Source organism: Triturus cristatus, chromosome 8 (assembly GCF_964204655.1).
Source record: "Triturus cristatus chromosome 8, aTriCri1.1, whole genome shotgun sequence".
Taxonomy (NCBI): domain Eukaryota; kingdom Metazoa; phylum Chordata; class Amphibia; order Caudata; family Salamandridae; genus Triturus; species Triturus cristatus.
Window position 1 is genome coordinate 399,002,816 of NC_140591.1, and position 144,179 is coordinate 399,146,994.

Sequence of the window (144,179 nt, forward strand, 5' to 3'; positions counted from 1 at the left end):
GAGTGCCTTGTGTGCGTGGATCAGGATCTTGAAGGAGATTCTTTTGTCGACGGGGAGCCAGTGCAGGTTCCGCAGGTGGGGGGTGATGTGGTCGCGGCGCGGTACGTTGAGGATCCGGCATGCAGAGGCATTCTGGATTCTTTGCAGTCTGTTGATGAGCTTGGTCGGGGCTCCGGCAAAGAGGGCGTTTCCGTAGTCGAGTCTGCTGCTGACTAGGGCCTGGGTGACTGTTTCCTTGTGTCCGTCGGGATCCATCTGTAGATCTTGCGGAGCATACGGAGGGTGTTGAAGCAGGTGGAGGAGACAGCGTTGACTTGTTTGGTCATGGTGAGTTTCGAGTTGAGGATGACTCCCAGGTTGCGTGCGTGGTTGGAAGGTGCGGGGGTTGTCCCCAGCGATGCGGGCCACCAGCAGTAGTCCCATGCTGAGGGGTTGGGCCCGAGGATGAGGATCTCCGTCTTGTCTGTGTTCAGCTTAAGGCGGCTATCCTCCATCCAGTCGGCGATGGCCTTCATTCCCTGGTGGAGGTTGGATTTGGCGGTGAGGGGGTTCTTGGTGAGGGAGAGGATCAGTTGCGTGTCGTCGGCATAGGAGATTATGTTGAGGTCGTGATGTCGGGCGATGCGTGCGAGGGGCGCCATGTAGACGTTGAACAGTGTCGGGCTGAGGGAGGATCCCTGCTGGACGCCACAGATGATCTCGGAGGCTTCAAATCAAAATGGGCTAGGCGGACTCTCTAGGTTCTGCCGTAGAGGAAGGAGGAGGTCCAGTCCAGGGCCTTGTCTGGGATCACTGCGTTGTGGAGTGGTGTGCGTAGTGTGCGGTGGCAGACGGTGTCGAAGGCGGCGGAGAGGTCCAGAAGGATGAGGGCCGCCGTCTCGCTGTTGTCCAGTAGGATCCTGATGTCGTCTGTGGCGGCGATGAGGGTGGTCTCGGTGCTGTGGTTGCTGCGGACTCCTGACTGGGAGGGGTCCAGGATGCTGTTGTCTTCGAGGTAGAGGGTGAGCTGGATGTTTACTATCTTCTCGATGACCTTAGCTGGGAACGGAAGCAGGGAGATGGGCCGGAAGTTGTTGAGTTCGCTCGGGTCCGCCTTGGGTTTCTTCAGTAGGGCGTTGTTCCAACTCTAAGGGAAGGTCGCGGTCGTGACGGAGAGGTTGATGATGTTGCGCAGGTGGGGTGCCATGGAGCTGACGGCTTTGTTGAAGATGTGGTGAGGAAAAGGGTCAGACGGCGAGCCGGAGTGGATTGTGCCCGTGGTCTTGATTGTGTCTTCGATGCTCACATTGGCCCAGGTTGTCAGGGGGTTGTGGTCGGTGGGGTGTGGTGGATCCGGCATGTTTGGGCCTGTTAGGGTCGTCCGGGGGTTGAAGCTGTCGTGGATGTCGGCGATCTTGCGGTGGAAGAAGGTGGCGAGGGAGTCACACAGGGCTTGCGACGGCAGGATGTCGTTGGCGTTGGAGCTGGGGTTGGAGAGTTCCTTCACGACATTGAAGAGCTTCTTGCTGTTGTGTGCGTTGTTGTCCAGGCGGTCTTTGAAGGAGGTCCTCTTGGCGGTCCTGATGAGGTGGTGGTGGTTGCGGATGGCGTCTTTGTGGGCTGCGCGGCTGCCCGGCGACTTCTCGCTGTGCCATATGATCTCCAACTTACGGCAGGTGCGCTTTGACGCTAGGAGTTCCGGGGTGAACCAGTTGGCTCTCTTGCTGGTGTCTTTGAGGGTTTGTGTTTTCAGTGGGGCTAAGGGGTTCGTGCAGTCGTCCATCCATCGTCTGAGGGTGCGCGCACCATCGCCGAGGTTGGTCGGTGGGTTGAGTGCAAGGATTGTCTGTAGTTGTACTGCGGTGATTTTGCCCCAGCAGCGACGGGGGATCTGTAGGGTGCGGTGATGTGCGACGGGTTTCCGGAAGGTGAAGTGGATGCAGTGGAGGTCGGTCCAGGTGGGTTCGGAGACGTGGCTGAAGGAGACGTGGGGGCTTGAGGAGAAGATGGCGTTGAGCGTGTGTCCGGCGATGTGGGTCGGCGTCATGACTAACTGTTCCAGTCCAAAGTTGGCGAGGTGGTCTATCAGGGTGGAGGAGTTGCTGTCGTTGTTGTTCTCCAGATGGCAGTTCAGGTCTCCGAGGAGGATGTAGTCGGTGGAAGTCAGTGCATGCGTGCTGATGAAGTCGGCGATGGCGTCGCAGAATTGTGGTCGGCGTCCGGGTGGTCTGTAGACTAGGGTGCCTCTAGGGTGGTCTTGGGGTCCGTGTGGATCTGGAAGTGCATGTGTTCGGCGGTGTTGAGAGTGTCGTCGGTGTTTGTTGAGACCCTGATGGTCTTCTTGTGGACAGAGGTGATTCCTCCTCCGACTCCGTTGGTGCGGTCTCCGCGGGCGATCTTGTATCCGTCGGGGATGGCAATGGCTTTGTCTGGAGAGGAGGCTTTGTTCATCCAGGTCTCAGTCAGGAAGGTGACGTCTGGTGATGCGGTGTCGAGGAGGTCCCACAGCTCGATGGCATGTTTGCGTGCGGAGCGGGTGTTGATCAGGATGCAACGGAGCTGGTTGTGTTCTGTCGTGGCGGGTGTCTCGGTGTCTTCGATGCAGGAGAAGCTGCAGTTCCGGCAGGCAAAGGGATAGTGGGTGCGCTTGGGGCAGCCCTGCAGCAGGTGAGGGTCCGTCCTGAGTTGAGAGCATTGAGGGTGCTGGCGTCGTATCGGAGGCAGTCTTCATGGCTGGTGCGGGGGGCAGGGGTTCTGGCGCAAGGCGCGGTCCAGGCACAGACGGGCTTGCTTTATGCGCGCCAGCATCACGGCCGCTCAGCGGCCGCCATTTAAGGGGGGGTGGGAGGGAGGAGCAGCTGGGAGGCGGGTGGCGGGTGGGGCACGGAGGGGGGCTGGCCGCAGGGGATGCAGCGGCGGGAACGGGAGCGGTGAGGGGGCGAGCAGGCACAACAGGGGGCACGGGGTACAGAAGGCAAAAGCGGGCAGCGGGGCACAGAAGGAAAAAAGGGCACACAGAGCAGAAGAAAATGGCACTCAGAGAAACATACAAACCTAAAGCCACCACTGGCCACCAGGGATGAGGCGCAGGTGGCAGCCTGCGGGTGGAGCAGGGCCTCAACTTCGGCGGTGACAGCAGGAACGCAGGTGGTGCTGCAGTGGGGGGGGAGCGACCTACCTGGCAAGGTCAAGGATCGCTCTCCCCACCGCGCAGCGGCCGCCATTTAAGGGGAGGTGGGAGGGAGGAGGAGCTGGGAGGCGGGAGGCGGGTGGCAGGGGGCAGCAAATGGACACGGAGGGAGGTGGGCCGCAGCGGATGCAGCGGCGGGACCAGGAGCGGCGAGGGGGGCGAGCAGGCACAACAGGGGGCACGGGGTACGGAAGGCAAAAACAGGCAGCGGGGCACAGAAGGAGCAAAAGGGCACACAAGAGCACGGAGAACAGAAGGCAAAAATGGGCAGCGGGGCACAGAAGGTACAAAAGGGCACACAGAGCAGAAGAAAACGGCAATGGGGCAACAAGGGCACTCAGAAAAACATACAAACCTAAGGCCACCACTGGCCACCAGGGATGAGGTGCAGGTGGTAACCTGCGGATGGAGGAGGGCCTCGACTTCGGCGGTGACAGCAGGAACGCAGGTGGAGCTGCAGTGGGGGGGGGGGGGGGGGGGGGGGGGAGGGAGTGACCTACCTGGCTTTCACCAAAGAAAGGGATCTTGGTACTAGAAAAACAAGCAGGAACACACCATAAAAAGCATAAAGCAGACCCTAGAGTGGTTTCTCCTACAGAAAACTGTGTTACTGCCTCTGGACCAGTGCCTGTCCATGGCCCTCTGCCAGAATAATTAATTTTGTTACCTTGCTGCCTTTTGGCTGGGTTTGGTGGCTGAGTGGACTAAAGCGTCCACTGAAGGGGCCTGTGTTCGACCTCATGGTCACAAGTCCAAATCCCGGAGGGTCCACTCAGCCCTTCATCCATCTGAGGTCGATAAAATGAGAATCAATTCAAGGCCTAACTGTACGGAACATGTTCCCACACAGAGCCGCTGTCCTCCTAGGAACACATATGTGCTGTTGCTAGAAAAGTACAAACGATTAAGCTTTCTTCTACCTGGATTTGCTCACACTTGCCTGTGGATGCAGGGGTTAGTATCTTTTTGATCAGTTTTCCCAACAGTTACAACATAACTTGCCTTGATTTCTTCTATCGTGGGCGTTTACTGCAAGAGTGTGCCGGCATATGCCTTACTTCATATCAAGGCCTTGAAATACTTCATAATCCCATGCTTCTTATGACTCAACTTGCACCATCAGAGCCGAGGGTTTATCTGCTTTCACCATAAAACAAACATCTCCAGTGTTTTTGTTGAAAACAGTAAATGTGACTTTGTTGTCGAGAACATTCCTTTCAGATTGTCACTTTATGAATTCTATGTTTCTCATGTACTGTTGTTTCACAATTGCCATCAAGGAGTCTATGCATACTTTATTTATGGATCCCAAGCCTATCCATTGTTGCCCCTAGATTGGACATGAACGTATCAGGGAAGTTTTATTCCACTGTTGAGACACTTTGGTGATCACCCTTTGCAGAGGTGGGGGCAAGAGGGAGAAGTGGATTGCCGCTACTACTAGATTAGTTTCTGCTTTAATTCCAATGTATGCAATAACAGTTGCTTTAGATGAGGGTAGATGAAATGCAGACATCATCGAAAAGATTGCCAATTTCATTGCATTAGGATTAGTGGTAGATCAATTAGACATCCATGTCAAAATGCTGATTCAGAATAGGATAGCTTCAGATTACAGATCATAAGCAAAAACAGTCTATTGTAGGTTGTGAATGCCACACATCTGCCCAAAATCTCGCTCAGCATACATGAACAGAAAGAGCAGATCAATAATAGGGCTAGGAAACTGTAACAGCTACAGTGGGCTAGATTTTAATCTCTGTGGCATCTGCACATGGTTGTGAAGCCTATTTTCGCACTGGATAATGCAAATACTTAAAATGATTTTTGCAATATTTAAAATTTTGGCTGTTCTGTCCATACTAATAAAAAAAAAAAATGTGCTTCACCCGATGCACTTCATCCGATGCACTTGCGAAAATAAAAGGTGCCGCCATACATTTCCGCTTGCTTCTTCTGTGGGTGATGAGGACTAGGATAATGCATTTATATATATTATAATCAAATATGAATTGTGTTTGCTTATTAATTTGAAGTGCCCTTTAGCCGCAATATGCCTCACATTTCCTGCATCTCGTAGCAAAGCCATGCCTCGCTTTTCATATAGCGACCAGAGGCATGGTTTTAAGAAAATAAAAGAAGTCAACAGTGTGTTCATGTATTGTAGAGGTGCTTCAAGAATGTCTCCCATTTTCTCTCTGAGAAGATCCTGCCACTTGCTCATTAGCTAAGATAAACTGAAAGCAACAGGTTTTTGTCACGCGCTTGCACTCCATAGACTTGGATAAATGAAATGTATATAATGCGTTCCATTTTGCATGTATTTTAGCATTACATGTTCCAACTGGCCTTTTATGGCGAGAGCTCTGGTAGGTTAAAATGACAACTGCCTCTTGATTATCTGCTGTGCTGCTCGCTATTTTAGCAGTAAATGCTTTATTAAACATTGTGCCTTCCCGACACGTTGGGTTTTATTTTACAATTGTGCATGCACATTCGTGGGCTAAGGAAACCTACGAGGTGCGACCCCCAGCAACAGGCTGTTTGAAGACCCAGCGATGAAAGTGGAAGAGCTTTGTACACATAACCGGTAAGACACGGGGGACTGCCAGGGCACAACCACAGGCAGGACTGCACAAGCTTCATTTACACACGCACCCATACCGAGAAAACAGTTGCTACAACCAGCAGTGTGTATTCCTAGAACAAATTAAGCAAAGGTTGGTCGCACACTGCTCGTCACACCAGCAAGTTGCCCCAAAGGACTGTGGTAGATGTAGTGGCGACGGCGGGTACGCCTATGCCACGATGTATAAAGAACAGTATGTGTTGCGTTAGCCATCCCTGGACACGTGTTTCGAGGTAGTTGCCTCTCGTCAGCAGGGAGCAGGTCAGTGTAAAGGGGTGCCGCGTGGACTGCCAAAATGTAATTAAAACAGGTCAAGTACCTCTCATGGTGTGCAGGTGCAGATCCAAGGCTCGTCAGCCCGTTGGCTCAAGGGAGCCGTAATAAATTAAGCAAAGGTTGGTCGCACACTGCTCGTCACACCAGCAAGTTGCCCCAAAGGACTGTGGTAGATGTAGTGGCGACGGCGGGTACGCCTATGCCACGATGTATAAAGAACAGTATTCCTAGAACAGGCAACGTTTAGTATTAAAAGATAAAAATCTGAAATTGCGAATAAAATGTAAAAGTGTCAAAATATTGCGTAATGAGAAAGCACGGAAGGGGTCAATTTTTTAATTTAAAACCTAGGTCACAACTTTTCCAATTATTTTAATGCCCGCGCGAAGTCTGTTGCCAAACAGTGTTGGAATTGGACTTTGCACGACTGGGTGGGGTCGGGACTCCAGACACTTGGTAGGAGAGTCCAGGAGGCCCAAATCTAGAAAGCGATACTGTGACAGGGGATTGTTGTATGTTGTTAAAAGCACATCTGTAAAGAAAGCAATGGTGAGGTATCTGCTATCACAGAGTAAATGTATTAAAATTAAGCACAATCGAGGTTTGTTAGGTGGTATAAATATTTATTGCGGATTTATTGTTTTTAATGTATTTCTCTTGAAGATTGTATTTCTCTTTACTCCAAAAGTAGGTATGGATGCGCGGTGGGTGTAGATAGGGTAGGGGTAGTGCGAGAGAAGTTTTGTGTGAAAGGCAAAGACGCTCTCCACTTTTTCATGCTGTTTCAGAGGTCAATTCTTTTTTGCTGCAATGGAAAGGTAAGTGTTGTTGCTTAAATATGGGTTAAACAGACAGGTAGCAGCCAATTAAAAAAACGCAACCTTTAAGACTTGTAAGCATGTTGCACTGCAGATGAGGTCTGTATATCGCATTTAAAAGCACATTAAAAATCATACTTCTTTGGGTATTCCCGGGACCATACGTTTATGAACTTATACAGATCATTCATATGCTATTTATGATGGTGACATGTAGCACTGAAGTTTTCGTTTTTTTCTTTCCCACTGACGTATAGTGTAATGCTTGTGGATCACTTACTAGAGGACAACACTAAACGATAGTCTCACAGCAAAAGCACCAGAGAACATTCTGACTGATCTTTTGTGGATTAAGAAATGGATATTCAGACATCCTTGTACATAGCAATTACCCTTTTTTAATTGGAAGTCACTCCATTGTCACGCATTTCTATATTTCTGGCTACTTGGGGTTCTTTCATCACCTTTCTCTAAAAAACACCACTCACTAAATGTAATGCGTCGAGAGAAACAAATATTGAGTCGATCAGTCGAAATTTAATTGTGTTGTATATTTCCTCTTTGCTTCACAATCAAATAAATAACTTTGTTCGGCTGAACTGAGTTTAAAGAAAGGCAATAATTGTGCTATTTAATTGAATTTATGCTTTGCATTAATTTGTGTTGTAAGGAAACAATAGCTCGTGTGGATTAATATTTATCAATACAGTATGTATTCTATAATAATAATCAAAAAAAGGGGTTATGAGAGATGTCAGAAGAAAAGGCAAAGCCGTACACATTAGGTCTTTTTGTGAAGAATGTTTTTCTTTTATATTACGAGAATATTTACATAGTAAGTGGACATAAATATACAATACAGATTGACATTAAACATACAAGTTACAAATTCCAAATTAGTGTCCCAATGAAAAAAACCTAAACAGACAAATAACATAAAATGCGACATACAAACAAGGTTTCCATTTTTCTTTACAAAGGCAATCACAAACAATTAATAATTCAAATTAGCAACACTTAAGCATTCTAAGTGTTGATTTAGTGATTTGCCTATCATGATATCATGATATTATGTCCACTTCCTATGTAAATATTCTCGTAATATAAAAGAAAAACATTCTTCACAAAAAGACCTAATGTGTACGGCTTTGCCTTTTCTTCTGACATCTCTCATAACCCCTTTTTTTGATTATTATTATAGAATACATACTGTATTGATAAATATTAATCCACACGAGCTATTGTTTCCTTACAACACATAATACCCAGGCTCCTTGTGGGTAGGGTCTCCTTGTTTCCCAATCAAGTTGCATTAATTTGTGGCAGATATGTTTTGTCTTATTATCATCATCTTCTTTCTTCTTAAGTAATTCAACACAGAATAATATTCTGTAGTAAAAAGAAATTGTTTCTAAAATAATCTCCATGTGAACACTTGTTGTAAGCTGTATGAGAAGACAAGCTGGTGGATATCAGGCTTTATTCATTTTTTTTTCAAATTTCTTTAGAGCTAGCAAAACTATAAGGCAAAAGCACACTTAACATAAAATAACAGAAGAACAAAAGAGAAACTGAACAGTTTGTGCGACATGTCCCGATACTGAAATACCGCTAATTTTGTTTTTCGCAATTGACAGACTATCTGTCCCATATGCTAACATGGGAGTTGCTTTGTAACATCTTACAAGCATCACGTTTTATTGAGACAAGATAGAGAAATAGAGGTTAGTATGCCTGAACTCAATATTTAAAAATACATCTTTTGGTAAAGAAGATTCTTATATAAAGTGTTTGAAAAAAACACTTTTAAGAAATTGGGTATTTTATGCCTAGCCTCTGCTGGTTAGTGTATTGACTGTCTGGTTTTGGAGTGACAGGGGCTGGGGATGTACATTCACTGTAGAAGGCACAAGGGGCGTGTGTCCTGCATTTCCTGGGTGACTCACAGTTGGGCTGAATAGGCCTGGTCTGCATTTATATTGGTGGGAGGAGTTTTCACTAGCACCTGAAAAGGAAGTGTCTCCTCTGCATAATGCTGTCTACACCTCTTGTAGTGAAACTGGGCCAGAGAGGGGAGAACTGGTTTGGACCGGGCTCAGAGTCCCTTGCCACAAAGAGAAAATGTGGTATAAATATTTGGGACCTGATCCCAGGACTTTATAACTCTTTTGGATCAAGGAACCCGCCAAAAAGAAGAGCTGGAGAAACTGTGAGGAGGAACTACCACTTTGTTGTGTGCTTTGCTGTGTTGGCCTGCAGTGGCGGCTTCTGTCTTGGGCAGAGAAAGGACTGGACTGAACTCTCTCAAACTTCTTTGTTTGAGTTTCTCCAAGGGCTTGTAGGTAGAGCTTGCCTCCTGTTCAAGAAGTCTCAGGAACAGCAAAGGCTTCAAGTTCTTCTGCTACCAGCACTGGGAACTGTGTGTTTTGTGCTGCAACAGAAGAAAAAGTAACCCAACGCCGTCAAAGACGCCGCTGCCTGCTCTGTGTCCCGAAGGCACCGCCACACTTCACACTGCAACCCTGGTCTCACCGATGCTGCTGCTTGCACCATGACCTGTGAGCACTGCACTTTGCACAGCCTCGCTTCATTCCGTCACCCTGGTATCCCAGGTGACGCTGCTCCATACCGACATCGACGCTGTAAGTTATCTGACGCACAAACCAATCCCAAACCGCAGCCTTGGTCTACAGACTCCATCGACTCCGGTTTGTCAGCCAACGACAGTGCTTCAGAAACGACTCCGCTGCTCCTCGCACCGTGAACTGCCAGCACTGCGACTAGCACCGCACCACAGTGGAAGAGGTGTGGCGCAGCAGCCAGGGTGCCTGACTCCGGACTACAGGGTTCACGGTACGATCCCCGGCGCCGGCGGCATGTTAGCCCAGCACCATGTGACTCTGGGCAATAGCTCGCTTAATCTTCCCGAGGGCCCCCAGCGCCGGGACACCACTTCGGAGGTAGCTGTGCGCTTTACAAATACTGGTATTTCATTTTCATTTTACTTTGCACCGCAGCCCTGGTCTCACTGAGCTGCCTGCACCACGACCTGAAGGCACCACACGCAGCACAGCTGCACTTCACATTGCATTCCCAATGCCCGCCGCTTCAACCGCAGGAGTTCGATCTGCAATGCTTGTGACTTCAGGGGTCTGACAACGCCTGCACCGACCCCTGGAACGGACGCCTGCTGACACCGGCTCTTCGGAGCTTACCGCGACCCCCCGGATACCCTCTATTTCCAAAGGTACTGTATTGCGGGTCTTCCCGACATCGTAGCTAGAACTGTTCGGTTTTGTTGTTCATGACACCGTGATAGCGCTGGACATAGCTATCAACTTCAAGGAACTGTAGTTTAGGTCGATTTTGGCTTATTGATATTCCTAACACTGTATGGTGGATTTTTATCATTTTTGTTCTTGTTTTGCACATATAAAATCTTGGATATTTTTCTAAAGCTGGTATGGTATCCTTTTGTAGTGTTTTCACTGTATTACTGTATGTTATGTGCAAATGCTTTACACACTGCATCGGAGATAAGCCTGACTGCTCGTGCCAAGCTACCAAGGGGGTGAGCAGGGGTTATTTTAGAAGTGTATCCCATTATAAGGATTAGGAAGACGGGTCCCTATATGACAGGGTAACAAACTGCCAACTAGAGATCCCCATTTCTAACAGGGAGTAATAAATGTCGTCTTAAGTAGAGAAATAACTATTTAATAGGCAGGATGTTCTTGGTTCGTCTTGCAATATTCTGAAGACAGAGCTTAAATAGCTTCATTACAGCTACTGATAAATGTTCGTTTTCACTGTTCTCTTTACCAAAACCTGCATTGTTAACCCCTTCAGTGCCCCGCCCTTTCCCCGCCCTGTGCCGGGCGTTACATTAGCGGGCGGGGTTCATGACGAGATAGTCTCGTCATGGGCACAGCGCAACCGTGCTCCATGACGAGACTATCTCGTCATGGGCACTGAAGAGGTTAACAATCACCAACAGTAGATATCCCAGATGGTTTCTTTGTTCAATGGTATCAGCTTAGGCCAGTTTGTGCTTTTGAGCATATTGTGACATTTACCGGATCGCCCCTTTAAAGAGGTAAATTGGTACAAACCTAGAGCAACATATCAAAGTTGGGCATTTGTTGGAGACAAGCGGTGGGTAAAAATAAAGTCTTAATTAGCTAGACAAAACAGTACATGTTGAGTCTATCCCAATCCATCACAAGTTTGTTGGGAGGGAAAGAAACCAAAATCCGGAAAATGGCTTTCTGTGGTGCCACAATGGTGAGGGCACAAAACTCAATGAATGACTACCCATATCAAGAGGCAACTAGGCCTGGGTGGAGTTCGCAGAGTTCTGCATAGCGCAACCCCGCAAAGTGCAAACAAAACTCTGCCGTGCTAGGCGGAGCTCCGCAAGCGGCGGAGTGCGTTCGATAAATGACGCTCGCTGTGATTTTTAGCACCAGGTGATTGTCCGCACTGTGCAATCATCGTGAACTGCACCATGCACAGTGCAAGTGGGCGCTGCTTCCTTCCTGCCGCTCGAGTTGATTTTTACTCGAGCAGCAGCTTTCTCAACGCGAACGGACGGTTTCTCAACACGAACGGTCGCAAGCATACGCGACCACTCGCAATGAAAAATCTGAGTGCCTGCTTTGAGAAATCTCGCCGGGAGGCTGATTTTTCACGCTCGCCAACTTGACATTGACGATCGCGAATGAGGAAAAATCTCGCTGGGTGGTGGCTTCTCCCTCGCTCGCACTCACCAACTTGACGTTGAGGCGTTTTTAGGAACTCTGCGAGCTCCACATAACGCGGAGTGCGGAAAACTCTGCAAACTCCGGGAGCGGAGAAGAGTTCTATGCCAGACTTAGAGGCAACCTGGGTAAGATAGGCAGTAACAAATAAATAAAAAGTCAGAATTCTTCCCTACACTATCTAGAACCGTTCAGACAGGACTTCACTGACCTAATCCCATACCTATACTTGCAGTCATAATATGCTAGACCTCAAGATGACACAAAAATGTCTCCATTAAGGTCAAAATGTTGACAAGCCAAGTGGGTAAATAAGTCATTGAAACATTGTTTAGTTTGGGTTAAAATACATTAGTATTTTCATCTAATCTGTGTATAACTGGCTCATCATTTGTGTATAATTGTACCTAAGGCCATCACGGTTTCATTTGTATTCCTGCACAAACACACTGAGCCTTTCATTGCTATTCACTTTTTATTAACTTTGTTGATGGATTCTGTGATTATTAAATAACATCATGTAATTACGAAACAGTTTTTTTGTGTTGGTTTGTTATTTAACAAATGGATGAACTTGGATTACCATTAAAGTAAGGCCCAAGCTAATTTTGTTTTCACTGCATGAGCAAAGATACAAACGCATGCGGCAATATCAGACAGGACATCTTTATAACAAGGTATCCATTACCATGAAGAGGGTGTAACAGTAAACAGTGTGTCCTAGTATTAAACTCTAAAAGACCGTATGAGAATTCTACACATCAGTCAAAAAAGTGTTGCATAAACAGGCCCCACGCCCCCTCCCCCCCTTTTTTTTTTAAACATACTTCACCGGTGGAAAACTCTTTGGTATAGTTTGGAACAGTCAGCAGTGGGCAAGGAAATTAAGAAGAGGCAGCGGACCCATGATTGACAGCACAGCTCTAGTGTATTTATTTCACTAAAATGTATCTGGCCTTGCCATTGGAAGGCAGAAAAGTCCAGAACATCTATTTATAGAGAAGGCCTAATTGTAGAGGTGCAGAGTTAGAAATAAAATTGTTAGTTCTTCAGCTACACTAAACATCTTTGGGGAGAAACTCCAAAACCAGCCCCCAACAAGCTTAACATGCAACAACATATATTGCTTCCTCCCTCTTTTGCTTCATTGCTTTCTGTTATCTTCCAGAACAACAAACGTTTTGTGGTTTCACTGTCCACGTTTGGATTTTAACACAAATGATAAATGTCCTGATTCTGCAAAAAAAAGACACTTCTCAGTTAATGTACGTGTATAGCTTTTTATAATAAGAGGAAAGAGTGTTCTTGTGTCTGTATATACAATGTCACAATGGGTCTATAAATTTCCCATTATATTTATTCTGCGTGGTAAAGGATCTGAGATAATGAGATATGAAAACCTTTCTCTGCACAAAAAATACAAGCAGCAATATATACATGAAGACATTTTGGTAATAAGAGAACTAAAATATATTTTTTAAAGGAGGCCAGGTTTAATGCAAGTAAACCTACCTTGGCTTGTATAAGCCATTTACACCTTACGTGTGAAAATCACAAAACACAAGAACATGTATATAAATCAGTTATAAATTAGAAAATCTCACAACTGTATTGTGAAACACATCTTTAAAAGTAGAAAAGTACTGATATCATTCCAGTGATTTAACAAGTGCAAATTTTATATCAATTTTGAATTGGTCCATTTGTTTGTTTTCCTTCCACAAAGGGATTTAATGTTAACTATTAAATCAAGAAGCAGTACAACTCGCTTTTGAACAGAGGTGATTTCAAAGAACTGTCAGTTTACCAAATTAGAGATTTTCCAATAATGCATATATTATGTAAATAAACATTTGTGAAACAATACATCATTCTATTTAAAATATCTTGAATATCTCAATAATACAGTATACTTTACAAATCCATGAAATACATCAACCATGTTTAGGTTAAGGATACCTGTACAGTACATTACAACAAAATAATTTACATTAATTTCTACTAAAAACAAATCTACTTTGCAGTACTGGCAACAAATAGTGTTGATTTTGCAAATTAATATGATCTGATTTTTAAAGCACTTATACACATTATCTAGAGTATCTAAGCATCTATTGGTAATGAAAAATTTCTCTTTTGAATGTTACTGTATGCAAATGGAATGTCTTGAGATGAATAGAAGTTAAGTGGAAAGTTTAATGAAAACATGTTTGGGCTTAATTCCTGAAGATTTAATAGGACCCACCCAAGTGTTTGCACTCTAGTTTTAGGTGTTGCAACGTAACACTTAAAATAATTTCACGAGAAACAAATGTTGATCTCGGGCATCTGCAAATTAGAGACAAGGTTATTGTAAAGAAGAATGTAACTAACGTAAATTAAGCACTGTGAAAATTCGGCATGTTTTAACTAGAAGAGGAATTCTGCTCTGATTGTATACATTTAATACATTTATTTACAGTAGTAACAGCTCTTATTTCAAATTGGAACTAAGCCAGCACCCAATCATTTTATGCTGGGGGATTTTGAGGTACATATATAAAGAACAAGAAAACTTTTTATTAAAAAAATTGTCATTATATTATTAGTACTTGATTTCAAACATATATTTCTAGAACAATAAATGTCTGAATAAAACATACAAATTTGTACCACAAGTAAGCAGTTACTGAAAACGCAGAGCTTTACTGTTTTTGGAGCAAATGCAGATTGTGATGAAAGGATAACATACAAGGATGCTTTATATATTATTTAGCTGTACATCAAATACTGTAATGGAGAAGTCTGAAACTCTCATCACAAGGCTGTACCAAGCCTTGTACAAAATCAATAGCACAGCTTCTAGAAATTGGTGGTACAATTTCCCTACATGTGTCTAATTGCATTTATACAGTAGCGTCAACAACTGCCTGCAGAGTTTCCAAGTATTAAGTGCTTCTCAAGAATCAAATAATTTATTGTGAAAATCTCAACATGCCTGATTAAAGTGAACTTGGCAAACTAAGAGTAAATAACTTAACTTCATTGGAAAATATGTGTATTGGCCATGTTTCTCAAATCAGTGCTGCTTTTCTGATGCAATGTTTTACTTAAAACCTGCAGCTTTATTTTAGGGTTAAGTCATGTGATATGGATTTGGATATTAATATTTGGAAAAACCTTGATTAATCAAGTATAATAAAGGGTTCAATTTAAGAAGCGGAATTATTTTTTAAAAACAATGTTCGTAAAGAGTAACAGAATAGGAAGAGTGTACTGCATAACGGCTCAAACACTGCAACCTCCAGGAAATAAATACAAAACATGGAGCATCATACAAACATCTATTAAAACTTAACACTTTGTGGTATTCATAGTTATTATCGAACTCAGCTGACGTAATGTTACAAAAGGACAATATGAGAAACAGTTTTTAAAATGTCAAACCGTAAAAACATTTTATAGCTGTACATCACTGCTATACCAAAATAACTGACATTTACTTGCCAATAAAAGGCATTTAATTTTTAAAACGCTGGCTAGGAAAACCTTGCTGATCAACTCCTTATTGGGAGCATTCTGTACCAGTAAGAAATATTTATACAATTTGTATTAAATATGTTACAAATACACGCAAACACATTAAGCGCCTGCAGATTATCTGCAATTGTGTAAGAAGTCAAACTGAATAGGCTTCAATCATGAAAAAATAGGATTGTAGAAACCTCTATAAAAGAAATGCAATTCAACTAAAAAGATTAATTATGGTTCCAAAAATATGTGGAGACTGATAGGCTTCCCCTCTCCCACAACATTTTTAACAATAAAAGAAAGAAAAGAAAACAACATCATATCAATTGACGTCACAATATATTTTACAGTCCAGTAGCTATTTTGAGCCGTTCACAAAATGTCCAATGAAATGGACCACTATTGCGACTTTAAAACTCAAAGAAACGTTATCACTAGTTATAACTAGAACCATCACATGGCCATTACTGCTTCAATCTATCAGTTCTATGAATACAAGTACTTTATTTGAAGCCAAACTTTGTATTGATATAATAATGTCACAGCTTCAAAAAAGTTCATAAAATGTCTAGGACACAAAGCTTAAGCTTAAAAAATGTTTGCATACAAAACATGAACCTGATACTAAATTATACTATAAGATTACATGACGTAGTGAGTTTGGCACTTCATAATAATGGCATTTCCAACAGCACTGTTCACATCTACAGCAGCACATAGCCTAAACATGTGGATAAACATCCTGCACACTCTTTACTGTCAAGTCTTGCAATAAAGAAGAGGAGTAGATAATGATTAAAATAAAATGGGTGACGAAGGACATCTTTGGGCTTCTTATCGTGGTTCCGGTGGATGTAGTCGCCGTATTTTCAAGTGCAATCTGTTAAAATGTAATAGGATATGTATGGTTAGCTTGCCAAATAGTACAATAAAATATGTTTTGTAACAGACTGCAACAATATTTTGCTTTAAAAATTTCATGCAGTGATCATAGAAAATATCTGAAAAAGAAAAAAAACATCAACTAATTCTCAGTACCTAGTCTTCCGTCATCAGTAATAAGGACTCCTATTACACCTATGCTGAACACTCTCCAATGGTTGTCAATTGAAGCCAGGCCTATTTACAATACTTGGTCTCACACGACAGAGAAACAATAAATAACACAAATAACTGTACTGGACGCTAAACGTGGGAAAATCAACAGATGTCTTAATACTGCCCTCACACACTTGGTAGTGTCATGCTTCATCATTAGGCCGCATCATACATCCAGGTGCAGACCAACACCTTGGATGGAGCGCAGTTTTTTTATATATAAGATGAAGAGAAGTGGTGAGGGTAGAGTATAATAAAGAGGACAGACATAATGAAACACAAAGGTGTAACTCAAATCCAAAAAGGAAAACAAATCTTCTCCTGGAAGAAGGGACCAAGAGAGGTGCAGATATAGATATAAAACTGTCTCGAGGTTAACCCACAAATTTTATTATTGTCAACCTCTGGCAGGATTAAAACCAACAAAATGGGGTATTCAGGGAAGGTAACGACCCTTCAATCCCCACTGCAAAAACCAACATGTTTCTGCCAGCTTTTTATGTGCCCAACCGGATCACTCTGGCATTCATCAGGGTGTTGGTCCCTATTCAATGGTATGTACCGCTAATTGGGTATTCTTTACCTTTTTTACTTCGTAATTGGGGTGTTGCCCCAGCGTCACTCTATCTTGGGATTTCCAAGAGGATATACAATTAAGAGTCTACAAGTACTATTCTGAACCCGGGACTGCGAGGGAGGGTGCTCTTGTCGTCACACTTACTCCAAAGAGACACTGTCTCCGGTCTCCCCTCGTACGTCCTCCGACGATCATTCTATTAACAATACTGTCTGCATCACCCATAAAGCTCTGGACACATCCACTCCTGTTCCCTGGCGGACTAACCCCCAATCTAGCTGGCAGCTCCAGACAATCGTGTAACGCCAAAGCAATCCTTCGCTTGTATCGCATTGCGCATCCATAATTTCCAACTCATTAACTTTAAATCTATGCACAACCACCTCACTGGCGAATTTCAAACTGGACCGGAAATCCCTTCTCCTCCAAAGATATTTTACTTAAGACACTGCAATCAACTCTTGGCACAGATATCTACACTACCTCAATCTTTGTATTTCTGTATATACCTCTTGTATATTGTGTGTTATGTAATAATCTACCATGCTATATTCTCCACCTTTATAATTAGTTAAAGTACTATTTGTTCATCTTAAACCATCTGTAACTTCCATGTAACAAAATATTCCTCTTGAAAAGCGCTCTAGCACCGTTGGGTAATGTCCGTGCTATATAAATATGCATAAGTAAGTAATTAAATAAATACCTTTGACTACGTCTTTAGATTTTAAAGACTAATTGTAACATCATTTTTGAATGCCCCTTTCAAAGACACTTACTCTTCCAGTTCTGTAATTAACTCAATAGGATTCAAAGTGGAACGGTCTTAGTTTAATTCCTGGAAGAAGATTTGTAGAATGTGTGATTTCTTATTTGCCATACTAGTTTCCCAGCTCAGAAAAACATACTTTCTGCATATTTGTCAACACAGCACATTTTTATACAGATCAGACATCCTTTCACCAAACATGTACCTACTATGTGGATCAGTCAGTCTTCTTTAGATGCAAGGAAATCCACAATAATGACACGATTGGCCACTCTCCTGCATGTATTTTCTGCCTTCCCTTTCCAAATCAAAGGCAATTTACTGTGCTGTTGTGTGGTAAATTGCATCTCCTGCTAGAAAACCAATCCCTTGTGCCTGCATTGTGCGTATGAGATCCCTTGGAGTGAACAGCCGGTAATGCCTTAAACACTGTAAATGCCTACCTGATTCTGCGACCTGTCTGTATGCATGCATGCATACATTTAATTGCTTACGGACCCTTACCTTGATCACTTCTGTTTTTTGTCCACAATAATTGCACGAGCTTTTGCCCAGTTATATTTAGTTCTAGCTAGCCCTTACCCTAAACCTACCACCCTCAGCTAAGCACCCCAAGCATTTTACAATCGAGTATATTGCCTTGCTTGCAGATTCTCCATGCCCGTTCTAGTCTAATTTCAGAAAATGTACACATTTTTCTACTATACATTCATCTTAATGTAACCCTCATTACAACAAACGCATTTGCTCCAGCTTTCAACAGTGGCCTCCTGTCTTGGGACTTTGGTAATCACTCAATTTTCTACATCTATGTCATTTCATGCTTAAAAGCAAATGAGAAAAAAGCAGCTCAATCCAAATCTCTCCCTATTTTAATTTTTCTCTTTTATTTATGAAATCAAAAAATACACATTTTATGTAATAACATCAGCCTGAGACTCACCCTCGTAATAGACTCCTTATGTCAAGCATGGAAATTACTTCTAAACTCAAACATTAGTTTGGTCTGTTATTATGTGTCAGGCTACCACTGTGGAAAGCTCTCCTGTGTCATTTTTGGGATCATACATTATCATATCACATGATAACACATTATCTCAATTCCAGGCAATTTTCACCCATTTTCAGTAGGACTGAATTTACCGGATATCTCTGCAGAATACGTACAATATGACAAAAACAAATGTCACTCATACTGTTTAAGTACCATAAACACCCTCAAAATCAGGCTTAAAGTGCCTCAGCGCCTTTTGCCCCACTGGAGAAAGAATGTGGTCAATATTCCATGGACACGTGAATGATGCCAGTTAAACACACAGAGAACCCTTAATTAGGCATTGACGGTGTGAGTGGTTGAAGGAGTGTGTAGACTGGTACACACTAAAGGGGATAGAAATGAATTTGGCCCACTTTACATCCTCACATGTATAACCAGAAAAACTTAAGATATCACAGATGACCCAGTAATATCTTGATGGTAAAAGTTGCGAATATATGTAGCAAAGTAAGTTGTCACCTCTAACCCAGTAGGGTATGCCTACTTAAAGGATGCGAGACCTTTACTCACTCTGGTGACATACTTCATCATTGGGTCTGTTCTTGGAGATATTTGACCTGGACAGGCTTTAATGCACGTGAACGATTAAGATGTTTTTTCAGGCGGGGAAAGGACAAAATTACCTGGATGTCAATTATTAGTGCTCTATTGGGACAGCCCACCGTAAAGTTAAAAAGAAAATCAGACTGGCAAGATACACAACTATAATTGGCATCTACATCCCTTGATCAACATGTTTCCGCCTATTTGAGGAGTCCAAAAGTGTAAAAAAGCCTCTTTCAGGACCATTCAATCCCTATCAATCAGTCGTATAGCACTGATTATCACCCGTGAGGGTATCCAGGCGCTGGGCTATGGCTTTCAATCAAGAGCCAAGTCTTGATCTTCTTCCTGAAGTCCGTCAGCGATGTTCGAATGTGGAGTGGGAGGCCATTCCAGGACTTGGCAGTGAGGAGGGAGAAGGAGTGTCCTCCTGTGCAGCAGCAGTGGATGTGCGGTGTCTGTGCGAGGGCGAAGTGTGCGGAGGTTTCTGGATGGTTGGTGGAGTTCAGGCGGTAGTTCATGTATGCGGGTCCTTGGTCATGGAGGGCTTTGTGGGTGTGGGTCAGTAGTTTGAAATGGCATCCTTTCTGGATGGGGAGCCAGTGGAGGTCTCTCAAGTGCTGGGTGATGTGGGTTCTTTGGGCAGATTGAGGATCAGTCTGGCTGCTGCGTTCTATATCATGTGGTGTCTTCAAATGAGTCGTTGGAGGTGCCTGTTTTGAGCACGTTGCCGTAGTCCAGGCGGCTGGTGAAGAGGGCCTGCGTCACTTTTTTTCTGGCGCTGATGGGAAGTCACTTGAAGATTCTGCGGAGCGGGTGGGAGCAGGCTGAGAAGACGGCATTGACCGGTTTGCTTCATCAAGAGTTTGCTGTCCAGGATGATGCCAAGGTTGCGGGCATGGTCTTTTGGTATGGTGGTGGGTCTGAATTCTGTTGGCCACCATTTGTCGTTCTAGAGGTAGGCGTGGCTGCCGAAAATCAGCACTTCGGTTTTGTCAGAGTGAGCTGCAGGCAGTTGTCCTTCATCCAGGCTGAGATGTTTTTCATTCAGTTGTGGAAGTTTGATTTCGTAGTGTTGGGGTCAGCTGAGAGCAAGAGGACAAGCTGGCTGTAGTAAAGAGTGCTCAGAGGGAGTTGTCCTGCCTCAGGCATTCCAGCTAGGATTCCCAAATGGCAAAAAGCGGCCTAGGAATGATCAAACAACATGGCAAACAAGGAAGTAAACATGATAGAATCCAGGAAGGTGATCAAGTGACTACAAAAAAGGTATTACTGGAGGACTATTGACCCCAACAGACTTAGACAATAAAGATGGGACAAATACACAGAGTTGACTCACATTGAATATGAACAATGATCACCTGTAGCCCTGTAAGAGACTGCTTCAGATAATCTGGTCCTGCAAAATACATGTTTGGATTGTGAGGTGGAGCCGAGGCCCCCTTGTGTAGGGCACTGAGGAGTCACAATAGCTACTGACACTGATAGGTCATAACTTACTCTTACATAACCTAAGATGTTGGGAGATCACAAAACCCTTATTGTTCCCATTTCCTTTTTTAATATTTATTATTCCAAGGGAATATGGTTTGGAAGGTTTTGTGCAGGTTGGAGGACTGTAATACAATGGAGGACCAACAGGGAGAAAAAACAGCAATGGGGACCATAAGGGAGAGAAGGTGACCCTGCCTCAAGTGCAAAAGGGAGGGTAAATTTAGGGAACTCACCTTTTGCAGATGATACGAACCACACCACATATTCACAATGTTTATTCTACGATATAATTGCATTGATAATATTGCTTCAACCTTCGCTGCACTTGTATTTCAGTTGAACACTCGATATGTATAATGTGCACGTTTTATTGTTAAAACCATAAATAAAGTTTTAAAAACACACAAAAGTGCAGCAGCAAACGTCAATGCACAAGGGCATACTTTGAACTGACACAGGACTGAGTTCACACTTATATCCTACAATGTTAGCTTTGTGGCTAAATGAACATGGTACTTACCTTCTGTAATGCTCTTTACGGGGGAATACACTTTCTAACTGCAGAGTCCCACTTCAGAATATCCATCAAGCACCAGACTGAATCCGGAGAATTATGTAGTAGAGTTCCCACACACATACAGATGGCACTGTGCAGCTCCACGCTGACTCCATACTGCCCAGAAGTGAAGGAGCGGTGAAGCATAAGCGCCACCCCTGCAAACAGACGCCAGATTTCTTTTCTTTTCCCTTTCCACACACTCAGACGCAGAGCTTGAACAATTGTGGGCAACAGTGTGCTGATCAGTAACTTGGGACCATTGTTCATGGTATGATCAATATAAAAACTTAAACCCATTTTAGGTCCAATCAATGGAGCCTTTCCTCCTCTTTCAAGGGGTAAGATGTAGCAAAGAATACCAGCAGTCGTTGACTGCCCTACCTGAAAGGGAGTCATAACTTTCAGTAAGAATGCCACCTGAGCCTTCAGTACAAATTTGTTTGTAAAGAAGGTGGTGTAAGGAGGTTGCTCTGAAACTGCCTGTGAGTCACTCATGCAATAAGCTGACATAAAAGCAAATAGGTAGAGAGTCTACAAGGTTAGGAGATGCAGCAAGCAACTATGCATAAGCTCAAAACACGTACACATGAGGAATGTGAAAACCAATTTTCAGTCCAACTGTGGAAACTTAAATGGTTTGGAGGGAACATCTGTGTCAAATAAACAAGTTACTTCCCTTAGGTAAAGATCTTTCTGGAGAAAATTCTATTTAACTGCAGATTTCTAACATTTTGAAAAACCCTCAGGCGCTGACTGGATCTGAACATTATTATAGCAGTGTTCCTTCCTGCGTGCCACTAGGTGTCCCTATGTGGCTCCACTTTGACTTTGTTCCACCCATGGAAGTGAAAGAACAGAGCTGCATAAAAGCGCCACATCTGAGCTGTAATGTCAGTTTCTTTCCTCTTTTTTGCCCCATCAGACGAGCAGCACAAAACAATCAGTTACCAGTGTTCAGATCTCTAATTTGGAACCCTTTTTAGTTATAAAAAGAGAGACGTTCACAGAACTGTTAGGTGGGAGGGCAGTGAGGCTTCTGTGGTTACACAGAGTATCCACTAGAAAGAGACTTACAAAGGTTCTTCTGATGAATGCTTCTAACCACATAGCCTTCACTTTTAGAATCGATACCAAAGCAGTACCTCTTAAAGGTGGAGGGTCTGTGGAGTGGGCTCAGACCAAAAAGTCCTGCTGGATTGAACACTTAAAATGGCCTTCTTGTCAGACCATAACGGTCAAGGCAGTAGTGCTTCATAGCATGTGCACAGATGCACGTCATGGCTTGGCAGAAGCAAAAAAAAAAAGGCACTTCCAGTACCAACACAGCAGTAGCAGCCTTGGCCCTGGTGTAGTGAGCCCTCAGTCCTTCTGGGGGCTTCTTCTTGGCTAATGCTTAGAAGATCTCAATGCAGAGAACCATCCACCTTGACAAAGTCCTTTTCTGTGGTACCTTCACTCTTTCTTTGCCCCTGAAAACCCCACAAAGAGCAAATCATCCACCTGATGGTCTTTGGTACCATTGATGTAAAGACCTGGTCCGTTTGGACCGTTTCAAACTCCATTGCGAACTCTCCGAATTCTTTAGGAAACTTAAACTTAAGAGTTTCTTTGAAAAACAGCCATTAGACAATACCCAATCCAATACTAGTGACACAGGGCTCAAGGTAAAATCTACTTTTACTCCACCACCCCATGCTGTTCCACCAGAGATTATAGCCTTCGAACAGGCTGTCTTCAACGATATTGAAGTAGTCGCTGAACCTAATCTTTTTAAGAACATGAAGGCAAGCGAATTCCAAGCCCTGCATTCATTACAATCCAACACTAATATTGTGATAAAATCAGCTGACAAGGGGGGCGGAATAGTAATTCAAGACACCGACGCCTATGACACAGAATGCAGACGCATGCTGGGCGACCGTCCCAGTTACACCGCCCTATTGGCGGATCCTTCCCCAGATCTCCGCACCACTATTCATGATCTTGTCAGTAATGCTGAATTGCAGGGTCTTATTACTAAACAGGAGGCTACTTTTCTAACAACCAGCAAGGGCATTATCCCTTATTTCTACACGTTACCAAAAACACACAAGAACAGGATACCCCCACCTGGCCGCCCAATAGTGTTGGGCATTGGTTCACTGTTGGAGCCTCTTTCACGCTACTGTGTCTTTTTCCTAAAAGCGCTAATCCAGGCAACAAGCACTTATTTGAAGGACACTAAAAGTCTACTGGCACTCCTACAAGAGACTGCCATCCCAGATGGAGTTTTCTTTCTAGTTACACTAGATATAGAAAGTCTCTATACATGCATCCCACAGGATGACACTATCAGTGTCATCAAAAGTACTCTAGAGTCAAATACTTGGAACTATAAAACTCCACGGGAATTCGTGGTCGCCTGTGCTGCCCTTGCACTGAAACGTAATTTTTTTTAATACCAGGGTGACCTGTTTCTCCAATCTACAGGCACTTCTATGGGCAGCACATTTGCGCCGAGCGTGGCAGGGTTGTATGTGTATGATTTTGAATGTAAACACATCTTATCACCACATAACCCTTTTGCTCCTAGCATATCCCTTTGGAAAAGATACATTGACGATGTGTTGATCATCTGGAAAGGATCTGAAGAAACCCTTTTGGAATTTTTCGAGTGGATAAACACCTGTGATCCTCACCTCCAGTTCACGCATGCTCATGATAAGCATGAGATGATTTTTCTGGATGTGGTCATCACCAAAGTAGGCAACAACCTACAGACCAGAACTCATTATAAACCTACGGCGAAGAACAACCTGCTTCATTTTTCTAGTTACCATCCATGCCCATTGAGAGAGAATCTTCCCTTTGGTCAGTACTTACGACTTCGACGCAATTGCAGTGAAGTTTCCACCTTCAAGAAACAAGCACAGGAATTGACTGTGAAGCTGAAAGACCGGGGCTACCCCGACAAAATCCTTAAGAAAAGTAACAAAAGAGTCCTCAACCAAAACAGGGATGCCCTCCTGGAAGATAACGTGAGAGGGGACAAGGATACCATTCCTCTCACGTGTGACCACCTATAACGCAGCTTCTAACGCAGTGAGTAAATCCATCAAAAGGCATTGGAATATCCTGAAGAGCAACAATTTGGTTGGGAAAAACTCTTGTTCTCATCCAAAAGAGCAAGAAGCATTAAGGATACGCTTGTACCCGATGGGGCAAGATGGCGGCGGTGTCCTAGACCGCTGTGAGATCCTCTCTGACCGGCATCGGCTCCGACTATAATGGACTAAACGGGTGCCTTTCATTATCGGAAGAAAAGTGAAATATGCAAACTTATCATTTCTTTAAACTATGCTAAGGCTTTGAGATTAATTTCGAAAGGATTTAATGCTGTGGGCTTTGCGAGCCTAATGGACCCGGAGGAAGGCTCGTGATCTCATTCTCTAATCACTCTCACCTGCGGCTCCTGGCTTCTCTGATCGGTTTCGTAGTGTTGCGAGCAGCCGGACGCTCACGGCTGATTGGTACCTGCATTGAAGCCCCCGCATTGAAGCCCCCTGCTGCCGCTGCCGCTGTCGCTGACCGGGGGAACGATACAGCGACCGTACAAATTTCAAAAAGCACACAAAATACCTCCAGCGTTCTGGTCACGGCAGGTTTGGACCAAGGCAGCTCAATGGCTCCAAAGAACGCCGCAGCTGCGGCAGCCTCCAAAACCCGAGCAGCGAAGCAGGCACTCAGAGATCGCGAGCTGGCAATGAAACACGGGGAGCTTCTCGACTCGGATAAAACTAGCTGCCCGGACGTAGCTTCTGTGAGATCGAGTAAAACAACAAAGCAACTACCGCTTACTCCGGGACCCGGCCCCTCGGTAATGGAGCTTCTTCAAAAAATGCCTGGGATTCCCTCCCCCGCTCCCGTACCTACCCCTACGGAGGTGATCTCGCTGATCCGGAATGAGCCGCCTGGAGGTGGCACTCTCGAGCAAGAGAAAACTACGGTGAGCTTAACTGGTACTGGATCGGTAAGCAGTATACCGGGCAGTCCAGAGGGAGAAGGGGGAGAAGGGGGAGAAGGGAGCATTCAACCATCCTCTGAAGTGCAAGTGCAAATGGTCGAAGACTTTGAAGGTAGGGATGCCAAAGTTACTTGTTCCTCTTCACTAGTTGCAGTGGTTTCTAATGCTCCTCCCGTGTCTGTCGATTCTACTTCATTCATAGACACTGTTGCAACTGCTATTCTACAACCGCTTGGGTCTCCCTTCTCTCAACAAGGGGGTGTCATAGGCCTCCCTACGTCTTGTGCTGTATCAAATCTATCGACCGCCCCTAAAAAATTTGTACATCGCGCCCTGGTCCCCAGCGGGAAGGCGCCCAAGGCTTATGCCTCTGACTCTTTTGATACCGATAAAGATCCGTCGGATTTTTATTCTATATCTGAAGGTTTGGAAGAGCTTAGATGGTCTCAAGAGTCAGATTCAGACTCAGATTCCGAAATTAATACTGGTCCTGATACTGCACCAACTGAAAGCGATTATGACCCAGCTCATGGAGAGTCTAGGGAGAGCAGGCGGTCTGTGCTACGGAAGAGAAGGAGCCTTCATGGAGCATCGGTGTCAGCACGGGATTATTCCCTTACGGTGCCACTAAACTCACAGGACCATGCCTCTGTGTCTCATCCTGAGCTGCCCGCCATTGAGCCGCAAAGCACTACATTATCAGCTGTTATGGATACAGTACTCCAGGCTATCGCTTCCCACCGGGAACAGACTTCCAGGGATGGTCGCAGGGCGCAAGTAGCCCTTCATAAAGTTCAAGGTGTGGTCCGGAAACTTTCTAAAACAGTTACAACCTTCAACACAAGACTGACGGAGATTGAAGATCGTATAGTTATCAACGAAACTGAAACCACTACAATTCAGAAAAAAGTGGAGGCTCATGAAGATGATTTGAAAGACGTCAGGTGGAAATTGGAGGAAATGGAAAATCGCCTTCGACGCAACAACCTTCGTGTACTAGGAGTACCAGAGAAAATTGAGGGCGATGATGTACACTTATTTATAATCCAGCTGTTCAAGGACACACTCCCCGAGCTGGCATCTTGGAACTGGGACTTAGAAATTCAACGTGCTCATAGAGTCCCAATTACTTTAAAGACCTTACCACAAGGGGGGTACCCCCGTGCAATTCTGGTCTTTTTTGGAAATGTTTTACTCCGCCAGGCTATCGCGGAGAAAGCAAGACCTGAAGCTCGGCGTCGCAGAGGCGCTATCTCCTATTTTGTGAGGCCTGATTTTTGTCACACTACTGTTGAGAGGAGATGGCGTCTCCGCCAATTGATCAAACCCTTTCAGGATAAAAAAGTGCAGGTGTATCTTAACAACCCTGCTAAGCTTAAAGTTATTCACAATGGTCAGGCTAAATTTTTTTCCTCAGAAATTAAAGCCAAGGAGTTTTTGGATAGCCTGCCCTGAACCTTTAAACTTTAAACTTTAAAATTCTCTTGTTTATACCATACATATTACATATACTAGTAGCACTAGTAGTACTGAGTGAGGAAATGGGCCGGGTTGCTTAGCTCCTTTACCCTTTTTTTTTTTTTTTGTTTCTTTTTCTTCATTTTTCTCTCTTTACCTTTTTGCTCTTTTTACCACGGTTGCACCCTTTTGGCCTTACTGGCTTTTCACTCTTGATGGTTATTCTTTATATGCTGGTTAGGGCATATCTCTCCATCGCCTTAGACTCCTTTGGAGTCTTAATGCCCTGTTGGCCGTCGTTTGGGGAGGGGGGGGTTGGGAGAGGGAGGGGGGGGAGGGCGAGGGAGGGAAAAAAATATAAAAATGAGCAATTTCATGCAAATAAGGTAACTTTCAGTTTTTTGTACACTGAATATATCCTAGTAATTAGAGGGGACCAGACTAAGATTTATGTTTTGTTTTTTATACAGCCTTTTGTCTTTTTGGAGTTTAGGTCCGGAAAATTTTCTTGTTTCTATAGATGGGGAGAGTAAAACTCTGTAGTTGGAATATTGCGGGTTTAAATGACAGGAATAAAAGGGCACAATTATTTCAACTCTTGCGGCAGGATCCTGTCGATATCTTATGTCTACAAGAGACGCACATTTCAGAATCAGATAAAGAACTCCTTAATATTCCAGGATACAATGTTATTATAGCAACATCACAAACATCTAAAACACGCGGGGTTGCTATTCTTGTAAAGCCCTTAATTGGTGATCCTATTCGAACACTGGCCGATAATCATGGCAGATGGGCTATAGCTCAATTAAAATCTGGTCTTGTAATTTGTGCAATCTATGGCTCAAATCTGGACGATCCCCTACTCTTTAGAGATCTGGAGTTGGAATTATCCTCTTGGTCTGGACCCCTTATTTTATGCGGGGATCTAAACATTGCTACAGGGAGTCATTTTTATGATCAAAATTGTACAAATTACAAGGGACGTAAACCTAGGGTATATAGGGCCTTGCATCAATTGATGGATAGCCATAATTTACAGGATATATGGGGGCTAAAGAAGAAAAATGATGACGGATTTACTTATTTTTCATATCCACACAACAAGTATGTCCGGATTGATTATATTATGTCATCATTAGAGCTCCCGCTTTTGGTAGATATAGTTAAATCCCCGAAAACGATCTCAGATCATAACGCACTTACCCTTATATTTGATTCCCCAAATAGTATGAAGCCGAAAACGCAATGGTCCTTTGATAGAAAGCTACTTGTTAATTATCAATATATAGCCCATATCACATCTTGGGCCCAGGAATTTTTCGATTGCAATCAGTTTAGTGCCTCGAGACTGATCGTTTGGGACTGTTTTAAAGCTGCATTAAGGGGGGGAGACTATTGCGTTTGTTGCTAAACGCAAAAAGATAGAAGATAATATCAATCTGAGCTTAATGCGAGAATTGTCCTACCTCGAGACACATCATGCTACCCAGATACAACAGGGAGTTCCAACTCTTGATACTCTTCAAAAAATACTGGTATTAAAAGCTGAAATTAACGGTACCTTAACTAGGAAAGCGGTAGAAACATATGAAGCCAATAAAAACAGATTATATGAATCCGGAGAGAATGTAGGCAGATATCTAGCCCTCCGAACACGTCAAAAACAATCTCAAAACAAGATTCAGAAGATTGAGTATGAGGGTCAGGAATACGCCTCTTCATGCGAGATTGTGGAGGCATTTAGAAAATATTATCAAAAACTGTATCACAGCGATAATTCACACTCTGATAACGCCTTAAAAACTTTTCTTAAAAATTGGCTATCGGATCAGGATCTCAATCCGGTGGTTGATGATTTAGTTAAAGAAGATCTCGAAAGAGAAATTTCAATGTCGGAGCTGGAGATTGCACTTTATGATCTAGCAAATGGCAAGGCAGCCGGACCGGACAAAATTCCACTTGATCTGTATAAGGTGTTGGGCAAACAAATTCTACCTTATTTACTGGACTTGTTTTTGGGGGTTCAGTATCATTCACTTCCACCTGAGACATGGAAACATACCAACATAGCCATTTTCCTGAAAAAAGGCAAACCCCCACATAATCCATCCTCCTACAGACCCATATCTTTGATAAACTCTGACTCAAAATTATATGCTAAGATTCTAGCTAATCGGTTGAGTGGGATCGTCGAACATCTTGTCTCCCCATGGCAACATGGCTTTATTCCAGGTAGGGGCACTACGGACCATACGCGGAGAGCCATCACCCTTTTTGACATCATGGGCAGCACGGGGGGAGAGATGTCGATGATCCTTCTCGACGCCGAGAAGGCATTCGATCGCGTATCATGGAGCTTTCTTTGGAATATCCTGGAATTTAACAACTTTGGGAACAAGTTCATTAGAGCTATAAAATCTCTATATATTGATCCTAAAGCAAAAGTCTCCATCTGCGGTGTTGAGTCGGAGTTTGTTGATATACAGAGAGGTACGAGGCAAGGATGTCCCTGCTCTCCTATATTATTCTCTCTTTATATCAACCCATTAATTGTTAAATTGCTTTCCTCACCCGTTATCCGGCCTATTGATATCGGTGTGTCATCGACGAAAGTCCTGGCCTATGCCGATGATGTGGCCATTTTAACGACAAATCCTGGTGACGCCGTTCAGGAAATTGAATCAATCACTCAGTCCTTTGGCTTCTTTTCAGGTTATTCCCTCAACAAGGATAAAACAATGGTTCTATGTACAAATAATACGGTTTTTGATAGTCCTCTAAGAGTGAAGCAAGCCACCTATTTAGGTGTATGTCTCTCTTCTGATGTAAGGGAAATTGATCATCTCAACTATACTCCCCTGATTAATAAAATAAAGGTTGACCTTAGGAGAGTAGATAATTTACATCTATCTATAATTGGCAGGGCAAATTATTTAAAAATGAATATTTTCCCAAGAATACTTTACCTGTTTCGAGCAATCCCGCTTCTACCTGGAGATAGTTTTATTAAGACTATTGACTCCTCCATGTCTAAGTTTATTTGGAGCTTTGGGAAGATCAGAAGAGCCCTATCGTTTTTAACTTTGCCCCAGAGGAGAGGCGGGCTTGGTATTCCCAGTTTAAAATTATACTTATGGGCAACATTTCTTCAACAAATGGCTCTATTATTTAGTTATAAAACTACCATCTCGCTTAGTATGGAATATTATATCCCTTCTATTTATGAGTTAAGTCTTGGAAATAAATGTCAAGGTTTATTTTTAAGGCAGGTTGAGCAACTATATTATAAAAAAATTAAGCTAAGAGTAGTCACGGATGCTTGGAAGGTTTGGAAATCTGTATCTAAATACTTATCAATTCCAAAATTCTCGAAATACACCCCCTTATGGCGTAGTGCTATTATACCTATTAGTCTTAATGACTCTACCACCCGTAGGTGGGAAGTTTTAGGTATTAATACAGTGGATGATTTCTTTGGCCAGGATATTACTTTGTCATTTGGACGGCTGCAACAGAAATTTAATATTCCATCTACTGACTTTCTGAAATACCTTCAGGTGTTTACAAGCATTCGTGACTGTATTCCCAGAATTAAATTGGACAACATTAATCTGTTTTCTATTATTGGGAAACATTCTACTAAGATCGGCACTTTTTATCAATTGCTGAACCAAAGTACTCCAGATGATTTAGAACGGGTTGAACAGGCTTGGGCCACAAGGTTAGCTAATCCAAATGTCGATGTTGATCTTTGCTTGGTCCTTTCATCTGAGCTTTTTATCCCCTCGAATCTTAAAGCCCAATATTATAGAGTTCTTTATAACCTTTATTTTACGCCCGCAAAGTTATTTTCTTGGGGTCTACGGGCTGATGATAGCTGTCCGAGATGTACCCAACCCCAAGCGAATTTAGTACATATGTTTGCAAGCTGTCCCAAATTAGATTTATTAAAGGCCTCGTTCATGGGCTTTTGGAACCGACTATTTGGTCATCATATTCAAGATTCAATAACTCTTTATTTATTGGGACATGATGAATCGCTCGGTCATAACACGGAAGAACAAAGGATACTTTTTCTTGGGTACCGCTATTTTTCGTATTATTTTGGCTGCACGGTGGAAAGATTCTGAATCACCTACTTTTCAGATGTGGCTTAGCAGGTTTTTAGCAACATATAAACAGGAGCTTCTAATTTATAGCTCTAGAGGTAAAAAAATCCGGCGTTTTGGGGCTCAGATTTGGGCTCCTATTTCTAAATGGTATCTAAAACATAGGTCCAATGATCTACCTCTTTTGAACTAAACTAGCTGTCCGCTTCTTAAGCTCTATGTTTCTTTGGCTTCTAAAAGTAATCAAATGTTAATCCCCTCTGCTTGACTTTATATTTATTTAAATCCTGATTTGAATTCTTATTTTAGATTTGTTATTGTTTTTTCTTTCTATGTACTGTTTGAAATATTATGTTGTATGAATTTTGCTCGAACAAAATAAAATAAATAAAAAAAAAAAAAAAAAAAAGGATACGCTTGTACACACCCGCCCAAGAATACTGGATAAAAGTTTGGACCAGTCGGTTCTCAGTGCGTGGGGTCTACCCCCAGTGGTTGGCCACTATCCGTGTGGATCATGCAGCGTTTGCCATCTGACTTCTGTCTCTAAGCACCTAGCGCTCGAACCAGGTAAACAATGGATACAAAAAATGCACACCAACTGTAACTCCACAGATGTGGTCTATTTAATAACTTGCCCTTGCGGGCTGAGATGACAAGTAGAAAAATTAAACAGCGTATTTGCGAACACCGCAGTACCATCCGCTGTCGCAAAGTGAGCACCAAACTCACTGAACATTTCCTACTTTTGAACCATACCACAAAAGACTTGAGATGGACAGTCATTGAGAAACTTAACCCAGGTCAAAACATTCAACAGTCGCTCTTTGAGAAGGAACAACGCTGGATTTATCGTTTATCCACACACCAAGTAGGATTGAACGATAATATTCCTTGGAGTACAGTACTGAAGCGATGAACTGATTATCCAATTGATTTTAGTGAGCACTGCCATTCTAGCCTCTGATTAGCACAGCTTGATTAATCCTTATCACTTTCGCAACTTTCTTACAGACCTGTCTGCAGCAGGGGCTCTAAATATCTACCCCCCTTTTCAGTTGCCCTAGTAATAGTTATGAATTATGATGACTACTTTACTGCCTTTTTGGTCCGTTACAATGCAAACGAGTGCATCGGTTGGGAGTTGTCATTTGGTTTTCCAACCAAACCCCCACCGTCCTGTTGGATTTGAGGTCCTTCTATTCGATGTGCCAGAAGTAATTAGACGTGTTTTTACTTGCTAAATAGCATACGAATGCCGCGGAGATCTGTTTGTCGGCCCTAGGGTCCTATTAAAGTTTTTCCGTTCAACATCTTGCTAGTAGTTCACGCCCTCTTTCCCAGTCTCTGACGTCACACGCACCCATCGGGTATCACGTGACCGGCCTCACGGACTACTTACTTCCGTGTTTACTCGGCACCCATTAACATCCGGGCCGAGCAGGACTGAACCAGGTCTACTGCGGGAGTGTGCGAGCATGGAAGTAAGTCTGGGGTTTTCCTTTCATCGATTTAGGTTCCACCAGCCCATAGGATTGTACCTTTCTGCTCAGCAAGATATATTAACCCTCTGCTTGTCATATTTTCAGATACTATAGCTCACTACCCCCCTCTCGGACCCATGATGTTAGTCGTACATAGCATACGAGTAAGCAGACCATCTTTTTTTCATGCTACTGTTTTAATATTCATTTTAGTTTCCTTTTGTTATGTATGCACTGGAGCAACGGCGCCTGGCAACAACTACGGGCGCCTTATTCAGCATGCACAACACTTTCACGAGTCAGCTTTCAGTATCAACACAGCGGCTAATAGCCACTACTTAAGCACAATTTCTGCTTAGTATGATTTATTTACAGAATTCTGTATCTTGATGCAGGCACTACACGTGTGCTTAGCTCACCACAACACCGTTTGTGTTTTATACGTTTAATTTTAGACGAGTAATGCTCGCCCCCAGGGCAGTAGTGGCCGAATTTGCTAAACACACCCACTCCCGCTCCACAGCACGGGATTACCAAATTGTTTGTTCACTCGATTGCGTTAAGGATAACAAGTAACCAACAGGTCACATGTATTTGTTTATGTGTGTTTTGTCTGTGTTTTTCCTTCCTTACAGAATTTAATAGCCCAGGAATAGCAAGGAGGCTTATCGGTAGAACCGTAAGTTTTACCACTTCCATTCCACTGGTTAGGGTGCGCCTTAGCGTGCGCATACCGCCGTGGAATTCCATGTGGTCCTGAAGAATGCTTAGCTAATTTGGCATGATAAGCTGAAACATGTCGACCACTCCTTTTTCACTGACCTAAATCTGACGAACTTTGATTATCCTAACCAACCAGTTCTAGTCCGTTTCACCAGTTTTTAATAGTTTTTGGTTTGCCGCGATTAAAATTGTTATTGGTTAAAACCACTAACCTTTTAAAATTCACACCCACCTTTCCATCAAAAACCAGCTCCGCTGTAATTCAGGCGTCGCAGCACACCAGGGAGGCATTCGGCCTCCTTGGTGGGAACCCGATGATGAAGCATGTCACCAACCAGGTTGGTGAGTGAGGGTTGTTTTAACAAATCCTTTTGGTTTTTGCCCACGCTGTTGTTCTTTCTCCTTATTCACTCTTTTGTTGTTTACCAAAGTTTACCAGTGGGAACAAGAGTGATTTCTTCCCTCTCCCTCTTTTGTTGTTGTAAGACCTGGTCCTCACCATCAATTTAGTCGGAAAAAAGGTGGAGTAAGGTAGCCACATCGAGAGCCTAGAGTGCATTCATGCAACTGATCGTAATGAGGAAGACCGTTTTGAGAGCCAGAAGTCACAATGAGCAGCTGTGCATTGGCTCAAAATGGGTGCACGAGGAACATTAAGGATGAGCAAATTAAGATCCCACAGTGCCATTACTAATGGTTTGGGAGAGAACATGTGTCTTAAACCTTAATAACCTGTATTACATCAGGTAATTTAAACAAGGACAGGAGATCTGGCAAACGCAAAAAAGGCAAAAAGGGCCAACAAATAACCTTTAATAGCATCTATTAAAAGTCCTTGCTGGGCCAAAGACAAATTCAATAAAACATCCAACAGTTTGGATTGTACGGAGACTGTGTTGCAGGCTCCATAGCAGGCCACAAATGTTTCTCGGCATCAGGCATATTGGACTTTGTTGAGGACATCTGACTCCTCCGTTTCACTCATTTTATCTACCACTTCAATTGTAGGTAATGCAGCTCTATGGATTAAGTGGTGGGCAATGACAGTGTATAAATCCTGGAACAGGAAGGTAATAAATGCATTATTTGTCCCAGAATACATCAGAACCTTAGGAAAGGGTTATTTGGGCATGGCTGCTAAATACAACAGCAATGATTACCCATTTTAAATAGTGATCTTTTCTACTTACTAAGCTTATGGTGGTGCATCATGTCCTGTATTTATATCTTCTCTATTACATCCGGTCTTACTGTTTGGAAATCAAATAAAAAATGAAATATGGTATTGCGTGGCTGGGCATGGAGAAACACATGGAGGCAGAGTCCAACTCCAGCCTAGCCATAAAGAGGATGTACAGCAACCCCAATATGACCTTCAAATCACTGGAGTAGTACCTAAGAAATAGCCAAGTGGTGAGGAACATCCCTGCTGAAGTTAGAGGCCTACCAGGGGATGAAGATGGGACAGTGTACAGGTGCAGGCTGGCCTAGGTGGTGGGCGCCATCCTGGTGGAAGAGTCAGCGTCCTGAGGGGCATGGACATTATGGTGCAGCATTGGTGGTGCCATGGAGACCAGAGGACACTGGGTTAGTGATCGATAGACCGCACTAGGTTGGTGAGAAATGGGAGGCCTCCCTGGTTGTGGGTTGCTAATGGGTGGGGGGGAGGTGCCACAGAAGCATGCTGCCTGTGCAGCTGGGGAGATGGTAGTCTTGAGTTATGGAAGCCTCATCAGCAAAAATCTAGAGACGCTGGACCTCTCGCTTGGAGGATCCATGTTATGTTGTGTTAAAAAATCCTTGTAGAATGCATGTGCACCGATTACTTTCTTGGCGCGGTCTCTAGGATTTGCCGGAGCCCTTTTGGTTTAGTCAAATGCTTGAATTTTAGTCATAAGTTTGGGTAAATAACCATGTCTTGAGAAGCCTTCTGAATCTCAGCAGGTCAGTGCAGGCTCTGATGTCAAGTGGAAGGGAGTTCCAGAATCTAGGTGCCAGTGTGGCAAATCTACAACCGCCTAGTCGCTTCAGTTTGTAGGAGGGTATTACCAAGAGATTCGTATGTGCTGAGCAGAGGCTTTGGGGAGGTATATACTTTTGAACAAGGCTAGAAATAAATTTTGGGCTCATGCCATGCAAAGACTTGGAGATAAGGCAGCCAACTTTAAATGCGCATCGTTGTGGGATAGGGAGCCAATGTAGTTTCCTCATAAGAGGGGAGACATGTTCCAATCTGGGCTGCTGGAAGATCAGTCTAGCCGCCTGGTTCTGTACCAGTTGCAGTCTTTTGGTAAGATGTAGTGCTATGCCGAAGTATAAGGAATTTGTACAGTCTATATGGGATACAACCATGGCTAGGACGACCTGCACCAGTACTTCCCAAGTGAGTCTATTGATCTTCCTTATCTTTCTTAGCTGAAGGAAGTAGATAGAGATTACTGATCCAATCTGGGTTTTTATGGTAAGGTCGCTGTTGATTATCACCCCGAGACTCATGGCTGAGGGGGATGGAGTAGGGGGGAGAACCCAGGTCAATTGGCCAAAAATGTGAGCTTCATGGGTTCTGAGTGCCCCCTATCAAAATAAATTCGGTCTTGACTGGATTAAGTTTTAAGTGATTCCTCTTCATCCAGTTACCGATGGGCAGCATAGTGGCTTGGAATTTGGACATGGAGTCAGATGTGTTATTAATGGTAAACATTAATTGCAGGTCATCTGCGTAGTTGAATGTGCACACCTTCCTTTCTTTCAAGGACTGGAGCAGTGAAACAAGGTATAGGTTGAACAAATGAGGAGATAATGAGGAACCCTGAGGTATCCCACATGTTGTTTTCATTTTAGATACAGTGAACTGAGATAAACGAACTGACTGGGAGCGGTTCTCCAGGAATGACATAATCCAGCTGGGAGCTGATCCCTGGAAGCCCGCATCCCTGACACGTCGATCAAGATACCATGGTCAACAATGTCAAATGCTGCGGACAGATCCATGCCATCTGGGGGAGTTACAAATCAACTACCTGGGGCATGAGGACACCTTCAAGCCGAGGCCATGCAGCAGCTCTTCTCGTCGGCTGCAGTGTGGCTAGCCCCTGCAGGGAAAAGGAGGTGCAGGCAGAGCACCGATGAAGTATCTGTAGGCGGCTTAGGGGCCTTTTATTAACCAAAGAACTTTGCCAGAGGCATCCAAAGAGCTACCTGATAAACCTCTCATGCAAACATGATAAACAGCTCCGGCAACCAGTTGTATTTGCAACAGGGAACCCTGCTAACCTGGGGCAGGCTGGCTCACCATGCCTCGCCCGGACACACTTGAAGGAGGAGGGACCCCAGGGGTGAAGGGCATATTCAGTGAGGCGATGTGCAGGAGATAACCCACACCCACTGGGCACTACCTTCCCCTAACACCAGCAGAGTTCCAGTAAACCAAGTCCCAGATTGGCAAACTCGAGAGAGATGCCAAGTGGAAGGGGAAAGAAAATCATTGAATGACTTGTGGCCAAAACCAGGGTAAGAAAGAACACATTTGAGGAGGAGCAATTGCAGGATAGAGTCCTCTGGAGGTGGCGGGATGGAGGGATGCCTCCTTGTGTGATGAAAGACTATGTAGACACTTTTATAAAGGAAATTAGGGCTGAGTTTAGTTCAACCTGATCAAAGACAAGCCTGCAGGAACTGCATAGGAAAGTAACAAAACTATGGGGGAAGTGGGGAAGAGCCGATGGCCTACAGCAAGTTGTGGATGCCAGATCAGAAAAGCAAGCGCAACTATGGGCAAGGATCCTGGCGATGGGAGAGCAATGGGAGAGCAGAACACAGCCTTACAGGCCAAGCAGGAGGACCTTCACAACTGCTCCGGATGCAAGAATATATGGAAAAGAGGTTTGCTGAGAGGCGGAGATATCAGGCAAGAATATATATTGGATCTCCTACATGCACCACCAATCAAACTACACTACAATCTTTGAGTGAAACCCATAGGATCCCAAAATGCCATGCAGAGCAAAGGATTCCGTATCAGTGGGCCCATCCCTTCCACGTACTGTTCCCCTGAAAAAGGCAACAGAGTGGTACGATCCCCAATGGATGACAATAACTAGCAGGAGACTGAGGCAAGAGCATACTGTCAAAGACGTGGCTCATCTGGCAACCAGCCTGAAGAAGGAGGAGAACTGGGAGACCTAACAGAGTAGCTATGGCAGAACCAAACCAAGCTGTCCTGCAACATTATAAGAACATAGAATCACCCAAAGGAAAAGCAGGGCAAAGAACTGTGCAGTGGCCAAGGAGTTAGAGAAGTAGATTCCTAGACTCCAGTAACAAAACAATGAGGAAACAAAAGGCAGTACCATATGGGAGGCTGGCGGTCTCACGCAGGTGTGCGGGGTGAAATTTGAAATCTCCCAGGTATAACAATTCTGACTAATCCCACGCAAACTATTCACAATGTACAATCCTTCATATCAGACAAGGGGGAAGGTCAAGACCTATCTGCAAACTGGAAATAGCAAGGCCAGTTAATACAAAGGTTGGTTGGACCCGTTTGACCCTTGTTCCAAGTTAATTGAGGGGTGGAAATTCTCTCAGGTGCCGAATAGTGGGGAGGGAGAAGATGTGACAACAGCAGGTAAGACCCACACTAACACAATACTACTCAAGCTCCTGTCCTAGTACACAAAAAGGCTAAACTCCCCAAATAAGAGGCTACCGTTGTGGAGTTACATCAGGAGGCATGACCTAGATGTCATCTTCTTGTACGACTACTGCAGCGGGACCAGTTCTAGAAGGCATGAGCTCTACCTGACTTCTGCGGAGACCAGGACATTGGGGGTTGCGGGCTTTTGTAGGAGCCATGTGGGTGGAGAGGGGGAAAGGTTAAGAGGGGAAATTAGGTGAATTACATCAGGGTCCAACTCAAGCTCCACCAACTGCCTTATGTTTTCCTGAACCTTAAAGCCCCCTCAACAACTAACAGGAGCCCTTCCTGTTGGGACTTCTGGAAAGACTACCCACTAACATAAAGAGTGCCTGGATAGTGGGTGGAAAACTCAAATTAGAGTGTGAAACAATCTCAAAAGACACTGAGACCAGTCACAAGCAATAGTACCATACCTGATAAGCTGAAGAACAAACTGACTGACCTGTGGATGACAGACACCTAGAGATACCCCCACACTGAGGAGAGGGTCTAATACCTTTACTCACATGTTCAATCTACACATTCATGCATTGATTATCTCTTTGTGCCCCCTTTCCTTCTCAAGCTAACAACAGAAGTATACACATCAGACACATAGCTTTCAGATACCACACATATGAAGAGTTCTGGAGATATTTTGGGAGAGGTTACGGGCTGATTATCTTTAGGGACCACATCCTTGGGTCCGAGATGGCAAAAAAGATAAATACTTCAGGGCAGTGCTAACACCCCATTGAGGGTCACCCGGCTAATGTCAGGGACGCCTTGAGGGCAACTGGGACAGGGACATATGCATGACAGCATGCTGTGGCCAGAGAGAGAAGGCTACCAAAAGACAAGTTCACAGTGGAAGTAAGAGAATTAGAAGCACTGGACAAACAAAATCAGAGCAGGAGATTAAATGATGTTTGGATGTAGTACAGGGATAACATAGGATCCTTGAGGTTAACAGGGCGGCCCTTCTGTAGTCCGGTCAGACATGCAATGAGGGTGGAATTAAGTCTGTATCCTTCCTGACCCGACAGCTTAAGCACCAGCAAGATAAAACAAAGAGTCAAAATCCGAAACCCAGGTATTTTGAGCAATTCAGGAACCAGGCATGTAAGCGGTTTTACAAGATTATTTTACAAGACAGGCCTGAAGCATTCAAATGACTTTCAGGCCAATTTAAAGCATAGCATAAGGTCAGCCCTCACAGAAGAAAAGTACATAACTGGCAATGTAAAATAAAAATAGGAGTGTTTTAGTAGTCCTGCCTGGCAGTCAGAACTATTCTTGTTACAAATCTAAATCTGGAAATTGTCTTTTGCAGGAGAATCTTAGATGCCATCACTCAGATCACAGAATGATCTTAAATGCCTTTTTTTTTCATCACTCTTTCTCGCATATTAACTCTGTTGTAAATCTTGCTGCATGTGAAAAAGGCAAGAGTTTCTGGCAATGATCACAAATAGCATGGACCCAGGGACCCGAGCCTTGTGGAACTCATAGGCAACAATCACTTCTCAGAATGAACTCCATTTAGTGGCATACTGTTGCCTCATTAATGTTACAATGAAATCTCAACCCTGTTTGAAAGGTCTCAAATGAAATGATTTTTCAAATGAACAGAAGACAGGACCGGAGATTGATTGACTTGCAAAGTTGACAATGCTGCTTTGTCAACACCTTTCTAAATTACGATTATAAATAATGCAATGCATATGTACAAGGGGCTACTGCATCCCAAAAAATTGCGAAAGTAAAAATAATAGATGGTTCGTCTATAATGAACGTCTCAGCAAAGGTGAGATTTGGTGCAAAGCCCCCAACGTGAACTGCGCCTTACAGAAAGTGAGGAACTATTAGAAGCCCAGGATGAATCGGATGTTATTTTCTTTTCCAGTCAAGAGAAAGAGAAAATAGAACTGGTTCCCTTTGCTGTCCGATAGCATCTCTTTCAAGAGTCCAAGGGACTAGCATCATTAACCCTTACAACTAAAGTAGTAGGCATGGCAAATTTTGTTTCAAACGTGTGCGTCCAAATAAGAAAAATGGTTTGTTTGAAACCGGAATGGACCCCTTTTTATAGAAACATTAGTAAGGTAAGAAGCTCTTCCCATAAACGGAGGTGGAAGAAGACTTTCAGTGCGTGCACTCTTGCCACAATCACTGCATGAGAGGTGATTTAGAAGGTATATCGGCAAAAAGAGTTTCTCTGCACTACTCTTTGCGTAAATACAAGTTTCAAGGAATGAAGAATTTAAAAAATCTGGAAACAGTTGCATAGCAAAGCTGTTTTATAGTGCAAATGTTATATTGGTACAGAAAAGCGAGCAACAACTTAATTATTTTGGAAATAAACATTTGCTACTTAGAATTCTCAAATATCAATCTGGTTTTCAGATCAAAGGCTACACACACTATGCAAACATATCATATCAGAGTTTCTCCTTTTGTCACAACTCTGGGTTGCATAAGTATAGGGTCAGTTTCAAAAGTTGTTTTCACAGCTCAATGTTCTATTGTACAATCCGATCAGTATTTTCCTTCATTTTAGTACATAAATTGGGTCAGATATTATAACAGGCGATAGGCTGTTAGTACCTTTCCATTAGAGCACTCACGCTCACCATTTTTGTTTAGACTGACCTTACATCTATAGTAACCGTTCCAGCCCACAAAATCCAATATCTTAGAATCTGTCAGCGAAATTAAAGAAGGCTTCAAAATAGTGCGTGTTCAATGAGCTTTTAACCAAGGCAGGTCTATGTTTGAAGGTATAATCTTTTGGATATCTGTTTCAATGACAAATTTGTAGCAATGTAGCAGCAAGTGTATTTAACAAGTACTCACTATAAGAAAACTGCATCATATCTTTTCATAGAATTTGTGTCTGTAGGGACCTTTGTACTGCCTAATGCACTTTTCAAAGCTTTGGGACAGAATCGCCACCTTGCATGGATTTCTTCTCTAAAATAATAGAACGTTAATTAGATCAAAACTCCCAAGAGTTCTGAAAAGAATTGGTATTTTAAAGTCTAACATTATTCAGTCACAACAAAAATATATTACCAAGGCAACTGAGGTAGGCGCTAGGGGCAAGCGAGTGAAAAGCAACCAAAGAAGCATCAGGTGTTACACCAGATTGTTCTTTGACCTCTGAAGACATTCTTTAAGATCTATGAAGTAAATGCTGGAAGCTACATATGCACAGTGCGTACTGTAAAGCTTTGTTCTCAGTTTAAAAAACAGACAGCAGTAGGATTTGGCTTAAGATATTGCCAAGTTGACAGAGAACGGGAAGCAAATGACCAGGGCCTATACAAAACAGCACTGAAAATTAGCAGGAATCCAGCCAGAGGTACAATACACTCTCTGTGGTTGACTTGGCAAGAAAGAGAGCCCCCACCAACATAAGGAGACACACCCAGCAACAAGGGGTCACCGGTCATAATCTAGGCCGCTCCCACACTAAACAATGGTAATAAATAGCATGCTGCACTCTGTGCATCTGCATGTGGATAACTTATGTTATCCTTTGGATTAGTACCTGCTCTTAAAAAATATTTTAAAACTATTCTCAAAGGGGCAGGTGTCCCTTGAAGAATCATTCCCATTTGCGAATGGGTTACCACCAACTTTCAATTGGCAATAAATTGCGAATGTTTTGCGACCGTATTTCAGATGCAAAACATTTGAGCATACCATTCCAATTCAGTATTAGAAAGGGATGCCCGCAACACACCTTCCTAATACCGAATCGCAAAGCCCAAATTGCGATTCGGTAACAAGTTACTGAACCGGAATATTGTTCTTTGCACATCCTAAAAGCACTTTTGAGGTCGCAAACGGCCTGATTCTGCGAATCGGGTCTTTTAAGACCTCGCAAATGATTTGTACATGTAGCCTTGAGTGCCTATAGAATGCTGTGAACATACGTGGATCCTTATCATGACACCATACAGGCTGTTCAATTGGTAAACAGACAGTGAAATTAAACTGTCTGCTGCACAGGCGCTTAGTTGAGAAGCTTTGATCTGAACACATGTCCCACTGATAGCATAGCACAGAGGGACAGATGTACAAAATCGTGTGTTCTTATAGCGAATTTTAGCGATTCACTATTAGGAAATAGCAAACTGTGATATACAACAGTGTGTTTGACACTTAGCGATTAGCGGGGTCACAAATGGACCTGCCTCATCAATATTCATGAGGCAGGTGGGAACTTGCTAACCAATGTGAATGGCTACAATCGCAGGGATGGTGACCTGCTGGGGTCAGCAGGACACCAGGTCTGTGATTGCTTTTTAAATAAAGCAATAATTATTTTATAATGCAGCCCGTTTTCCTTAAAGGAAAACGCAAAGCATTTCAAAACTTAAAATGAAAAGCTACCTTTTCATTTTTTTAAGAGTAGACATGTCTGTGGGACTTAGTTACTGAGTTGCATTTTGCCTTCTGTACATGGCAAAATGCAGTTTACCGGTTGCAAACAGCCAATGATCCATTTGTGACCTGTAAAGTGCTTCGCACATCTGGCCCAGAAACGCATAGTGATGGTCCGTGCACTGGGCAGTGCTTCTGTGCAGGTGGCTCCTATGCTCATTGATATAGGAATACCCTAAAGGGCCGAGGGTGGCACCTGAAGAGAAACGCAGAGAGGACGGCGAGTTATCCTCCATGTGTCCGTCTCGCACTATCGAGTGACTATATTTAATTTAATTTAATGGTTTTGTAAAGCGCGTAGTAACTCCGAAGAGCATCCCAGCGCTGATCTGCTTCTCCAGGGGTTTTGGCCAAATAATTGGGATTATATGGGCTGCAAACATTGCAATTTCTCTTTTAACCTGCATAAAGACGCAGGATGGACTCGTATTGCTTTCAGATATGGAAATGGAAATTGTGCAGATTTGTTTATCATCAGCTCTTGGAGTAATGGTCTGAGATGATTTCTTAATGGGAGCAGCTTGAATACCTTGAGACATAGGAGTGCAAGACCAAGACAGCCGGTGTACCAAGGAACTACAAAACTAAAGAGGTGTACATCTTTTCTAGTTGTCCTATATTTATTTTAGTTATATGGTAGGAGGTTGTGGGGAATTGTGTGATGGTTGATGTGTGTGTAGCTGAGTGCTGCAGGACAGGGTGAGTGAATATGAAGTTGTGTTTTTTAATTGTGCTACATAAAGACTTGCTTCAAAGCTCCAGTTTTCTAATAAGGGTGGATGTAGGAAAGAACCGTAATGGAGTTATAATGAAATGGGGGCTTATATTTTGGAAACCTGTATACACTTTCCGAATTACCTTAGTCGTTGATTTACTCATCTGTTCACTATTGCACATGAAAAAGATGCTGATATTCATGGCTATTTGACACCTTGATCGAAAACTAGACTTTTAGATGGAATATATTACTAGACCTTTTAACCTGGATAACTTCTATTAACATTTTTTTTTTTTTTTTTTTTTTAATCGGCAAATATTTAGGGAAACAAATTATACATTTCTAGTTTCTATTACTACACAATACATTCTTTGTTGGGAAGAACAACAACTTGGCAGTGGTTAACAGCCAACAATCTGCTCTTTCTTTCTGTCAATGTTGTAAACTTTAAGTGGGGACTGTGGTACGGTTTCAAGCTGCTCAAGTTCTAGAAAGAGTAGCAGGATAAAGACTTACCTATTCAGCGAAATCTAACCAGACACCCAACTATGTGTTGTTGTCTTTACGCTGTGAGGGAAATTTTGGTGGGGCATAACGGTGTCAAAGTTAAAATCTGTTTCTCCATCCATGAGGTCATTACGAATAATTGAATCCATGTCACAGTCCAAGCGTTCTACTAGCATGCCATCCAAGTCACTGGGAAGTCTATCCTGGTGAACAGAAACAATGCCCACTCTACCAAATCCATTACAGCTGTTAACAGTAGGGTATGGGTTCACAGTAGTCATGTGAATTGAATGAGGCACTTGTACTGATGTTTTAACTGTTGACAGTCTATTTAAACCTGCACTATGTGTCAGTGTATTCAATGTGTGCGACAAAGCTTGAGAATTAACTGCAGATTGTTGGGCATGTGCTTGGTGTGAGTGGGCACTTATGTTCATCTTGTTGTGAGATGGCCGGTTTCCATATGTTGACAATGTAGAATTAGTTACCATCAATATATTTGGAGTCTGCACTCTGCCATTTGACTGCGAAACACAAGAATCGACTGACGGCAGTATATCACTGTGAGGGGGTGAATCAGATGTAAGCAGTTCTTTAAGGAGTCCTGCTGGGCAATTAAATTGACTGAGTGATGCATAACTTGATTTACTGTCCTGAAGAGTTTGTATAGGAATCTGGGGAAGAGAGTTCATGGAGACTGAACCGTAAGGAAATTTTCTGTAGTCTGGGTTGGTTGATCCCATACTTGTATTTGGTGATGTATATGAGTAGCCAACTGTCTGTTGCATCAGTGATGCAGATGAAGATTGGGTTGAAACTGTCAATGATGTGTTTGGTGACAAAAGGTTCAGATTATCCAAAAGATTTTCCATGTTCTCTGAACTCCTCATTTCGGAAAGGCTGGGTAATGTAGATGACATTTTGGCTGATGAGGTAGGATACACCAAAGAGTGCACATCTCCTTCCCCCAAATCATCTTGTTCAGGCATGATTGGGGAAAGCCTTCCACTAAGTGTACTAGCATTTGAACTAGTACGTGGTCGAAATGTGCTCCATGCATCAAAGTCATCATTGCTGTGAGAACTAGGACTTCCAGGCCACTTTGAAAACTGAGAGCCCGGGCTGTCGCTATTACCTTCCTGGCTAGCCTGAAGAGATGCTTTTTTCTTAGCAGCTCTGCCTCTGCTTTTTGCAAACTTGCTATTATTATCCATTGAGGCAGCTCTTCTTCTTGGGGATTTTCCACTTTTTCCACCTTCAGGGTTCAGCATCCACCAAGAACTTTTGCCCGTTCCTTCATTCTGAACTCTGATAAACTTGCTGTGCAGAGACAAATTATGGCGAATTGAATTCTAAAAAAGAGAATGAAAAAATGTCAAAATTTGCAAAGATAAACAGATGACAAACACTCAATAAAAATATGTAATTCACCAGATACAAACGTCAACGGTAAAAACATGGAAGAGCAAATGTACAAATTAAGTTATTTGTCAGTAAATACTGGATTCCTTGGATACTTTTAAAACCAGGCCACATAGCAAACTACTTTGCGGCTTGAGTGAACCGAACTAAGGTATCCGAAATAAAAATGTCATTTTAAAACTGATAGTTTAAGCATTACAAGCCTCTATTCTGTAAAGAACAGCAAAGTTCCAAAGGGCACGCTGGTTTAAATTTACGACTATGTATCATAATTACACATTGTCCTGTACAGACTAACATATCAAATGAAAAATAATATTAAATAATGTATGCTTGCAAACAAGCCACTGCACGGATTCTTATAGTGCTGGTCTACTAGTTTTCATATGTCCAATACCAAAGCCACCAAGCTTGCAAGGCTGAAGGGTTTTGAGTGGCTCGAGGGGTCTCTGGGTCACAGGTCGGACAGCACGAATGGGGCAGGGATTCAAGCATGCAATTGAACATGTGCTGTAATGGCTGATGCACACACGTCAGATCCAAATCGCAGTAACTGTGCCCAGTACGTTGTTGGACAAGTAAAACCCGGGAGAGCACTGAAAGGCAGTACTGAGTTGTCTAGAGAAAGTATATGATGATGCTGAAGTAACACCTACCCAACTGTCGAGTTGTACCTATTTAAGTCAGCTATTCTTAGATGTAAAAGACTCGGAAAAACACTTATGTAGCCTGGCACTTACGGCAGACAAGATTCTGCATGAGGGAGACTGAAGGAAAACATAGTATTTTGGGAAACTTTATTTTCTGCAATGTCTCTTGGCCAGCCAATAAGGTAAACCAGCATAGCCGCTCAGGGATTGATTTCGTAATGAGAAAATAGATGCTTCAGCTGTTTCCCTACAAACCTATGGCTGTTCTCCCAAAGATAAAGCCAAATGAGGCCTCCGTAATTTTTTAACAAAGAAATATTAGAAGGAGCCACTGTTTATATGTAGGTGGATCCTAGAATCCATTTGCACACCAATGCATGTCACATATGTTGAGGGTCCGATAAACAAGGGAACAAACAAAAGGAATAAAGATCCTAGCTCAATTAAACTATACAAACGGGGACTAACAAAATTTAAATAAAAAAGTAAAAATGACTAAATCAACACTCACACATCACTGGATGACTTGTTATCTGTGGAGGCTCAAGACAGCCCAATCAACGAAAAAGTCCAACCCTTGGCTTACATGAAACATACCTTAGTTTTTGATTAAAGCATAGCAAAAGGTTTTCACACCACCGCAAGCACGGCACGCGATATCTGGGAGCCTTTTGCCCCCTTTGCCCCCTTTTTCCTCCATAGCAACACAACCCCGGCCATGATCACATCGCGCTTGCGCATTAAATAAAAATACAGACAGGAAAATAAATGGTTTTCTGTCTGTATTTATCTGTAAAAATCAGTAAAAACGGAAAATAGGGAGCCTTAGATATAAGTGATTGTTATGTAATCCTTTTTTTCTCTTTTTCCCTCTCCTTTCTTCCTTATTTTTATTTTTTGTATTATAATTTTACCTAGTTTGATTTTATCTTATACTTTATTATATTATGATGTTTTTATATTTCTAAATAAAATCTTATTTCAACTTAAAAATAAACTAGGTGGCATGCAGTGGATTTATTAGGTGAAGGCTCTCTTCCCCTTTCGATGGCTGTGGCTGCAAAAAGAGCATAGGAAGAGTGACAAGATGACCACATGGAAATGTGACACTACTTTCAGAGGAAAGGGTTCAGAAACCCTAATCACTAATTTGTCAGGAAAAAAGGTACTATGTGTAGGCTGAACTGATAAGGCCAGTAGCTCACCGACACAAAACACACATAAGTCATGACAATGAGATACATGGTCCACAGAGTTTAATAAATCTCAGTGTACAACTGCAAAGACGTTTGAACAGAGCACACATACAAAGTTAGAATATAATGAAGGGGGAGAGGACAAATTGTGAAAGTCCATTCAGAAAATACATCACAATCAATCAAACAGTATTTTTTAAGTGTGACTACTCACTAGTGAGGGTCTCAAGGCGCTGATGGGATATTTGAATAATGAGAGCTGATCAGACAAACATAGGGAGGACAAAACGGCCAATAAATAATCCTTAACAGTACCTACAGTAAAGCCTAGACACTCCAAAGATAATAGGAATAAAAGTAGATCAGACAATTAGCCAGTAGGAGGTCTTCTACTTCTCCATGAACGAACCCACAAACTTGTACCAGAGGTCCAAATAAAATAATATGGAGGAAGGGCGTTACACAGCCAAAATGGCACCAGCCATCTCAGTTGGAACACTAAAGCCCCTCAGTTTATTCTTCTCAATCTCCAAAGGTGAAGGTGTAGATTATGATCTTCGGGGGCTGCACCCTCCCTTCCTACTGGGAAATTGGGTCCTCATGAAGAGGAAGCCAAAGTGGAAGCAGATGTTCATGGTCAGCAGTTTAAAAGTACAATACCTTTCTGGTTCAATCCAGGGCCTCCAGACTGAGTTTATTCTGGACTTGTGGGACCAGTAGCAGAGGCGAACACATGTACAGGATGGTGCAGTCCCACCTTTAGAAGGAAACTCCAGAGCACAACAGGATGAACAGTGAGTATTTTCAGAGGTAGCAAAGAGGTCTACTGAGGGTAGTCCCACTGAGTGAAGATACTCTGTGCCACCTTTGAGTGCAACTGTCACTTGTGATCGACTAGAGGATGCCTGCTGAGCAGGTCTTCCTGACGCTGAGGGATCCAGCAAATCCTTTGAAGTGCTTTTATGTCAAAGCCTAAGTGATTCTAGACGGAAGGCACAAGATCCTACTGCGCCAGGCTTATTGCTGTACCACATCGTGGTCATAGTACCTGTCAGCACCTAGACCGACCTGCCCTTGATGGAAGGCAGAAAGGCCTCCAGGGCTTACTGAATGGGTCACAGCTCCAGAAGATGTCTGTGGAGATGCCGCTCCATGTGAGACATGAGACCTGTGCTCTACGCCTCATCCAGATGACCTTTCAAGTCCAGAGATGACACTTCTGTCACAGCTGTAAGCTCTGTAAGGAGTAAGGAAAAGGACTTGCTGCATTGACACCCATCAGCAACCACTGAAAGTTTTTTTCCATCTTGCTGACCATGCAGATTCTGTCCCAATGGCATTCTGAGTGCTGGGCCCACACAAGCTGCAGATACTGTTGAAGGGCCTACATAGCTCAACAGACTTGAAGCCACGGTTGGATGTACAATGGCAAGACAAGCAGTCTCAGAACTATCAAGGACAGGAGAGAGCATTTCACATGGAACATAGGAATCATAGTCTGAATACCCCATGCCCATTGCAAGGCCTTCAGGATAATTGTAACCAGAACAGATAACCCTGATAAAGGTAGGAAATGGGATTTAGGCTCAATGATGGAAAATCCCATGGTGGACAGTAATGACACTATTGTACTCTATCCTTCTTGGAGACCTTAAAGTACCTGAGAAATACCCAACCTCTTCTTCTTCAGTACCAGTTTGATCACTCTTTTAATAAACAACACCATCTGTTCCTTCAACAGAATTGTGCAGAATTGCGCACGTGCAACACCACCAGTACCTGGGAGTAAACTAGGAGAGACTGCATCCAGAAAGGGAAGGGTATAACCAGAATAATTTAAAGGACCCATTGAGATGAAATGCCAGTAAGGCAGACAACGTTTGACTCTGCTGCCTACCGATCTCTACATGAGATTTAAGAGTAAACTGGTAGTGGTACCTGGATAAGAGGATCACAAGAAGTGTTGCTGCTAGCTGTGTCCTCTGGAACCTTCTCTCTCCCTGCCACTACAAAACCTCTACCAACTGTACAGTTAGTTGCTGTACAGACTGAGAAGGTTGTTACTGGAGAATCGTAAGCCTTCTTGAGCATTCTCCAGTATTGCAGATAGACCTAGCAAGCAATAGAAAGTAACACCAGTCAGGGGGGTTGTAGGTCTACTCTCTTCAAATTCTTCAAGGCTGCATCAGCCTCCTGATCAAAGAGCCTAGACCCATCAAACTGCATATCATGCCCTATAGGAAACCCCAAACATCCCCACAGAATCCAGTGGAATGCATTGGAATGCATTCAGGCATGTCATCTAATAAAGATGCTGGTAATCATAGTCTGGGCAACAGCATCTGCAATGTCCAGTACAGACATAGAACATGCTTTGCACCATTACTATAAAAATGTACTGTCTAATGGAATAGGTTGCACACGTTCTCTGGCAAAGTAAGTAACCTTGTGTGCCATGTCCCAAAGGGCGTATCTGTAAAACAAAAAAGACAAACTGCATTTAGGGAATGGAATGCCAAATTGGCAGGCAAATTACAGATGTGTTTATAGTGTGGATTTGTTTTGATTCTGTCACTTTCATCTATAGGTGGCTCAGAAGGTAAATCCAGGGCAGACTCTGGAGAAGTATCCAACCCACTGGCTTTTTGCAATTCAAGATACGGTCAAGAATCAGTATAATGAGGTGGAAGCAAGTTATCTGTCTCTGCATCGTCATTTTCATTATGTGGGACCTGCAAGAGGCCTGAATAGCATCTGAACCCGACCCCAAAAAATTGACTTCTTCGTCCGCAGGAATTTCTTTTGAGGCAGAGGGGCTGGAGAGCGCCCTTTATTGTCAGCATTTGCTTTGATGATTCATTTAGTTCAATATTGGGTTGACTCTAGCTGAAAATTGTTCCAGATCTGGGCATGGAGCCGGTGGTGTAAGAAACGTAGCCAACTCCAACTGAGGACTAGGAGGCAGAGTCTGCAGCACAGGACTGGAGGCACAGCCTAGCGTGATTGGTGGAATGGACTGACTTCTTCCATGGTCAGTCAGGATCCGGCAAAAGTTCAACTGGTGGCCGGAAGAGACCATGGGGCTGAAAGGACTCCAAGAGGGAACTGGAATGAACTTAAAAATCTGTAGCCCAGCCACAGCAAAATTGATGATGGCATGGGAAATTCTGGGCACATCGTATCCATGTTCGGAACAGGGTCCAAGTTAGAGACCGAAGGTGGAGTTGGGCACCCACGACAGCGAGAGTATGGATAGCAAAGATCTACTTATGTTTTCTTTCTTGATATGCCCTTGGGCTTGTCTTTTGAATTCACCGTAGATCTATCTGACGAGAGAGTCCTAGACTGATACCAGTAAGAGGAGAACTAACGTCTGCATGCAGGGATGACCCTTTTCTTGTGACTTCGTGTCATCATGTCTGAAGGTGGAATGGTGTCGCAAATGAAGTCAATGGTGCACAGTAGCTATTGCTAGAGTTTTTCGACCTCGTCTCGTGACAGGGGAGATTCACAATGCGAGGAATTACTGTTAAAAGTATCAATTAAAGTCACAAGTTTGAATCTCGACTACACCATTCATCCCTTCATCTGTCAGTTGTTGCCAAAATGAGTACCTTTGAAGCGGAGTAACAAACATCCATTATGCTTCAACAGAACAAAAAACTATAAACAATCCTCTTTTGTTAGGATATAAAAGTACACAGTAGCACTAGCTCTCAGCAGAAGTTGTTCCATTCACAATGGGAAATCTCATGCCTCTGCGTAGAAAGACCGATAATTTATTTTTCCTGCTTTCATACCCCCTCTTGTGAGCAAGGTTCCAATACTAGCAACCAATACGTTTCAGGGCTTTCTTCTGAGACAAATGGTCAACGTAAGAACGTTCCCATGGGATGGTAGTCTCCAGTAAAATTCCCAAAGGATCCTCATAGTCGCATCAGTGCAGTTCTTAGGCTCTTCTTTCTACAATAACAATTACGGTATTACAAGAGAGGACACAAAGTAGTGAACTAAGTATCAAAGAGCGCACACACCTACCTATAATAAGAAAACCATACAAATAATGACTAACTTTTCTTAAAACCTTCAATGCATAAAACCCAAAACAATGTTATCTACCAGCCAATGCTGTGCTAATTGCTTTGCTACCACATCAATTGTCAAAAGAACAAACACTGAAATAGAAGACAGCTGCTTAATTGGTGCTCTTATAGATCCTGAAGTAATGGGAAAAAAACTAGTAACAAAGAAGGATTTGTACTAGAAGTTCAGATAATGTGCCAAAATACTTCTGCTGTGTAGAAATACGGAGTTATGCAAGCATAACAGACAGCAATCTGACGTATTGGCATGGAGTTTGTGTGAAATGGCTTTTGGGGAGTGATCTACCACTGTCCACTCATATACAATTATACAAATATTAAAACAGTGAGCATGAGATTACTTGTAGTGATCTTTCTTTTTTTTAAATCCCATACTTTAGCAAAGGATATATGGGTCTGTTGCCGAATGCAGCAGTGTGCAATAACAAAGAAATCAGCTTTTTGTGGCTTTTATGTTTCTATGTCCTTCCCATAGTCCGATTACATTGTGATCACCATGGTCAGGTGACCAAATACGCCAACCACAACCGGCAGAAATATTTCACAAAATTAACCTTGATCGGATTGAAAACTTTAATCATTTTTTAAAGATCCTGCACAGGCTTTTAAACATAAGAACAAAGAGTTTGCAAAGCAGGGCATGGCAAACAATCTTGGTAAAGACAACCATATATCTGTAGTAAGTGACTTTCAAGATGTAATATGGCATTAAGGGGAAACTGAGCAGATTATCTCTTCTACAAAAATGTAGACTATTTCACAGAAGTTCCCAATGATAATCCAGCTTGACATCAGTGTATGTGTATGGGGGTCCTGGAATTGGGATACTACAGTGGTAAGTCTGCAACAACTTTCTCTGGTAGGAAGACATGAAGCTTATCTTATTTGAATACTAGCTTACAAATAGGATTGTTTTATGCGAGTAGGACAATTGACAAATTGTTCATAGTGATTGGCATCCATGTTTGACAGTAGATACTTAGGAACTCATTAGTTACTGAGCCCTGATACATGGATAACGTACAACCATCGGGTGATTATGGTCAAAAGGCATGTCCAAATTAAAGCTAAACAGTGACCCAAAAAAGGAGCCTGAGTTCCAACGAACTGCCTGGACACTGCACACCATACCTAAAATGCAAACGTTAACCAAGGGTTTCAATACCTGGTTCCTGAGAAAACTAGTTTCTGGAAAATTCAAGATTTAACATCAGCATACTGCTCCTTAGCTGCCTTAGGTCAAGCCTGGGCAGCGCATGCGCTATTCTGCGAGGCATGCTGTATTGAAGGAATTGAAGCCCCGCCCACTCTACGCCTATATTTGTTATTGGCTTGTGTCATTGTCCTTCGTAAATGCTGGCTTCTGCTTTGTTAATAAGCTAGTTAGTCCCGCCTTAGTACTGCCTTGTCTTCATTCGTAACCTCCCATGAGGACTAGCCCTTTTTCTTCAGTAGTTACACATACGTCTTATTTAGTCTATTATTTAGTCTATAAGCACTATTTTCTATAATGCGTTTCTCCTACTGAAGGCACTACATGCTTTCCTGCAACATTCAGCACTTAGCGAGCCATGTGTGCTTTCACGGGGCGCTTTTACAAAAAAATTATTTGTTAGTACACTTAACAAACAAATGCTTTTTTGAGCGAGGTCCCAAAATTAGGCACTTTAGCCACAATTTGAGGAGCCAGCCATGGCCTGTCAACATTGGTCACAGTTTGCAACTGCTCTAGAAGTAGGAGGTCTTCCACTTAGACAAGATGTGGGCCTTGAGGAGAGCACAACCCCATAGACATGTTGTATCCAGTATATTCCAGAAGGCAGACATAAAGGAAACCAGATCATAAATGTTGTATGAATCTCCAGTCCTTATGACAGGCAATAGAGTTATGATAATTGAAACCAAACTAACTGTTTCCAACTCTTGTCTTGTCAATGGATGTTTAACCACGCTATACACGCTGTGAGGAGACATAGATCCCCAGACTGTCTGACTTCCATGCTGTATAAATTCAGCGACATTAAGTTCAGATGTTGACGTCTAGTTAGTAGATTGGGTATGGGCGATAGCCTTCTGCGTGGCTTGATGGACATTTGCATTAGGTCTGGGTATCACCATAGTCTCAGTGGGATGGAGCGAATAGAATCATCATTTTTGAAGACTTTTTCAGTTTTACCATTGCAGTGGCAATCAACAACATCAGGGCAAAGGTGTAAAGAAAATCTTCTGACCAAGTCACCAAAATGGCACTGTCCCTCGATCCCTGTTCTAGTCGCTTGGAAGCAGTTTCTGCATTTTATGTTTTGTGTTGTTGCAAAGTCTAAAGAAGGTGTTCCCACTCTTCAATGATATCTTCCAAAATCTGGTTGTCCAGGACCCAGTCGAGGTTCTAGTTGTAATGGTAGCTCAGAAATTCTGCTTGTTGGCTCATAACCCATAAGATTTTGTTACCTGGATAGTGTTCAATGCCAAATTGACTTAGCTTTCATTGAAAGTGATTGCAATCTGGTGCCACCTTGCTTGTTGATCTAGTGCATGATGGTAGTGTTATCTGTCTGAATCGGATTGTTATTTTCTGAGTTCTGTATCAATGCAGTAGTCCGTATTAGATGATCTTCCCAGTTAATTTTTTCACACCATTGATTCTCCAGACACATTTGCAAGGGTCTCATTTTTAGGCGTGGATTTGGGATACAGTACATACAAGATGCCTAAGAAACTAGGGCCAATTAGATCTGTCTGGCTGTTAGACTGCTGGCTCTCAATACTAGGTGGGACTTTTTCCTCTTACCGTGTCTATAGTCACTCCTAGGTGGGACAGTCTCTGTACTGGAGAAAGAGTTGATTTCTGAAGATTGGTTTGAAGCCCTAATTTGAACACCAGCATGCAAATTGTCTTGGAGTCTTGTGTAACCATCTGCTGAGTGTTTGTCTTCAGAAGCCATTCATTCAAGTAGGGATAATTGAAGATATCCTTTTTACTGAGGTGGACTGCTATTTGTGACCTAGTCTTCTAGAAGGTGCGAGGAACTGACTTAAGGGCAAATTTCAGCACTCTGTATTGGTGGGGACTTTCCCCGGTCACAAATCGCAAATATTCTCTGTGCGGAGGGCTAATGGGATGTGAAACTATGCATTCAGGAGCTCAATCACAACCAAACAATTGTTTTGTCTTAGATGTGAAATGATTTGATGAAGTGCGCACATTCGAAAATATTCCTTTTTGGTGTATTTACTTGTGAACCAAATGTCTAAAATCAGTTGGAATTCTCGAAGAGAAACTTTATTTTGCACCAGGAAATACCTGGAGTATAGTCATGTAGTTTGTGTGAAGCCAGCTCTATTGCTTTTGACAGAAGGGCAGATGTTTATTTCCTCAGAATTAAGAGCTGGTGATTTGAGGATGGTTTTGGAAGAACTGGCTGTGCAATGGTTTTGTAAATGAGAAAGTACCCATGAGACACTATTTAGCAGTCATTTGTCTCCTATAACTGCAATTCGCCCTTCCTCGTGCCTAGAAACTGCTCCATTCACTCAAATGGAAAACAGAAGTGGGGTACAAGGCTGTCATGGTCTTCCCCTGAAGAATGTGTTGTTGCAAATGTTGTCCATTATTTCTCTCTGGTACCTGCCAAGAAGGGCAGTGGCGTAGTTCATATTTGTTGTGCCCACTCCGCAAACCTTTCTACCTGTAGCATCCCACCTCTTACTCACTCTCTGGGCTCCTGCAGAAGACTCTTGCGTCAAGGTGTGTCTGTCTTACTGATGTCACACTAACAGAGTTCAGGTTAGGATATGACTTTAGGAATCCTGGATCCTGTTGAGGAGCCTTACATTTTTTCAGGAGAGGCGGAGTCATAGCTGTCACCATAGCAGGTGTGAAGCATTTTTCTGCTGCTATGTCAGAAACCATGGACCAGCAGAAGAGGAGGTTTAGGAGCCTCTCTGTGTTGCAATGTCTCCAAAATTACCGAAAAAAGCTGTAGAACGTGGTGTTTCAAGAGGGATGTTAAGTTTTGAATCTCCTCGGCCTAAGTCCTCATAAAATGTTGTGATGTTATCTACAGGCAAGTCACAAGAGGGAGAAGAGTCTGCAGAGTCTGCAGATACAGGACTGTAGGATGAATGAGAATCATATATATCTTCTGGTATTTTCTGGGGTGTGAAGTGTGCCCTTGAGTAAGACAGAGAACAAGAGGAAGTTGAATGTGTCTTATGTTGTGTGCCACTGAAGCTGTAGATGTGGTTCTGTGAACAATCTTAGGAGGAGACAATTACAAAGGCTCATGAATAGGATCCTCAAATAGGATAATAGGTCTCAAAGGCATTAGTGGCAGAGGATGAGGATCCAGAGTGACATTACTTGGTAAAGACTAAGGCAATCTAGATAGGCTCTCAGTCATTCTTCTCTTCTTTAGTGTTTAAGTGAGAGTCGTACCAGGTGAAATAAATCTTGGTGGGTGGAGAAACTTTGTTGAGGGATCTAACAATGTAGAAAGAGACAAGGAGTCAAACACCTTCAAAGATACTGATGGGAGGGGTGAGATAACCATTCTAGATCTTCTCGACGTCAAGAGAGGGTGATTTTGTTAGACATTGTTTATTCAGCGTCAGTGGTGTTTATTTATTTATTTTATGTAGTTTATAAAGCGCGCAGCTACCCCCGAAGGGGTGTCCCGGCGCTAAAATCCTGAGCCTCCAAGGGTGAGTAGGGAGTAAAGAGCAGGAGAAGCAGTAGAGTGACTCAAAGTCCGGAGAAGAGCCAGGTTTTGAGTTTGGCTCGGAAGATGGATTCAGAGGGACAGAATCTCAGCTCGATTGGTAGGGAGTTCCACAATTTGGCAGCAATGACACTGAACCCTCTGCCACCCATTCTAGATAATCTAAAACGGGGCGAGATCAGGAGGCGAAGGTCATTGGATCTCAGGGATCTGGTGGAGCGGGATATCGAGGCACGTTTTTTCAGATAGTTAGGTCCGCGGTCGTTTACGGCTCGGTAAGTGAGGGTGAGGACCTTGAACTGGATGCGGCTAGCCACTGGAAGCCAGTGGAGTTCCCTCCGGTAAGCAGAGACAGATTGGCGGTACGGGATGTTACCAATCAGTCTGGCTGCAGCATTCTGGACAATCTGCAGCCGGCCTACCAAGTACTGGGGGGCACCAGCATAGAGGCTGTTGGCATAGTCCAAGTGGGACGTGATGAGGGCTTGGGTAACTGTACGGCGGGAATCCAGGGGGAGATAGGGGAGAATTTTTCTGATCATGCGCAACTTCAGGAAGCAGGCAGAGGTGACTTTATTAACCTGAGTTTTGCAAGACAGGGAGTCATCAAACTGGAAACCCAGGTTCCGAGCCGAGTGAACAGGGGACGGGGCGGGATCAAGCACCGTGGGCCACCACCAGGAGGAGGGGATGGAGGCTCTCTGATTGAAAAACAGTACCTCCGTTTTGTCTGCATTCAGTCTGAGGTGATTCGCGGACATCCAGATACTGATGTCGTTGAGGCATTGGCGAAAGTTGGCGAATGCGGAGTCCGAGTGGTCCCTAAAAGAAAACACCAACTGAGTGTCGTCAGCGTAAGAGACCACCCTGACTCCGTAGGACTCCACAACGTCGGCCAAGGGGGCAAGATAGACGTTGAAGAACAGGGGGCTGAGGGCAGAGCCTTGTGGCACCCCGCATGACAGGGGTTTTTTCTCTGACTTGAAGGGGCGCAACAATACCCTCTGACTTCTAGTCGAGAGGAAGGACTCGATCCAGCTGAAGGCAGTGCCACCAATGCCTATCTGCTTAAGTCGGTCAAGGAGGATAGGGTGGGAGACCGTATCGAAAGCTGCGGACAGGTCGAGGAGGACCAGCATGGCCTCCTCGCCCCTGTCCATGCATTCTCGGATTGTTTCGGAAACTTCCAGCAGGGCCGTCTCAGTGCTGAATCCGGCTCTGAATCCGGATTGTGTTGACTACCGAAAACAAGAGGAGTTTCCTCTTAGATGTCGGTGATGAGGATAGTTTTGTCGATGTCAATCTTTGACTCTGGTAATCTCGGTGATGTAGTCTGGTAATCTTTGATGTTGACGCATTAGCATCTTTGGAAGGCTGATTCCCCTGGTCCTTACGGTGGCAGTGGGTTGCTGGTGTCAAACCCCACCTTTGACGGTGAGCAAGTCGTCGATAAAGCCCATGACACCATAAGTCTTGACAGGAATTTTGAAAGACTTCAGGAATGAGGACCTTGATGGCATTTTCTCATTTTTCCTTTTGTACCCAGATCTACCTCTCAAGGAGGTTTTTTTGACAGATTGGGAATTGAAAGGGTTTTCCTCCAACCTTCTGTTCTTTTCGGTCTCCTCTTCTGCGCTCATATCTTGGAACAGCATTCTGAGACTTTAGCCCTTCCAGTTTATTAGTGTCCTCTTCAACGTTTTCTGGCATACATCACAGTCCTTCACAGAGAGTGAAACCAGGAGACATACCACATAGACCTTGTGTGGGATAGGAGAGGCAGAGAAGGCATCGGGACTGGGGGAAAAAAAAATCAGTTGCAGAAAAACAAATAAAATCACTTCACCTGATAGATGTAAAGTGAAAGTGAAAAGATTGCAAAGATGACTGAACATTCTGTGGGGGAAAAAAGGTGTGAAACCTCACATGGTCTCTGAGATCCTACTCACAGGTGCTGAAAAAGATGAACTGACTGATGCAACTCAAGTACATCATGGATTGAAACTCCTGAGACCTTAAGGGGACAGGATAATTTCTTCACAGTTCTCAGTGCAGGCCTATCATAATGCTTTTTTCCTTCAAGGTATACACTTTCAACACCTATTTGCAACTGAGATGCTGCAATACAGACTTGAAATGTTTTTTTTCAATCCTAAAAGCTATAGTCAGAGAAAAACTTTAAATTGGTAAGGTTCTAAATGATCCTATCACATGGATCCTGCTACCATGTATTAATTGAAAACATAATGATAGAACTATATATTATTATAAATATACACACACACACACACACACACATATTTATTTTACACTGAAACAAAGGTTAAAGTAACGTTATAGTTAGGTGTGGTAAAAATATCTGTTTTTGTTTATAAAAAAAACCTTAAAAATCCACTCACAAAACCAAATGTTTAAGTGACGTTATAGTTAAGTGAATATGTCAGTCGCAACATTAACCTTCGGCACTCAAAAACAAAGCACAGTGTATCGAACTGGAGGATCTGCTCCCTCCCTGAAATGTCCTTACTGTGTATAACGTAAATGATTGTCTCAAATTGTCATGCCTTGGTTGAAATTGAGTAAATTTTGGTATTGCTTATATGTCAACGGTTGTTTAATAAAAAGATTTATAAAAATAAAATGTAAAAAACCAATGAAATTCCCCCGTTATAGTTAGTGCAGGCAACTATAACTCACGCGACCGCAATCCGCTGCTGATGACGTCAGATATTACATCACTGTATTTAGACACTTATTTACCCATGTCTTCTTCCATTCATCTTTAGCTATACATATATTTCATTTTTTTTTTTTTCAGAAAGACACATATGTCATCAGTGATGTAATATCTGACGTCATCAGCAGCGGATTGCGGTCGCGTGAGTTATAGTTGCATGCACTAACTATAACGGGGGAATTTCATTGGTTTTTTACGAGGGAAATGCCCAGCTAACTATAACATGTGTGAAACCTATGGTTTTTTGAGTGAATTTGCAAGGTTTTTTAAATGCTAATTCCTAACTATAACGTGTGTGAAACCTATGGTTTTTTCAGTGAATTTGTACGGTTTTTTAAATGCTAAGTTATGTATTTATTATTTTTTAAACAAAACTTTTTCACGGCGCGTCCACGGTGCGCTTCGCGCACCGTGCGTGCGCGGGGGGCACGGAGCGCTTCGCCCCCACGGGCCAAATACATTTTTTATTTTTTCGAAAAATCGCGAAGAGCGCGCACGCTGAGCGGATTTACACCAAACCTGCAAAAGGCACTTCATGGACCTTATGGCTACCTCTCTGCCAAATTTCACGTAATTCTGTTCAGCCGTTCGGGCTGTAGCTGCGACTAAAGTCCCTATGGAAAAATCCATGGGGAAAACGCGTTTTGGGACCCCCCCCTTTTTCTCGGCCCCCGCTTGACGAATCACCCCGAGACTTTCAGGGTAGGAGCGGAGCGCCCCATTAGTTTTGAAAATTTCGCGAGGATTCGTCAATCGGCGCCAAATTTATTCAAAATAGAATTTTGAGATTTCCTATGGAAACTCGGTCCTAACAATAACTATCTACTGGCGACCGCCAGTAGATAATATATATACATATCACTGAATTCATCCTATATCTGTTCATATGTAGGCATCTGTTTAACATTCAATACCATTACTTTTTCGTTTCTAGGCATCAATATCCTATTGGTAATCTGTTCTCCAATCTTGAGGGCAATTGTGGTTTTCCATTTTTTCCAAATAGCTTTATGATCGGTATTAACTGTAACAAAAGCTTCTGAAAGGTAATGTTTGGTGTTTGTCCCAAAGCCCTGTGCCAATAAAGAGAATCAACTTCTAGGTAAAATTATATTTTATGGAAAATACAAGCTATCAGATCATATATCAGAAAACATCTTACTAATGATCTGCTCCTACCTCAACAAGAAACTGGGACTCAATTTAGGATAACTTGGACCCACGTACAAGAGAAGCATCTGAATCTTAGCAACAGATAATTGCTGAGTGTTTCGATCAGTGAATGGGTCATGGGGTCATTTGATGGAGAAACGCTTGGAAACAGACCGAGATTTATGACAGAGTGGTTCTGGTCCTTGGGAAACACTTGGGACACACTCCACTACTGGCGGTGCTAAAATCTTCCATACATAGTTTAATTTTGTTACTGAAAGAAAAAAAGATAGCTTTAAAGAGCAATGCCAATGTTGCTGCCAATGAACAAAACGGGTTTCCATGAATGGCAGACATAAATTTATTAACCATAACATGGAATACATCATACTCCGATGAGGCTGAATAACTTCTCCTCACGCAAAATGTCACTGTTTATGCTTAGAAAGAGGCAGATTCCAACCTTTTAGCATGATTTGCTGCACCAACACACACACAACTGTTAATGGAAAGACCTTTCTGTATAGTGATTGAGATTGTAAAAGAAACAGTGACCAGACACAGACGAGGCTGAACTCTGCTATGAGACAAAGGGCGAAATAGCACAGCCAGGGGTCTCAAAATCATCACAACTTAACCAACCACCCAAGAATCTCATGATGCTACCAAAGTTCCCCATATCTTGTTATGTCTCGCCTTGGCAGCGCTTACGATGTCACTTTGAGACATGCTATACTGAGGTATTTTTTGGAAGCTGCATCCACTCTCAGCCCCTATTTTGTATTGGCTTTTGTGACTGTCCTTTGTAAATGTGGGGTTTTGATTTGTCAATAGGCTTGTTAGTCCCTCCTTAGTTACCCTCCTTGACTCATGTTGTTATCTCCCATGAGGACTGGCCCTTTTACATGTGTCCTGACTCAGGAGCTTTCATTAGCAGTCCTGAGGACCATTTACTTAATGTAGACACCTGGAGGAAGGCAGCTGCTTGCACTGCACTTTACTCTCCAGGGTTATGTTTTTCCCCTCCCAGGTTAACACCTCGGGAGGACGGCAGCTGCCTGCACTGCACTTTCGCCTCCCGTGTAATGTTTTGCCACCTCCCATGTTATGTTTACGTAATTACTCTGGCACCATTGACACAACCGTGTTTTTAATTTTTTTTATTTTATCCGTCTTCCCCCTCCACGTGTGTTGTGTTTATTTTATTTGTCTCTCCCCACCCCCCTCCGAGATCACGGTTTATTTATGATTGAGTGATACAGCTCATGCCGAGGCTCGAAACCTGTTCTCCAGCTCCAAAGTAGGCAGCTTTATATGTTAAGCCACCTCCTCGCTTCAAGACAAGCCCCTTAAAGGGGTTTATCTCCGTTTCCCTCACGAGTCACCCTCCCACCATGCACCCACCCTTAACCCCTTCCTCCATCTCACTTCCCTTGAGCTCCCCCATAAGCCCATGGGAAGTTCTTTCTGACTTGTCACCTATTGTGTTTCAAATGGGATTGTGCGCGAAGGGAGTTCTGTAGGAAATAGCCTTATATGCTGTTTTGCCTTTGGTGGATGTTGTCACTGCACCATGTTCGAAGGCCTTGGCTTTTCTGCTACAAATCACTGGCATCAGTTGTGAAAGTCCAGTTGGTTCAAATGAAACCTCGGGTGGTTTCAGCTGCCAGGACACGTCAGGTTGTGATGGGAAGGTCCAGGACTGGTAACAGAGGGTCTGATATGGAAAATTAGTTTATCCTCACAAAGTACACCCCGAACAATCTAGCTGGCATTATATGGGTGAACAAGACAACATGAATGTAACACAGTGACTTTGAGACTTGCAAATTGCCATATCTACATTGTCATTCTTTGCAAATCACAAAGAACAGGGTGTGGCTTAACGGCAAGAACGGTCGACTTTGAAGCTAAGGAGCCAGTTTAGAGCCTGGCGGGAGCCTTAAGCATCCTATGATTCTGGGCAAATCACTTAATCTCCATGTGCCTAAAAATGAATGTGTCCATCTGTAATTCAAGTGGTGTTCATGTAGAGCGCTGTGATACCTTTGCAATGTAATGTAATGTAAAAAGAATTTATAGAGCGCACTGCAACCCATCGGGCATCCTGGCGCTAAAGAGGGAAAGACAGTAAAACAACTATGACATGAGCAGGAAGATGTTAAACTCTGGGAAAGAGCCAGGTTTTTATTTGTTTACGAAAGGATAGAAGATCTTTCATCTGTCGTAACTCCAGGGGTAGCTTGTTCCAAAGTCTTGCAGCGGCAACACTGAAAGCTTGTCCCCCCCCAGCTTATCTCTTGTAGTCAGGAGTACTTTCACCCAGTTAGCTGAAGAGAACCGAAGGCAGCAGGGGGGGGCATACCATCAGAATTTACTCTGCAATGGTATGGGACCCAATCCATGCAGTGCCTTAAACACAACACAGGGGGATTTAAAATTAATCCTCTGCACTATGGGAAGCCAGTGCAGCTCCGCAAGGGCCTGAGAAGAAGAAGATTGATGGGGGCGTGTCAAAGCCAGGTTGGCCGCCATATTCTGAATTCTCTGCAGTCTCCCAGTTAGAAACAGCAGAGAATTACAGTAATCCAACCTGCTCAAAATCACGCTCCTAACTACCAAGGGGCGTGTTTGAGCAGGGAGCTAAGGAAGAATCTTCCTCAGAACCCTAATAAGAGAAAAACAGTTCCCCACAATTTTATTAACGTGTGTTTCCAAGGTCAGTTTCTCGTTAAATGAAACTCCCAGATTGCGAACTTTGGGTTGAGTTTGCACTATATAAAACTGCACACACAAAACAAAGATGCAAAGATTCATTCCACCTTCCTTGAGATTCACAAAGAAAGGTATCAAGGATTTGTGACTATTCCTGTTGTTGCAAAATATTGAAAGTTCTGCCCATACCAGTTGTTAATTGTTCCCAAAGTGGAAGGTGTCCAATAAAAAGCAGCATTGCTTGCATGAGTGGTACCTGCTGGTACCAGAGGAAATAGGCAGCGGCCTAAGGCATCACTGCAGGCTCCGCATTACTTCTTTTTGGGCAACTGGACAGGGGTTGCAATACTGGTAAATTGTGAATGCACAGGCAGAGAGGGAGGCCTGCTGTATGTTGTAGGTTTCTGTTGCTTCATTCACTGTCATTTGCATATATATTTAGAACACTGTTTCCAAACTGTTCATACCATCACTGGTAGTTTAAGGCAGCCAGCCTCTAGTCTATATTTCCAAAGAAACGTCATGATAACCTTTTTTTTTTTTAGAAAACACTTTTGTAGTGCTGTTTTATTCTACCTATAGGATAGGGGAGTTGGACAAAGGTTGAAAATATTTATGCATTACCTAATGTCATTTGTTTTGGTTACATTTTGTATGCTTATATATTTTCTCTTCTTCAGACATCTAGCGCCACAAACACAGCATGCACCTCATTCAGACCTGCATGTCCAGCACGTGCTGGAAGCTTAAGCTAACAGAATTCCTGTTATTTGCCAAGGACAGCAAGAGAGAAGTAGCAAAAACCTGTCTCAATTATGTACACCTTAACTACTTCGAACCCCAACTTTCACCGAATGCTAAGTCACTTGGATTCACCTTGAACACCAATTTCACCCTCAAGGAAAACATTGCCAAAAAAACAAAGATGGCTTGAGCCCAGCTCTCTGTTCTAAAAATAAAGTGAAACAGTTTCTTCCAGAAATCAGCTTCAGAACTGCTGTTCGAGCCTAATACTCTCGCATCTCAGTTTGGGGGCTAACACCCTGCTGCATGGCCTGGCATTCTCCACACTGGCACCCTAAAGGGAATCACACACATCGCACTTGTCTCATCCAGGTCTGGAAGAAGTGTGATCTCATTCACTGGCTCCTCTTGCTAGCCCGCAACATCTTTGAAACCAGCTGCATCATTTACTAAGATATCATGGCCAACACCCTGCTTATCCTATGAACAAGCTCACCATCTCTGGTGGCTATCGGCCCACTCTCATCCAGCCACCATCAGACTGGAAACTAAGAAGTCTAAAAAAGAAAAAACAAGGAACAGACATGTTCTATTTATGAACCCAGGATTTACAAAAACATCTGCCTCCCCATAAGGACTGTACCAACACTGCTCCAATTTAGTAAAGAGCTTAAGACACACCTCTCTAAAGAACACTACATCACAATGCATTAATAGTCCACAAACCAGTTAATCACTTGTTGACTTTATGTTCGACTTTGAACCTAACGCTCCTCTGCTTTTTGGGTTACGTTTGTTTTACAGAAATATCACAGGTACTTGTATTGCAGTCCACCTACAATGCATTTGCAGCCATTCACAGGGGTAATTAATATTCATTAGACATACCTTTTTCGGACACCGCCAAATGTACAATTTGCAATGCATCCTTTCAATGCATAGGGTGTATTGCAAATTTGCAAATCACTCAGTTTGCATATTGCACATCTAGGTTTGAGAATGGGTCTTTTTCCATTTGACCCTACATTTCCAGGTAATAATGACATTAAATAGGAGCACCCCGTTTACTTACAGCAGTCCGAAACCTCCCTAACTAAAAGAGGGATGTTTGGAGGTGTTGCGCTGATGGTTGAGCAGTTACGCAATGAGTTGCGAGTTTCTCGGGAGTCCCTCTGCATATTTTTCATGGAACCTCCCATTCCATCTTTTTGGCGCATGGCAGGTGTTATTAGGCTATCCAGACAGTCTTCTATTTATAGTTTTGATTTTTCCAGTACTGCAAGTACCAGAATGCAAAGAAAAACCGAAATAAATCAAATACATTGGACAAGGGGGAAACAGCTCTCTGTGTATATTCGAGAATATACGTGAGAGATGCAGATTTTCAGAAATCTGAATGGAATAGTTTATAGCCTTTTTTTCCAAGTATTTCTCTTTGCTGTGGCCAGGATCTTGAAAAAGAAATTTCAATGCATAGTAAAAAACTGCTGAGTGGGGCTACATTATGTGTGACCCTCTCGCCGACTCTGGTTTTTGAGCCAACAGCACTCTGCATCGAGTGCTACTCATAGTTTTATCTTTCCCCTTTTAGATGTTTGGGTAGTCCTTCTAGCATGCAAAGTGTTGTTGGTGATTACTGTAAGGATGGGTTGAAGGTGTCAAACATGACATGGGACAACTTGAGGACAAGGATCTAGGTGCAAATGAAGGAAAGAGTCACCAAGAAACCCATTACCTCAATCCCACTACCAAGAAACCATTGCCATAATTGTGTGTTTGTCTATATTGCTTATTTTAGTCCATGAAGAAACATCGAACCTCCCAATTTCTGGTGCGCCTCCCCAATGCTCCCTTTCCATCCCAACCCCTCCTATGAAACTTCCAACTCACACCAGTGCAACATACATTTTCAGGTTACATTTAGTTTAATCTTCCCCCCCCAAAACTCTTGGTAATGGGTTTCATGGTAATTTTCACAAGATGTCCGCTATCGTTGTTATGGGGTAGAAGTTTTCACCTGACTCAGTTTTGGCAATTCCACTAGCTGATGCACTGTTAAGCTGGCAAAATTGGGCTTGGTCCATTCACGTTTCCGGAATCCCCAATACTTTCGTATGAGATAAAATGGGGCAGAACTAAAAGGTGTGATCTCAGGCCTGTGCAACACCCTGATATCTTCATTTCACTCTGCAGCTGTGATACAGTGGCCAGGAAATCACTAGCAAAACCTGCTAGCCATGGAATACCCAGGGGAGGACTTGGATAGCCCCCTTCTAGGTAACTCAAGACCACTTATGATATATCTTCGAGATGTAAGACCCCTTATTTGACCTACTGCACATACTTTGGTCCTTTCCCTGGCTCACTGGTTAATGGTGAGCCCATGGCACCTATGTGCGATACCATATACTGTTCATTTCGCCCCTCTGCAAAGTTAACCAGCCTAGATGACTCCTCCCCCTCAGACAACAGCATTTTCCATTGGCAGAGATGCAGCCACACCCCGGCCATACGGCCCCACCTTTTCCCCAAAAAGAAGAGTGTTTGTCCGACTGAACAAAGTTCAGCCTGACAGACACTCTTCTTTTTCAGGTCAGGCAGCCAGGAGCAAGACATGCGCTAAATGCGCAGATGCCTGACCCCCTGTTCTGAACTTTGCAGGCTGAGGATTTCACAGCCTTGTGGGAGTGATCTCCTCAGTCTGGAAAAAGTGCATTGAGACCCTCTCCCTCGGGATGAGCAGAAGCATCACTGACAGCCTGGATCTTGGCGATTCAGTTTTAAGCCCTGAAAGTGCCCAGGGCCGACTGACACCTCTTTACAGAGTGGGGTGGGTTCAGCAGTCTCACTGACTCCATCCCACTCTGTGACTAGTGAGGGACTGCTGTCTTCCCTCATTGCCTGAGCTAAGGTCAGCTAATGAGGGAAGGCCGCAGCCCCAAACCTTCTAGGGCATCTGAGGTTTCCCTCCTGGAGAGCTGCAGTGAAGGTATGTTTCATATTTTTTTATGTTTGGTTGGTGCATGTATGCATGAATGCATGTGTATTTGTGAGCGAGTTTTGTAAATGGGTGAGTATGTGCATGTGTGTAAATGCATGTGTGTAAATGCATGGGTGTGTGTGTGTGTGTGCGACCCCCTCCCTGCTAAAATTATCAGCCACCACTAAAGAGATGGATGGCTTCGGCACTATCCACCACTAAAATGTTCACCCTTGGGCTTTGGTAATCGACTGAGAAACACACCTAAGACTAATGGACCTTGAGCTTGTCTCACTCGCAGATCACAAAGATATCTTACATAGGCTGCTGGATCAGTCCGCGCTCTTCGATCAGATCTGGGGTCTATGCCTGGACTGGTGTCCTCTACCCACTCTTTATAGCACAACCATACTGTATTAAGTCCTCAGCCTTGCCTCCTGCAGACAGTATGAACCCTAGCACAGCCTAGATCGAACTGACGGCCAGACTGCAGAGTCACTACGTGACCAGTCTCTTATAGTGTGAAACAAGATCGCACAGATCCACTCATAATTCTGGGATCTTTACTGGAAGTGGCATTGAAGAAAATTTTTAGCCAGACCCACTTAAGTTATCTGCAGAGGAGGACCTAATTATGTAGCATGTTTTACTAAATAATGTGCAAGAAAAGATAAATGATGTGGCGTAATCTACCGCATTTTGGAAAGTATTACCCCAATATTTTGTCATTTGTACACATGTTAACACTATCTGGGAAAGGTTTCACTGCATTAGTACAAGTCTGACACCCAATTACAACAATAAGCAACAGAAGGATGACCAGTTAACCTTTGTGAAGCGCCTTCCACTGCGCATCAACACTTGCTGCCACGTTTTTAGCAACTTTTGATCCGTTTTGGCTAAACTAGCATTTTCTTTTTGGTTAAAATCTGCATACAATTGAATATGTAGCAAATGCGGCAAATCCATAATTGTGTGAAAAATAAAATTGCTGCAAAATCGCATAGTTCCAGTGGCCTTGATTTTATCCTTTACACTTATATAATTTTATATCGTCGAGTCTGGGCAGCGCATGCGCTGCTCTGCGAGGCATGATGTATTGAGGTAGGGACTTAAAGCTTGTGTCACTGTCCACTGTAAACTGTGGCTGTTTATTGATCAAAAGGCTTAGTAGTCCCTCCTTAGTACCGCCTTGTCTCGTAACCTCCCATGGCGACACCCCGTTAGGAGTGTTGTTACTCGGTAGGCTTTAATTGCAACCTCCTCGAACTATTTTCTCAAATAGCTTTGTCCTGCCTGCTGCTGCCGCTTTTTAATTTTTTTAAAAAAAATTTAGAGCACGCATTTGCAATGCAATAGGTCTAGCATTCGCAAGAGTTTCAGCTATTGGCATTGTAAATGACAATGCCTTTTATTTATCTGTTTTAAAAACAACACATAAATAAAAGGCATTGTTATTTGCAATGCCAATAGCTCAAACTCTCGTAAATGCGAGACCTAGTGCATTGGAAAGGCTTGTTTTTTATGGGGAGTGAAGATAAAACATGCTATGTTGAAAGGTTCTGTTTGTCGCTGAAGCTTTTTAGACACGAAATTCTGCAATATCACATTAATTGTTCGTTAATATGAATCAAAGAAAATAAGGACCCATCTTATGTATGAATCAGTGCGGATTTGTGAGCCTTTGCATCAAGACAGCACATGAATATACAATGCATAAATGTTCGGACGTTTACTTCGAGGAACTAGTGCATCTTCCAATAAATGAGAACACTGAAGCTATTTCCTTGCTTTGATAATAAAACACTAAACCCTGTGACACTAGGCTATAAATCATGAAGATTTTCAAAATTAACTTCCACCCACAGAGGAAAATTGTCCTAGCTTTGTGGATCTCCATAATATTTGACCAGGGAGCATAAAAGAAATTCAATCTTTAGACAAGTCCATCGACACATGACAGAAAAAGTTTTAAAAGAGGAACAGTTGGTCTTCGTTGGCCAGAAATGCATGAAGAAAGTGGGGTTCGTCGAACAGTGAATGTTGCACTACAGTAAAAGTATCGAAAAAAGCAGAACATTCCTCACTTGTTTTTGTATCTATAAAAGTGCCAAGGGCAAATTTCAACAAACTCCTACTGTGTGTCACTGTTTCCAACCAAATTGTATCAAAAATATTTAACTGCCATCGTTCTCACGTTGCCTTTTTTAAAATGATTAGCGCCATGTAAACAATAGAGATTGAGCCCAATTCTTCGCAGTCCTGATTCAGGTACACAAACAAAACATTCTGGAGTGATGTAACAAAAAACAACTATGCAGTGGGTACCATGAGAGATACGAGGAGATGGCCCTGGCACAGTGAATCCATATAATAGGAACGTTTTAGCGCACGATTTTACAAAGAAATCTGCCTCCATGGACACATAGCAGCTTACATCAGAAAAGAAGTGGCAAAACTCTCACGGTAGTAACACGCATTTGCCAAGTCAATAGGTCTGAAAGTTGGCAAACACATATTTTTGGATCAAACATGTAATATGCAAAAGAAATGGGCAAATAATATAAACTGAACGGTTGACCCAGCAGCCGAGGAACACACTCCCTGGCACGGAGGGGCACTCGTTTGCTGGCGTCTGTGCAAGTATAGCCAGGAACTAAAACATCATCCACTTTGAAAGACAGCTAATGGTTGACGTGGGCTGACTCACTGCTCCATGCTGTGATTGGAAGATACAAAATGTGAATGACACTTTCAGAGACCAGTGAATGAAAAGGGCTACCGTAAGTAACTGTACATTTTTATTACGAAACTTTTAGAAAACTAGAGGCTGGCAACACAACAAAACTGCCTCTAGGCCAGACCTAGACAAGCAAACTCCAGAACATGTTTAACTCCTTTTCCTTTGAATGTGAACCAATTAATGTCATGTAGGAGGCACCACACTGCCGTTGCCCATTGTTTTGGAGGGGAAGAAGAGACCGAATTAGAGAAACACAGATAAAGAGCGAGAGGGAGAGTGCAGAAGAGAGTGTGTGAGAGTATTTGTATTTTGAGGAGAGTGGATAGACCTTGGATAGGGGCTTCTTATCGGACAGCCAGATTTGGATTTTATAATCTTCCCTGAAAGTTGAGATCTGCTAACAAACTTTTGGTAGAGATCCCCAGAATTCAGGGAGCAAGGGGGTGTGGAAGGTCATTCACTTATCTGGGCTCAGTCGCATGGAATCAGCTACCTCTTGAGTTGCGTGCAGTGAGTGACGTTGCAGTGTTCAAGAAAAGGCTTAACTTGGCTTGTGTGCAGTTCTAGCTTCTGTTGCTTCCGGCCTATGCTTTTAGCACCAGGACACTCCATGGGGTAGCTTGCGTACTATAAATTGCTCTCATCTTCATCATACATTATGTCCACCTTCTCTATAGCCACACAAAGGACATTACAGCTTACATCCCACCCACTGGTCTATTCCTGTCACATCTAACATTACACTCTTCCTTCCAAAAGTGTTGCTACGGTGGGGTGTGAACACTATGCACCCGAGTTAGGTACCGAAGAGACCATCAGACTATTATTTTTCACTTCTAAACTTAAAATGTAAGCAGATACTAAGTCTACTAGCACTCTAAATCATGGAGGAGAGAAGAACACTGGTCCCTTCCAGCCTCCCATGCCCCTGGTCAGAAAACCATTAATTTCAAGAATTTTCAATATGAAAGGTGGAAATAAGCTTGCAAGCTTCAATGGTACTGGGACCAATACGATAGAGAGTCTTGCAGAGGTGTGGGGTAGATATCTTAACAATAAACAGCAGTCCTTTTCCTTGATGCAGAATCAAAAGGAAGCCAGCCAGAATGCTACGGTCCCTCTTGTATGACTGCTGCCTGGAATTCCAGTAGCAGGAGACACTCTGCCTATTTCATTTCTCAGAATGTCTGGCTAATTCTGTTCTCAGCAGGCTTGAATAGATGCTTCATCACATGGTTGTACTCAGAGGTGAGGGTGGGCTAGAAGAATGCAGTAAGACGGTGCTCATCACCCATCCCAGCTTTATACGGTCAGTCTATCAAGAAAATGATTTCTTGCAGGTCTCTGGATTTATGTACCCACATGTGTTAAGGTGACTGTAATAGAACTGTAGTCCATCACAAGAGCCTAATTCGGTCGGCTGTTTTCTCCCAGGTGACCTGTACAAAAGATTAACTTCCCGCCATGAGTTCTTAACACCCGAAGAAGCACACAACTGCCCAAGCTAGACCCTAATATATATGCTGAAATAAAGCATACACCTGGCTGCATACAGACCTCTCCTATCCAGGTTATTGTGTTTCGATATCCAGGCACTTTGTGTCCCCTCTCCTGACTTTTGAAGGAGGAACAAAAACATAATAGAGGCTTAAAAGATGCTGACAGATTGGAACTGTGTTTCAAAACTAGGGGCTTAAAGGGGTGGCTAAGGTCTTAGACTAAAAAACACAAAAACTGCCAATGCTCTCGAAAGCATTAGCACTCAACAAACGATTCATGGAGCATTCGCCTTGGAGAAAATAATAACCATAAACCTTGTACTTGCAGCTAAAAGAGGTATCTGTGCTACTATTTGAACTGAAAGCAGTTTGTAAATTCCTGATAATTCTCAGGCTAGCCACCATCAAGTTGTTACTATCAGCAAATTAAAAAAAACTGATGTCATTGACAATAAGTCAGAGTATTGCAATCTTTGGTCAGGCCTAACAAGACTGTTTGACAACTGGGGAATACATTTATTATAATTGCAATTGTAAATGTTATTTATGAATCGCTTACTACCCCTGATGAGGCATTGAAGCACTTTGTGGTGAAGAGTCCGCTAATCCGGAACCCAAGATTAGAGGTTTATAATTAGCAGATAAGTAATGTTTCTTTGTTTTTGTGCATTAGTTGTGATATGTTTGTGCTTTTGATTTCTTCCGTGTTTAGTAGAGGTTAGAATAGAGATAGGATGATGGGAATGGATTTGAAAGGGGAAGTAGTAATTTGTTTTTGTAAGTAGTGGTTGTGTGTGCCGGTTATTTGGTTGTCATGGCTAAGTAAGGAGGGGAAAGTTTGAGAAGGATGTTTGTGAGTTCATAGTAGTCGGAAAGGTGTGGGATGAGTCATAGAGAGGAAGGAAGGGGCAAAGGTTGAAAGGAGGATTCTTTTAGAGCACAAAACTGAAACGATCTTTTACATACATGTATGCACAACACATCTTGGCAAGGTTTTATTGGACGGAGAAAATCCTTCTATATAAATCCCTATATGTCCATAGAAGCAGCAATATTTACACCTGAAACTTAGTCTCATGGTTCTTGCTGCTCTTTTTTTCCTTTATTTTGTGTACTGGGTTTTAATGGCCTCAATAAAGGTAATTACACAGAAAAGGGCTCTTCTGCTTCCCCCGTCACATTCTTTAAAAGGTTGAAGTCACAAATGTATGCACTGAATTGAAGGAACCTGAGCTGGGTGAAGAACAAGAATCTACTCAAGCAATGAATACTTGCAGAAATAATGAAGGTTGTACATGGCACAAATAAGGCAGATTAGCCGCTGGTTGGGGGTAGCAATATGGATCCAGGGACTTTCCCTCAATACATTGATTAGGCCTCACCATAATATATCTCCTCTGGGGACTTCCAGAAGGGCAGGAAGATCAACCATATACATTATGTCTACTGACTTGGGGGATGGGTGCCCTACTTCCCCATGCATTCCTGTCACCATGGAGTGCTGGATTGGGGCAACGTTCCATCCCATCTTATCTTTCCCTTTCTTATTCCACCCAGACCCTAGATTGTTCTCTTATCAGTAACGTGGGCATTTCTTGGGGGAAGTTGCACAGCTGGGGATGATCCTCTCCCTCTCGTTGGTAGAGGGGATGCGTGTTGGATCCAGATACACCATGGCAAGTGCAGTAGGGTTGTTATGTTTAGGGTTCCAACGAGCACATGACGTGGATACATTTGGAGATGCCGGATTGGACCTGATAGGCGGTCTGCGATCTTCCAATATGGCATATGCCTTGTATTTTATTATGCCCTTATGCACTGAAAATCAATAAAGAATGGGTCATTTTTTTGTTTAAATGGGGCGAATTGAAATATTTTGTTTTCCTAATGTCTACTTTAGTAACCTGCAGTGGCCATATTTTACTAAGCTGTTAATGCATTTGGTAGGATCCTTTCGCCTTGCGGCAATTTGTAGGATCTTTTCGTCTGGCGGCAAAATGAGGTTTTGCACTCGAGACATGAATTTTTAAAAACTAGTGTAAGCGTAAAATAATGAAGCACAAAAGTTTCATATTTAGATACAACAAAAGAACACTAGCAGCTGGTTTCACTGTTTCTTAGGAGTTCATTCCTGTACTTGCCACACAGTATAATGAGACTTTACTCAACAGACCCATATATACCCACCTATAAGCTTCTAACTACTTCTATAAATGTGTGCTGTCTCCTCTAGGTCCACTTTGCATCTGCTGGGAATTTTGCGGCCCACTTTTAGTGATCACAGTAAATACACTTGACAAACTCAACCCAAATGCACAGTACTGTCACTTTCTTTGTCATTAGTGGGTACAATCCATTGCCTGTATAAGCTGCACACCCATTTCAGTTCAACTTTATCAAACTGGGTTGTAAAGGAGCTGTTAGCCCACAATAAGAAAGTGACGGTTGGGAAAATGCAACGCTAAGTTCAAGGAATAATGGTGCCACTTTTATTTTTTGCGAAAGTATATTACCAGGAAAAACAGTCTTGGGAAAAGGAATCCACAGCAAGTCTCATTCCAAGCAAATATAATGTAGCGGGTAACTTGGCAAGGTTAGAAATTCAAAGAAAACATGAAATGAAAGCATTGACCTTCCAAAGAAGGGATACTTTCTCGTGCAAAGACATGAAGGACACCAGACATCCTTTATGTGGTATTGGACAGCTGAGATGCCCGATTACCTTGTCCAATGCCACCACAGGTCACAAGAAAGCACCAAGAAGTCCTCAACCATGAGTCCCTTAAAAGCAAGATTATGGGGGCATTTTTAGCAAGGGAGGTTTCAGAACAAGGAAGGTGATATACCAGCTTATAAAGGTGGCAGTCCAAAAAGACAAATGATGAGGGGTAAGTGCAGGCAATCAATTTAACTCATATTATAGTTCACGAAAGGAGGAGCTAGGAAAGCAGCAATTTATTTTCAGGGGGTAATGTACACTAGAAAAGGTAGATTTCTATGCAACTGTCTTCAAATAGGTTAACATGGAGTAGGCATTTAATATGACCGTCTCAAAAGTGGCTGCCGAAATGCATGTTTGAACACGTTTTCCTACACTGAAGATAGTATGATTGAGGTCAAAGAAGCATGTTCTAAAATTACACTGAAAGAGGACTAGCCAGGTGCAAAAAGTTAATGATAAGATAAGAAAGAGGAAGCTAGTGGAGACTTTATCACAATTAAAAAAATGGCAAACTTTTAGGGCAGCACTGTCAGAATAATAATACATTTTATATAGCGTTCTAGAAGTATTGAATTCAAAGGTAGTGGGTTTATTTTTTAGAAATGTTCCTGAAAGTGACATTCCTGATAGTTGGGCATCCTAAGATGCAACGTTAAGCACATCCTGTGGACCCACCTGGCTTCTAAATTCAGATCAGTAAATCTTTTTAGGGGTAGTTAACCATCTCATACAGACACAGTTTTATAAAAGGATGCATGGCCGAAAGCCGTGACAATTTATCTTACATGATACATTGTGTAAAGCATGCAGAGAAAGCATTTGAACATATATAAGGAGTTTATCATCCAGAGTATTAAAATCCCATTCTGGAACAATGCAAGGTATTATTTATGGCACTATATGTAAACCAAAGGCACAAATACAGGTTAATCAAAAACCAACTGTATTATTCTTTCACTGTGCAACACAACAGGGTTGTCCATTATTGCCTCTCCTTATTGGTTTATATTTGGTACTCTCTGAAACCGCGTTCTAGGACGCAGAAAAGATCATCAATTGGGTAATGTATCACTAAAATTATATACTTATCATTACAGTGTGACAGTTCTATCAGAGACAATTAAGTCAACACCAGTAACTATTAAAGTCACAGATTTTTGCATGATCAGAGGATGCACGATTAATGAAGCCACAACTATAATAATGTGCTTGAACTGCAAAGAACTAGAGGAGCTGATCTCAACTTATGGTCTGTTCTTGGCTGTTTAGAAAATGAAATAATATTAGCACAGTAATAAATAACTAGAAAAAACAACATAACTAGTGAAAATTATAACCGTGTACATGACATCACTCAAGTCACTCATATCAATGAAGTCACACATAAGAGCACTGTGTGCTACCCATGGAAATACAACCTTTTTAACTTTAGAACATCTGAGTAAAAGCATCCATTTAATAACAGTTGTATTGCACTCTTTTGTATCTCTAGGAGGTCTTCACTATACTTTCAGGTCAAAGGAACACATGTTTTTCTATATAATCTCTGGGAGGGTAAATTTGCCTAAAGGCTTTATCGGTAGTTAAATAAATATTTGCTAGGACATCTGTTGGATGTCTATACAGTCTTTGTACTTCACGTATTATTGGCAGTACTTATTACTAATACAGAGTCAGGACTCTTTAGAGGCGGTTTTACTATGGAATGTCTGTGAGGACATCTGCTGGCTGTCGGTGATTCTGCTTGATTTCATCTTCATATAACTTAATAGATGAGCCTAGTTAGTAGAGAGGTCAATGATCATTCTATGTGTGATGTTACCAATACTTTCAAGAACCTATTCCCTTCTCCTACTGCCACAAAAGGCTCTACACATTATATATGTATTTCATATGTGTATGTATTCAGTGAAAAAACAAAGGGTTAAGTGGAGTTATACCTTCCAATAATAAAAACAACTCCAGTTTTAAATCCAAAAAACACTGAAATTCACCAGTTATACGTAACTGACAATTATAACTTGCACAGCTGTAGATTTCAGACCTCATCGTTAATCTGATATGTGCAGTCATAAGCAGTGCATCATAGATGGTTGCAATTACACAGCTGTCCTGGCTAAACTGATTAGCAGTCCCCGAATTTGTTCAGTCAATTATTGACGACTATAAGAAATCTCTAAAGACTAGGCTCCACCCAGCCGGTAACTCGGATGGTTTTTACTGCTACAGCACTAATCTTACCCACAGCAAGTACAACAGAGGTCTCAAGACCTTGAAATGACAGCATGAATATTGCTAACAATCTTCCTAAGCCAGCAAGTTCAGATTGCCCTACAATCAAGAATGGCAGCAAAAATAAAAAGAAATGACGATTTAGACAAAGACTAACAAACAAATTACAGCTCTATTGCCAACCAAAATTACATCAACTACACCCCGAAAAATATTCTGCTGCAGAACAGCTGCCTCAGTAGGATGCGTGATTAGAGAATACACAATTTCTTGCTGCAAAGTCTCACTCATTTCTAGTATGTAACTAGAACTGCAAATTGCACACTCCTAGCCATAACCTTCCCACAGGACCCTATAAAACAGGATAATGCAAAACAGGTCATCGGGAAAGCCCTCTCTAATAATGAAGGAATCACTGATCACCGATCAAACAATAATAAATCCACATTTTAGGGTCGAAGTGAAGGATGCACCTCGAACTTATGCTGCCAAAGTCTTGGGTCTATCCAAATTAATTATTCACTCTTAAGGAAAAGCTCTTGAGAGTACCCATGACCCAATAGGGGGTCACAAGGGGGTCATTCTATCAACACAATCTTTATGTGGCCTATCAAAAACCGACTAATGAAATGCCAAAAACCTACCTGAGGAAGTCACACTTCCATCCATGGTGAGTAACGGCCCAGAACAGGCATTAAACATGTAATAATATGGAAAGACTCTGAATGCACGTAGCGAGCCTAGGGTCAAATCAAGAGCTGGCTACAAAAATCCTGGCCAATGGATACTTTCTGTCTGATTGGCAGATAAAAGTCATGACTAGCATAGAAGAGCCCTACCCTACCATCTGGGAGATCATGGAATCTCAAAGCACACATTCTGACGGAGGTAATGACAAAGTGGCATTTAGAACAACAAGTGGCCATGCAAGTAAACCGATTTACAACGATCAGTGTAAACTAAAGGTGGTATGCCATGGATGATGACACTGGAGCTAAGCCATGAGAACATCTATCCAAAATCATGATCTAGGCAACGTGAGGGAAAACACATAGTTGGCTAGCCTCTGATTTACGAATGCCCAAAACCCCCAAACATAGGAACAAGCCACCGTCAGGTTTGTGTCACCATACTGAATAATTTTACATTGAAATATCGCAGAGCTGAAACTAAAGCTTGACGACAGCATGGCAGAGATCTTCTGCTTCCAAGAAATCTGGTCCCTAGACAAGGAGGCAAGAGATGGGTTTACCCTTATTGTCTTCCAGCCTCCATATCAAATAAGCGGACATGAAGCAGAGGCCTGATTACTTGGATCTCTGTAGCACTAACCTTTAGGGTTAATGTAAATGTGACTACCAACAACCACATATAGAACCTTACCCCTGAGATTGACTCCTTAACCATTGATCTCCTTAACATGCCTACCACTGGATAAACTCAGTAGGAAATATGAGCTCTTAAAAGTGCTAGAATTCACTCTATATCAAACAAATGCCAGATTAAAATAAGAAAATTTGAATTCAATATCTCAATTAACGCTGATCGTGTCGATTTCAACATTAAACCACAGGTGTCCTTCATGTCATTATAAAGATGAAGAATTTACTTCGGCATATCTCACTGCAATCAGAGTACCTTAGACACTAAGGATGGTATACTTCTTACTGCAACTACGGTTTCTTACGAAGCTTTATACACTAAACAGGCGGACAGCCTCAATTCTCCAGTACGAGGAACTCAAAGAACCATGAACAGCGCAAGCATTATACAGCATATCTTAATTAGCATAGATGCATGGCACTTGGTGGAGGACATGAAAGTGGACAACAGACTGGAAAGTGGCCATAATTTACTTCTTGCATTTCTCTCTATGCCGAACCCGATATGCAACATACCTAAAGCAGAGCCTCACCAGTCAACTCGCAACCTGACAGTATGACCTCAAACAGGGAACATCTGCTAGCATCCATCATTGTTGAGTATTAGGACTTCTAACGCCACTGAAGTTGTTCTAGGAAAAACAGAATCAATCATCAAGGTAGATGGAAGCAGCAGGGAGATAGCAGTGTCACCTAAAAAGCTAGACAGAGTTCACAGATGAAGAGGCAGCAGAGGCAACATTCAGCCAAAAAGCAAAGTCCCATGACTGGATGTAATCCCTGCCGACCTGTTTGGATCAATTGCCGATCGGTAGGCACCAGTCTAGAAAGCCATGTCTAATGCAATGCTGTTAACATAAAGGATCCCCACCTCCTGAAAATCACCTATAATTAGTCATATTTAAAGAAAGCGACCCAATGAACTATTGACCAATCTCGCTTCTCGACAGTACCTGGAAAATCCAAGGAACACTCATCTTGATTCATTTTCAAGCCTGGGCAGACAATAACTCAATAATTACCAACATACAAGCATGTTTCAGACCAGGAACAGAACCCATATATCAGGCAATTAGGGGCTACTTCACTTGCATCAACTATATCAACCAAAAGTAAACCTGGTTATTGCCGACATCTGTGAACTGAAAATAGAGTTGATTCAGTTAACAGAAACCTATTCTGGAGCACTTTAAGAGACCAACTAATGAATTAAGCGTATTATAGTAGCTCTACCAAAACACCATGGCCATAGTGTGATATGATGTGAAACAGGATTTTCAACAGTATTACCAATTCATATTGGCGTACGGAAAAGATGCATGCTAGTCCAAATGTCTCAAACTGTATTCCAGTGAAGCTGGGAAACCCTTTGAAGCCCTACGGCTAGACGTTTTAATATGTGGAGACGCAAAAACTCCTAAAAAGCTCCTGTCCTACTTTTTGCCAACAACACTGTACTGATAGCCCAAACAACAGAAATGAATTACTTATTGTGGAGCTTCAAAGACTACTGCACAGCTATACAATTAATCTGAAGCATGTACACAATTTTAACAACTTAGGTTGATGATAAGTTACCTTAGAGCAAACATCTGAAGAAGAAACTCACAGTACTAAGTCATAATACTGGAGCTGTCCAGCTCTGTAAGAACACATTGGGTGGAGAAATCAACCCTTCAACCAATGGCATGAGAGCAGTAGCTGCCACTCTGTACTGGGCAGAATTGTGGAGATATAAATCGAGCTACTAACGTACAAAATTTGAGAACCAACTGTTATGGGAGATGTGCTTGAATCCAGGACCCCTCAAGTTGGTCCTCTACTGGGCAGGGTAGGGATTTATTCGGCTGCTGAAACCTCTCTAAATCTTCTCAAAGAACTTTTGAACTAGACACATCAAAAGAAACTTACTAGAAGAAATAGGCCTGCATGACCTTTGGAAGAATTCTTTAGCGATGAGATAAACTTTACTTTTTACCAATCAAATCAACTTTATTCGGTCACAGACTATAAAAGTACAAAATGCACACCCAGTCTACATTCTAAATTCCATGGTTAAATGAACGTAAAGTGCAATTGTGCATTCATTAAACATACTTCTGTTGATTTCATACAAATTTAAAAAAAAATAAGAAGTTAAAAACTATAAAAACATAGCCTATACTTGGGTAGAATAAAACGTGATCATTAAACACAATATGGGGGCCTCTAGCACATTTTCTCGAGTTGCGTGCTCAGTACTGGTAATAAAAAAGTCAGGTGGTCCTTATAACTCGCTATGCCACAGATCTATAAGGTTGCTGGGGTCGCAAACAAATTCAGTTCCAGTGTTGTGAACAATATGATTACAGCATGAAACAGGATTAACAATCTCCGCCCCTTAGCAGTAGTTTCCTCCTGATACCCCACATGTGGCCCCAGAACTTAGCAACTGCACAGGCTATAACTTGTCTAGGGTCCGCTTTAAGTATGTGCAAGGCTTCATGTACGGACTTCTGTTTGAGTAATCTGCTGGAGTTGGTTAAAGTTCCTTAGAAATGTATTCTCTGCCCTATAAAGAACGTCCAACCTATCAAAGACCCACAGTTCTGCCTTGTAGAGTCCAGCGTTCACTGCTTTCATTTCATAAATCTGTAGAGGCACCACCACGGGTTTGCTGTGGGAGGAACGCTGCTCTTTACTTATAGCCCCAGCTATTTGTAGGAGTTTCAGAATGGATTTAGCCACTTCGGGCTTCCATGACATGGTGTCAGAAAGAGTAATTCCCAGGTACTCAAAGGTTGTTCCCCTCTCTAACAAAGTCCCGCACAAGGAAAGTCTGCCCTTAAAAGATTTGTGGGGGTTAATCATTAAAAACTTAGTTTTGGAAGTACTGATTTCAAGACCGCTCAAGTCACAGAAATCCTTAAAACTTAAGAGTAGTTTCTGAAGGGCCCCAGGTGTTTTGGACACCAACAAGGTGTCATCTGCAAACAATAGCGTCAGGATTCCTTCTCCTCCCAGCAATGGTGCATCCGAGGGGTCCTGCCGCAAGAATTGAATGACACTGTTCATGTATAATGAGAAGAGTGTAGGGGCAAGCACGCATCCTTGACGGACGCGCATGCTAACGGCTATGATATTTGTCAGTTGCCCTTGGTCACCCAAGCGGATCTTCGTGTAGTTTGCATCATGAAGGTGAATTATCATAGACAAGATCTCCGATTGCATCCCCATATCAGCCAGGCACTGCCACAGTTTGTGTCTAGTGACATGGTCAAATGCTGTTTTTAGATCTATAATGGCAACCTATAGGCTTCCCCAGCCAATTACCACAGTCTCCCACAAGTGTAAAGTTAGGCGGAAGACTTGATCAATTGTTCCCGTTTTGGCTCTAAAGCCCTTTTGAAATGGGGAAAGGATGTTGTTATCTTCAGTACGGGTCTGAATCTTGTTCAGTAGTGCTTGGCTAACCACTTTCTGGATGGAATCAATAAGGCTTACCGGTCTGTACCTGATGGGGGATGATCTATCGCGTTTTTTGAAGATCGGTATCACCTCAGCTCCTTTCCATGACTCAGGGACTGGGGCTCCCGCTGTGATGGCGTTTAACAATCGTGATGTAGGCCGACCAATTCTCCTTATCATATAGAAATAGGTCACTGGGAATGCCGTCAGGTCTAGGAGCTTTTGCCTGGACAATTAGAGGGGAGGACTTTATGTTTTGATATATGAAGAAAGTCAAATGTTAATAATGAACCAGCATAGAAGTGGTTTGCATTTTTGAAAGGTCTGCCTAGTTTAGTCACCCTGGATTCACAGGCTTCTCTAGTGCTCTGGATAATTTTACTTTCTCCACTAGCCCTTTTCTGAATCATTACCTCAAACAATATACAACTTTTCTCTCTCTTCTGGTCTAATACCCATCCAGCCCTTAGGTTTACTTTATACTCCACCAGGTGAATTTACAGGTTTTCGCTCTCATGTACAACACCAGCATTCACATTCATCTCGGTGCCCATTGCCCAAAGAAAAGTGAGAATTTGCAATTTTACATATTGTACAGTTCCTGATGGTCATAATCACTGTGTATTGATCTGAAACGTGGTCGACTGGTCTAGTACACCTTAGCCACACTGCATATTTCATCTGCTTCAGAATGATACAGTGTGTGGAAAGCAATGTTGACCCATTAATAAAAGGTGCCCTTGGTTTCCTCAGCACAGCTTCAAATATATCCAAATACATAGTTGTACACTTGAGAGCGCCCCATATGATAGGGTCCAACCTATTGTTTTCTTCCTATTGACTTAGTTTTTCAATATTTCTTTACCATTTTGGCTAGACAGGGAAAATGTGATAATTCCGTAATTTTTGTGGTATAAATACTGTATCATGAAAGGGTGATCACTACATTCTTATATTGTCTATGAAACGGTCCGGGGGGTGGGGTTGTACTTTGAATGCATCTGCAAGGAACACAATACCAAATACGTTGCACAATGATTCTTATTTATACAACGGTTTCCTAATGGAGAGGTGGTGCCATTTAACACATTGGTGTTCCAACTATTTACCCTTTTAATCAACTAAATGGCATATCTAGTATGCAAAAGCTGAAAGACGGGTGGGATTATTCATAACAGCCCTGTGGTACCCATTTCTGTTACCTCTTCTAGGTGAAATCCATTGCTTAGAGACACATTGTTCTGCTGTGCGCTATATACAGAAATAGTTCTTTGATGAGCTTCCACTTATAAGTCCTTTAAAAAAAAAAATATTACATTTGTACATTGCTAACATGTTACAAAGCGAAACAGTGATACATTGACTCACATTCCAAATACTGCAACAATATCAGCAATCACTGGGTTTAAAAAACCCATAGCTAGTTATTACAAGGAATAGGCCAATGTATTAAGATAAAGTATAAACAGCGTATTATAATAAAACAAGAAGTTTAACAGGCGGCACACAAAAGGCAAAATTATAAAGAAAAAAAGAGGACTGGACTTAGTGCAAGCCTGTGCAGAATGAGGAGTACATGGCAGGCACTTGGGAACCAAGTGTGTGCTCTTTGAGTAGGTAACAGGATGCGAATCAAAGCTGAAGTAGTCAATGGTTACGTCGTTGCAGCAAGGGATGAAGGGTAGCAAATTGTGGTAGAAGCATGACTAATATTACGGTAGGTATCTATTTGCATAAGATTGCATGCAGAAATATATGATGTAATCCATGAGGAAGAAATTATCTCTTGAGCTTCAGAGCTTTTAGCTTTATGGCCTCATGAACATTCAATGTTTTGGTCTTTACCTGATGTCCTGGCAAAATCAATACAGTTGATTTTAAGATGTTCAAGTTTGAATGCCGAACTCGGTTACAGCAGTTGGAAGGGAGTGTAATTCTTGGCTATCGTGCTTTCATCCCTCTGGGGGTATAAGTGAGTAATGGATATAAGCGAGCAGTCCTGAGTTAAGGAAGGACGTGGTTACATATTCCAGGTGCTGTGCCAGAGAAGAATTGGCACAGTGTTTTTGTTTGTTGAATTTTGGAAGCTTCTTTTTGTGATTGATTTTTTTATCATCCCCCTACTACATTTAGTTTCCTTCATGCTGGTATGATATGGAGAAAGACCTTACATGTTATGCATGCAGATCTTAAGAGTGCATCAGCTGTTCAATGGAAGTGAGTTTAGAACTTCTTGTGGCAGAGCGAGATTTTAATCAGTGAGGATTGTTAGGCAGTTGCACCGCCCAGGAAGGAAATAATCAAGGCTTGCACTAGTGTTAAGAGGTTGTGTTCAGAAACCAAGTATTTCAGAGTGTGAATGATACGTAGTTGCATTTGAGCATTTTTTGCTATGTAGTTTACCTGCTTTATAGTGAGAGTTAGTCAGAAAGTATGAATCCTGCGGATTTCACTTTCACTACAAATGTGAGTTTCTTTCTCAGGGTGGCTGAGACGTCAGTATCCAGTAATAGGCAAGAATGGTATGCAGGTGGAGGAATAGCATGGCTCTCACTTCGGGCTGACCATATTGTTAAATATAAACCTCAATAATTTACTGATTTATTTCTAGTATTGGCATCTGGAAATATGGATCTTGTGACAACAGGTCGCCACGAGAAACCTGCAGTGTTAGACATAATATGAGTAGCATTTCGAGTATATTTTTAGTTACCTATTTTTATGTAAATTACATGCTGGCACCCTTTTTTTAAAAAATAAAATGTGAGTGTAGCAGGACTAGACTCCCCTTTCCCCTTTGAGACCTGGCAATGGATTCCACAGCTTACTTTAGATGCAATATGTTAACTTTCTTTAGCAACTGGTCTTAACAGGATTGGTTCATCTTGTGGGTGCAATATTTGGAGGTGAAATCAAAACCTTAGTTACAATATTTTAAAACCTCTTAAATTTTGAAGATCGAATGCCAAACCTGAAGAATCTGCTCAGCTGTCAATGTCTACAATAAATCCAAGGTGACTATGGCGACATTTTAAAGAATTATAAACTAGAAAACTGCTGAAAGCAATTGCTAATGTAAACCCCATGAACCTCTTCATAGATCTAATTGGAGTCAATATCTACCTTGTCTCCTCTATTTGCATCTGCAAATCTGGTCGTCAGTTTATCTCTGGTGCAAGAAGTTTTCCCAGATCCTCTCATCCCAGTTGAAGAAACCTCGAGCTGATGTCTAGCTTGTCTCCACTAACCTCATCTGCAAATCTGGTCAGTTTATCTCTGGTGCAAGATGTTTTCTCAAGTCTCGTCCCAGCTGAAGAAACCCTGCGCTGATGCTAGAGATCTTAACTACTTCCAGGCTGGTTCAGATGTTCCTTTCCTCAAAAAGGGCTCTGAAAACTGTGTTACTTCACAAATTAAACATATGTAGAACAATGAACTTTTAGATTAATTTCAACTGGGATTCAGACATGGTCACCACAAGCTGTGGAGGGTGCACTTCATATTTCCAACATGGTAATTCTTGTCTACTTGCCATACTTCAGCTGTTTGCTGCCTTTGACAGAGTTAACTTCTCCACCCTTAACAATATCCTCAAAGGAGGGTATGGGCAGTGATTGATTTGTTATTGACTGGTCCATATCATACCTACATATCTAAGCAATCCAAAAATCATCACCTCCTTTTCCAGTCCTTTTACCTTGCTACAAATAAGATCACATGGTTCCCTTCTTGCTCCAACTCGCTTTAGCTTCATCTCTAGACATTCTCAAGAATGCAGGGAACGTATGCCACTGATACAATAGTATTTCCTAATCGCCCCTTCGGATTCCAACATACCTATGCATACCTGGATCAACTCCTAGAACTTCCTTGATCGTCACTCAGTGATTAATGACGGGTCCTAATCCTTCGACCTTATTCTTGATAAAAGAACAAATCTCTAATTGACCATTAATGGGTTGGCTAAGCATTCTTGTTTCCAAGTCTCACAACTGCGGGGACTCAGACAGTTAATTCTTGAACTAAACCTCAAAACCATAATTAGATTTGTTGTTCTCTTGAGACTTGATAATTGAAACTTCTTTAAAAGAAGCCTAAGAAAAGTGTACTTCCCGAAAGTGCACAGATGTCCAACAGTTCCACCTCTTGCTTTGTCACTGGAAGTATAATATTGGGCCTTGTAATCCTCATCCTACAAACACTTGAATGGGTTCCAATGAAGTTAGATCACTCTACACGACAGTACGCATCATTCAAAGTCATACACACAGCCTCTTAGCTTTAGCAGGCAAATAAATAAAAACAACCTGCAAGTGTTCAAAAGAGATCATATTTAGGATCAGTAATTTCAGGTGGTGTGTCCAGAATTTTTAACTCACTCTCTTCTGTGCTACAGACCACTTGCGACATTCAGAACGGATCTTAAATTAATTATTTTAAGAAGACACTTGCCAACTTCACCAAATGAACTCTGCCTTGTTCCTTGAGTTCACCATTATTGTTACTTTCCCTTCTGTTATTTACTTCAACCTTGCTGTTTCTCACTAGGTACCTCATTCACGCCCATTTTGTTCTTATTCACATGTTCTTGTTAATTGTTCCTATGTACTAGCCTATTTTGTTGAGCTGGTTTTTAATACCTATTTGTTAATGCACATGTAAATGTTTATCATTTTTTTTTACACCTACAGAATAAAGATTTGAAACTGAAACTGAGCTCAAGACTCTTATGTCTCCATTTTGTTAGTAACAGACCAGCATATTGTTGCTTAACACATTGATTATTTATCATCCTTTACTGTAGAGTTTTACGCTCTGGATTTTCACACTTGTATTTTTTCCCATGGATTGGTAGCTTGAATTTTTGTAAGTGCAAGGTTTTTTTTTTATCTGTCATTGATATTATGTACTATTAGAAACTGTACTCCGTAACTATGTTTTTCAAACTACGTAAAGTGCTTCAACACTCTCAGGCCATATTTGTGATATAAAACTGCAAAAGTTTAACAAATAGATGGTAAGTTATATTCTCTTTAGAGAGAGGACTGTTTAATTGTTTGCCATTATCAGGAGATTTAAGAAGGTCAAATCTTCTGCTTGGGTATATATTTTTTATTCTAAAATACTACTTTAAATTAATCTGTTTCTTCTAAACTGCCATATGAAATGCAAACAAGGATTCAGTCTTAAAGGTATATATTGTTATTATTGATTGGCACAGGTAGAGTGAGCTGTAACTCCAAAGGGTGTACTGCACTTGCATTCAAATGAATCCTCGAAAAAGTGGCTAAAAGGAAGATGAGAATAGTTATGTGTTGAGAGCTTCACGAAATGAAAAACTGAAAATTGACCTTTGTTCAAAGTTTCACAGCAATTACTGAGGTAAGTAAAATCATGCTGGCCCCAGTGTCAAGCATGAAACTGACGATTATGTAGAGTCCATCACAGTATACGATACAACATCTTTACTAATAAACTTGATTGATAGATGCGGTGAAAGAAGTAAACATGGCAGTCATGGTGGATATGGGTAAGTATAATGCTTATAGTCGGAGTAAAAAAAGCAGATGAAGACAAGGAGCTCTCCACAAATCTTGATAGGGTCCTGCATCATCTTCGTTAAGTGGGGATGCTCAAAGTACCAAACGCTGTGGAAACGTTTAAGGAGGAAGAGGAGGAGTTTTCCGTTCTGCATAGCACATACGAGGAATCCTGAGGTCTAACTGGGATTTAGTTTACAGCACGCATAACAGGAAGAAGGGTTGTTGTTAGCATGCAATGCCCACAGTGTTAAGAGGAAAGAGGATGGATGTGTGCTTTACCTCATGGACTTCAGATGGGTTTAAGAGTCATAGCCTTAACTTTATTGTGTTTTAATATTGCTAAGTACGCTGTAAGACAAGGCTATATTTTTAATGTTATATCACTTGTAAAACTGAAAATTTGGCAATTAAGCCTATTTTTAACTATTTACTTTTGTAATTTGTTTACTCAGCTAAAGTGATGATTGTAAAACGTATCCACTGAAAGAAGGCTACAGGCCCACCACAGCACTCACTACCTTTTAGGTCTGGATAGTGATCATTTATCCTTCCGACCACCATCTTACGAGATTGAAATCTCACACTCTAATGTTTACAATGTCTTTCGGATCACTTGTCATCCTACAAAACCATGTACTAATCCTCCTGTGGGAAACGAAGAGGGAACAATAGTGAAGTGGGCTGTCACAAAATACACTTTCCCAACCACAGTCAACCCAGCAAAAAAAGTATTCATGACATAGTTGTAGGTGCAAATTGTTCAATAGCATGGGAACATAAAAGGCTGTGTATATTTGTCCAGAAGGGATCCAGAAATCTTAAACATTGTAAGGCAAGGCCTCACACACCAACCTAGGAGTCATGCTTCAACATAGGGCTGCCTCATTTGTCAGAACTAATGATGGTGATGAATAGGCTCCCTGTTTTTAGGGAGTACTTTCTGTGATGATAGTGCGGGTTCCAGAACTGTAGACTAAACTTCCTGTGCTTCTTCCAAATAGTACTTTATTACTGAAATGTCATGGAGAGGATTAAAAAGAGTTGGGATGCACAGGAGTGTTATTCCTCCAGGACTGTATAGGTCAATGTGTTTCAATTGGTAAAAGCCCCAAGAAACATCACGAATGACATTAAAGAACAAGACCCACCATGGCAAACAACACAAGAGATGTTACGGGAAAGTGATGGAAACAATATATGTGCAGAAACAAGCTGAGTAAACCGCTGTAGAATCGTCTGAAGTCGCCACACGATGGCCCACACAAACTAACGCTGAAAGTAAGCCATGACACCTGAGCGGCTCAGGTAGTAGAAATTCTGACAACACTCACACCAATGATAGCAAACACTGTCCTATGAATTGGTGATCTAGGGTGTCAAATACAGTGGGCCATTCAGAAGGTGAAGCTGTTGCCTGCGCCGTTCTAATGAGAAAGTGTTGGACATATAAATAATAACAGGTGGATACTAGTGATGGAGGGGTGTGGGGGGGGGTCTTTGCCACATCCGTAATCTGCCTCAAGCATAGAGGACAGAGACTCTTAATTGGTGACATAACATCATAAAGGGAATGGGATAAAAACCATACCCAACACCGGAGGCAATGGTTGGATTTGGTATCCATTATAATTCTATTCTTGTGTATGTTGGTTATGTTTGGACAGGACTAGTGCAAGTATACCCTTCACATGAATTGATTAACTACTCCTCACACAGTAAAACAATGAGTGAACAAGTTTTATCAACCATTACTTTTTCAACACGTTACACACTTTCAGCATTCAAGGAACGGGTACCCCTTCCAAACGTTGTAAGATATAGCTCTACTTACTTATGCTGCTGCTAAATAGATACGGCCTTCATACAGGAGACACTCATAACTATGGCTCAAACACTGGAGAAGTTAAACTGTGCACCTATGTACTCGTCTTATAAAAGAAGAGCTCTGATATGGATCATATCAAGGTTCAATGGTTGATCCAGAAACATATTGACCAAGGTCAGGCATTTGTTGATCGAGGGACATCCATATGAGGATTAGAGAGCAATGATACATGTCTATGCCCCTAATAATTTACAGGCCAAGTTCCTTGAATAATTTAGTGACCAACGCAGGTGCTTTCTACTCACTCCCAATGATCTGGAGTGGAGACTTTAACTGCACCCTGTACACTATGCAAAGCAATCATTTCCACCACCACTGAACACTACTGTAAGTTACAATCGAACAAATTACATAGTTGGTTTCATACCTGAACCTTGCTGAAATCTGGAGGACACAACATCCACTGAACAAGGGGAACTTTTCAATCTTCACACTGGATCGGACTTGTTATTTTGCTATATACACTTGACAGTATGTAAAGCAAAGGCAAAGTACACCAAACGGCATACTCATTAATCACCACTGTGATGTACTACAACCTCAGTCTTTTCTGTCATCCACTTCAGGTAGCTGTGCAATGGCAATCAGACAAGTAAATGTGTTTGTGTATCCTTGTAAAGCAGACTGTATGACATTGTGCACTGCGGTAATACCACTGACAAAGCAGGCACAGTCAACTTGAGCACCAAATTAAAGAAGGAAACAAAACGTTGTGACACAAAGTTCCTCATAATTGATGGCTACCCGACTATAATTATATCCATCGGTTTGAGCATGTACTGTTATTTAACGACATTGTGCTTTTAGGTGTTCATTGCTGTAAATATTGTGAGGCCATAAGCATTGCATTTCGTGTTAGAGTTACGCTTGCATAGCTGTTGTGCAAGTTATGAACCACTGAGCCAACCACAGTGTTAATGGTGACGTGATATGTAGCCAGAACTCAAAGACAATTTATGAAATTTGCAACTGCATCAGTTACATAAAGAGTGAGGCCATGGACATTTAGTGTGTGAGTTAAGGCTTACAAGGTTGTTCTGTGAGCTATGGATCAGCTGGCCGTAACTTGCCAATATCAGTAGATTTTCTGTTGAAATGAGTAACCATAACTGTATTTTAACTGTGCTTCTATAAACGAGGTTGTCATCAACATACTGCAAGTTCTCTGTGAACTTCTTTGTTTTTTTTTTATTTATAAAGTACCCCTTCCAAATGTCAACAGCGCAGGCAGACGTTGCAATGGGGATTGGCAAAGCCAGGCACTTAACCCTCTGCATGCTGCCAACCCCAGCCGTGCACAGTTTTTTGTCAGGTGAGACTGGAGACCATGCTTTTTTTGTTTTGCTGCAGATTCACAGTTTGTCTGCAAATTTCCAACAAAACTTAAAACGGAAAAGGTTTGGCCCCCTGTGGGACCCCACCACCAAGCCTAGGGGATTAGAGTATTCCTACCCACCCATTGTCTTTTTGTTTTTTTTCCTAGAACTTTGCACCGATTCCTGAGTCCTAAGATGGCTGCCACCACTTCCTGGTTGAGGTGATGGCAGCTAATCAGATATCAGTTTGAGATGTTGGGATCCACAGAGCCTCCGCATCCCTAGATATACATCGGTTTTTAGCATTAATTGCTCAAAAACTACTGAACGGATTTCAGGGCCTAGATCTAACTTTCTACCCCATTTGGCGCAAATCCGTTCAGCGGTTTAGGCTGCAGTTGTGTCTAAAGTTCTGATGGGAAAATGAGTAAGGAAAATGCATTTTGGTAGCTCTCCTTTTTTCTCAGCCCCTGCATTGACGGATCACCCCAAAACTTTCCATGTGCAAACTACGCAAAAAATAGCCCTTTTTTTTAAAGTTTTGGGACGATTCGTTCAACAGCGCCAAAGTTATTAGCAACACAAAAAAAGCATTTCTTATGGAAACAGAATTGTAACTATAACTACCCAGTAGCGACCGCCACTGGGTATATAAGCCTAGTTATAGTTAGAAAATCTGTTTTCCCCTATACATACCAAGTTAAAACTACTCAAACTAAAAAATTCTAAAGGTATAGTTATAACTTTTTTATTTTCAATTTATCTATCACCTTCAAATTATTAGTGGACCTCATTACACACTCTTCAGCTCGCTAACCAGTAGAGCGGCTTAGCGTGGAGTATAGTACGTTGGAGTAGAGTGGGATAAAGTGTATAGAGTGGAGTATAGTGGACTGGAGTCCACTGAAGTGGGGTAGTGTAGAGTGGAGTAAAGTGTCAGAGTGAAGTGGAGAGGCGTAGCATACAGTCAAAGAAAGTGTCATAAATTGGAATACCGTGTTACACAGTAGAGTGTAGAGGGCTGTCGCAGAGTATTAGAAAGTGATGTAGACTACAGCAGTGTAGAGTGGCATACAGTCTAGTTGATTTGGGGTGCAGTGGCATACTTAGAGATTTGCATACAGTGTTGTAAAGTGGACTAGAGTATCGTTGAGTGGGGTACTGTGGCATACATTATAATACAATGGAGTGAAGGGGTATAAACAGGAGTAAAGTGTCAAAAAGACCATCCAATAAGGAACTCTTCGATAATCCAGAAGGACTGAATGACAATAAGCCATTTCTGCATATATTGATGAAAAAACGTGATGCCTTACATTGGGCTGAAAGGAGAACCATAGTGGTGAGACTTCCTGAACAAAATGACTAGATGTCCAGTTAGATCACTTTGTAATCTTTCTTTGCCTACAAACTACATTTTACCTAAATTCTCCACACCAACTTACAAAATTGGTGGAAGATATTTTGGAATTCTCTTGATTTACTACTGTTAACTGAGACACTCATTGCTTCATTCTCATCTAGAGGAAATACTATGTAAGCAGGCTACTTTATCAGTCACTAAGAAAACATCACCAACTGGATTAATAAGGGCCTTGATGTGCATAACTCTCTGAATAAATGTAAGCTAACCCAAAAAAGTGATAACTCAATGGGGTTAAGTCTAAACGTAAAGCACCTTAATGCCCAAAAAAGGAAATAAGAAGGACAATGGTACTAAAATTAAGAGACTATCCACAAGCTACATTGCATCAAACACTTAATAGGCTATTGCCATCTGGTGAAAAATATTAAAACAGAAATATTTTAGTCTAATAGGACTGAAAAACGCTCCTCAAAACGTTATTCCACCCTAATGACAGATAACGAATCCACTGACTTTTAAAATTAAAACTATACCTTCTCAAAAATTCTGTGCGTCACTACAAGTGTATTTTCTTCCAAGATACAGCAAAACTATCAGGACATTGACTTCAGAGTGACTCAAAGTCTAAAGAAGGTCAGAAGACATGTGTACTCTGCAACAACTCCAAGTAGCTTTCTGAATTTGTTTTCCCATCTCTAGTTAAAGATTTCTCAAAGCATATCATTGGGCTCCTCTCTAGTTATATGGCTCTGCAGGGTACACCACAACAGGAACACCACAAGGTGTCACTCCACATTTAATTCCGGTATTAACCCACCTCACCTTAAAGGAGCTGGCCAAACCAGAGATGTCCTATCTCTCTAAGATCATGGAAAGATTTGCACTTGAACCACAGGAAGAATTGTTGGGTTAATCCAAATTCTAAAATCAGCACAAGTGAGCTTTCCTCCACTTAGAGGCACAAACTATGTGGGTTTTTTTCTGATTGATTTCAAGCAAAAGGTGAATGGCTACAGTCATTGCACTTAGCAAATCTGTGGTCAGACATCCACAAATTGGATTACAACATCCTCCTGGTTATCCTCCATAAAATAAGGAATCCATGGAATGGGCAACTAAAAGATTGTGTCTTTTCTGTCGGAAAGACAGCATGTAGTTTAAACGTCCCTTTTCCACTCCTGTAAGACAATAGATGGTGAGGTCTTAAATTGTTATGCGCCTACACAGTTTTCTTCAACATGTGCTTTCTTCGACTGAACAAACTCATTAACTTGTTTCCAGTTACATTTCATAATTTTAATGAGAAGACACAATAGTGAGTAAAACTCTGATAATGGGAATTCTAGTCTGAACTTTTCCTATTTCTGGTACCAACTATACAAAATTTTTAAAAAGAAGGAAAATGAATGTGCATATAGTGAAATTGTGATAGTAGGAGTTTCATGCCCCTGCACAGCCCCTTGAAGGAAAAGCCTAGGGGTACTCAAATGACACCTTGAAATGGATCCTCAAGTATCTGCCTGGATAAGACGGTTTCTTCAACCTCCTACATTAGGACAGATGTTTCTTTTGGTCATGAACTTTCAGAAGAAAATCCAGGTACTATTGGCACTTTCGATTATAACGAGTTACCCAAGAGCTCCAGCACAGATAAATTGCAGACATTCACACTTAGTTTTGTACCTAGAAAGTTGAGACCGTGTTTTCGTAGGCCTATTCTCACTTTCTTGACCTGCAATGTCTAAGAGAACTATTTTAAGATGTTATATATTGTTCAGTATGACAGAGTTCAGAGAAACAACAATAGAGCTTGCATAGAAAACAGGTGGTGAATTAGCGGTGTACATATTCACATCAACATCATTTTTGATAAATTCTCAAAACTATGTTTTAGAAACAAATTTCAAAAGACAGTTCAATAGGGGCAGGAAATATATTTTACACGGGCATTTTTAACAATTTTCATAGCATACGGGTTGGTAATTTCCTCTTGGCTGTTAATAGTTAACATATATTTTGCCCCTGTAGCTATAAGCCTGGAGATTCCTCAAGGTATAGTATTACAATTAGTTGTGCATTTCAGTTTGAGAGTTTGCCCTCTGGGGGGGGAAGAGTTCACTTAAAAAAGAATTGACAAAAGAAAAGTACCTTGCCGAAAAGAGCAATAGCTGGCTGAACTGGAGGTCAATCTGCCTTCCAGTGTCTCTTGCAGTATCTGCCTTTTCTAGTCTTGCATGGATATCTATGTATGGATTAGCATGCATTTTGTGGAATGGTACCGCTTTCCTATTAATATTTGTCTTCACTATCTAACTTAGTGCACCTTATGATCTGTCACTGTCTTTCTGGTCTCTGATCAAAACAGATTGGGAGGCTGATGATAATTCACCAATAAAGCAACATCCACTTTATCTGACTACCCCTTCTTTTCTATCAATCAGAAGAGCATTTTTCTTTTCAAAGAAAGTGGAAAACATATATGTTCCTTTTGATTTAGAACATGCCTATGGTTCAGTGATTGTTTATATACTTAAAGCATATCATGTGAGAGAACTTCACCAATTCAGCAGTTATCACTTACAGAGGCAGTCCAAGGCTTAAGTAGCCCCTTCTCTGCCTCCCTTCTTGCTCAGCATGGTGGGCCTTTCACACAGCTCATCTTCCACGTCTCTCTTGTATGCAGAACATGGTCAAGTAGCCCATGATGGTGCATTAAAGGTCATAATACATTATGTGGTTGCTTGGTTAGAAGGTACCCGTGTCTCTAGCGTGAAGAACGCCTCTAGCATACAAGCATTCTCCACCGCTTAAAGTGCAAACTTCTCATGGCAAAGTCCGTTTCTATTAGCGTCCTGTTCAAAAAGGACAAGAATATCAGTTTACTGTTGCAGCATACACTGAATCAATTCATGATTTAACCCAGAGGTGCCACCTGGCCATGACCAATCTTCTCGTCCATTAGTCCCAACTCACACTCTTCAATTACTTTCAAAATCATATATTACATTACTTGTGGAGGAAGCATTTAAACCTTAAGTGCTTGTAATGCCAAAGGGTTTGTTATTCCTTTAGGCGAAGCAGCAGTATATGTAGATGTATCACAAACAAGATAACTTTGCACCATTTCAAGTTGAGCTGGAATAAGCTTGGTGAGGGATGTTTCTACAGCAGGTGTAATTAATGCACGAATGAACCACCAGATCAAGTTTGTGCTTCCTGGGTAATTGCCGACCTCACAATGAATATGGAATGTTAAAGGCTGAAAAGCGGATATTGATTACTTCAAGTGAAAAACTGTGTTGCAAATAATTTCTCTCAAAACACGTTTATTGTACGTTTTGAATTTAATGAGAAGTTATACAAATTTATTTAGGGCGACAGGCGTCTATCTACATAAATACGTTTGGAGCAAATGATAAGAAATACAAATTAAATGGAAAAATGATATTATATCAATATTATCGGCTTACAAGACCAATTAGCTAAAATGTGCCCCGAAACCCAAACATTCCTTAAATGTGTGAGCTGTCATGCATCACTGTGGAGACACTGAAGGCAAACAAATTAACAATCTTGTTTCCAGGCTTCTGCGTGGAATCAGAGAGCATTATAAGTAGTCTCAAAGTGTTACATTTTGTAAACATCTGTACACGTTTTTGTACTGGAACCGGTGTCAGCACACTGCAAGCTAAACTCACAGCTCAGTGCATTTCCTGTCAGTGCTGGCTGTAATACTAAATGCTTTGCTTTGGTGAATCATATATATTACACAAGTTTGAATCATGTATTCATACAAATAAAAATCGTGCTTTATTGGCAGAAACTCCTTTCATAGATCCATACTGTAAACAGACAGAAAAAGGGCTTGTGCTGTGGGGGTTGGGCCTACTTGTCCATCTGACAAAGAAAACATGAACGCGTGACCCCAAACAATATGTCCTGGGCGTCGGGATAGAAATTCTACACCCCTGCAGACACACTTTGACCCTGTATCACAACATTAAAATGCAGCTAATATACCATTCAGAAACAGACTAACATATTGAAAGAATGCTCACAATCTCACAAGCCCCCCTGAAATCTGGGGACCGGGTCTTGCTATCCTACTACTTACTACAGACAAACCTACAATGCATCTCTTCCACAAAGAGATGCTTTATTTACTTTTGGACATCACTTACTCTTGCCTCTCCTTGTACGTTACCGCCTTTTCCAGTTATTCTGTCCATATACATTTGTATTGTTTACATTACTCAAGAATATGCAGCACTGTTGCAATGCGCTGTTACTCTGACCGTATACTGTATCAATATTCCGCTCAAATATATAAATACAAACTGTGATGATCAATGTAAAGGTAAATCGGGAGCACCCCTGTCAATCTAAAATCGCAAATATTATTTCAGTCTCTGTAAAGCGCAGAAACAACACTAGACATTATGTATGCACTAGATAAAAATTGAAATACATTTCACTAATAAAGATTGGAGTGTTTTAACTGGTGTCATAACGCCAATAATAGCAATAAAGGAAGTGTCTTTCATACTGTACAATTAGACTGGGGCATCAGTATCCACAGGTACCTGTTCAGTGGATAAAGGAACTAGGCTGATTAAAAAATGGAAAGAAATATAGACAGAAATACGATTAGATGCTGTAAAGGAACAATTTTTACCGAGTCTGATTAGATCATAGCAAGTGATGGAAGCAGCGGGAACACAGATAGATATACGTAACTATGAAACTATTTTGGCCGGTGTGAAAACCGCTCTGCGAGTTGGCTTGGTGTTTGTTACGCTTTGACAAGCGGCTTGGGGTGATTAGACGTTAGCGAAATACTTGAAAACACACGATGGAAAAAAAAGGTTCAAAAGTGCCAAATGCTGGCGAACGGGGAAATACTAAATGCGCAGAAAAGAAATAAAAACACTCCAGCAGGACATTATAGTCCAATTAAAGACGCCACAGAAACCCCTGTGTGTGAATAGATATCTTGTTTTTTAGACGTCACACACCGACTCATTGCCAGTAAGATGCCCGAGAGTTTCCCCGTGGCTGTGATTTAAAATTCGAGTGTAAAGAGACTCTGTTCTGAACTCGAGTCAGCAGCTCCAGTTCACATAACTCTATGTGCTGCTGCAACACCACGACTACACGTGGGCGTCTTTGGTTATTAAAAGCACCACAGTTAGTAGGAGTTTAAAAAAATCACAAGATGTGTTTACAAAACCAACCACGCGGTGGTCTAAACATAAACAACACGGGCAGCTCTAGTGATACCTTCAGTGCGCCCGGGGAGAGACAAGGAAATGGAGAGAAGCCTGTGCTGTGCATTCGGTATCCCATGAAAGGAGGGGATACACAACTGCATTTGGTGCCAAACGCTACGTGCACAACAACACTGAACAAATGCTTCGCTGGCGCACTTCTGCCTCTGTGTAGGATTCCTCGCCCCGGGAGCGCAGGGAGGTGGCTTCGCGAAGGGCTCTTGCCTCCCTCAGACTCGGGCCTCCCACTGACGTCTGTTTTGGAAGTGGTGGCGATCGCCCGATTAGAAGAGGGCACGGTAGCCGTGAATAGGGAGAGCTGAGCCAGTTCCGACCCGGTATCCATATGGCTGCTGCTTGGCCTTAGAAGCCAAAGCACCAGCCGAGCCATCGAAAGTACTGGCATGCAAATCGCACAACAAAAGTACTTGAAAAATAAGTAAAAGACTAAAAGTCACACAAATGTATTGAACATTTGAAAGTTTCAATGTGTTGCTAGATTATATCACCGCACAGAGCGATAACCTCCCAGCCCTAACAACGATTCTATAAGTAAACCGTCATTCTCCACCTACATGTGGCCAATATTCTAGCATAGATCGAGCAACGTTAGAGGCTATTAAGTCATACCTACGAGTTATTTACATAACACACGCTGAACTGAATTACTTGAAGAATCTCCCACGTGCGACGAGCACAGAAAATGAGACGCAATTAAGTAAACACAATCTGGTCAACAAGGGAACATGGAATTTGACCCAAGTTTTCCTAGTTACACATTAAGCAATTCAACCACTACAGATATCTCATCTAGCCTGTTTAAGACAAAAAGGCAATACCTTGCGGTAATCTTTTGAGAAGCTAAATGAATACACTGAATTAAATAAATACACTTATCACAGATTAAATGAATTTGACACGAGTCTACCTTAAAAAACTACAAAAATAAATTACAATAGGTTAAAACACTCTAGCTGGTGTTTATTATCTCCGGTCTCCAAGATTAAGAGAATGATTTCAGCAGAGGCTCAACACATCAGTGAAGGCAGTTACACATATTAGCAAAACAAACTTGTCTCGGCCCACAAAGGTGGCTCTCAGGTTACAGGTCTTTAATGAAACAAAAAGTGCAAAGCTCAGCAGCAGACTTACATGAACATGTTCTTTGTTTAAATGCCCAAAAGGCTTTGAGCAGAAACACACTCCACACATGTGGCCTTGGAAATAAGCGCTAGCTGTCACCCCAGACTATTGTTTTTCCAAAAAATAATGCAAAATAAACATGAGTAGAGGTGCTTTGGTCTGTGGACTTTGTCTATTAGCGTGTTAAATTTAGGTTTACCTTTTGACCCCCGCCCACCACAGCATACTGCCTACATTAGCCCACTTTACCCATTAGCTCCCCTCAGTTTGACTGACTGCACAACGGCTCTGCACATTATTTGAATTCGCCTAAAAACAGTTCCTTTCTCTTATGTGACGAAGCTGGCTGAAAGTATTTTATTTTGTTTATATTAACTTTAAATACCAGCTGTTTATTTTGCCTGTGCATGTGGTGCCCAATTAGATGGCATTGGCTTGCAATAAATAAAATGTAAAAAAAATAACCACTGTACCTGCTTGCAAAGGCCAGACCTATTAGCTTTGCCCGTGTATGCAATGTATGTCGTCAGCTGTCACTTTATAGTTTTTGTATGTCAAAATGGGCATTTGAGAGGAATATGTGTCATGTCTGGATGCCGGATGAGCTCTCCTTTAGCTCAAAACTGAGCAACGGGACAGGGCTGGGCGGGAGCCAGATATTCGGCTAGAGCCTAGTGCAGCTCGCCCACAATATTTACCTGATCACTTGGATCCATCCCAAAGACACTGCTCTGCCATCATGCCTAGCCACTTCCATGGCGGAACTGGTCGAGGGCATAGCACTCATTTACCAACCTGCCTTGAGGAGATGACATTATGCACCTTTTGACCTCTGAAGATGTCACAGTGTTGACCACTTACCCAACCCTAAACCTCTCAATAGCCTCCTATTTCCTGCTGAGAAAGTAGGGGGCAGGTCAAGACGTGACACTACAGAACGAGCATAGGGCTCGTACAGTCTGGTTTGCATTTGCTGCCTCTGCCATCATGACCTCTTAGTTCAGCAGTGGTATCGGCCTGTCTGATGTTCATGGTCGTGTAGGCTTGATCTTTCTCTGGGAGTCTTGACACTCTTGCCCCACACTGTTTCTTACTATCTCGGAATCCATCCCATGGTGGGGGATAAATTATCAGCTGCTGTTCCACCCAACATGGCTTCATGGCTGCTTTTGGTTCACTTTCACTGTGTTACTGTCTTGTTTCTCAACACCAGGAGTCACTGCGAAAAGGTAGGCACCGACATGCCACCATGCAGTTGGTCATCCTGTCAGAGCTATTATGGGCATCATCAGGCCTTTAGCGTTATGAAGCCGGTAATTTAAAACCCCTGGTATGTTGTGCCGATGGCCATTTCCATGTTTTCAATATGCTGCTGGACATTACCCTTTAGAAGATCGTGTGTTGTTTGTCACCCATCCAGAGCTACGGTGTTATAGGTTGCTACTTTTATTGTTAATGTGAGCTATTGGTCACCTCTCCTACAGCTTTACTATTTAAGTCACTTATCGTGGAATTACTGTGCTGTTTTATACCAGCCTCTATGGTGGTAGATGTGCTATTTGTTCATACTACCATGATCCACATGTACTGCTAGTGACCAGACTGTGCCAGTAGTCACCCTGCTATTCCATTCAGTTTCAGCATAGTGGACTTTCCCAAGAACTGCTGTGAACGTACTATATCAATGTACTGTTTTCAAGGAGAAAACGCTATTGTGCTATCAGTCAATGCCTCAAAGTTGTTACTGTGCACTTGGTAACGGCAATCTGGTAGTACTGCGTTGCTATTCTTTCCCGCCCAGATCACTGTGCCCTTGGTCACTTTGCTACAGTGACCATGTGTTGTATGTCACTCCCTTACCAACAGGCACCTACACTTTTGGTCATGTCATGGTACAATGCTGGTCACTTCTCGAAGCGTTCTACTGTGTTTGGTTCTCCACACCTTGCTACTGTATTGTAAGGCAGCTCCACAGCGATATGGTTAAGATGAACACTTACTACTGGTGTTAAAATAGTGAATGGCCAGCCAATGCGCCCCTCTGTGGTTACTCCACGTGATAGCCCTGTGCTGTTCAGCCACAATGATGACGTCTGCCAATCCGTTGGCCTCCCTACATGTTACAATGGAGACAGTCTCTCAACTCCGTGTTACGGTCCCTAGTATTTCTGCTCTTTATCACTGTGTTGAAAGCCCCAACCCTAGTGTGTAACTGTTCTACTTTCCCGTATGGTTACTATGTGGTTTACTCAACATGGGATCCGTTGTGATTATAGCCACCATAGTGAAATATTATTGCTCACTCCCCCCTCATCCTGTCTCTATGCTGCTGGTCATGCAAACAATGTGTAAAAGTGCACCAAGGCACCCACACTGAGCTGTTGTGTTCTTTATCACTAGACTAACAATGCCGTTTTGTTTACTATTCCACTTTGATGCCCCCTCCCCCCGTGCTGCTGATCACCCCGAACTGCTCAACACCCCCTACTTAAGTCGCGCACCCATGAGGTTGACTACTTCCATCCCTGGTACACCCGTGCTGCTGGTAATCCCTAGTGGCGTTATGGTACTAGAGGTTATCTCCCACCAGGGCGTCCGTTTGCTGTGGGTCACTCCCCCATACTCCTCACCTTCCAGCCGGCGGAGCTGTTGCTGTCCCCCTTGTCCTTGAAGTAGGGCACACTCTTCACCATCCAGTCGTAGATCTGCGACAGGGTGAGGCGCTTCTCGGCCGAGCTCTCGATGGCCTTGGTGATGAGATCGGCATAGGACAAGTTGCCCCAAGCGTTGCGGCGGGCGGAGCTGCTCTTGCGGGGTGGCACCTGCTGCTGCAGGGGGGGCGCAGGGTGCGGCGTGTGCGGACAGCCCGGCTCGGGGCAAGGGAAGCCACCACACGCCCCGCAGCAGCCGCTCGCTGCCTCGCTTTCCTCCAGCAGGCTCAGATTGGCCAGGAAGTCACGGCTAAAGTCCCCCGGAGATCCCTCGTAGGTGTCAGAGGCCTGAGGTGGAGGTCCGCCCGGAGCACCCTGAGGAGAGCCCGCGCAAGAGCCAGGGGGCTGCTCCGCGGCGCTCACCTCCGGCCGGGGAAGTGGCCAGGTACACGAGCGCGGCCGGGACAGCGGTGCGAAGTCGGGATCAATGTCCACCACCTGTGGGGCCTCAGCCATGGCTGACTGAGAGGAGCTCCTGGATGCAGTAGTACTTCTCTCCCGGAGGAAGACCGGTAACTCGCGCCCGACGCAACTCCCCCCCACACCACCACTCCGCGAGCGAAAAATCACTCTGTGCCGCTGTTGACTTCAAGCTCCGTCCACACGCCGAGCCGTCAAAGTCAGCTGAGTCAACCCCCCGGCCCGCGAGCTGCGGAACTCCTAGGAGTCACTCTACTCTCCCACGGCTGGGCCAGTCTGGCTGTCTCTCCACGCGCCGCACTTCAGCCGCGAGACGCGTTCTGCCCGCGCGCCGCTCACGCTGACAGCGCCTGTTGCATGCCACAGCCGGTACCCAGACTGAACTTCAGACCAGAAGGAATCCGCGCTGTCACTGCAGCGGCGCTAGGGGCGTGTCCACGCGCCTGTGCCCGCCTACAAGCTCACCTCCCCTACGCCGGCCCCCGCCCCTCGGCTGGTGTGGCGACAGTAAGTCTCCTGGCCAATGGGGCGGCGCAACGCTGTGAGCGCTACCGCCCGCCGGCTGCGGGGGCCGCGGCTGTTTGCTCGTAGCGAGGGTTGAGTGGTGTCTGTGTGGTGCCCCCACCTCGATGGTTGCCTGTTTTCCTAGTAATGCACGAGGCCTGCGCCTCCCCCACGCTCTGATTGAAAGTGCGCAATGTTTTGATTCCAGAAAGCATACGAGCGGCGGCGGCGTGGAGGCAAGAGGGCTGTGTTTACAGTCAGAAACACAACATTAACTGCGAAGTGGGTCTGTATCAACCCCTCTGATTATTTTCTCGTCTTCACATGGCTGCAGTTTGCATCCTGGAATTTAAATTATCGTGAGTTAGGAAGGACCGTGACATCCCCTGCGTACAAAGTGCGGTTTGTTTACCAAAATAAAAACAGCTTCCAAATGGTATCCTCGGGCGACAGGGCAGAAACTCGACAGACTCTTGTATTGTTTGTTAAAGCCTGCTTTACAAAGAAATGGTCAGATTTAGAATTTCACCCGGCATAATCTCTCGCAACTAAAGGAACCGCTCCTCACTGCATCACTAACTCCTCCCTGCTGTTAAACCACCCTCTTTCCCCACGTTACACCGTGTCCAAACCTACAAACCCTCCCACCGTTTCTCTGTCCCTATCCTTTCACAGAATATTCGTTTTCTTTCAACTTTGGGCATCATGGGTCTGAATCTCAGATAAGCGAATCCAGTCCTCCTTAAACAACTAATATTCCCATACCTTATGTCCCTATTCGCTGCCGCATGCAAACCACCTGCCTTGCAAAAAATACAAACAACCAGAACACGCATTCCCCTGTTTATCTCCCCCTTTATCCATGTCTTAAGCCATACCGCTTCTACAACTCTTTCAGTGTATGCATTAACTGCCCCATCACATGCCTCACGTTTCTCACCAATCTCCCCTCACCCTTTTAAAGCTCAACCTCAACTGCTTCCTGTATGCTGTCTTCTGTGCATAATCGAACCACTGCAGCTCCACTCATCATCCCGCTAGCCAGTAGACACCTCACACAACTGGTATATTAAAGCACAGGGAAAGAAAATTTTTAAGAATGGCTGACCTCCATCTTCGATCTCTTGCACTTTCCTTCCAAAAACCCTATCTCTGTCGCTTTCGTAGCTGCCCCATCCGAAACATGTGTCCCAAACTCATTCGGTTGCATTCCCAGCTCTCCCAAACACATTTGTAAGACCTGCAGCAACTGAAAGCATTTTCAATGGCACTCCATCTGTATGCTGAAAAACACACTCCTTCACCCCAAGATCTCAGTCTCCTAAATCTTTCAAACCAAGCTGGACAATCCAGCTCCATGACTCCCACTTCCTCAGTACCACTTCATTGCCCCGTCTTCTCTGATCAGTCTTAGAGAACCTCAACTCAACAGTAGTGCTCTGTGCAGGGCCGGCTTTAGCACTGGTGGCACCCTGTGCAACAATGTTTGTTGGCACCCCCAATGACCACCTCCGCCACAGATTCCCTAACTACCACCATTTGACAGTGCCACTCAAGTTCCCATAACCACTGTCTCTTAGATTAATTTAGTTTTAAAGCACCACTCATACCAGTTTAAGATGTCACACTTTACACCACACACACACACACTGCACAGAGACAATCAATACATGTGTAAATGAGTGCATAGGAAATGGTACATAAGACAGAGGCCTACAAGGTGTAGGAGTCACATGTCATCAATTCTGGTAGGCAGTATACTTTAAGAGTCCTTGGTCTGGAAAAACGCAAATTCAGAATTTAAAAAGTAGCACCATTGTTAGGGGTTTTCTTTAATAATAAGAATTGATTTCTAACTAAATGAACCCTTTTTGCAATATTAGGAGAACAAAAGACTGGGCAAAAAAACACATAGCTCTAATACATTCCTTGCAGTCAATATATGAGGATTTTCATTTATAAACTGCAACTAACAAAAGGATCTCTCTGATAAAAGCGGTAACCCATTGACCAATTTATATTATATGCACTTTGTGATCTAAATGGAACAAGTTCTTTTCAGCAGGCCTATTAACCCTCTGCACTACGAGTCAAAATTTCTTAGGCAAAGCTCCGTTTTCTCTCCAGGAAGAACATTAATCAAATGAGTTATCTTGACATTTTTATTGCTGGGACTAGGAGCGCTACAGCAGGTGTTTTTAGAACAATAAACATGGCGCCCCCACCCTAAGTCAGCGCCTGGTGCAATGGCACCGATCGCACCACCCTAGAGCCGGCCCTGGCTCTGTGCCCTCTATTGCACATCACTCAGCTACATCTTTGCATGTCTTGCCCTTCCTAGTGATCCAGAAATCTGGGCCAACCTTCTTACCATTCGTCCTCCGATGAATGATTTCTTTGCCAAAATGTGAAGGGAGATAGCAGCAAATCTATCAATTTCAATTAATAGTGTAACCTATTTAGCTACACAATAAGGACCAAGAATCAGTGACTATATTGAGAAAGTTTATTACAAGTTAGCAGTCAAGTTAAAGTACACAAATTTTAGCACTATACTATAAAGGTACAGAATAACAACTGGGAAACCCAACCTCCTAAAGAAGTTTAGATGTATTAGTATAAGACAAACAAGTAGTTCAGTCACAGCAATACAAAAGATCAATAACAAAATTTGATGCTCAGTAAAGAGTTTCTACTTCTCTCTTGTCTACATGAATACAATCTAAAATTGTTTAAGGTAAAGTCCAAACTAAGATGATGGTTTAATAGTCTAAAAAGATCTCAAAATTCAGGAAAATGCAGAAAGTTAGGAAATTATGGGAAAGTATGGGAAGTAAAGGAAGGTGTCAGCATCTCAGAAGTTCAGTCAATAGTCTTCTTGGGTCAGGGGAATTGAGTGCTAGCCTAAGCCACACTCAGCAAAGAATCAAAAGGGAAAGCCTAGAGGTCTAAACCTCTCCAAGTCCAAAGGAAAGTAGCTGTGTCCTCTGACAGTGTGTACTTGAGTTATTTGCACTAAAATCTCTAAGTTAACACCCCTCTGTCCGCATCATCAGGGGTTCCATCACCCTTTACCATTCTTGCTTTGTAAGCTGCAGCATTTATGAAATGTCCCACACTGAACATGGGACTACATCATCCATGGTCACTTAAGCCATGTTGTAATACTGCTGAATAGGACCCTTCAGTTAACACTCTAGCTCTCCATGTTCCTTGTCAAGGTCTTCTTCTCAGGCTCTCTTGCGTTAGTACAGTGCTGTATCTGTTCCCAAACTAACAAACCATGTGAATTATACCTGCAAGTGAAAGACATGCATGCAGATAGGGAAAACAGTATGTTATGCAGAATAAAAAACAGGCCTAGTCAGGACAACGTAAAGTATTAAATCAATTGTGCACATTTAATATACATGTGCACATTAAAACACAAATAAAACTGTCAGTATATTAGATTCACTATAAAGTTCAAAAAGGTAAAATAACTTTGAATATATGTCTTTAAATGTGACTAAGAACTACATTCAAATGTAAAGATGAAATATTAGTGCACAAGTAAATCCATTGTTTCTAATATGGATACATGTCAATAGTATGAGGATGGTTACTCCTCAATCATCTAAACATTAAATATTGTTTAATGATTAAGGTACACAGCGTATAATAATTCTAGAGTGAATGCACTTCAATAATGATGTTCAGTGCAACACTTTACATTAATGCTTTTAGGGCACACAGGAAACATGTGCTAAGTGCACGTTTATGTTAAGTATTTGTGACGTATAAGGGTGGAGCCAAAAATACTCTGCTCCAATCCCCCCTCTGATGGTATATCAAGCTATTGCATCAAGATAAACATTCTTTATAGGATGGGCAAAACATAATCAGATTTTTTTCATCATATTCTTTCTGGATTCCTCCATAAACTTCATGACATCATAGCATTGACTCTGTCTATCTTCTAATGCTTTGTCTGCTGTCTTTCTCGTCATTCCCCTTTTCACTTGTGCACGTTTATATATCTTATAGATTACACACAAGAATAATACACATAGAGCAATTATCAACAAATGTTTCAAGATGTTTCCAACAATTCCACTCCCTAAGATTTCAAATCATCTGCCTATAGCAGAAAATCCATACCCTATTGCTTCCCAAGCACCTGTTGCTTCTAACCCGTTCACATCTCTCTTTAAATCAGTAATGTTCTTAATGTGTTTCTTCAAGTCCTTACTTTTGCCTGGAATGTAAGCACAACATTATTGAACTTTCAACATCCGACATACTCCGCCCTCATTTGCAAGAAGGACGTCTAATACAAGTCTATACTGCAAGACCACTGATCTGATCGCAACAATTTCTTTATCTATAACCAAATAATCCTTCAGCTGTACTAGCTGACAATTTATCAACTACAGTGTAAACTTTCGAATCTTGTGCAAATTTAGTTTCACTCCTACATATGGGATTAGAGCTCCAAAGATGTCTCCCACAAAATCACTAGCACTGGCACCTCTCTTAGTTCTCATATGTCTCCCCATGTCATGTCATTAAGTTGTCCTACATGGTAGATATATGGAAAAACGACTCCCATGTAACATGTTCCATACCTTCTCTTAGGTAACTTGTAAAATCTATTTTTCCCACAAATATGATAAACTCCAGGGAAAACAGGCTCTGCTCCATCCAAACATAATCCCCAATTTCCACGCAGTTCAAAGGAATGATCACATTGCCGGTTTCTCAGCTAATTTGTGTCTGTTGTGGAATTTCTAATGAACATGCATAAATTCCCTTTGTGTTGTCAGTCTAAAACTAATTATGCTAAATTTCCCACTAACCTATGCTCACATTCCTCTTCGCCCACTGGGGTACTTATGAATAATTGGCTGCTTTAGCCAATATATCTCTTCGTCTATTTTCTACTGAATCTATTAATTTCTTTTTTACATTGTCAAGGAACAAGTTAAATTATGTCTATGCGCATAAGCAGTGTCTAATGTCATGGTGGGTCTAAAGAAATATAAAATATTCTCTAGATTTTTTGCATCTGGCCGACGATTCAGATGCTCCAACACAGGAACTTCTGAAAAAACGAAAAGCCTGATTTAGATCTCAGTGGACAGGTTACTCTGTCACATCAGTGACGGATATCTCATTTGCCAAAATATAAATTCCATTATATCTAGGGCTCCCTTTTTTATGGTATTTATTTTTTTAACATTTCCGTCTGTATCTATCCATATTTATTTTCTGGTTATTTTATCTGTATTTATCCACATTTATTTTTGTCGCAAGTAAAAAAAGATGCTGCAGCTAGTATATTTTTACATTTATTTAAATAGATAATGCGCACTTGGTTGTTATAGGTTTAGATAGATTTATGTAGATGGGTAAATGGGTTACTGCATTTAACAAAGAGATCCTTTTGTTACTTGCAGTTCATAAATTGTAATACTTCTAATATAGCTCAGTGAGGTGATGGAGCAGGTAGTGCAAAATTTTGTATACCTCCTCTATTGTGCATGAAAATACTATTTAGATAATCTATTAATTATAATATTATTAAACCAGTGCTGCATGTATATTAATCAACATTATTAAAACACAAATTACACGTGGGATACTGCTATTTGCATGGCTAAATAACTCATATAACTATAATCTGTACGCATATTAACAAAAGTATATGTGGTAATAGTATATTGTATGATATATTGCTTTGTGATGTTTGCATCTTCGTGGAGGATCGAAAAGGTGAATATGATTGCTTTAAATGTCGCTATATGCTAGATAAATACCAACACATAAAGGGATTAGTAAGGGGTTAACATTAGAATCATCATTTCTATTTATTAATTATTCTTTTGTGTTTGTTTCGCTTAAGTTGACATCTGGGCCTAATCCAAAATGGCCGCTGACATCGTACGCAGAAGTGGCCACCATCTCGTGAAGCGCGGAGTCAACTGCGCATGTTCGGACGGTATCGTGAACCTCTTAGCAACCTTTATACATCATGTTCCCGGTCAAGGATATGAATTTTGTTGGTCTGCCAAGATAAGGGAACAATCAAGAATTCAATACACCGGAACAAGCCGATACTAATGTGGACTAGTGACCTCACAACTCGGACTGAACTGAGACTCTGGGAATAAGAATCGGACGATCCCAACCAGCCAATCACCACTGTCCTGGGCCTAAAAATGTATCTTGTTAACCTGATATTATTATAAAAAGGGTAGTAGAATAGAGAGGGGAGTGACGCCTTTCCTGATGGTTCAGATGCTGCCCGACCGTTTGATGACTGCAAACTTTTTCCAAGTCCACGGGCTATGATAGATGCTTGCACGATTTCTGGTCCTTTGATACAATTTGGGAGTGTAACGTGTGGAGCAGAGAACTTTGGACTTTGAGCCTTGGCCTGCTTTATTCGGACAATTTACGACAAATATGGGTATGCAGAGCCAATGAATTAAAGGACCCAGATAGCCAGATTAGGTAAATATGATGTTCTGCGATTTACTTACATTGATCTAGAAATTCTAAACTTTTGACGAAACAAATGAAAATATAAATCATTATGAAAATATAGATAAACAAATATTGGTTAAGAAGAAAATATGAGTTTGTGGTTTTTCATTAAGGGAAATAAGGATTCTGAGTCTTAAATGTGTTTTAGCTGGTTCTAAATCACCATCAACCAATCCAACTAATTGGTCCGTCGACCAAGTGGTTGGAGTGCCGTGATGCTTAGGATTAGGGATCTATAGACGACGAATGCTAATGTATATTTTGTAAAATAGCTGTATCTCTCCCTATAGGTTATAAGGTGTTCCCCCACATGTCCAGCACTTGAATTACTCATCCCTCCTGTGTGTGTAGACTCGTGAATGGTGACGTGTGTGAGTTGGTATTATGGGCCCCACCAATGAATGCATGTATGAATGAGTGTGCGTGACGACGAGTCTGCGACGCAGGGAGGATATCGGTATATGTTGTTCCCCATTTCCCAGTTTTGCACTGGATCAGAGGTATGAAGGACATGTGGCTCCTACACCTTGTATCCCTTACTGTCTGATGTAACAAATTGTGAAACTATAGCTAAGGTGGAGGTATGCAAAGACTCCGAAAGCCGACAGTTTCTTTTTTAAGTTTTTCCTTTATTATTTCTTTCTTTTCTTTCTCTTTCTTTCGATAGGAATTTTGGAGAATTACTTTCTCTTCTTTCTTTCTTAGGGTCTCAGAACATCCTTCCGTGGTTCTGGTCCCCGCCGATGCCCCTCAGAGAAAAAAAATATGACTCTGGTAAGTCACTTGTTTCTTTTCTTCTTTGTTTTGTACTTTAACAATTATGAGGGTCTGGGAGTGAGGGGAAAAGCAATTTTATCAACGCAACCGTCACCAGTGCTTTCTTCTTCTATTTTTCCTTTTCTAATGGGATGCCATATGCCCTTTTCACCACCCCACAGTCTCCCACCTTCCCAGACCTCTCCCTCCTCTCTGGGTTTATTTAAATAACCCTTGAAACCGGCCACCCACCTGAGATAGCCACGTTTCTCCTTGAACGTGGCAGGGTGCTGCTTCACTCTGCTCGCTCCTCTGGCCACTGTCTCCCTTCACAGGTTGCTCCAGAAAATAAACTTTCACCGGTTTTTCTTCTTGTCCCACGTCTCCTCCGACCTCCCGTTCTTCTCGACGTTCTGATCTCCTGTCCCTTCCAACGTCGGTAATACGTTCCACTGCTACCACTTCCGGCTATCCTCTTAAAGGGCCCGCATCCTTTCTACCAGGTTCCTGTTACAGCTTCACGTCATCGAATCCTGTTTGTGAGGAACTGGCTTTGATAAGGGGGCTATTATCCATGCGGATGTCTGCGTTGTTTGTAGGACTTGCGGGCTGTAAGGAGGGAAAAGGAGAAACGAAAGGAGGTATTGTATCAGTCTCCTCTCCTCTTCCTTCTGCTGTGTCGATATTTAAGGGCACTTCGTGACATATATCCTACACATTGATTTACACACATATGGTTTATTGTCAATGTATAATGTGTACATGTAATGTAAAGTGCTCTGACACCCTGCATTGGGATAAGTCGCACTATAGTGCTATAAAATATATAAAGTAGTAGTATTTAAATTGTTATTTGTGTAACTACTAGGACAGACCAATACATCTAACATTCCTACTGTGCTTGCCTATGTCTTATAAGAGGGTCTGAAGAAAGTCGAAAGCATGCCTCTCTTAAGTACCTGTGAAGTGATAAGCTGTGTGCATTTGGCATTTGTTTTCCCTCCATTGCTTTTAGGTGTGCATTCCCCCCTCCACTCCCCCTCGCCACCATAGCTCCCAGCCAGGATACTCCAACATAAGGAGGCCTGAAGCCCCTTAACATTTGCCTTCGTTATGGCAACAACCTACTACCTCCAGGAATGGTGCACTTCCCCACCCAGGGAAAACAATGCTGTTAAAAGAAAGATGACAAAAAGAAAGTAGTGGTTTGCTAGAAAACTCTGTAAAGTGGTGCTAATATGTTAAGGTGTGAATAAAACCAACCTGGCCGTTTTATGACCACTGTGTCTTGCTTTATTTATTTATTTTTACAAGTTTTGAACTTTTTTCTTCTTTTTTTCTCTGTCCCAAGGCTGCACTCTGGAATAAAAAATGCCAAGAAAAGACGACATTTCCAGCAAAAGTGTTTCTTTCTTTTTTGGATCTATATCACAGGGGATTCCTAACAAAAAGATAGCGTCCGAAGCAGCTGAAGCCTGACTGAACAATCCGCAGAGGCAAACATGTGATGCTGTTGTAGCTACAAAAAATCTCTAATTTAAACATATTTACTGGCATTTTTCTGTTTCTATTTACAAATATAGACAAAGGAAAAATATTTTTCCATCTGTATTTATGTGCAAAAATAGGTTTAAACAGAAAACCAGGTGCCTTAATTATATCCTATGGGATTTATTTTTCAGCTGATGGGACTGGAGTAACCCGTCTGCTATGGTCTAAATCAGGCCCTAAGTCATGATTCGAATAATAATATTGAAGATAACCCTTTCCTTAGAATAAGTACAACAATAAACTACAGGTAACTCCATATGTCAAGGTAATATGTTTTTCTCTCAGCAACTGAAATAGGCATTTGCATGCAGACATAGTAATACCTAGCATCTATAGTGTCAATAGATTCATAAAGCAATTTAGAATAAACATTCAATGAATAGTCTCCTCTAGATGTATCTAAATGTAAGTCTTTCTCATCTATTGAAGGTAAGCTACTGTCATTAAGAAGTGGTGTTTAAGGGGCACTTGTAGACCTAAGCTCTTCTACATGATACAGGTGGGAAAACTCAACATTACAAGCAAAGCATACAATATTAATATCACAATGACAAATACTCCTACGCATAAGCCTTTACGTCTGCCAGTATTAGGGCTAGGCTCCACGAGTTCTCCGGGGTTAGACCGTTTAAGTGGAAGATTGCAGAACAGTCTTCTCAGTTTCTTTTCACCTGCGCAAACAGCAAAGCAAAGTTCAAGCATCTTTCTGCACAATGTATACAAATGATCTTGGTGAGACTTCCTTAGCCCTACTTCGTGTTCTTCTTAGTGACAACATTACGCTATTTCAGCAAACTCGGGCCTTGGTACTCTTCTTAGCAGTTTGAGAAACATATATTAAGTTCTTTCTACGAAATGCACTGTTTAAACTCTCTAAAGAACACATCCAGGATAAATTAACTCATTTTGTTTGGTGGCAATGCAATTTCAAAACTCAGTTCAGTCACAATATTCAGTTCAATGAGACTCAGTTGAATGTGAATTGTTATAACAAACTGTCCAAAATGCTTTCTCACAGTCATTCTGAACAAAGTAAGCACTACCTGGGGTACTCAATCTAGAGTATTCACAAATTGTATTATCAATATTAAAGACGGTGAAAACAGTTTCAACAAGTAAATTAATGAGATCATTCATAAAATGTTGTACTTGAAAAGTTCAACAGTGAAAGAAAGCCGAAGTTCAAAGTTGTCCGATGCTTCTTTATTCAAAGGAAAAGTTCATAAATGTTGAAAAAGTTCAAGTTGATGATTCAAGTGCTTGACATTCATGACAAAAAATATTCCCAATGCATTTCGCGTGTTCTACGCACCCTTCTTCAGGGGAAATCTAAAATAAATATGTACATAAGTATGCACTTGTATTCATGCTCATTATTAAGTATGTACTAATGCAGCCTTTCAGTTGCCGGGAGACAAACAGATGAGTTTGAAGAATGAAAAGCGAAACGTTTTGAATATAAGAACCGGAAAAAACGCCTCAGTGGTTTAACCAGAACCACCTTGATATCCCAGTGGATTAGTATTGCCAGTCTGCTTTTGTGAAACAATGAAAACTCGAAAGAAAAAGACCTACGCCACCAGTTTAATGAAAGATGAAAAAATCGAACTGTGGTGTGGTTAATAAATGCAAGAATCACTTCTATTAGTTTATGTACCTCCATTACCATGGGATGTCAGACATAACGCAGTGTTCATGCATGAATATAATAGTTCCGAGCAATAATTAAGTAGTGTAGTCAGTTGGCTGCCTTTTATATGGTGAAACTTGTGATAATCTTCGGTATAAGCCAAGTCTTGCGCATCATACGCAATCTCAATGCATAACTTGCCCAAGAAAAATTAATAAAAACAACCTTAGTTTCTCTGATGGTTCAAAATGTATTAATCTCAGATCGACACCTATAAACTGAGTGTGTCTCTCTCACCTGTGCGTGAAAAGGCTCGAGATCCTCTGTGGAGAAACTAACTCCAAATGTTGAAAAAAGTCGATCTGATCAAAAAAAGGAGAAAAAGCCAACTATAAAGCGCTGTAACTGAGTGAATAGAATAAATGGAGGTAACACTCAAACTGTCCTGAACTTACTCGTGGTGAAGTGATGAGGTCCGATCCTGTTCTCTTGGAATAACACGCAACAGAGGTCGGCAATGCTCGAAATCTCATGTTATAATGGCGCGTGTATCGCGTGAACACCGGAAGCTTTTCGGTGAACATCAGCCGTAGTGAACATAGAAATGAGATTTGTGTGTTTCCAAAAGGTGGCTAAATAACGAAGCGGCCATCTTGATCTAGGTCCGTGAGGTAGTATGAGTAAATGATGTGTTGTTGTTAGTTGAGTGAGACAGCGAAGCCCAAAGGGTTGAAAAAGGAAAAAAGAAAAACAGGAAGAGATATAAACCTACATTTAAAAAGATTAGAAGGTTTACATTATAATTCTCATTAAGTGCTTCGACATAAACAATGCATCATATAATCATGAAAAACCTGGAATAATGTTGAAGATACTGAAAACCCTTTATCTAAGTAATCATCAAATTATGTAATACAGGAATACAAGCAATAGTCTATTGTAAATATGATAATAAGTTACTCATGAGGAAAATCAACAAGCTTAGCTTATCCGCTAAGTGAACTAGTGAGATTAAAATACAATTATTGCGATGCTGGGTTTCCTTCCATGGTATGAGCCAAACAAACATATACAAAACTCCTATGTTGTAGAATTGTAAACATGTAACAAGTCACGTTGTGTGTATCAAAACTATCTGTGAACAATGGCCAAAAACAATAATACAATGGATTTTTTGCATGTAAAAAATGATAAACAAATTATACATGTTGTATTTAAGGAACCTTCTATTGTAATTATAAAAATGTAAAAGTACATACATACAATCCTGTTGGATATGATAATGTAAACTAACGGTTGGACAGAGTGTTATGTGGCCTGTTTGTAGGTAGTGTCTGGTTATTCCACGTTGATGTGCTAAATCTAAAATGTGATCAATAACAGACTCCAGGTCAATACACAAGGCTGACCCTAAAGGAAACACGAAAATTCTAATTTATCATTGAGACCTTTTGGGACCATGGTGTCCAAATACCTGATCCAAAAGGTTTCCCTTTGTGTGATGTATCTGGACATGTCTCTGTCGTTGTGAGTGATGATGGTCTCTAATACAGAGAATCTAAGTTGTGCAATGGAATGGTGTGCTGATGTCCAATGACTGGCTAGTGGTGAGTTAAGTGATCTTGTTCTAATTCTGCTTTTGTGTTCCGTTATGCGTGTCCTCAGTGCCCTTTCTGTTTTTCCTACGTAATGTAAAGTGCATGGACAGAGAATCACATAAATAACATTCTGGGTGTTACAATTAGCAGTGAATCTTAGCTGTATCGATCTGCCTGACCACGGGTGTGGTATGGAGTTCCCAATGAGAACATTGTTACAATGTGAACAATTGTAGCATTTTTGCATGCCTTTGTGTGGTTCAGAGTGAGCTGCAGGTTTTCTTGTTAAGAGTTCTCGCAGATTATTAGATCTCTTGTATGCAAAAATTGGAGGAACCTGAAAAAGATGTTTAAAATCAGGTTCAGATTGTAACAAATCCCATCTGCGTAAAATGATTTTCTTTATGATGGGTGATTGAGTAGAGAATGTGGATACAAACACCTCTCTTTGGTGTTGAGATTTCTCTTGTTTCTCAAGTAATAACTCTCTGGGAATCTCATCTGCCCGTTTAGCGGATGCCTCCACTACAGTGCTGGGATAGCCTCGATATAAGAAACTCTTCTTAGATTGCATCACTGCAGATGTGTACTGGTCATGGTTAGATGAAATGCACTTAATCCTCAAAAATTGAGAGTAGGGAAGATGTTTCTTTAAAGTGTCTGGATGGAAACTGCTGAACAGTAAAGTGTTGTTACGGTCTGTAGCTTTTTTGAAGACCGTGGTGACTATGTTGGTGCCATGTCATTCAACATTAACATCTAAATAGGAAATCCTCTGGGTGTCTGGGGTATGTGTAAATTGAATCCTAGGATTTATGTCGTTCAGCCCTTTAAGATTGATTTCCAACTGGATTTTTGTACCCTGCCATATGATGAATATGTCGTCAATATATCGACGATACACGATCAAGTGGTCCGACCAAGTAGGATCATTAAGTATGTTTTCTTGTTCGAATTTCATCATAAAGGTTTTGGCGTAGCTGGGTGCCCCTGCAAAACCCATGGAAGTACCATTGGTTTGTAGGAAAAATCTTTCATTCAACTTAAAGTAACTGTTGAACAAGCTGAACTGCAGAATTTCCAAAAGAAAAATCTTGTTGGCCTGTATATTACCTTGCTGTAGTAGTGCCCTCTGTGGTCAGGCAGATCGATACAGCTAAGATTCACTGCTAATTGTAACACCCAGAATGTTATTTATGTGATTCGCTGTCCATGCGCTTTACATTACGTAGGAAAAACAGAAAGGGCACTGAGGACACGCATAACGGAACACAAAAGCAGAATTAGAACAAGATCACTTAACTCACCACTAGCCAGTCATTGGACATCAGCACACCATTCCATTGCACAACTTAGATTCTCTGTATTAGAGACCATCATCACTCACAACGACAGAGACATGTCCAGATACATCACACAAAGGGAAACCTTTTGGATCAGGTATTTGGACACCATGGTCCCAAAAGGTCTCAATGATAAATTAGAATTATCGTGATTCCTTTAGGGTCAGCCTTGTGTATTGACCTGGAGTCTGTCATTGATCACATTTTAGATTTAGCACATCAACGTGGAATAACCAGACACTACCTACAAACAGGCCACATAACACTCTGTCCAACCGTTAGTTTACATTATCAAATACAACATGTATAATTTGTTTATCATTTTTTACATGCAAAAAATCCATTGTATTATTGTTTTTGGCCATTGTTCACAGACAGTTTTGATACACACAATGTGACTTGTTACATGTTTACAATTCTACAACATAAGAGTTTTGTATATGTTTGTTTGGCTCATACCATGGAAGGAAACCCAGCATCGCAATAATTGTAATTTAATCTCACTAGTTCACTTAGCGGATAAGCTAAGCTTGTTGATTTTCATCATGAGTAACTTATTATCATTATTTACAATAGACTATTGCTTGTATTCCTGTATTACATAATTTGATGATTACTTAGATAAAGGGTTTTCAGTATCTTCTACATTATTCCAGGTTTTTCATGATTACATGATGCATTGTTTATGTCAAAGCACTTAATGAGAATTATAATGTAAATCTTTTAATCTTTTTAAATGTAGGTTTATATCTCTTCCTTTTTTTCTTTTTTCTTTTTTCAACCCTTTGGACTTCGCTGTCTCACTCAACTAACAACAACACATCATTTACTCATACTAACTCACGGACCTAGATCAAGATGGTCGCTTCGTTATTTAGCCACCTTTTGGAAACACACAAGTCTCATTTCTATGTTCACTACGGCTGATGTTCACCGAAAACCTTCCGGTGTTCACGCGATACACAAACCATTTTAACATGAGAATTCGAGCATTGCCGACCTCTGTTGCGTGTTATTTCAAGAGAACAGGATCGGACCTCATCACTTCACCACGAGTAAGTTGAGGACAGTTTGAGTGTTACCTCCATTTATTCTATTCACTCAGTTACAGCGCTTTATAGTTGTTTTTTTCTCCTTTTTTTTGATCAGATCGACTTTTTTCACCATTTGGAGTTAGTTTCTCCACAGAGGATCTCGAGCCTTTTCACGCACAGGTGAGAGAGACACACTCAGTTTATAGGTGTCGATCTGAGATTAATACATTTTGAACCATCAGAGAAACTAAGGTTGATTTTATTAATTTTTCTTGGGCAGGTTATGCATTGAGATTGCGTATGATGCGCAAGACTCGGCTTATACGGAAGATTATCACAAGTTTCACCATATAAGAGGCAGCCAACTGACTACACTACTTGCGCGCATTATTGCTCGGAACTATTATATTCATGCATGAACACTGCGTTATGTGTGACATTCCAAGGTAATGGAGGTACATAAACTAATAGAAGTGATTATTGCATTTATTAACCACACCACAGTTCGATTTATCATCATTCATTAAACTGGTGGCGTAGGTCTTTTTCTTTCGAGTTTTCATTGTTTCACAAAAGCAGACTGGCAATACTAATCCACTGGGATATCAAGGTGGTTCTGGTTACACCACTGAGGCGTTTTTTCTGGTTCTTATATTCAAAACGTTTCGCTTTTTATTCTTCAAACTCATCTATTTCTCTCCCGGCAACTGAAAGGCCGCATTAGTACATACTTAATAATGAGCATGAATACAAGTGCATACTTATCATGTACATATTTATTTTACATTTCCCCTGAAGAAGTGAAGAAGGGTGCGTAGAACACCCAAAACGCATTGGGAATATTTTTTGTCATGAAGGTCAAGCACTTGAATCATCAACTTGAACTTTTTCAACATTTATGAACTTTTCCTTTGAATAAAGAAGCATCGGACAACTTTGAACTTCGGCTTTCTTTCACTGTTGAACTTTTCAAGTACAACATTTGATGAATGATCTCATTAATTTACTTGTTGAAACTGTTTTCACCGTCTTTAATATTGATAATACAATTTCTGAATACTCTAGATTGAGTACCCCAGGTAGTGCTCACTTTGTCCAGAACTAACAGGTCCTGGTCTTCTCGTTTCTTTTGAATTGGTGGTAGGGTGGAACCACCTCAAAGAGAGCACACCAATTTTGATCATTTGTATGAATACTAGGATACATTTGTATATTTGAATATTTTTGAGTGCACTACAGCTGTTAATCTATATTCTTTACTTGCCTTACCTACCCACAACAGCACCAGGCGCACCACCAGAATGTCTTTCGAAGAAATTCTTCACCTCACAGATAACAAAGCTGAAACTAAAGTTTACTGCGAAACTGAAGCACATGAGATTTATGGCCTTATTCAGGAGGCTCGCACATTTGACTTAACTCAGGGTCCAGCCACACAACAGTTAAGACAGTTAGAATATTTGATGCGACGTGAGATCAATCAACGTCTGCACGCAACTACTTTGGTTCAACACCACAAGGCTAGCAGAATCCCTAGGGGATTAAGGTTACCAATTAAACCGATGATTTTCAAAATGAACAAACAATTTGTGGACAAATGGTATTACATTTTAAACAAGTGTTCATTAGATCTCATTCTTTTAATTGTAGAGGAACTATTGAGTGTTCTAGTAGGCTTAGAAGAGGAGATAAATGAACTACAGAATTCCTTAAAATCACGCATGGAGGGTGATCTATGGGCAACATCTTTAGAAGAAATCAATAAAAAGTTGCACAATTATGCTAAAGAAATCCATGAGCGTAAGGTGCGCAAATTTAGACGTGACACAATAGATTACAAACTTGACGAGGTATACTCATGGGCGGAGGTATATGCACAGAGACGTGCATATCAGAAACCTAGCACCACTTCTTCTGAAGAGAGTCTAGTCTCCATAAGTGAGACTCGTATATCACGTCCACCTGTATCCACAGTGTCAGACATTATGCCCTCAGAAGCACCTTCGACATCCACTTCTAAGGTTTCTTTTTTAGAGACAAGTCCTGCAGCAAACAATGCACCAACAGGCACAGAACCTGTACACACAGACAAAATAAAACCTGCAGGGGCCGTAGACAACACCAAACACACAAGCACAGGCCGCAGACAGAAGAGGAACTAGTGATTAACATTTCCACAACACCATTAACCGAACCACAAATGGCAATCCTCAGTAAAGGTATATCATTTGTGCCTACATTTCACACTAAAGCTTTGGATACAGAAATAGATTTGTACAAATTCTTAAGAAAATTGAGACTCAGATACTTTTTTTCCAATGTGGAACCAGTACAAACAGAACAACCTGAATATAAAGAATTCAAACCCAAAAGTAAATTCATATCTCCCATTTCTCACAAGGTTATAGATTCCTTTGAGACACTGGTTAAAAAAGATTTAGCTGAGGTATCTGCCATATCTAATAAACGAAGCAATTTAACAGCAACGGACAGGAAAGCATTAAAATCATTGAGAATGAATGAGTCCATAGTTTTTCTTCCCGCAGACAAGGGAGGAGCGTTGGTTATAATGGACCGCAGTTACTATGAATCTAAAATCGAGACCATGCTTTCAGACCAAACTACATATTTGCCTTTAAGTAAGGATCCCACACCAGAGCTTCAAGAAACACTATGGAAATTACTAACACATGCCTTAGACATGGCATGGATTTCAGAAAAAACGCGGGAGTATTTATACTCTAAGTTTCCGCGCAGGCCTGTCATCTATATGTTGCCCAAAATACATAAAAACATCTCAGATCCACCTTTCACACCCATTGTGTCTGCTTACAGCTCGATACATGAACCACAGGGACAATATCTCGACACGTTCCTGCAACCATTTGTACAGTCGGGAGCAACTTATGTACAAGACACCACTCATTTTTTGAAATTGCTCAGAGAACTTGTATTGCCATCTTCCAAGGAAATTTGGCTAGGCACTATTGATGTAGTGTCACTCTATACTTCGATTTCTCACTCTGAAGGGATCGACGCCATAGAGTGGGCACTACTACAGCAAGGTAATATACAGGCCAACAAGATTTTTCTTTTGGAAATTCTGCAGTTCAGCTTGTTCAACAGTTACTTTAAGTGGAATGAAAGATTTTTCCTACAAACCAATGGTACTTCCATGGGTTTTGCAGGGGCACCCAGCTACGCCAACACCTTTATGATGAAATTCGAACAAGAAAACATACTTAATGATCCGTCTTGGTCGGACCACTTGATCATGTATTGTCGATATATTGACGACATATTCATCATATGTCAGGGTACAAAAATCCAGTTGGAAATCAATCTTAAAGGGCTGAACAACATAAATCCTAGGATTCAATTTACACATACCCTAGACACCCAGAGGATTTCCTATTTAGATGTCAATGTTGAATTACATGGCACCAACATAGTCACCACGGTCTTCAAAAAAGCTACAGACCGTAACAACACTTTACTGTTCAGCAGTTTCCATCCAGACACTTTAAAGAAACATCTTCCCTACTCTCAATTCTTTAGGGTTAAGCGCATTTCATCTAACCATGACCTGTACACATCTGCATTGATGCAATCTAAGAAGAGTTTCTTAGATCGAGGTTATCCCAGCACTGTAGTGGAGGCATCCGCTAAACGGGCAGATGAGATTCCCAGAGAGTTATTACTTGAGAAACAAGAGAAATCTCAACACCAAAGAGAGGTGTTTGTATCCACATTTTCTACTCAATCACCCATCATAAAGAAAATCATTTTACGCAGATGGGATTTGTTACAATCTGAACCTGATTTTAAACATCTTTTTCAGGATCCTCCAATTTTTGCATACAAGAGATCTAATAATCTGCGAGAACTCTTAACAAGAAAACCTGCAGCTCACTCTGAACCACACAAATGCATGCAAAAATGCTAAAATTGTTCACATTGTAACAATGTTCTCATTGGGAACTCCATACCACACCCGTGGTCAGGCAGATCGATACAGCTAAGATTCACTGCTAATTGTAACACTCAGAATGTTATTTATGTGATTCGCTGTCCATGCGCTTTACATTACGTAGGAAAAACAGAAAGGGCACTGAGGACAAGCATAACGGAACACAAAAGCAGAATTAGAACAAGATCACTTAACTCACCACTAGCCAGTCATTGGACATCAGCACACCATTCCATTGCACAACTTAGATTCTCTGTATTAGAGACCATCATCACTCACAACGACAGAGACATGTCCAGATACATCACACAAAGGGAAACCTTTTGGATCAGGTATTTGGACACCATGGTCCCAAAAGGTCTCAATGATAAATTAGAATTATCGTGTTTCCTTTAGGGTCAGCCTTGTGTATTGACCTGGAGTCTGTCATTGATCACATTTTAGATGTAGCACATCAACGTGGAATAACCAGACACTACCTACAAACAGGCCACATGACACTCTGTCCACCCGTTAGTTTACATTATCATATCCAACAGGATTGTATGTATGTACTTTTACATTTTTATAATTACAATAGAAGGTTGCCTAAATACAACATGTATAATTTGTTTATCATTTTTTACGTGCAAAAAATTCATTGTATTATTGTTTTTGGCCATTGTTCACAGACAGTTTCGATACACACAACGTGACTTGTTACATGTTTACAATTCTACAACATAAGAGTTTTGTATATGTTTCTTTGGCTCATACCATGGAAGGAAACCCAGAATCGCAATAATTGTATTTTAATCTCACTAGTTCACTTAGCGGATAAGCAAGCTTGTTGATTTTCATCATGAGTAACTTATTATCATTATTTACAATAGACTATTGCTTGTATTCCTGTATTACATAATTTGATGATTACTTGGATAAAGGGTTTTCAGTATCTTCTACATTATTCCAGTTTTTTCATGATTACATGATGCATTGTTTATGTCAAAGCACTTAATGAGAATTATAATGTAAACCTTCTAATCTTTTTAAATGTAGGTTTATATCTCTTCCTTTTTTTCTTTTTTCTTTTTTCAACCCTTTGGGTTTCGCTGTCTCACTCAACTAACAACAACACATCATTTACTCATACTAACTCACGGACCTAGATCAAGATGGCCGCTTCTTTATTTAGCCACCTTTTGGAAACACACAAGTCTCAATTCTATGTTCACTACGGCTGATGTTCACCGAAAAGCTTCCGGTGTTCACGCGATACACGCGCCATTATAACATGAGAATTCGAGCATTGCCGACCTCTGTTGCGTGTTATTCCAAGAGAACAGGATCGGACCTCATAACTTCACCACGAGTAAGTTGAGGACAGTTTGAGTGTTACCTCCATTTATTCTATATACTCAGTTACAGCGCTTTATAGTTGGCTTTTTCTCCTTTTTTTGATCAGATCGACTTTTTTCACCATTTGGAATTAGTTTCTCCACAGAGGATCTCGAGCCTTTTCACGCACAGGTGAGAGAGACACACTCAGTTTATAGGTGTCGATCTGAGATTAATACATTTTGAACCATCAGAGAAACTAAGGTTGTTTTTATTAATTTTTCTTGGGCAGGTTATGCATTGAGATTGCGTACGATGCGCAAGACTTGGCTTATACCGAAGATTATCACAAGTTTCACCATATAAGAGGCAGCCAACTGACTACACTACTTGCGCGCATTATTGCTCGGAACTATTATATTCATGCATGAACACTGCGTTATGTCTGACATCCCAAGGTAATAGAGGTACATAAACTAATAGAAGTGATTCTTGCATTTATTAACCACACCACAGTTCGATTTATCATCATTCATTAAACTGGTGGCGTAGGTCTTTTTCTTTCGAGTTTTCATTGTTTCACAAAAGCAGACTGGCAATACTAATCCACTGGAATATCAAGGTGGTTCTGGTTACACCACTGAGGCGTTTTTTCCGGTTCTTATATTCAAAACGTTTCGCTTTTCATTCTTCAAACTCATCTGTTTCTCTCCCGGCAACTGAAAGGCCGCATTAGTACATACTTAATAATGAGCATGAATACAAGTGCATACTTATCATGTACATATTTATTTTAGATTTCCCCTGAAGAAGGGTGCGTAGAACATCCGAAATGCACTGCGAATATTTTTTGTCATGAATGTCAAGCACTTGAATCATCAACTTGAACTTTTTCAACATTTATGAACTTTTCCTTTGAATAAAGAAGCATCGGACAACTTTGAACTTCGGCTTTCTTTCACTGTTGAACTTTTCAAGTGCAACATTTTATGAATGATCTCATTAATTTACTTGTTGAAACTGTTTTCACCGTCTTTAATAGTGATAATACAATTTGTGAATACTCTAGATTGAGTACCCCAGGTAGTGCTCACTTTGTAGAGAACTACCAGGTCCTGGTCTTCTCGTTTCTTTTGAATTGGTGGTAGGGTGGAACCACCTCAAAGAGAGCACACCTATTTTGATCATTTGTATGAATACTAGGATACATTTGTATATTTGAATATTTTTGAGTGCACTACAGCTGTTAATCTATATTCTTTACTTGCCTTATCTACCCACAACAGCACCAGGCGCACCACCAGAATGTGTTTCGAAGACATTCTTTACCTCACAGATAACAAAGCTGAAACTAAAGTTTACAGCGAAACTGAAGCACATGAGATTTATGACCTTATTCAGGAGGCTCGCACATTTGACCTAACTCAGGGTCCAGCCACACAACAGTTAAGACAGTTAGAATATTTGATGCGACGTGAGATCAATCAACGTCTGCACGCAACTACTTTGGTTCAATACCACAAGGCTAGCAGAATCCCTAGGGGATTAAGGTTACCAATTAAACCGATGATGTTCAAAATGAACAAAAAATTTATGGACAAGTGGTATTCCATTTTAAACAAGTGTTCATTAGATCTCATTCTTTTAATTGTAGAGGAACTATCGAGTGTTCTAGTGGGCTTAGAAGAGGAGATGAATGAACTACAAAATTCCTTAAAATCACGCATGGAGGGTGATCTATGGGCAACATCTTTAGAAGAAATCAATAAAAAGTTGGACAATTATGCTAAAGAAATCCATGAGTGTAAGGTGCGCAAATTTAGACGTGACACAATAGATTACAAACTTGACGAGGTATACTCATCGGTGGAGGTATATGCACAGAGACATGCATATCAGAAACCTGGCACCACTTCTTCTGAAGAGAGTCTAGTCTCCATGAGTGAGACTCGTATATCACGTCCACCTGTATCCACAGTGTCAGACATTATGCCCTCAGAAGCACCTTCGACATCCACTTCTAAGGTTTCTTTTTTAGAGACAAGTCCCGCAGCAAACAATGCACCGACAGGCACAGAACCTGTACACACAGACAAAACAAAACCTGCAGGGGCCGTAGACAACACCAAACTCACAAGCACAGGCCGCAGACAGAAGAGGAACTAGTGATTAACATTTCCACAACACCATTAACCAAACCACAAATGGCAATCCTCAGTAAAGGTATATCATTTGTGCCTACATTTCACACTAAAGCTTTGGATACAGAAATAGATTTGTACAAATTCTTAAGAAAATTGAGACTCAGATACTTTTTTTCCAATGTGGAACCAGTACAAACAGAACAACCTGAATATAAAGAATTCAAACCCAAAAGTAAATTCATATCTCCCATCTCTCACAAGGTTATAGATTCCTTTGAGACACTGGTTAAAAAAGATTTAGCTGAGGTATCTGCCATATCTCATAAACGAAGCAATTTAACAGCAACGGACAGGAAAGCATTAAAATCATTGAGAATGAATGAGTCCATAGTTTTTCTTCCCGCAGACAAGGGAGGAGCGTTGGTTATAATCGACCGCAGTTACTATGAATCTAATATCGAGACCATGCTTTCAGACCAAACTACATATTTGCCTTTAAATAAGGATCCCACACCAGAGCTTCAAGAAACACTACGGAAATTACTAACACATGCCTTAGACATGGCATGGATTTCAGAAAAAACGTGGGAGTATTTATACTCTAAGTTTCCACGCAGGCCTGTCATCTATATGTTGCCCAAAATACATAAAAACATCTCAGATCCACCTTTCATACCCATTGTGTCTGCTTACAGCTCGATACATGAACCACTGGGACAATATCTCGACACGTTCCTGCAACCATTTGTACAGTCGGGAGCAACTTATGTACAAGACACCACAAATTTTTTGAAATTGCTCAGAGAACTTGTATTGCCATCTTCCAAGGAAATTTGGCTAGGCACTATTGATGTAGTGTCACTCTATACTTCGATACCTCACTCTGAAGGGATCGAGGCCATAGAGTGGGCACTACTACAGCAAGGTAATATACAGGCCAACAAGATTTTTCTTTTGGAAATTCTGCAGTTCAGCTTGTTCAACAGTTACTTTAAGTGGATTGAAAGATTTTTCCTACAAACCAATGGTACTTCCATGGGGCACCCAGCTACGCCAACACCTTTATGATGAAATTCGAACAAGAAAACATACTTAATGATCCGTCTTGGTCAGACCACTTGATCATGTATCGTCGATATATTGACAACATATTCATCATATGTCAGGGTACAAAAATCCAGTTGGAAATCAGTCTTAAAGAGCTGAACAACATAAATCCTATGATTCAATTTACACATACCCTAGACACCCAGAGGATTTCCTATTTAGATGTTAATGTTGAATTACATGGCACCAACATAGTCACCACGGTCTTCAAAAAAGCTACAGACCGTAACAACACTTTACTGTTCAGCAGTTTCCATCCAGACACTTTACAGAAACATCTTCCCTACTCTCAATTTTTGAGGATTAAGCGCATTTCCTCTAACCATGACCAGTACACATCTGCATTGATGCAATCTAAGAAGAGTTTCTTAGATCGAGGTTATCCCAGCACTGTAGTGGAGGCATCCGCTAAATGGGCAGATGAGATTCCCAGAGAGTTATTACTTGAGAAACAAGAGAAATCTCAACACCAAAGAGCAGTGTTTGTATCCGCATTCTCTACTCAATCACCCATCATAAAGAAAATCATTTTACACAGATGGGATTAGTTACAATCTGAACCTGATTTTAAACATTATTTTCAGGATCCTCCAATTTTTGCATACAAGAGATCTAATAATCTGCGAGAACTCTTAACAAGAAAACCTGCAGCTCACTCTGAACCACACAAAGGCATGCAAAAATGCTACAATTGTTCACATTGTAACAATGTTCTCATTGGGAACTCCATACCACACCCGTGGTCAGGCAGATCGATACAGCTAAGATTCACTGCTAATTGTAACACTCAGAATGTTATTTATGTGATTCGCTGTCCATGCGCTTTACATTACGTAGGAAAAACAGAAAGGGCACTGAGGACACGCATAACGGAACACAAAAGCAGAATTAGAACAAGATCACTTAACTCACCACTAGCCAGTCATTGGACATCAGCACACCATTCCATTGCACAACTTAGATTGTCTGTATTAGAGACCATCATCACTCACAACGACAGAGACATGTCCAGATACATCACACAAAGGGAAACCTTTTGGATCAGGTATTTGGACACCATGGTCCCAAAAGGTCTCAATGATAAATTAGAATTATCGTGTTTCCTTTAGGGTCAGCCTTGTGTATTGACCTGGAGTCTGTCATTGATCACATTTTAGATTTAGCACATCAACGTGGAATAACCAGACACTACCTACAAACAGGCCACATGACACTCTGTCCACCCGTTGGTTTACATTATCATATCCAACAGGATTGTATGTATGTACTTTTAAATTTTTATAATTACAATAGAAGGTTCCTTAAATATAACATGTATAATTTGTTTATCATTTGTTACATGCAAAAAATTCCTTGTATTATTGTTTTTGGCCATTGTTCACAGACAGTTTCGATACACACAACGTGACTTGTTACATGTTTACAATTCTACAACATAAGAGTTTTGTATATGTTTGTTTGGCTCATACCATGGAAGGAAACCCAGCATCGCAATAATTGTATTTTAATCTCACTAGTTCACTTAGCGGATAAACTAAGCTTGTTGATTTTCATCATGAGTAACTTATTATCATTATTTACAATAGACTATTGCTTGTATTCCTCTATTACATAATTTGATGATTACTTGGATAAAGGGTTTTCAGTATCTTCTACATTATTCCAGTTTTTTCATGATTACATGATGCATTGTTTATGTCAAAGCACTTAATGAGAATTATAATGTAAACCTTCTAATCTTTTTAAATGTAGGTTTATATCTCTTCCTTTTTTTCTTTTTTCTTTTTTCAACCCTTTGGGCTTCGCTGTCTCACTCAACTAACAACAACACATCATTTACTCATACTAACTAGTGGACCTAGATCAAGATGGCCGCTTCGTTATTTAGCCACCTTTTGGAAACACACAAGTCTCATTTCTATGTCACTACGACTGATGTTCACCGAAAAGCTTCCGGTGTTCATGCAATACACGCGCCATTATAACATGAGAATTTGAGCATTGCCGACCTCTGTTGTGTGTTATTTCAAGAGAACAGGATCGGACCTCATCACTTCACCACGAGTAAGTTGAGAACAGTTTGAGTGTTACCTCCATTTATTCTATTCACTCAGTTACAGCGCTTTATAGTTGGCTTTTTTCCTTTTTTTGATCAGATCGACTTTTTTCACCATTTGGAGTTAGTTTCTCCACAGAGGATCTCGAGCCTTTTCACGCACAGGTGAGAGAGACACACTCAGTTTATAGGTGTCGATCTGAGATTAATACATTTTGAACCATCAGAGAAACTAAGGTTGTTTTTATTAATTTTTCTTGGGCAGGTTATGCATTGAGATTGCGTATGATGCGCAAGACTTGGCTTATACCGAAGATTATCACAAGCTTCACCATATATGAGGCAGCCAACTGACTACACTACTTGTGCGCATTATTGCTAGGAACTAATATATTCATGCATGAACACTACGTTATGTCTTACAGGAGTACCTAGATCGACTCCTGAGGCGGAAGCCGAGAGGTTTTTAAAATTATTGAAATTCTCATTTGCTTTTCGTTATATTTCAGTTGCGTCCTCTTTTATCTTGGCACTAATTAGGACTCACCTCACTAGTACACCGCCGCCGTCCGGAACCAGCATCGCTCTTCCTTGCGGTGCAGGAGGACCCAGGCAGACTTTTCTGGCAGGCATATTGGGTGGGGGTCTGGACAGCGCTCTAGACGCTACCAGGTCGGGGCGATAAAAACAGATTCACAGCGCGAGCGCGCAGTACCTAGATCGACTCCTGAGGCGGAAGCCGGGATGTTTTTAAAATTATTGGAATTCTCATTTGGTTTTCGTTATATTTCAGTTGCGTCCTCTTTTATCTTGGCACTAATTAGGACTCACCTCACTAGTACACCGCTGCCACCGCCGCCGTCCGGAACCAGCATCGCTCTTCCTTGCGGTGCAGAAGGACCCAGGCAGACTTTTCTGACAGGCATATTGGGTGGGGGTCTGGACAGCGCTCTAGACGCTAGCAGGTCGGGCGATAAAAACAGATGACAGCGCGAGCGTGCAGTACCTAGATCAACTCCTGAGGCGGAAGCCGGGAGGTTTTTAAAATTATTGGAATTCTCATTTGCTTTTCGTTATATTTCAGTTGCGTCCTCTTTTATCTTGGCACTAATTAGGACTCACCTCACTAGTACACCGCTGCCACCGCCGCCGTCCGGAACCAGCATCGCTCTTCCTTGCGGTGCAGGAGGACCCAGGCAGACTTTTCTGGCAGACATATTGGGTGGGGGTCTGGACAGCGCTCCTGACGCTACCAGGTCGGGGCGATAAAAACAGATGACAGCGCGAGCGCGCAGTACCTAGATCGACTCCTGAGGCGGAAGCCAGGAGGTTTTTAAAATTATTGGGATTCTCATTTGCTTTTCGTTATATTTCAGTTGCGTCCTCTTTTATCTTGGCACTAATTAGGACTCACCTCACTAGTACACCACTGCCACAGCCGCCGTCCGGAACCAGCATCGCTCTTCCTTGCGGTGCAGGAGGACCCAGGCAGACTTTTCTGGCAGACATATTGGGTGGGGGTCTGGACAGCGCTCTAGACGCTACCAGGTCGGGGCGATAAAAACAGATGACAGCGCGAGCGCGCAGTACCTAAATCGACTCCTGAGGCGGAAGCCGGGAGGTTTTTAAAATTATTGGAATTCTCATTTGGTTTTCGTTATATTTCAGTTGCGTCCTCTTTTATCTTGGCACTAATTAGGACTCACCTCACTAGTACACCGCTGCCATCGCCGCCGTCCGGAACCAGCATCGCTCTTCCTTGCGGTGCAGGAGGACCCAGGCAGACTTTTCTGGCAGACATATTGGGTGGGGGTCTGGACAGCGCTCTAGACGCTACCAGGTCGGAGCGATAAAATCAGATGACAGCGCGAGTGCCCAGGGGCCAGCCATTATGGCCAATCTGTTACGTACTCAGCGGATAACTTGAGGGAGATGCATAGCACTTATTGGCAACCTTCACAAGAGACCTTGTCCTCTATAGCCGATAATAATCTACTCATTAAACGGAGTAGTTTCTAGGAACTTCAGTCTACTGATGTTTATAACTTGAGCCCACCAACCCAGGACACACTTAGAGTCGCCCCTTTGTCAATTTATTTCCTCAATATCCGTTCTCTGGTTAAGCATCAGCTGGAGATCTTTTTACTCCTGACTACTGATAAACCAGATGTCCTGTTACTGACTGAGACCTGGATTCTGCCCCAGATATTCTTGCAGCACTTCCCCCTGACTACTACATCATGTCTGCTAATAGATGCCCGGGCAAGTCAGGTGGGGGTGTGGCTGCCGTTATCCATAACAGTCTCAGGTTTTGTGCTTTGACATGCCTTCCTCTCATCGATACCGAGAATATAGTGATAAAACTAGATTCAGCTAATGACTCTTTGGTCTGTGTTTTATTATACAGACCACCTAAGCAGATGCCTCTCTTCCCATTGGCTCTCTGTGAACAGATAGCCAAACTAGTTACGGAACATACTAAGGTCCTTCTTGTAGGCGACTTTAATTACTGGTACGATGATCCCAATGAAGGGCCTCAATCTGCAGAAATGTCTGACCTACTCAGAAACTTAAATCTCTCCCAGATGGTCTCTTCCCCAACTCATTCTAAGGGTAGGATTTTAGATCAAATATGGGCTATTGGTGTGAATATCTCTATCCCTATTATTCTACCCTGTATCTGGTCCGACCACCATTTATTGAAATTCTCACTCATACGATCACTTCCTCGGAAAATCAATGCGATTGAAGGAGGCTCCGCCAGAAGATGGAATCTCATCAATAAAGAAGAATTTCTTAATACACTAGCTGATACTGTTCCAGTACTGGACCATGATGTCAATACCCTGGAAATTAAAGTATCCAAATGGCTTCTTGATGCCAGCAATAAACATGCCCCATTTAAAAGAGTTAAATTAGTACACAGGGCGGAGGCAAATAGATGGTTTTCGGAGGATCTCAAGGCCCAGAAATTGGCCGTACGCCAATTAGAGCGACAATGGCGTCAGCAATACTCTTCAGGAAAAAGACTACAGTATATCTCTGCTCAGAAAGAGTATAAGAAAAGTATTCTGACTGCCAAAACAGCCTTCTTCTCTGACCGTATCCTGAAATCTAACAAAAATTCGAAGATCATTTTCTCTATAATAGATGAACTTTCCAACCCGGAGCGTACCTTGTTAAAGGCTGCTCCTTCCCAAGGATTATGTGACTCATTGAATGACTATTTTATTGAGAAGATTTCCTTAATAAAAGCTAGTATCCCGTCTCATCTCCCTCATTTGGGTTCTCCTAGCCCACACTATAATAACAGCACCCTAAGTGGTTTCCCTATCATTAGTGATAAGGCCTTTCAAGACCTACTAGTGGAAGCCAAATCAGGTGCTCCCTCTGATTTTTGCCCCCCTCGCATTTTAAAAGAGTGTTTTGCAGTTCATTACTGCCCTGCTCTCGCCTTACTGAATGAATCCATTATATCAGGTATAGTCCCCTTGGCTTTTAAAAGAGCTATAGTGGTCCCTCTCCTGAAAAAGCTTGGACCTGATCCTGCGCTCCTTTCCAACTACCGTCCCATCTCTCTGCTACCTTTCCTGGCCAAAATCCTCGAGGGCTACATAGCCAAATGTCTCTCTAATTTCTTGGAGCAGTCTAAATATTTGGACCCTCATCAGGCCGGTTTCCGACCTGCTCATTCCACCGAAGCTGTTATTTTGATGGCTGTGGACAGCCTGCGAGATTATGCTGATAAAGGCTGTCCTCGAGCCTTGGTCTCGCTGGATCTGTCCGCGGCCTTCGACATGGTCGACCATAGCATTCTGGTCGACCGTGTAAGGAGGGCCGGTGTTCGGGGGACCGCGGCACGTTGGATCACATCTTTTCTGAAGGATCGTTCACAAGCTGTTCGCCTGGGTCAGTTTTCATCTAACCCACATATTACCACCTGTGGGGTACCCCAGGGCTCGGCTCTGTCTCCTCACCTATTTAATGTCTATATGGCTCCTCTGATTAAGTCACTTAAAGAAAGAAATGTGCTGATCCTCAACTATGCTGATGACCTTCAGCTACTTCTTAGGGTTGACAGTTCTAACAACTCTACTATTGAATTTCAGGAGACCACGTTATTTATCCAAACTTGGATGGATCTCAATCATCTTAAATTGAATCCTGGAAAAACAGAAATAGTCCTCACTGGCGATAGCCTTAAGCATTGGGGCCCTCACTACTGGCCCCTCGAACTTGGTCCGCCTCCTACTCCTTCTAGATCAGCTAAAACGCTAGGAGTACTCCTGGATAGTGATTTGTCATTGAAAACTCAGGTCGGAGTGGTGGTATCTAAGTGTTTTTTTCAACTGCGTAAAATCAGGAAGATCCACCGTTTCCTAACCCATGACGCCCTGGTCCAAGCCATGATCTTTACGGTCCTATCTCATTTAGACTATTCTAACTCGGTCTACTTGGGAATGCCTCACTATCTGTTCAAGCGACTTCAGATGGTCCAGAACCAGGCAGCGCGTTTGATTTACCATCAACCTAAATGGCAATCTGCTTCCACATTGCTGAGGAAACTACATTGGCTTCCTATATTACAGCGATGTTTGTTTAAAACGTGCTGCCTTATCTTCAAATCTCTGCATGGCACCAGCCCGGAGTTTATTAATAATCTTATACTCAGGTATTCTCCTACACGTTACCTAAGGTCCGCCCATCTGTCCCTTCTCGTCATTCCGGACTTTAAAAGGGTACGTCTAGGAGGTCGCAGATTTGCCACTCTTGCCCCGAAACTGTGGAACTCCTTCTCGCTTGAAATTCGTTCTTGCACCGAGCTCTTCTTATTTAGGAAACTCCTGAAAACCTGGTTGTTTACACAGGATTAGCTTTCGCCTTCCCGTCAATCTTGAGTCTTAGCGCCATGAAGCCAATCGCCGTACGCGCGCTCTACAAATTTCCATTAACATTAACATCCCAAGGTAATGGAGGTACATAAACTAATAGAAGTGATTCTTGCATTTATTAACCACACCACAGTTCGATTTATTATCATTCATTAAACTGGTGGCGTAGGTCTTTTTCTTTCGAGTTTTCATTGTTTCACAAAAGCAGACTGGCAATACTAATCCACTTGGATATCAAGGTGGTTCTGGTTACACCACTGAGGCATTTTTTCCGGTTCTTATATTCAAAACGTTTCGCTTTTCATTCTTCAAACTCATCTGTTTCTCTCCCGGCAACTGAAAGGCTGCATTAGTACATACTTAATAATGAGCATGAATACAAGTGCATACTTATCATGTACATATTTATTTTAGATTTCCCCTGAAGAAGGGTGCGTAGAACACCCGAAATGCATTGGGAATATTTTTTTCGTGAATGTCAAGCACTTGAATCATCAACTTGAAGTTTTTTCAACATTTATGAACTTTTCCTTTGAATAAAGAAGCATCGGACAACTTTAAACTTCGTCTTTCTTTCACTGTTGAACTTTTGAAGTACAACATTTTATGAATGATCTCATTAATTTACTTGTTGAAACTGTTTTCACCGTCTTTAATATTGATAATACAATTTGTGAACACTCTAGATTGAGTACCCCAGGTAGTGCTCACTTTGTCCAGAACTACCAGGTCCTGGTCTTTTCGTTTCTTTTGAATTGGTGGTAGGGTGGAACCACCTCAAAGAGAACACACCAATTTTGATCATTTGTATGAATACTAGGATACATTTGTATATTTGAATATTTTTGAGTGCACTATAGCTGTTATTCTATATTCTTTACTCTCCCAGTCATTGACAGCTAGGTATGTCCATTCAGGTGGGGAGTAACTCCGACAGGGTACTCTAGCTCTCCTTGATATACTTACTGCTGGCCCTTCTTTATCACTGTCACTTAGGCTAGATCCTTCAGGATCTCCTAGGATAGTGGTGGCACATGCACTTCAGGTAAACTCCATCTCCCTCTCTCTTGTCTCCTTGGCCATAGGTCTCCAGGCACAACTTGTGTTACTGCTGCCCTAGGACCTTTACCTGGGTCTGAATCTGGCACAGTCGACACTACAGGATGAGAGCCCTCAGTACCAATTTCAACTGTTGAGTTTCTCAGACCCCCCTCAAGTCGAACAAGTGCTGTCCCAGCTTCTTGCTGGCCCAGAGCAACTTGACTAACCTGCTCCCTTTCTCTCACTGTACCCACCAGCACTTCAGAGACAGGTGCGGTAATCTCATCAAGGGGAGAAGGGGCTCTGCTAGAATGTGCAACATGCATCCAGTTGGGGAGACCTCCACACTTCACAGCTGTTATAGTGACCTGGTAGAGTCCTTGCCACGAGGCTCCAGGCACGACTTGTCCACGTGTTTCTCCACCATAACCCAGTAGCTGGGACTGAGGTCATGCCACTGCTCCTGTTGAAGCAGAGCTGTACCTCTCCAACCTGATGAGACACAAAACACACATATGTACTAGGACATATCTCAGCCCATTGCACACATGCATCTTGATAAAAATCCAGTTGCATTCTGTTGAAGGGACCTCCTGATCTCCCTATGTGACTCAATGTTACTGCTGTTCTTCTGCCTACATTCTGCTGCTGGCACACAACACATCTGTGACACAACCCTTCAGCCATCAGTCTGAACCTGTGGTTAAACCATGTTTGTCTGAACAAACGCACCATGGCCACTCCCCCTACGTGTTCAGGTCCATGATAATATCTCCCCATCGGAGGTAACAAACTATCTGGCAATACAGGCCTTCCACCTCCTGAAACTCAAATTTCGTCCTCATCTCTTTTGACACAACCAGCTATAATCCAGCCTAGCTATTCTGACACTTCCTCCTGTAACCTCTTAACTTACTCCCAAATTAAGAGGTTACAGGAGGAAGTGTCAGGGATTTTTGAAGGCCTACTTTGGTGTGATCCAGGAAACTAGATCATCTGCGTATTACATCAAACTGATTTTTTTGTTTCCGATTTTTGGGATTACAATAGAGGCTTCACTTAGCGCCGAGCCCAAATCTGCAGTTTATAGATTGAATGTTATTGTTGGCAGCATGCACCCCTGCTTTAACCCCCAGTCTATAGCGATTTTTCCCGTAGTAGACTCACCGGTGAGTTTAATCCTTACTCAAGTTCTGGAGTACAGTGATCTAATAGCTTGCAATCATTTCGGACAGATGTTCCACCCTTCCAGTTTCCGCCAAAGGATGTAGAATACAACCCCAGCAAAAGCTGCAGAGTAGTCAATAAGGCAGGCAAAAACTGGGGAGGGAGGGGGTGCGGGCTACTGCTTGTTGGGCTACGTACGAGACGGTTATTATGTTGTCAACTGTTGAGCTCCCTGGTCGAAACCCTGTCTGGTAGAATGGTAAGACACCTTCGGTTTGTACCCACTCCGCTAGTTCCCGAAAGAGAGTGCTGGCATAAGCCTTTTCCTCTATATCCAATAAGGCAATCACGCGGTACGTTTTTGGGTCGGTGTTTGCCCCTTTCTTAAATATAGGCTGCAGTAGAGAGCCCCTCCATGAGTCTGGTACTTCCTCCAGGAGCCTACATTCTGCATATAATGGTGTCAGGTTAGCTACCCAGAAGTTCGTCTCCTCCTTGAGTAGGGAGACTGGCAGGCCATTTAGGCCCAGAGCACTGCCTCTTCTGATTCTTTTTAGGAAGAAACGTACTGTGGCTTCTCTTGGGCCATCATGTTCAGCGGAAGACATGGGCGCCTCAGCTGCTATTTCTTCTGTTGTTCTGCCTGGGAATTGCTTGTTTAGGCAGCCACTATCCTGGGCACTGGTGTGTGGTGGCTTCACGGCTCCTGTTTCTTTTGGTGTTTTTCACAGGACATGTTAATTTGGGCAGGTGTTATCCTGATCTCTAGTGTAGAGTGACTTCACATGTGAAACCCATCTCTTGGCTGATACTGAGTTACCTCTGTTTGTTGCCCGAAGATTAGCTTGTAAAGCTATTGCCAGAATTGAATGGTTTTACTGGGTGCCAACAGTTCAAAATGTTTTACCCATTTTTCCTCGTGTGCGTTCCATTTGAGTATCCAGTTAAGTTGTTTGTGTTGCATTGCTGCTAAGTTTAACAGTGTCTTTAGTAACTGCACGCTTTGTTTAATCTCAGGGACTGTGCAGACGTTTTGATTTATCGTTTTTGTGTTTGTTTTATGCCTCTTTCCTCGGAGCAGCGAGCCGAGTTCTTGTGCCAGCTTTTCTCAGACCACTATGATGTCCGATTTATTTGTCACTGCAGGCCAGCCTTCCCAATTAGATTTCCAAGTATCAAATTTATTGGTAGTCGTTTGTGACCATTTTATTCTCTGCAGGTGTCTATGCTGTTCCTTGCCATTGTAAACCCCAAGAGGTGAGAGGATAAATTGTTTTCTGGATGTTACTTCCAAGCGATGCATCAGAACTGCATGGTCACTTTCATCTCGTTGCAGCACGTTGTAGCTTAGCATGGTGTTGCCAATGCGCTGGTTTAAAAAGATGTTATCAATAGTAGTTTGATTGTTAAAGGTTGGTGGGTAGACTGATCTGAATCCGGTCTGTGTAGGAGTAAATTGTGCTGATTCTAAATTATGGGTCTGAATGAGGATGTTGAATCTTGCTGTGTCGCCCGTGACCCTGCCATGAGTGTTCCGTTCTCACACCCAGTGCGTATTAAAATCTCCAAGAATGATGATTTTCAGGGAGGCAACGCTGTGTTATTAGTTTTTCAATTTGAACAATTAGTCGGTACAAATGATCTGGGGGCCCTGGACCTTGGGGGGTTATGGTATATGTTGAATATTAGTGTGGGTAGGGAGCGTGCCACGCTATTTAATCCTTTTAGGATTCCGGCTAGAAGCATGTCGGAGGTGTTTTTAAATTCAGTGAAGCTTAGCTTTAGAGGGTGTTTAATGTATATGAAGATGCCGCCTGAGGGCCTCCCGTACAAGTTGGTTTTCTTGACAGGTTTGTAAAATTCTGCATATCCTAGTAGGGGGGTTGGGGCTAGTGCCCACGCTTCTTGCACCCAGATGGAATCTTCCCTCTGGAGTAGCATGGTCGCAGCCAAACTTTGGAAGGACTTATAAATGCCTGTAACGCTCCATGACACAATGTGAAAGGGTTGTTTTCTTCCTTCCATATTGTTGGGACTGAGGGGCCCTGTACTAGGGGCGAAACTGCATTTTATTCGACAGGTTAGAGTAGACCCATCCCCAGTAGGCTGAATTGGGTGAGGGGGTGGACAAGATTGTGAGCTGGATGTGTTAATGGTAGTTACATTTATCCCCAATCTGGCCTCTGGCCGTCTAGCCTGCACCTGATATTCATGTTGTCCTGTTTTAATCGGAGTGCCCACTCGGTTGGTCCCCTTCAATTTACACATTGTAGCAGTGTTTTCAGGCGGAGCTTGGTGGCTGTGTGGGTACTTTTCGTTGTCAGTCATCTGGATGTCGATTCCCCCAGTCAGCAAATTGCCCCCTTTCGTTGTATACCCTTGCTGATGTGCTGGCATTATGATTGTTAACTCCATCCTTGTGTCCGAAGCCGGGGAATCAAACTGCACCCTAATACTGTCACTACTAGTGATGTGAGACAGCAGTTTGATGTGTTGCAGGGGTATTAAAATATTTGCTCTATTCAAGATATTCATTTTGCCTTTGGATGTGTATAGCGGAGTCATGCTAATTTTTGTCAATTGGCCATTTCCTAAGGTGTAGTCACTTGGCCATAAGCTGTTATCTCTGTGCTGGGGCCTTTGTGTTGATTGAGCGTCAACATTAGTGCTGTTTAAATTCTGTGATTTTACTTGAAGACGTGGTTGTGACCATTGTATTGGTCTTGGGATTTCCGGTGGCCTGGGTCCTGACCTGGGCCCATGGGGCAGATTCATTGATCTTTCATTGTTGCCCGGACCTCCTTGCAGTATTATTTGCTGTCCTGGGTTATTTGGTTCCCTTGTTATTGTTGACTTTAGCTCCATGTTTATAAGACATCTCTGAATAGTGGGGGGCCTCCATGTGTCGCCTATAACGATGGCTTTTTGTTCTATTAGTGGTCTTGTGGGGCCTAAAGGAGAAGCTCGGTTCTATTATAGAAGTGCCCAGTCTGTTGCCTTGAGTGGAGGGTCCCTGCATTTTGTGCCACGGTGGTCTGCTATGCCTTTGGTTTATTGGGGGTGTTTCCTTCTGGCTTCATTGTATTTTGTCCCCCTCAATAGCCTGGGTGTAAGATTGTGTGTTTGATGTTGTTGAGGTTGTGTGCCTCTGTAATGTTGAATCCAGTCATTGCATGCTCATTTGAAATACAGGGTATAGTGCTATGGGATGAGCGAGGTTTCTTTCTGTGGTTATTTGTTTTACTGGTTCCATTATGCCTGCCGTTTTGCGTGGATTGATGAGTGCTGTTTTTATGGACAGACATTTTTTCGGTGCTTCCATTGTTTTTTTAGGCGTTTCTTTTGTATCCGGGTCAATGTAGGTGCAGTATGGTGGGTGTCCCCTGTCCTAATGCCCCCCCTGTGGTTGACCTCAAGGCCTGCAATTTGAATGCTGGGCACTGGTGCGGGTTATAGAGAACAGTGGTCCCTATTCAGGAGTAATACAGTGTGATAGATAACCATACACTTAGAATAGAATGTATGTCTTTTGTCCACCTTAGGTAAAGTCCCCACTGCCTTCTGGGTTCACCCATAAAAATATTTCATTCACCTTCGCCGTCCTTTAATATGCAGACTGGTTTTTATCACACTCACTTGTCTCTTCTCCGTTGAATCACTGCAATAATTCACCATTTCATGACGAAGCTGTACTAGGCACCATAAATCAGCATCAATTCAACCAACTCCTTTTTAACGTCGTCACTGCGACACGAATTTCAATCCTCACTCAGCATAAACTAGAGAAATGTCACCACCTCTGCATGAAATTCAATCCACATTGTTCACGCAACTCCAAGCACTTAAGTCACAAACGTTATGCTGAAAACATGCCTAGTATTGTGTCAAATGTGGTTAAAATTCTTCCTTTCCATTTTTTATCCCCCTTTTTCTCCCCTTGCTCCTTTTTTGTATGTAAAGAATTGTAAAAAAGGTGTGATATATTATCAAGACAGCAGTGCATTATTTGTTTGTCCTGAAGATGATGCCCTATATTTAATGTGGCATCGAAACGTCGTCGACACCCAAACACCCTATGCACTAGACTCAAGCTATAACACATTGTGCAATGGTGTTAAATGATTAATTTGTGTCTGTCTATACTGAGAACAACTGTACAGACCCATTTTGGCTTGCCTTTTTGCCAATTCTGTGTTCATTGTTCTGTCTTGTGTTCTGTTGGTCACGGCTGTGCCCACTTGTCATTTGAATGTTTTATTTGATACTACTTTTGAAAAATACTATGAAAATAAATTCTTGTCCGGCTGGACAAAAGACATACATTCTATTCTAAGTGTATGGTTATCTATCACACTGTATTACTCCTGAATAGGGACCACTGTTCTCTATAACATGAAATTGCCCAAGGTCCCTGTCTTAATTCCTTTGGGTTCCCTTGTTCTGTAAAATAGTACTTCGCGCAATCGCTGGTGCGGGGGCAGTTGGTAAAAGCAGGACTTCTTTTCAGCCACGGCCAGCATGACACGTGGGTGGGGGGAGCGTAGGGCATGTAGGGAGGGGCTCGCATGGGGAGGGGGTCACGCAGGGGGTTAATTTTAAATAAAAAAAGAGAGAGAAAAATAATCCTGCCGGTCCCACGTTGTGTCGTCCTCGCAGGAAGCAGCCCCAGCAGCCTCTCTCCCCTCCCCTAAGCGAATCACAATGCTGCAATGGCAGCGTTGTGATTGGCTGGGACGCCGACCGCACAGGTGTCTATGGAGAAAAGGGAGAGTGTGCATGACTGGTTTGGTCGGCCCTGGGGCCGACCAAACAGTCAGCGCCCACAACATTGGGCTATCCACTTCTCCCCTGCAGCTGGACTACCCACCGCCTGCGCCCAACCAATCCCTTCTTCGGCTTTCTTGCATTGTGAGAAGCAGAAACATAAATTGATATCTGTACCATTTTATGTTTCAGCTTCTCGCACCGGGAGAAAGCAGTGGGGTGACGCTCTTCCGCCCACATGGAGGAGCCTCCACTGCTTCTTTTGGATGTATTTGTGAGAAGTATTGGCTGTTTGGAGGATCTGATTCTAGTCGTGATCCAATATTTGCACTTGTCCTGTTATTCATGGCCAGGTCAGGTGTCTCAGTGCCAGGGCGATTATTATTTATATGTTTTAGCTCCACCACCAGTGAGGTGAGTGCAGTTGGAAGAGAGGCTAGTTTGTCCACTATCTCTGGGCAGAGGCAATCCAGTTTGTGGGTCACGCTGTTGCTTACCTCAGTGATCTTGTCCAATTTTCTTTCAATGTCGGTCATTGTAAGTGCCATTACTTGGAGGGTGTCCATCTGCATTTACAGTTTTTCGGATTGCTATGTTAAGGCGTTTATGGCTGCCATCAAAGAGAAGTTGACTGACCTTAGCAAGTTTTCTTGTGCGTACAAAAGTTCTCATGGCAGGCAGGGGGGCGACCTCTGCAGCGAATAGCTTAAATCAGGCTCAAGTGGGGAGTCTTGAGTGATACTTTTTTCCTCTTTGCGTGCACTTATCTCCTGCTGCCACTGGGCCCTGGTGGCTTTACTTTGTATGGCCGGAATAACCGGAGATGGTGTTGAATTGTCAAGTGGGCTCTTGCTATCTTTTATATCTGATATTGCTTGTGGAATGGTTGTGGGGTCCAGTGAAGGTGAGGAGAGCTCGATGATTGAATCACTGGAGTCAATGCAAGATTGGGTCCCTTTTCCACCCCAGAATTCAGTGCTTCCATAGAGCAACTGGGTGCTGATTGTGCGAGCGTCGGATAGAATGGCTCAGTTACCAGTGCTCCGTGGTCTGTGCCTGTATGTGGGCTTTGATCTCTTATTTTGAAGTAGGCCTTGATCCCTGCACCCTAAAATACCAGTTAAGCAGACGGCTTCTGTGGCCAGGATTTGTTATGCTCTCCTTGGAGGTGGGCTTCAGAGTCCGCACTCCGCTCCGCAGGTCGCGCCCCGTGGTTTGTTTGTCGGTTTTCCCCATATGTGTTTGCTGATATGTTTTCCATTGTCAGTTTTGTGGTCTGTTATGGCCTGGCTCCTGCCTGCTGGATCTTTTTCTTTGGCATCATGATGATTACCCTGCTAGGCTCTAGATCATACAAGGAGGCTGGCAGAATTTTAAAAACTGACACCAGCCAGGTGATAGTTTTTGGAGTTAGTAGGTTTCTTCTCGCTGCTAATTTTATTAGAATAAAGTTGGGTCTACATTTTTAAAGAAAAAGATAAATCGAGGCGATACATTATTTGATATTCTCAAAAAGACCATGATATTAAAACATGTAATTGCTGCTTTATTTTCCAACTAGGTATATGTGGTTGTTGCTTTTATGAATTTCATACGAATTTTTAAGAATTCTTTTTATATAAAAAATGTCCTAGCGGTTACTGATTTAATACTATTTTAATAGTTTTTAAATTATATTTATTGTTAAATTGTATTTTTAACTTTGTAAATTTTCCGCCCGGGTAAAATGTGTTTGACAAAGATTATGAAATTAGATATTGTATACACGGATGCTATGGATATACACGAATAGGTTAGCTTATTTGACCTTTTATTTACTGCTTTTCTTATTTTTTTTTTGTGCTAGCAAATGTCAAAATGTAAGATAACAAATGTTTCTATTGCTCTTTTATGACACAAATGCGTCGAAATAAAGATTTAAATGAATGAATGAATGAAAATGATTACCCTGCTAATGAGGAGTCCTGTTGTGCTTTGATTAGTGTGATGATTCCAGACCCCAAGGCTGTGGCCCTTGACAGTTGTAGCAGATCTGGTGATTGTTGCCATCTGGCCAAGCCCCGGGCAGCACAGCTGAGGAGTCTTATTACATGATATGCGTATCTTGACATGTTGGGTGAAGCCCTCCTCTTCCCTCTTGTGAACGGGTGCTAATTGCTCTCCCCTATCCCTCTTGGTCTCCTTGCTGCTTGGCCACTCATCCAGTCGTTACTTGCAATAGTTGGGCCAGCCAGTTGGTATATTTTATTGTCCCAAGGTTACACTTTGTTGCTGCGGCTTCGTTGTTGATGCGCCAGGCTACGTGTTTTTTGGGGTGGGTAGTGGGTAGCAGGTGGTCTAGCGCTGGTGAAGTCGGTGATAGATGGTCCTGTGGGCAATTAGCCCAGCTGCGAGGCTCTCCAGGCACCCCCACAAACTGCACCCAGCACTGGCCTGGGTCGCCTCCATGGGGTGCCCGGGACACGCACTTGCAGCAGCCTCTACGGCCGCCGCCGCTGCCTGCCTCGCAGCTGAACTATGGTGCACGCTTGCATCAGTTTGCGCCCATGCACCCAGCCACCCAACTGCCCCCAGTTTCCGCAGGCTGTCTGTGGGAGCAACAGAGGGGGCTGCCGAGTCAGCTGGATAAAGCACACAGGTGGGCCTAAGCCCACGAGCACTGTTCCTGTAGCCGATGTGGCACATGTCAGTACAGTCTCTCTTCACCCCTCTCCTCTCCCTCTCTGCTTACCACCATGGCTCACTGGTCAGGACGGGTGGGGGAGTGGGAGATCACGCTGCAGCCTTGGCAGCGTCCATGACCTCTCGATCTTGACCTTCGCAGCTGTTTCCTCAGTCATTCAGCCGGAACTCTGCAGAAAACCAGAACAAGCACTGGAATAGGCAACAGACTACATGTCATAGAAAGAGACGACAATGGTATATTAATGGTATTCGAACTTGTATGTATGTTTCATTAATACAAAGCCTTTATTATCATGGTAAGTGCTCTAAGGAAATGTTACATACCCAGACTGCAGTACTGACAATGGTTCCAGTATAAAAATGTGTACAATTGTTTGCAAAGTTTAACAATATGAGGCTACAGATAATGCTCCCGGAATGCTCTCTGATTCGATTCAAATGTTTGCAGAAGCTTGAGAGCAAGATTGATGGCTCTTTGCTTTCAAAATAAAATACTCACCAAAAATGTAACTAGGACAAAAAATGTTTTACTAAACTACTGTGAAATTGTCAGTGCCATTTTGTTTTTGGTGTTGTCAATGCGTGTCTTGTTTTGACATGGCTTTTGTAAAACTTTATTGTTTTGGAAGCTGCAGGGCCCTTATCATTATAACAAACATTGGCAAAAACCAAAAATATTTTTTAGTCTCAAAAAGCACACATTGCTGCAGTAGTTCCTGGCACTGAACAAAGCTACTTTGTGTGCTGATATGCTCCTTGTGCATGACCAGAATGCTGTCCCTCAGTGAAGCCAAAGCAAACACAAGGAGATGATGGACGGAGTGCTGAATCTTTTCAAACACTCACCCCCAGTCACAGATCTGGGTTGAATCCATCATCATTCTTTAGCTCACTTTGCCACCCCAGTTCAGACACAGCTATATGCAAATCGGTCTTGACCCTGTGCCTCATGGGAACAGCCCAGCCTGAACATCCAAGCCATGTCTTCCCTAGACAGGAAACAAGCATCCTGGGACCGGTTTCGGGCTAACAACCCTCTTCAGCCAGGCTAGCTTGAATCCAGTGGCAAAGTGAGCAAGGGACCCACGTCTGGGCATACCCTGCCAACGTAGGGCAAACAAAGCAAACACAAAGAGATGATGGACTCAGTGAATCCAGCCAATAGAAATAGAGATAGAAGTTTAATAAAGGCAAACGTTCTTGGTCAACACAAGACCCAATTAGGGGTCCAATTCTTAAAGAAAGTTGCCAAAGTCTACCCACTGAATATGTCCTTGCATTAGTGCAGATTTACAGCTTTAATTAATTCACAAGAATTTACAGAAGAAGGCCTGGAAATCTTACTTCTGGAAAACATTTGTTCACTGCATATTAGCATGAGCAAATATGCATGTGTAGATTTGTTCATGCAGAAATCTTTTGAGCATTTAAAAGTTCACTTTCCCTCCAACCGCTTTTTTCAATACCCTGGAAGAAACTACTTCTGTCAGGAGTAAATTTCTAACCTTTCTCAGTATTGGAAAAGTTTAGAGAAGAGCTAGTGAAAACTCCTAAAACATTTGTTAGTAGTTTTTCACAGATGCAAAAGGGCACTCCAACCCTAAAACTATTGCTTTTCGCTACCTCTAGGCCTAGTATGTAGATCTGTAGAAAGGTGGCAAAATAATGGAATTGTTAGTATTCAAACCCTATTATAGTATGAGCTCTGGCATAATGAGAAAGGCTATTATCAGAGCTCTTATATAATGAGATTGTTGCCATAATTTGTTGCAGCACTAATATGGCACCAAAGGGACAAGCAGATTTTCTTAAAGGACAAGTAGATTTATGATGTAACCGATCCCATGGACAAGTAGATATTTTATTAAATTTCACACCCCTGATCTTCTATGTCAGATCTCAGCTTGGCGCATAGTTCAGTAGCATCAAGACAGTCATGCTCAACTTCACCTTCAGTATTGTTGTTTCCAGGTACTGGCAAGAGAGTGGCAGAGTTAAGTGTAGTACATCTCCTATGGGTAACATTGTTTGCACCAAGTATGGCTTGCTCATACTTAGTGAAGCAACTGTTGGTGAGATACTGTGAGTTAACAGTACTTCTGCGGACAGGGGGACACAAACAGTTAATGGATGACCCATAGCAATGCTCTCACACTGCTCAATGCTGACACCTGTGGATGTCACGGCTTTAAGACAGCCGGGCAAAGCAGCAGCTACTAGATCGAGTGTAGCTGAAATATATGCAAAGGGTCTGGAAGCATTTCCGTGCATCTGGGTTAGCACTGAGAGAGAGCAGCCCTCCCTCTCACTGTAAAACAAAGCAAAACCTTTATTGTAATCAGGCATTCCCAGTGCTTGGGCACAGCAGAGAAATTCTCTTAGCTCCGTGAAGGCTGGCATGCAGCTGTCATCCCATGGTACCGGATCTGACACCTCCTTGTGTGGCAGCCTCTGTAAAGGCTTGGCCACTAGAGGAAAGTTGGGAATCCATTGCCGACAATAGCCCACCATTCCCATGAACACTCTGACTTCTTTCTGTGTAGTTGATGTATTCATTTTCAGAATCGCCGAGATTCTTCCTTGTGTCACCTTCCTCGCTCTTTTCTCTATGTGATGTCCTAAGTACAGGCCTTCTTTCTTACATTACTGCAACTTGGTTGGGGAAAGTTTATGTCCATTCTCGGCTAAGTGTTTCAACATAGCAATTGTCTTGTTTGCAAGCTTCCTGCGTATTTGATGTCACCAATAGGTCGTCAATGTATTGAACTAGGACTGAGTGATAGGGCATCACCAGAGACTCCAGATTCTTTTTGAGTATCTGGTTAAAGATGGATGGGACTTGGCACCATGCCAAAACAAGACTCCCAAACCTAAAAGCGAAGAGGAATTGACCATCCTTATGCAATGGTATGGAGAAGAAGGCTTGGCATGAGTTGATGAAAGAGATTCACTCAGCCTCACATGGAATCTGAAATAGAATCACAGCTGGATTCGGTACCACAGGACAATAAGGAGCAACAATATCATTAGTTCTTCTCAATTCCTGCACAATGTGGAACTTGCCATTGGGTTTCTACAAACCCATAATGGGTGAGTTACATGAACACCCAATAATCTCCTTCAGAATGCCTTGCTCAATCATTGAGTCGATCACAGGAGTAATCCGAGCAAAGGTTTCAGGGGCTAAATTGTGTTGTGGGATTCTTGGATACTGAGCACTAGGCTTCAGTGTTTTGCAGACTAGTTTAACATCTTTGATGAGACTTATGACTATCCCAGAAAAGTCCCAGACTTCAGGTAACACTGTGTCTGTAAGTTCTGGGGGGAAATCATCTCTTATCAACATGGGATGCAAAATCCCATCCCAGATCTCTGACTGCCAAGTTTAAAAGGCAAAATCTTCATCATGAGTTTGAAACTCAGTGCCATATGAGGTACCATAAACGGAACAGTTCAGCTTGCACAAAAGATCTCATATAAGCGACCTCGCTGACCATCAGCGTTCACTACAACCCAGCCGCTCAGCTCCACATGGTAGCTTTTGCCCCCTCTGCACTTAAGTCCTCGTATGTAAGGCCCACCTCCACCCGCAGGCTCCCGCCTGCGCTTCATCCCTGGTGGTCCCGTGGTGAGTTCTGTCTCTGCTTTTCTCTGCTTTCCTGTCTTTTCATTTTTCAGTATTTCTCTTTATTCTGTGCCTTTTTCTGTGCTTTCTTCTTTGCCTTTTTCCATGACTTTCTGTGCCTTTTTGCTTCCCGCCCATGCAGCCTGCCCCCTTCCAGCGCCGCTTCCCGCCACCCAGCTGACCAGCCCCTCCCACCTCCCTACCACTACTTAATGGCGGCTGCTCTGCAGCTGCGCCGCCGTCACACCGAAGGCGTGCCAAAGGCAAACCCGTCTGCACTCGTCTGTGCCTGGACCGCACCCAGCGTCACAGACCCTGGTCCACGCGCGTACCACCACTACGACGCACTCAATGCTGGACGCTCAACCGCCGGCCGCTCCATGTCGCCAAATGACACCCAAGGACTGTTCACCTTCTGCAACTGCACCTTCTCCTGCCTTCACACATAAGACCTACCAGAACCAGAGTCCACCACCTCAGCTGCATCCTATTCAACACACGCTCCCTTAATAAACACGCTGTAGAAATCTGGGAACTGCTTGACTCCATCTCCTCCAATGCCACCTTTGTTACGGAAACCTATATGAACCCCACCATCATCCCCGACAGATACAAAATCATCCCCAAAAGAACGTGCCAACTGACCAGGAGGAGGCACCGCCATCATACACAAAAACACCTTCTGGGTCACAACTATCTCCGATGACCACTCGCACGACATGAAGCTTTCAGATCCAGACCAACCCGAACTCCACTCTAGGTGGCACCCTCATCTACAGAGCCCTGAACCTCACCCCCTTTTCAGCGAATCCAAAGCCGACTTCAACACACACCACTCCCTCACCTCAACAGACTACATCCTCCTTGTGACCTCAATTTCCACTTGGACAACCTCAGCGACCCCAACACCTAAAGCCCTACTGGTCACCTCCCCAATGCACTCAGCAGGACACATGCTCGGCGCCATATTCCCCTCA

General features: G+C 42.3%; 1 protein-coding gene across 1 annotated transcript; it reads right to left on the reverse strand.

The window, feature by feature from the left end:
* Positions 1-12,918: 12,918 nt before the first annotated feature.
* FOXO1 (forkhead box O1) lies at positions 12,919-99,888 on the reverse strand. Its single transcript, XM_085621769.1, has 3 exons — positions 98,990-99,888; positions 43,404-44,746; positions 12,919-16,042 (listed from the first exon to the last, which is right to left on the reverse strand). Exons 1-2 carry the CDS (start codon positions 99,524-99,526, stop codon positions 43,418-43,420), a joined length of 1,866 nt encoding a protein of 621 aa, XP_085477895.1. The 5' UTR covers positions 99,527-99,888; the 3' UTR covers positions 12,919-16,042; positions 43,404-43,417.
* Between the last annotated feature and the right edge of the window lie 44,291 nt (positions 99,889-144,179).

Coding starts and splice junctions, on each gene's coding strand:
- FOXO1 (XM_085621769.1), bottom strand. CDS start 99,526: ATGGCTGAGGCCCCACAGGTGGTGGACATTGATCCCGACTTCGCACCG. Junction 44,747..98,989: donor ACAGCTCCGCCGGCTGGAAG/GTGAGGAGTATG, acceptor TCTCTTTTTTAG/AATTCAATTCGCCATAATTT.